Genomic DNA, 141,413 nt, shown 5'->3' with positions numbered 1-141,413 from the left:
CACCCACCCCGCCTGGCCATCTAGATGTGTAAAAGTTCATGTATAAACTAATCCATCGTGTATGACATTCCTGGGAGTGTGTAAACTTACATTTTGTATTACCATATAATTTTTGCATGTTCTCCATAGTTATGTACTTGAAAATGTATCAATTGACCACTTCGGCACATTTGGGCAGACTTGATACAAAATAGTCCAGCATTGCAATGCTTCACTGGATCAATCTGAAACTTTGCACACACACTGCTGCCATCTAGTGGCCAAAATCTAAATTGCTCCTAAACTGCAATATTATATTATGGCCTTTCTCTTACATTTCAAAGATGATGGAACAAACTTCTAAAGGCACTTGCACACCTGAGCTATCTTTTTTGCAGGTGCATGGTAACAGTTGAATAAGATGAGAAAACAAGAAGAAACCCGCACACTGCTCTTGATAGTATCACAGCTCAGCATCGGCTCAACAGAGAAGTAGGCAAAACTAGAGACGCTGCTGACAGTGTGTTTGCGAGATGCTGGACAAAAGGTTATTTTAAAACCATCCCACGACTCCTGTCGTGTCTACAGACATCCCCCAAACAAACAACAACTGACTCTCTGAGAATGAACACACAACTAGTAGTCGTTTATAGATATGTCAGTCAGTCAGGTTCCTAGCTGCTGGCAGAGACTTCTATTGCAGTAATGTTGAAGAGCTCTGGCTAGTATTACTTAGCCAGCAAAAAGGATGAAGTAAGAAGCTAAAGTTAAACGGAGCCTACCTCAGCAGGAGCAAAAAATAGGCTACTAGCTAAGTTCTCATAATAACTTTGCTTTACAGAGAGTAGGCTACTGAGACAGACAGTGATGTGGCGCTCAGTGGTGAGGCTGAGGCAGGCTGCAATGCATGCAGGAGGAAGCAGAGGAGACAGAAAGAGGAAGCAAGCAGAGAGAGAGGTTAGAACAGTGGTTCCCAAACTTGGGGTTGGGGCCTCATGTGGGGTCCCCTGAGAAAAGCCGTACTAATCTTATCAAACAAGTTAGGAAGTAAAACAAAGTAAGATATGTTTCAGTATAAACATCTTGACATGGCCTATCTTCCGTATAGGCCAAGGCCTACATTAAAATGCTATCAAAATGCAAAATACATACTGTAGTTCTAAACAATATCATACGTTTTCATTTACATCGGTGGTTGTTCGTCTTATCCATTACACACCTAGTTTTACCACTACATCACTGATATTAATACAGAATTGTAAGTAATATTCTAATAATTCATGTGAATGTGATAATACGATAATCTGTGTGCTCCATTGATGTCTGTTTGTGCGGAGCTTGATTAGTAATGCCTAGGAATACAAACGTTAACACTATGTAACTTGAGAAAAGCGATACCTATGTAAAGAGTTGATGATTTTATGCAATTCATCATTACAACTGACTGAACAGTCGCTAATGCTATGTGTCAGTGTAAATCATTTCTCATATTTTCCCACTTTCAGGGGTAAAACATTACAATTGTATAGCTAATAGGCTATGTGTTTGTAGATCGACTGAGGTGAATGAACCTACCGCAGCCAAGGTGATAATGGCTAGGGTAATTTTTGCTTGTTCTTGCTGTTCTCCAAATAGCATTTAAAGTTTTTTTTGTATAGAAATGCAGTAAATGAGCTACAACTTTCCGGACCTCCCTAAAACGCAAACCCTGGTTAAGGCCCTGTGCTAAGCTACCAGGATCGTAATGTTTCTAATTTAACATTATTTCTGAAATCAAGATTGTAGGGAAAATAGAAGTCAAAACATCTCAACTTTACAGTATATAAAGAAGATTGATAGAGTAAGAAATAGTTATCCTCTCTTTTGCAAAGACAAAGAAAATCAGATTATACACTGCTCAAAAAAATAAAGGGAACACTAAAATAACACATCCTAGATCTGAATGAATGAAATAATCTTATTAAATACTTTTTTCTTTACATAGTTGAATGTGCTGACAACAAAATCACACAAAAATGATCAGTGGAAATCAAATTTATCAACCCATGGAGGTCTGGATTTGGAGTCACACTCAAAATTAAAGTGGAAAACCACACTACAGGCTGATCCAACTTTGATGTAATGTCCTTAAAACAAGTCAAAATGAGGCTCAGTAGTGTGTGTGGCCTCCACGTGCCTGTATGACCTCCCTACAACGCCTGGGCATGCTCCTGATGAGGTGGCGGATGGTCTCCTGAGGGATCTCCTCCCAGACCTGGACTAAAGCATCCGCCAACTCCTGGACAGTCTGTGGTGCAAGGTGGCGTTGGTGGATGGAGCGAGACATGATGTCCCAGATGTGCTCAATTGGATTCAGGTCTGGGGAACGGGCAGGCCAGTCCATAGCATCAATGCCTTCCTCTTGCAGGAACTGCTGACACACTCCAGCCACATGAGGTCTAGCATTGTCTTGCATTAGGAGGAACCCAGGGCCAACCGCACCAGCATATGGTCTCACAAGGGGTCTGAGGATCTCATATCGGTACCTAATGGCAGTCAGGCTACCTCTGGCGAGCACATGGAGGGCTGTGCAGCCCCCCAAAGAAATGCCACCCCACACCATGACTGACCCACCGCCAAACCGGTCATGCTGGAGGATGTTGCAGGCATCAGAACGTTCTCCACGGCGTCTCCAGACTCTGTCACGTCCGTCACATGTGCTCAGTGTGAACCTGCTTTCATCTGTGAAGAGCACAGGGCGCCAGTGGCGAATTTGCCAATCTTGGTGTTCTCTGGCAAATGCCAAACGTCCTGCACGGTGTTGGGCTGTAAGCACAACCCCCACCTGTGGACGTCGGGCCCTCATACCACCCTCATGGAGTCTGTTTCTGACCGTTTGAGCAGACACATGCACATTTGTGGCCTGCTGGAGGTCATTTTGCAGGGCTCTGGCAGTGCTCCTCCTGCTCCTCCTTGCACAAAGGCGGATGTAGCGGTCCTGCTGCTGGGTTGTTGCCCTCCTACGGCCTCCTCCACGTCTCCTGATGTACTGGCCTGTCTCCTGGTAGCGCCTCCATGCTCTGGACACTACGCTGACAGACACAGCAAACCTTCTTGCCACAGCTCGCATTGATGTGCCATCCTGGATGAGCTGCACTACCTGAGCCACTTGTGTGGGTTGTAGACTCAGTCTCATGCTACCACTAGAGTGAAAGCACCGCCAGCATTCAAAAGTGACCAAAACATCAGCCAGGAAGCATAGGAACTGAGAAGTGGTCTGTGGTCACCACCTGCAGAACCCCTCCTTTATTGGGGGTGTCTTGCTAATTGCCTATAATTTCCACCTGTTGTCTATTCCATTTGCACAACAGCATGTGAAATTTATTGTCAATCAGTGTTGCTTCCTAAGTGGACAGTTTGATTTCACAGAAGTGTGATTGACTTGGAGTTACATTGTGTTGTTTAAGTGTTCCCTTTATTTTTTTGAGCAGTATATTTGTGTTAGTCTCATCCCAGTGGTGCAGTGGATTAATTTCAGGTATAACATTCCAAAGCTGCCAGCTTTGGTCCCCGCTTGTGACTATCAACAAAATACGGTAAAACTATGTTTGTACAATAAATGTCTAATAAATTGTCATGTGATTCCAAATAATTAGGGTAAGCTGTGAAACCTGTTGTTATTATTAGATTGCAAAAAAATATTGATAAGGTCAAATAACTCAAGCATAGATAGTTAATTTGCTTCCAATTTGGCACACATAAACTAGAGTAACTTGGTCAAAAAGAATGGCACCAATTGGCCTATAGGTGGCGCTGTTATAAGCAGTCTCACTTAAACCCTCATATCCACCACCCAGTTTGACCTACAGACTTGAAACTATGTATGTAAAAAAGAAACACGTGTCGTCAATTGTCTTTCCTCATGCTGAACAAATTTGTCTCAACGACCCATAAGGTCTGTCAGGATAGATTTTCCTCCATCTTGGAAATTTGGGAAAACCTTTGGAAAATGTATTCTCATGAACTATAAGTCCACATAACAATTATGTGTGTAGGCCCATGGTACATCTCTTAACTTAGTTTGAGAAAAGCTAAGGGATTGGTTAAGAGATGGCTGAGTTATTGATCAGGAAATCTGATTTTGTCTTGTCCATTTAAATCCTTTGTAAATCCACTTCACAATGGCCCATCAACTTGAAACGATTTAGGGTCATCAAAGACATTGCCATGATGAACTATGTTAAGTTTGGCATTGACATCTTAAAAAAGAAGGAAACTATTAACAATTCACTTTTTTGACTATGTAACGCTAATTTTTAAAATACTTTTTTACAATCTTTTCATGGACAAAAAGTCAGATTCACTCCAAATTTGGTCTTTGGACTCATCACAATAATCCCTAAAGAGTTTGAGAAAATAACCATGATGCATTAAAAGATGGCCACACAAAAATACTTTTAAAATCTTCTTCTCATGAACAATAAAACTAAATGACACAACATGTGGAATGTAGGCCCATGGTACATGTCTTAAGTTAGCTTTTCTCTAACAAAGGGATTGGTCAAAAGATGGCTGAGTTATTTACAAATAAAAAAATAGATTTTATTTAAACCACTGTAAATCGACTCCACAGTGGCGTATCAACTTGAAATGTATCATCGCTGTCATGGACGTCCCTAAGATGAACCACACTGAATTTGGTATTGATATCTCAAAGAACAAGGAAACTGAACAAAAATATAAACACAACATGTAAAGTGTTGGTTCACATGTTTCATGAGCTGGAATAAAAAATCCCAGACATTTTCCATATGCACAAAAAGCTTATTTATCTCAAATGTTGTGCACAAATTTGATTATATCCCTGTTATTTAGCATTTCTCATTTGCCAATATTATCCAGCCATCTGACAGGTGTGGCATATCAAGAAGCTGATTAAACAATATGATCATCACACAAATGCACCTTGTGCTGGGGACAATAAAAGACCACTTTAAAATGTGCAGTTTTGTCACCCAACACAATGCCACAGATGCCTCAAGTTTTGAAGGAGCGTGCAATTGGCAAGTTGACTGCAGGAATGTCCACCAGAGCTGTTGCCAGAGAATTGAATGTTAATTTATCTACCATAAACTACCTCCAATGTTGTTTTAGAGAGTTACTTCCAACTGGCCTCACAACTGCAGACCACATGTAACCACGCTAGCCCAGGACTTCCACATCCGGGTGCCAAGTGGGTGGGCCTATACCCTCCCAGGTCCACCCATGGCTGCACCCCTGCTGAGTCATGTGAAATCCATAGATTAGGGCCAAATTAATTTATTTCAATTGACTGATTTCCTTATATGAACTGTAGCTCAGTCAAATCTTTGAAACTGTTGCATGTTGCATTTATATTTTTGTTCAGTATATTAACAACTCCTTCTTAGCATATGTAACGCTAATGCTCAAAATCATCTGCAACATATTTTTGTTATGTGGGCAGCTTGTCTCTCCCTTTTCTGTTTCCCTTCCTCCTTGTTTTGTCCCCTCTGTGTCTGTTGTATCTGTATGTGTGTTTGTCCCCTTTATGTGGGTGTGTCTGGAGTGGATCAGGGGGCGTGCTCAGGATCTGCCTCTCCTGTGCAGCTGCGGGTTGTTTCCAGTGATTCCTGCCTACGCAGCTGCATCCTATTCTCTAATCAACCTGCACTACTAATTCCGGGGCATGGCTCTCCACCGGCGCCAGATCGTTGTTCTTACCAGAGCGGTAACTTGGCTCACCAGTAAAGTTATTTTGTCTTTGTCTTCAGCCTGGCTCTCCACTCTCCTTAACCTGTCATTTGTTTTGTCTTTAGTTTCGGACATACCTCCCAACCTGCCTGCCTTCCTGCCGGTCGGCCTGCCTGCCTGCCTGCCTGCCTGCCTGCCTCAGCCTCTCCTTCCTCCGGAGCCGACTAGCCCACTCTGTTCCTTTACTTCAGTTGTTTTTGGACTAAGACAATTTTAACTTTTATTAAATATTTTTGTTTCTTCCACTCCCTTTGTCGTGTTTGTTTCTCTGAGTGCTGGGTTGAACCATAGCCTAACAATTTTCCTCATGAACCACACGTCAGATTCACTCCTGATTTTTTTATGTAGATAGTTCGTACTTGATAGAGTGCTTGCTTTGCTATCAACTGATATTGTGTCCTTTCTGTCATCCTGTGAACCCATTGCTACTCATTGCTACACGCAGATATATTTGTTATATGTGTCTCTACATGGATTGTTGTACAACTAACTTCCTCAACAGTAAGATAACAAAAACACATAAAATAAATCTCCATGGACTGTTCAAAACTTAATTTTATCGTTCTGGGAACATAGGAATAACATTCAAAGAACATTGAGGGAATGCTTTGTGCACCCTGATACAAACATTGTAAGAATTTGACAGATTTTGTGTTTTGAGAACCTCTCTCTTTTCATATCCCCACAATGTTCCCACAATCTAAAGAAATGTTTGAGGAACCTTTAAAGAATATAAAAAATGTGGTTCTTGTGACATCAGGTGAATGTTTTTTGCACCTTAAAAAAAACATTGTATAATCCTCCACACAACTGGACAATGTATGTGTTTCGGGAAGATATCTTTTGTGATGTCCCCACAATGTTCCCACCAGACTTTTTCCACAACATAATGAAACATTCTGGGAACCTTTAAAGAACAGACTAAATGTGTTCTGGGAATGTTTCAACGTCAGGCGAATGTTTCATACAATCATTGTATAATCATCAGCACAACTGGACTGTTTTAGTGTTATGAGAACATTTGCCGCTACCTAACAAATGTTCTGGGAACTTTCACATAACCAATTTTGTTTTGCTGTGTTTGTGTGTGTGTGTGTGTGTTTGTGTGTGTGTATTTGAGTTGCTTTTGAGGTTATGTCGATGCTTTGAATATATCTGGTATATCAGCCAGCATGTGCATGAGTGTGCAACAAGATATCACGGTTTGACCAATTTGACTTCAGATTCTGACATTTTTCCATGTTTCTCTGAACGTCACATTTCCAGGTAATTTTGACACCCGGTGTTGCTCCTCCTGCTGCGGCTTCTCCTTCATTAATTCTGAATGGTTAAGTTAAGGGTTAAGGTTTGGGTAGGGTAAAAAAGTAATTTAAAAAAATGAGTGTCTACCACTGGGATTGAATACGCGACACTCGGAGCCCAAGCTCGCGGTTTACGCCATCCGCCATCTCCTTCCACAACGCCATAGCAAAACCCAAGGTAATAGCGCTCAACGTTGCCGCTAGTGGCGGGTTTTGAAGGCATCTCCCAACGTCCTCGGGACATGCATGGACGTCCAATTTCGAAGTGAATCTTGAGCAACCTGGCTGGAATGTGACAGTTGATGACTTATGTTTGAAAGCATGAATATGTGAGTGTGTCTACATGTGTTGTATGTGTGAGCGTTGATGTATGTTCAAGCATTATGTGCGAGTACGTGTGCATGTGTGTGTGTCGGAATAGAGGCTGTGGCTCCAAGCACATCCACTCAGTCTCTCTGTTTCTGATGGCTTTTATCAGAGTGCACTGACGGCACGGCACAGCACGCTATGACACATTTCCTGTGATAATCATGCTTCTCTCTGATGGACGCTGTGGGCTTCGCTGGGAGCACTCTGACATTACACTCTGTGAAATGGGTTTGGATGGATGCGGTACATCTTTTCAACCCTAATGCAACATTTTCATGCACACGCCCTCTCAAACAGCCACTGAGAGTGGGCAAACGCTCTTACTGTAATGCAGCACCAAAGAAATCCATTATACCCCCCTTCCTTATAGTGTATAATTTAAGAAATACAAATAAAAGCTTAAATCTTTGTGTGTAACCATGGTGATGAATCAAATTGTCAGCATGTGTTAAAGGGGGGTATCAAAACAATCATCTTCAATCGAAATGTGAAACTAATTTCTTTTGCATTTAATCTTGAGGCCTGTGTTCACTACAACAACAAGAAAAGAAGAAGTTCATCATGGCATGAGGCAGCAGTATCGTGTCCATATGGTCCATATTGTACAAAGCCTTTATTCCCCTGTGTATCATTTTCTGCTTGAAATGAAATGTTTCCAGCCTGACAAAACACTTGGGATATGCTCTGTTTTGAGTGTGTGTTTGTCTGTGTGTGTTTGTTTGTGTCTGTGTGTGTGTTCTGTCTGTGTGTGTGTGTGTCTGCGTGTGCGTGCGTGTGCACGTGTGTGTGTGTGTGTGTGTATGAGCTGCATTCCAAGATGGCGTAGCAGTGCGGTCGTGTTTTCTGTAGTGTCCTTGTGTAAATAGCCTGTTTTTTGTTTTTTGTCTATTTTGTATATATTTCTCAATTTTACTTTTTATTCTTTAACTAAATATTATTTCCTGCAACCCGCCTCACCCAACGTGGAAAGGATTCTATTATTTCTTTATAACTTTTATCAAGAACCTTAAGCTGAAACTAGTCTAGCTGCAACCGAATGGCTGTGGTAGCCAGCTAGCTAGCTACTTGCTATTAGCCACTGTTAGCATCTTCACCATTGTCCATGGCCTGCACTACCCACCAGCCAGCACTAGCTCTAGCCTGGACAATTTGTCGGCAAGACTGCACAGCGTGCTATCGACCCAGAGCATTTCGGATTTTCTGCCGGAATCACTGGACCCTAGCGCCGGATCATCGCAACTAGCTAGCTGCAACCGAATGGCTGTTGTCGTTGGCTAATTACCATTGCCCCTTAGCAAGCACCAGTTAGCCTTGAGCTAGCCTCGAGCCAGGCCCATCTCCCGGCTATCTACCTCTCTGTCAACCGGACGGGACCTCCTAGTGTTGACACGGAGCCCCACCGATCCAACACGACTGGTCTGCCGACGAAATCATCTGATGTGGTTTCAACAGGCTTCCCGTTACGACGTCGACCACGAAGATCCATCTGCTAGCCCCGGCCCGCTAGCACACACAAGCCTTAGACCAGCGATGCAGTGCCTTAGACCACTGCGCCACTCGGGAGACTACCATTACCAGCTGTTGTCTTAGCTCTCTCGAATAACACCTGTGATTGCTTTATGCCTCTCTCCCATGTCAATATGCCTTGCTTATTGCTGTTCCGGTTATTTCTTATTGTACTATTTCACTGTAGATCCCCCAGCCCAGATCAACCTGCCTTAGATAGCTCCTTTGTCCCACCCCCCCATACACGCGGAGACCGACTCAATCGGTGCCTCCAGTGATGCTATCTCTTTCATCGTTACCCAATGCTTAGGTTTACCTCCACTGTATTCATATCCTTCCATATCCTTGTCTGTACATAATGCCCTGAATCTATTCTACAACGCCCGGAAATCTGCCCCTTTTTTTCTCTGTACCCAACGCACTAGAAGACCAGTTCTTAAAGCCTTTAGCCGTATCCTTATTCTACTCCTCCTCTGTTCCTCTGGTGAAGTAGAGGTTAACCCAGGCCCTGTAGCCCCCAGTATCACTCCTACTCCCCAGGCGTTATCATTTGTTGACTTCTGTAACCGTAAAAGCCTTGGTTTCTTGCACGTTAACATCCGAAGCCTCCTCCCTAAGTTTGAGTTATTCACTGCATTAGCACACTCCGCCAACCCTGATGTTCTAGCAGTGTCTGAATCTTGGCTTAGGAAGGCCACCAAAAATTCAGAAATGTCCATCCCCAACTACAACATTTTCCGTCTCGATAGAACTGCCAAAGGGGGTGGGGTTGCAATCTACTGTAGAGATAGCATGCAGAGCTCTATCATACTATCCAATTCTGTGCCCAAACAGTTTGAGCTTCTACTTCTAAAAATCCACCTTTCCAGAAATAAGTCTCTCACTGTTGCTGCTTGCTACAGACCCCCCTTAGCCCCGAGCTGTGCTGTGCCCTGCACACCATATGTGAACTGATTGCCCCCCATCTATCATCAGAGTTCGTACTGCTTGGTGACCTAAACTGGGATATGCTTAACACCCTGGCCAACCTACAATCTAAACTAGATGCCCTCAATCTCACACAAATGATCAACGAACCTACCAGGTACAACCCTAAATCTGTAAACATGGGCACCCTCATAGATATCAGCCTGACAAATTTACCCTCTAAATACACCTCCGCTGTCTTCAACCAGGATCTCAGCGATCACTGCCTTATTGCCTGCGTCCGTAATGGGTCCGCGGTCAAATGACCACCCCTCATTACTGTCAAACGCTCCCTAAAACACTTTAGCGAGCAGGCCTTTCTAATTGACCAGGCCCGGGTATCCTGGATGGATATTGACCTCATTCCGTCAGTATAGGATGCCTGGTTCTTCTTTAAAAGTGCTTTCCTCTCAATCTTAAATAAGCATGCCCCATTCAAAAAATTCAGAACTAAGAACAGATATAGCCCCTGGTTCTCCTCAGACTTGACTGCCCTTGACCAGCACAAAAACATCCTGTGGCGTACTGCATTAGCATCGAACAGCCCCCGCAATATGCAACTTTTCAGGGAAGTTAGGAACCAATATACACAATCAGTTAGGAAAGCAAAGGCTAGCTTTTTCAAACAGAAATTTGCATCCTGTAGCACTAACTCCAAAAAGTTTTGGGACACTGTAAAGTCCATGAAGAATAAGAGCACCTCCTCCCAGCTGCCCACTGCACTGAGGCTAGGAAACACTGTCACCACCGATAAATCTACGATAATCAAGAATTTCAATAAGCATTTTGCTACGGCTGGCCATGCTTTCCACCTGGCTACCCCTACCCCCTGCACCCTCTGCTGCAACTTGCCCATGCCCCCCCCGCTTCTCCTTCACACAAATTCAGACAGCTGATGTTCTGAAAGAGCTGAAAAATCTGGACCCCTACAAATCAGCTGGGCTAGACAATCTGGACCCTTTCTTTCTAAAATTAGCCGCCAAAATTTGTCGCAACCCCTACTACTAGCCTGTTCAACCTCTCTTTCGTAACGTCTGAGATCCCCAGAGATTGGAAAGCTGCCGTGGTCATCCCCCTCTTCAAAGGGGGTGACACTCTAGATCCAAACTGTTACAGACCTACAGTGAGGGAAAAAATTATTTGATCCCCTGCTGATTTTGTACGTTTGCCCACTGACAAAGACATGATCAGTCTATAATTTTAATGGTAGGTTTATTTGAACAGTGAGAGACAGAATAACAACAACAAAATCCAGAGAAACGCATGTCAAAAATGTTATAAATTGATTTGCATTTTAATGAGGGAAATAAGTATTTGACCCCTCTGCAAAACATGACTTAGTAATTGGTGGCAAAACCCTTGTTGGCAATCAAAGAGGTCAGACATTTCTTGTAGTTGGCCACCAGGATTGCACAAATCTCAGGAGGGATGTTGTCCCACTCCTCTTTGCAGATCTTCTCCAAGTCATTAAGGTTTCTAGGCTGACGTTTGGCAACTCCAACCTTCAGCTCCCTCCACAGATTTTCTATGGGATTAAGGTCTGGAGACTGGCTAGGCCACTCCAGGACCTTAATGTGCTTCTTCTTGAGCCACTCCTTTGTTGCCTTGGCCGTGTGTTTTGGGTCATTGTCATGCTGGAATACCCATCCACGACCCATTTTCAATGCCCTGGCTGAGGGAAGGAGGTTCTCACCCAAGATTTGACGGTACATGGCCCCGTCCATCGTCCCTTTGATGCAGGGAAGTTGTCCTGTCCCTTTAGCAGAAAAACATCCCCAAAGCAAAATGTTTTCACCTCCATGTTTGACGGTGGGGATGGTGTTCTTGGGGTCATAGGCTGCATTCCTCCTCCTCCAAACACGGCGAGATGAGTTGATGCCAAAGAGCTCCATTTTGGTCTCATCTGACCACAACACTTTCACCCAGTTCTCCTCTGAATCATTCAGATGTTCATTGGCAAACTTCAGACTGGCCTGTATATGTGCTTTCTTGAGCAGGGGGACCTTGCGGGCGCTGCCGAATTTCAGTCCTTCACGGCGTAGTGTGTTACCAATTGTTTTCTTGGTGACTATGGTCACAGCTGCCTTGAGATCATTGACAAGATCCTCCCGTGTAGTTCTGGGCTGATTCCTCACCGTTCTCATGATCATTGCAACTCCACGAGGTGAGATCTTGCATGGAGCCCCAGGCCGAGGGAGATTGACAGTTATTTTGTGTTTCTTCCATTTGCGAATAATCGCACCAACTGTTGTCACCTTCTCACCAAGCTGCTTGGCGATGGTCTTGTAGCCCATTCCAGCCTTGTGTAGGTCTACAATCTTGTCCCTGACATCCTTGGAGAGCTCTTTGGTCTTGGCCATGGTGGAGAGTTTGGAATCTGATTGATTGATTGATTCTGTGGACAGGTGTCTTTTATACAGGTAACAAACTGAGATTAGGAGCACTCCCTTTAAGAGTGTGCTCCTAATCTCAGCTCGTTACCTGTATAAAAGACACCTGGGAGCCAGAAATCTTTCTGATTGAGAGGGGGTCAAATACTTGTTTCCCTCATTAAAATGCAAATCAATTTATAACATTTTTGACTTGCGTTTTTCTGGATATTTTTCTTGTTATTCTGTCTCTCACTGCTCAAATAAACCTACCATTAACATTATAGACTGATAATTTATTTGTCAGTGGGCAAACGTATAAAATCAGCAGGGGATCAAATACTTTTTTCCCTCACTGTATATCCATCCTGCCCTGCCTTTCAAAAGTATTTGAAAGCCAAGTTAACAAACAGATCACCGACCATTTCGAATCCCACCGTACCTTCTCCGCTATGCAATCCGGTTTCCGAGCTGGTCATGGGTGCACCTCAGCCACGCTCAAGGTCCTAAACGATATTATAACCGTGATCGATAAAAGACAGTACTGCGCAGCCGTCTTTATCGACCTGGCCAAGGCTTTCGACTGTCAACCACCTCATTCTTATTGGCAGACTAAATAGCCTTGGTTTCTCAAATGACTGCCTCGCCTGGTTCACCAACTACTTCTCAGATAGAGTTCAATGTGTCAAATCGGAGGGCTTGTTGTCTGGACCTCTGGCAGTCTCTATGGTGGTGCCACAGGGTTCAATTCTCGGGCCGACTCTATTCTCTGTGTATATCAATGATGTCGCTCTTGCTGCTGGTGGCGCTCGGATCCACCTCTATGCGGACGACACCATTTTGTATACATCTGGCCCTTCATTGGACACTGTGTTAACAAACCTCCAAACGAGCTTCAACGCCATACAACACTCCTTCCGTAGCCTCCAACTGCTCTTAAACACTAGTTAAACTAAATGCATGCTCTTCAACCGAACGCTGCTTGCACCCGCACACCCGACTAGAATCACTACTCTCGGCAGGTCTGACCTAGAGTATGTGGACAACTACAAATACCTAGGTGTCTGGTTAGACTGTAAACTCTCCTTCCAGACTCACATTAAGCATCTCCAATTCAAAGTTAGATCTAGAATCGGCTTCCTATTTCGCAACAAAGCCTCCTTCACTCATGCTGCCAAACATGCCCTCGTAAAACTGACTATCCTACTGATCCTTGACTTCGGCGATGTCATTTACAAAATAGCCTCCAACACTCTACTCAGCAAATTGGATGTAGTCTATCACAGTGCCATCCGTTTTGTCACCAAAGCCCCATATACTACCCACCATTGTGACCTGTACGCTCTTGTTGGCTGGCCCTCACTATATATTAGTCGCCAAACCCACTGGCTCCAGGTCATCTATAAATCACTGCTAGGCAAATCCCTGTCTTATCTTAGCTCACTGGTCACCATAGCAACACCCACCCGTAGTCTGCGCTCCAGCAGGTATATCTCACTGGTCATCACCAAAGCCAACACCTCCTTTGGCCGCCATTCCTTCCAGTTCTCTGCTGCCAATGACTGGAACGAACAAATCTCTGAAGCTGGAGACTCTTATCTCCCTCACTAACTTTAAGCGTCAGTTGTCAGAGCAGTTTACCGATCACTGCACCTGTACACAGCCATTCTGAAATTAGCCCACCCAACTACCTCATCCCCATATTGTTATTTATTTTGCTAATTTGCACCCCAGTATCTCTATTTGCACATCATCTTTTGCACATCTATCATTCCAATGTTAATACGAAATTGTAACTATTTTGCACTATGGCCTATTTATTGCCTTACCTCCATAACTTACTTCATTCGCACACACTGTATATATATTTTCTGTTGTATTTTTGACTTTATGATTTGTTTACCCCATATGTAACTCTGTGCTGTTGTTTTTATCTTGGCCAGGTCGCAGTTGTAAATGAGAACTTGTTCTCAACTGGCTTACCTGGTTAAATAAAGGTGAAAAATATATATTCTAAAAGACTGGGTCTGGTGCTGTGAGTGAGTAGTGTGTGTAATCAACCCCCCTCTGCGCCAATTGTCCCTCACCTCCATCCATCACACCAGCACAGACTTTATGGAGAGCCAGACAAAAACCAGCCGCTGTACTGGGGTTAAACAGGCCCTGTTGTGTAGAGTAGTGGAGGGAGGTCAGGGAGTTGCTGGTTGGTAGACAGTGGAGGGCTCATAGTCAACAGCCAGCCAGCTATCCATCTGCCTGGGAACACAAAGCCTGTTCTCAGTGTAGCCTCTCTGAGCTGGACAATTGGCAGCCCTCCATGGCCGGACCCCAGGCAGCTGCTTGTGCGTCCGGCCCCATGCTCAGGGCTGGGACAGAGTGCCTGGATGTGGATGGGGGCCCAGATGGGGATTGGGTGGTGGAGGAGAAGGGGGTAGAGCCTGGGTTGGACAGTTCAGATGGCAGCGGTAGTGGGGAGCAGCCACATCATCAGTCCATCAGAACAGCTGCTGAACAGGTTGTGGTATCTCCAGCCAGCAACGACAGGTGCCGTGAGAGAAGATTTCCATAAACATCTGGCAAAAATTGGTGTGTGTGTGTGTGAGTGCACATGCCTCCTACTGCACAGCTGTGTGAATCGTACAGCAGGGAGAGAAAGAGAGCATAGTCAATAATAGCATCATAGAAGGTATATCACAACAAGCACCAGGAGACAGCACAGAAAGATTTTGAACAGGCATAGGGGTGATAATCTACTCCCATTTAACAATAAACCTATGTATAATATCTCCCCTAGGATGTCGAAAGCCCCTCCACGATTACCATGCCTCTTAACCCGAGAGTCATTCAATCCTGATACAAATCCACTTCCTGTTTAGCCAGATAAGTGTCGACAACATCCTGGTCCTAAGACTCGGCCCCTGGGAGCCTGGTTCCCTTGAGCCTAATCAATGAAGGACCATGGGTAATGGATCCACCATGTATCCTGTGTCGGTAGGCCAAGTGCAGGGTGATATCTTCGGCCATCATGTTCCTGTTACTTGTCAGTCAGAACCCTAAAGGATGCATTATGCATCTCATTAATGTGTTCTCTGTCAACTTATCTGGTAAAAATGCAGAAATACGACAACTTTGTCTCAAAAAGCCCCAAACCGACCATGATTTCTTCCACAAAATCAGCATTATACAGTGTTTCGTTTCATGCACTACTGTATGCTCAACTCAAAACAATACGGACTATGGGAACTCAAGGGCAATCTATTACACACCAGAGCTCTAATACTAGGAATCAGGTTTGAGGAGTTACCGAGGTAACTTTGGTCAACTCTGAGTTCAACTCGGGATAACCGGTACCACGAAAGTGCCTCACCTTTTAGCCAGGGAAATGTATATGGCAACGAATCCTTCAGAACTAACCTGCTCCCGGGCAGGCCAACTCAGGGCAGATTCCCTCCCTCTTGCAAAGATTGCGTCATCATCCTCTTCAATTCAGGAAGACGACTGATTAAATATTTTATTAGTCAAAGAAAAAAATGTGTGTTAAAAGATCATGTTAAAATACATATTGCATTACATATTTAATATTGACAGAACACATTGAAACTTTAAGCACAGTAAAACTTGTGTATTCTATGACTTAATACAACTATTTTATCGACAGCAGTGGGAAAAAATGTCCTTGTGCATTGGTAAGCGCAACAAAGACGGCATTAACGATAAGTAATAAAATAAAGACGCCACTTCTAAAAGCCCATTTCGGACCATAGCCTGCTGAATTTGTAAGATAACTTTTGTTTCATTTTGATTTCGGCACAAATGAAAACGTGGCACTGACTCGCCCATGGATTGATGTTTCCTCATTGTCTCAATGAAGAGTTCATGGTTCGACTAGCCACGTGCGACATACACTCGTAGTAGTTATAAGCCTGCTAGAGTGGCAATATCAACCGTCGTAGTACAGATGAAGCCTGAGCTAGAATGTGAAGCTAACTGAAGCTGGCTAGCTTTAGAAAACCCTGAGTAGATCTAGCTTACTTTGTAGCATACCCCTCTGGTTTTCATTCTAAAGCAATGACAATTATCTGTGGTTTATCAGTCGATTTGGTAATTGGCTAATGGCTTGGAAAGAACATCATGTCACCCCTGTCAGGCAATAGTGTGCAACTGCAGCCTGCAATTCTGGGCGTTCCTGCATGTGGGCATTCATGCATCTGCTGGAACGCCTCCCATCGAACATCCCATTGGTTCCTTCATGAACACCCCCCTCGAGCACCCCATTGGTTCCTGCATGAGTGCAGGAAGAGAAATAAAAGTATTATCTTAGTTTTATCACCCCTGCCTACCGGAGTCCTCCTTGCTAGCTAGCGGCAGGCAGTGTCTTTTGCTCCCGCATGCCGAACACCTGCCCTCGCCGTTGTAGCTCACGGTGTCACCCCCGCCTCCTGCCTCCTGTGTACCAGAGTCCTCCTTAGGACTAGCTGGCTAAGCTAGCACACAGTGTCATTCGCTCCAACCTGCCGAAAACCTGCCCTCACCGTCGTTAACAGAATTGCTGGAAAACAGTGCCCGACAGTCGGGGTGAAGGACACTGTCTACCGGTGTACAGCTACCTAGCTACCTTTGTTGCCCCCACCCCTTCTTCTGTAGGGTTTATCGTTGGCTGGCATCCAAAGTTATTGTGCATTAACGCCACCTACTGTACTGGATCGCCCCTCGCCTGTCCTAACTTAAATATTGACCAATAGAAGTATAAAGAGGGGTTCCTGCAGATGCAGGAATGCCCACATGCAGGAACGCCCTGAATTGCGGGCTGCAGTTGTACCCTTCTCCTGTCAGGCGTGGAATACTATAATCTGTGAGTCCTGTCACAAGTTAATATGTAGCCTTTAATGAAGACATCAGTGTCACGTTGTCACACGCACACACACAAACACACAAATCATTAGAAACAACAGATCATTTGTTGTGGAGATTGACAGGAATGTCAGGAAAACAGATATTTTATTCATGATCCGCCCAAAGGCACTCATTACCTGTCCCAAACTCACTTGTAGTAAAACAATGATTCTTCTGGGGATTCTGTTTGAGATTAGTTTATCCTCTTTAATACCTACACCATGTCTCATAGAAGGTCCTCCTAACCTTGAACTGACAAGTTGTGTTTGGGTTGATTTCTATGCTTGACACCATATTTTTATTTATTTAGCCTTTATTTAAGCAGGGAGACATGCTGAGACCACGGTCTCTTTCACAAAACATGAAAAGAAAAACACCATCATATGAAACAAACACGTTCTTCAGTATAAGGCTATGCAACATCCACCTGAATTGCCCTATAGACGCCAACTCCACCAACTTTAAGGAGTTTTAGAGATCATTCCACATGATAGGCGCAACAAAACATAAAGCAGGTGGAGAAAGGGATCTCCAGGGTTAGCCATCCCCGAGTCTGGGTCTGGTAACTTATACATCTGAAGGTTAACAATGAGGTAAGGTATGGCGGTAGTTTACACAAGAGGGCTTTATAGACAAAAAGAGTGCAATGCGTTGCTCTACGAAACTTCATAGAGGGCCAGCTTACCTTCTGATACAAAATGCAATGATGTGTACTGAACCTATTGCCCGTAAAAAAGAAGACACCATATGCGACCTCTAACAACCAGCTGATGATAATGAGAATGTGCAGATAAGCTAGACTGGAGTGAAATCGAACAGTATTTCCTTACTTCGTGCATAAGCAAGCACCTGCTTTTGGATGGCAAGAACTCCCTGTTCTTTTCCAATGATTTCTAATATGATATAACATCACAGTTTAGTTTATTTACTTGCATTGAATTAGAGTAAGTAAACGCATGGGGTTTTAAAGTGGAAGTCACCGCAGTGTTGAGCACTCTCTGAATCCGACATCAATCAGGTATTGGCTCCCCGCCATAAGACGCAGCAGTCACCCATCAGAGGTCTGACACTTTACAGTGAACAGTGCATGTTCCACTGTGTCAGCTCTCCCTTCATTCTGAGGAGGATTTGACAGCTACACTCCTTCCAGACCCTGTGGGAGATGGAAGAGGTGAAGTTAAAGAAGTCTACAGTAGGACAGGAATAGTATAATATAATAATATAGGCTATAGTCTGATGCTGTATATTACCCCCATTCTAAGGGAGGTTTTGCGATGTATCAATACTATGACTATATATACAGTGGGGAGAACAAGTATTTGATACACTGCCGATTTTGCAGGATTTCCTACTTACAAAGCATGTAGAGGTCTGTAATTTTTATCCTGAAAATCACATTGTATGATTTATAAGTAATTAATTTGCATTTTATTGCATGACATAAGTATTTGATCACCTACCAACCAGTAAGAATTCCGGCTCTCACAGACCTGTTAGTTTTTCTTTAAGAAGCCCTCCTGTTCTCCACTCATTACCTGTATTAACTGCACCTGTTTGAACTCGTTACCTGTATAAAAGACACATGTCCACACACTCAATCAAACAGACTCCAACCTCTCCACAATGGCCAAGAACAGAGAGCTGTGTAAGGACATCAGGGATACAATTGTAGACCTGCACAAGGCTGGGATGGGCTACAGGACAATAGGCAAGCAGCTTGGTGAGAAGGCAACAACTGTTGGCGCAATTATTAGAAAATGGAAGAAGTTCAAGATGACGGTCAATCACCCTCGGTCTGGGGCTCCATGCAAGATCTCACCTCGTGGGGCATCAATGATCATGAGGAAGGTGAGGGATCAGCCCAGAACTACACGGCAGGACCTGGTCAATGACCTGAAGAGAGCTGGGACCACAGTCTCAAAGAAAACCATTAGTAACACACTACGCCGTCATGGATTAAAATCCTGCAGCGCATGCAAGGTCCCCCTGCTCAAGCCAGCGCATGTCCAGGCCCGTCTGAAGTTTGCCAATGACCATCTGGATGATCCAGAGGAGGAATGGGAGAAGGTCATGTGGTCTGATGAGACAAAAATAGAGCTTGTTGGTCTAAACTCCACTCGCCGTGTTTGGAGGAAGAAGAAGGATGAGTACAACCCCAAGAACATTATCCCAACCGTGAAGCATGGAGGTGGAAACATCATTCTTTGGGGATGCTTTTCTGCAAAGGGGACAGGACGACTGCACCGTATTGAGGGGAGGATGGGTGGGGCCATGTATCGCGAAATCTTGGCCAACAACCTCCTTCCCTCAGTAAGAGCATTGAAGATGGGTCGTGGCTGGGTCTTCCAGCATGACAACGACCCGAAACACACAGCCAGGGCAACTAAGGAGTGGCTCCGTAAGAAGCATCTCAAGGTCCTGGAGTGGCCTAGCCAGTCGCCAGACCTGAACCCAATAGAAAATCTTTGGAGGGAGCTGAAAGTCCGTATTGCCCAGCGACAGCCCCGAAACCTGAAGGATCTGGAGAAGGTATGGAGGAGTGGGCCAAAATCCCTGCTGTAGTGTGTGCAAACCTGGTCAAGACCTACAGGAAACGTATGATCTCTGTAATTGCAAACAAAGGTTTCTGTACCAAATATTAAGTTCTGCTTTTCTGATGTATCAAATACTTCTGTCATGCAATAAAATGCTAATTAATTACTTAAAAATCATACAATGTGATTTTCTGGATTTTTGTTTTAGATTCCGTCTCTCACAGTTAAAGTGTACCTATGATAAAAATTACAGACCTCTACATGCTTTGTAAGTAGGAAAACCTGCTAAATCGGCAGTGTATCAAATACTTGTTCTCCCCACTGTATATATAATATATAATTGTCGGCATCATTTGGAAATGATGCAGACAATTACATTGATGGAAGCTACAATCTATCTGCAATATTAAAGCTGATCTACCCCCTCAAAAAAATAAAAAAATAATACTATGACTAAGATATGACCCAGATATTGTATGTTTGATCTACAGTAACAGGAATACAGAACAAATACAGTACAGTATCTGAGGTTGCTCTAATAGAGTGAATATCACCCCAACTGTTGTCAGATTATCTGTGGCTTACCTCCAATCAATTTTACTAAAGGTCATTCTGTATGATCTCATTATCAAGCTGCCCTAAAGGCCATTTAAAGAAACCACAGTTCGCATCTCTAGGTCCTGAGTGGCTCTTAAAACTCAAGGATTTCGGCCTCACTAAACTTTTAAATACCCAATCAAGATGAATCAGAGACTTGTCCGGAGTACCCATGTGCTCCTGATGGCTCTTCAAAATACCAGCAGCCACTAAAGTGTCTGGATTCAGGTCCACTTATCCCTTTAATGAGGAGCACTGTAAAAAAAAATAATAAGCAGAGTATATTATGATATTATGTAAATTATTATGTTTAAAATGTGCATGCAGTGTAGCTACAGTACTGTGTCTGTGCGGAGGGTATCCTTCCCCTTTAAGGCATTTCTACCTGTGCTGCAGTGCATAGGAAGCCAAATGAAACATGAAGAGTGACTAGTATCTGCCTCCTATTTAAAGATGGAATAAGAGAAGTGCTTATTGGGGAGGAAAAGCAGCTTGCAAATTTCAGAAATGAATGCGTGCGTGCATTTCTGCAGACCTGCGCGTGTGTATGTGGAGTTGCATGTGTTCGTAGGTGTGTATGTGTGTGTAGTTTGCGTGTGCCTGGGCATGCATGTGTGCGAGTCTGTTTCAGTGATTGAGGGAATGTATGCGTGAAAGCACCTGAGCGTGACCTTTTAGTCACAGGAGGATGTCTACCTGACAGACATTGACAGGATCCTTCTTCCTGGCTCCCACTCTATGGTCACATGGTGTATCAGTCAGTGAGAAGGTGAGGAGAGGAAGAGCAGGAAGCCTGGAGGGATGCAGCCTTGTTTGTCAGTTTGTGTCCGAGGCAAAATAACAGCGGTCTGTGTGTGTGCGTGCGTGTGTGTGCGTGCGTGCCTGCATGGACGAGCGTGTGTGTGTTATTTAGTAAGTCAGAATGTGCAAAGTGAGTAAGAGATTTTGTTTGTCGACTCCCTCTCCTCCCATCCTCCCCCATGTTATTATTTTTTCCCCACTAAGCAAATAAGTAAATAATCAAACAGGATCAACATATGTTGTAAATATCACTTAGCACATCAGCAGCTGTAATCCTCATCTTCTGCCTCTACTTCACAGGTGAGACACACCGAATACTAGAACAGAGCAGCACAGCAGCACATCGCCTGCCCTGCAGGTAGTGACATATGAGTAATATTGTTGAGGCACTGCTGAATACATTAGTCATTCTGAATACATGGTTGTTGTTGTTGTCGTTGTTACAGAGCCTCAACACATATGACAGCTAGTAACAGCTACAGTGAAGGACTGTGTGTGTCTGTGTGTGTGTGTGTGTGTGTGTGTGTGTGTGTGTGTGTGTGTGTGTGTGTGTGTGTGTATACGCGTGAGTGTGTGTGTGCATGTGTGTGTGCATATGTGTGTACATGTGAGTTTGTGTGTGTGAATGTGAGGGAGGGAGTGACTCAACAAAAGGCCAGTGAGAGTGAAAGCAGCGTGAAGATGATAAGCCCTGAGGCATTTAAAGCTCACCAGCATTATCTTATATGTATGGTGGTATCAGGGAGATTAGGCTTCAACCGTGGTGCTACGCACGCACGCACACGCACACACACACACACACACACACACACACATACACACACACACACACACACACACACGCACACGCACACGCACACGCACACGCACACGCGTGCAATAGCATAATTTGCACACACGTACACACACATACAGATATTTTTTATCAGGACGTCACATTGAGAATGAGATCTCTCTTGTAAGTGTGTAAACACACGCTTGCTTATATACACACGCAAACAGGCACACATGCACGCACGCACAAACAAACACACAAATATAAACACATGCTTGAACAAACAAACACACGTATGGGCACGCTTGCATGGGTCTCAGGAGATTTAACAGGAGCACATTCCTCTGGCCGATAAATTTAGCAACAATGCACATCTCTCCCAATACCCTCTGGGTTAGACCATCACAAGCCAACCAAGGGAGGAAGAAGAATGAGCTAGGCGCAGTGGTCTGAGTGGCGCAGTGGTCTAAGGCACTGCTTTGCAGTGCTAACTGTGCCACTAGAGATCCTGGTTCGAATCCAGGCTCTGTCGCAGCCGGCCGCGACCGGGAGACTCATGGACGGCGCACAATTGGCCCAGCGTCGTCCAGGGTAGGGGAGGGAATGGCCGGCAGGGATGTAGCTCAGTTGATAGAGCATGGCGTTTGCAACGCCAGGGTTGTGGGTTCGATTCCCACGGGGGGCCAGTATAAAAAAAATAAAAATGTATTCACTAACTGTAAGTCGCTCTGGATAAGAGCGTCTGCTAAATGACTAAAATGTAAAAATGTAAAAAAAATTCTACAGCCTACTACCAGAACCAGGCTCAAATTAGGTTTTTCCTCATACACGTGCTACACGTAACTCGTCACAAGAACGTTTTTTAAATCAGCCATCGGCCACAGAGAAGGTCAGAGGTCAAATGGTTGGGGATAGGACAACGAACTGGAAGGTCATGACCGATACAGACATGAAGCAGTGCTTGTTAGCTGGGAGTTTAACCTCCATAGCATACATTATCACCCAGTTGAGTCACAGACAAGATGTAACTATGGGCATAAGGAGGTACTAGAAAGCCTTCTAGTGTGGTTAAAGAGGACTAGAAATTAGGAAGGCATCCAAAAACAAAGACGGTAACACTTTACACTAACTTGCTCTATACCTGTGTAGTAACGCTGTAATTACAGTAGCAACAATGCACCAAGTTTCATCGTTTCAAAAAGACTGCTGTGTCATTGAGACACACATATCTTGAATAGTTTCTGGGCATGTTTCCAGATGTGCAAAATTAACTATTCACGTCTTGTCCTGGTACCATTTATGTCAGTCCACTCATCCCTGTGGAACAAGCATGGTCAGAACAGAACACACTGCTTTTTTATATTCATGAGTAGCAAACCAAAGAAAAAACAAAAAAATATTTACATGGAACCTAGTATTTTGAGCAATTGACTATAAAACAATAAATGTGTTTTCAACACAGCTGTTGCAGTGCACAGTAATTTCAATACATACAAAATAGCCCATGGGTATGGGCACCGGGAACAGTGTTAATGCACAGTGTTTTCAGACGTGGATAATGGCGGTAGTACGTGCTCCTGCCTCCTGCTCCTCCCATTGGTTTTTGGGCAGAAAACAACAGTGAGTGTGAGTCTCCCTCCACTGTGCTACACTGTGGCTGGATGTTAATTACAATGATAATGGCTCCTATCTGCCAGCTACCAAACCACAGCCTGTTTTTTATTTCAGTTTTTCATTTCGCGAAGCAGGCGTGGGAGGACAGCCTGATAACGGCTGTTGTTGTTATTTTCCGCTGTGAACAACCGTTGCATTGATAAGAATGAGTCCTAATTCAAATACTTTTATTAATCATGCAAATTGCAGCCACCTCAAAAAATATACTGCTTTCACATACTAGCAACAGCAATGACAGCCATTCCCAGCTCCCTCTATAGCACTGCAAGCCAGTGCTGTGATGGCAGGAGCCCATAGGCATGCCGTTATGGTGATAGTGGATGCTTTGCCTGTTGTTCTCTAATGCAGAGGGGAAGTTTCTTTCAGAGTGTGCCTCCAGTTCAGTCAGTGATTGCAGCAGAGGTCTTTGCTGGCTGTCTAGACTGGGGGCGTGATAATAATGGATGAATAGCATTTATAGCCAAGCACTTTCCACTGGGTCTCCAAAGCACTTTACATCACATGGGGGAACTCACCCCATCCACCACCTGGCTGGAATAGCTAGACAAATCACTAGTGGTAACACACCCAATACTGTCAAATGGAGATTCTTTGGTCTTCAACATAAGTTATTGTGTTTGTAGTAGGAGGAGAAGCAACAGTTGGCCAGTGGACTAATAGTGGTACAACTACAGCACTGTATCAACCACACATTCAGAAAATCTGTTCCAAGTCGCCTCTTCCTTCAGCCTCTCTCTGTGAAAACAGTCTTATTGAACACCCCTCAAAACTCCCACAATCCACTATCCTTCCACTCTCATATTCAACCAAGCACACTGACATCACACTGGTACATTTAATTAACTAATGCCAGTCCCCAACAATGGTGAGTGCTCCTGCCAGGACTAATGTGTATGTGATAGATACGTATAAAGGCCTCATCTGCCCAACCAATCCGGACACAATTAAGACAGTAATGGTCCGCAGGCACAGAGAATAGAGTAGCCCCACTCCGGAAATGAAGCTACTTTTGAAAGCATAAAGAAATAGAGAGAGAGGTCTTCATACGGCGCTAGCTGCTATCTCCTCACAGGCAGGGAGTAATATTCCTCACCATGGCAACAAAATGGAGGCCTTTCGTCATGCTTAACCAGCCATGGTAATCAGGGAAAACTTCCGCCGCACCTTCAATAATCATAGGGAAATTACACTTTTTGTGGCATTTTGTGCCGTCATATGACTTGTACAGGCAGAGGAGATGATTGTGTCGAGTCCTGCATGTGTAGGCTGAATGAGGCAGCTAGTCTCCTACTATCTGGTGCATTATGAGTTTGGGAATAGCCTCATTCACGACTGGGTTTTAAAGTAAAGCCCCTGCTGCTGACAGAAAGAAATTGCTCAATCAGTTCCAAAAACAGGGCAGTAAATCTAATGGTACTGGGAGCGCACCAAGATCCACACAACTGTTGGGTATTGTCATGGGCGGACTGGGACCAGAAATCGGCCCTGGCATTTCTAACACAGCGGCCAATTTTTTTCCTGAAGGCCCCCACACTGGCCCATTTCTTTCATTGAGGCCCCCATTATTAGCCAGATAATTATCGTTTGCACAACAACAACAAAGAATTGTTAGACAGGCCCACTAGGCTAAAAACGGGCCAGCATATCTGGCATATCCGAAATGCCAGATGGCCAGTCCGCATCTGGGTATTGTTGTGAAGTCTGGTCTAGAAGTAGAAAAAATCCCTGTCCATACCCCAACCCCAGAGGTTTAGGCCAAATGGTTGGTACCATAAACACAGTGTTTAACAGCTAACACAAGCCAAAATGTTGATGTATCGTCTTTATCATCTATGACTTTCTATTGGACTACCACTCAGGATGTATTTACTGCAATGTTGAGGAAGCTTGCAAGTAAGCATTTCATTGCACAGTTCACACAGTATCCTGTGCATATATGATGAATACACTTTGATTTGATTGGATTTGGCTTCTTTCTCCATAACCTTTTTTAATTACCAGACTACCGGAGTAGTAGCCTTGCAGGGGCACTGCACTGCTGCTGACAGTGTCCTCCATCCTCTCTGTGGGTGTGTGTATGTGTGTATGTGTGTCTCACGGGGGTTAGGATAAAGGAAAGAGACAAATCTCAGTGTCTCTGTGACAATTTAAAAAGTAATTTTCTTCTTCATTCATATCGCACATGGCCCTTCCATCACTTCCCTGACAATGAAAAGCCTTGAACTATGACCACAATTAGAAGCCAAGGTAAGAGGAATGTACATGCCTAAGCAGATAGCTCAAGAAAAATCCTCATAACTTCACCCACACTGTCACATTTGGCATTAAAACCCCTTAAAACGGACTGAAGATGGATTTGAACATTCACTAAATAATGAAGTTGGACAGAGACAATATAAATGGCATAATTTGTTTTCTTCTGAGACACTCCGTTATCGTATTGTTGGTGTTGTTCATTTGAACCCATTATGAAGTGTTTTTTTCTCACCTTTCGACATCTATTCACCCTTTAAATCACTTTCTCATTTATTCAGAGAAACATGTCAAGTAGCAAAACAATCAATGTCTCAGCAGATAACTGGCAATTAAATGGGAAGAAAGTCACAAGGTAGGAGGCAGATGCATGCCTTCCAGTCGAGCACAGTTCTTAGATGGGCACCCCAGTGTGAAATTGTTTGAGTTAATTTCCTCAATTCAAGTCGCTGTCATGGGCCAACACACACAAATACACTATATATACAAAAGTATGTGGACACCCCTTCAAATGAGTGGATTCGGCTATTTCAGCCACACCAGTTGCAGACAGGTATATAAAATTGAGCACACCACCATGCAATCTCCATAGACAAACATTGGCAGTAGAATGGCCTTACTGAAGAGCTCAGTGAATTTCAACGTGGCACAGTCATTGGATGCCACCTTTCCAACAAGTCAGTTCATCAAATTTCTGCCCTGCTAGAGCTGCCCTGGTCAACTGTAAGTGCTGTTATTGTGAAGTGGAAACGTCTAGGAGCAACAACGGCTCAGCCACAAAATGGTAGGCCACATAAACTCACAGAACGGGACCGCCAAGTGCTGAAGCATGTAGCATGTAAAAATCGTCTGTCCTCGGTTGCAACACTCACTACCGAGTTCCAAACTACCTCTGGAAGCAACATCAGTACAACAATTGTTCGTCGGGAGCTTCATGAAGTGGGTTCCATGGCTGAGCAGCCGCACACAAGCCTAAGTTCCCCATGTGCAATGCCAAGCGTCGGCTGCAGTGGTGTAAAGCTCACCGCCATTGGACTCTGGAGCAGTGTGTGGTATCTAAATAACGATGCTAATTATGCTGTGAGGACAAGAACTCCGCTGACACTGTCCTTGATTATAATAGTTTATTATACCAAAGATTTCAGCGCCAATTTACAGACATCTGGAGAACAACTGACCCAATCTCTAATATGTTGTTCCTCCTCGTCCTTTGTTTCAACCATGGTATTTATATCCTATGCCCTATATAACATAATATGGGTGTTTTCCCATAAACCAATCCCAGGATGCCACATAACAGACTTCCTCTAACACACCATTTGCAAACATCAGCAAAGTCATAAACTGTTTAGACACTACAAGTGGAAACGCGTTCTCTGGAGTGATGGCAGTCCGACGGATGAATCTGGGTTTGGCGGATGACATGAGAAAGCTACCTGCCCTAATGCATAGTGCCAACTGTAAAGTTTGGTGGAGGAGGAATAATGGTCTGGGGCGGTTTTTCATGGTTCGGACTAGGCCCTTTAGCTCCAGTGAAGGGAAATCTTAACGGTACAGCAGACAATGACATTCTAGATGATTCTGTGCTTCCAACTTTGTGGCAACCGTTTGGGGAAGGCCCTTTCCTGTTTCAACATGCAAAAAGCGAGGTCCATACAGATATGGTTTGTCGAGATCGGAGTGGAGGAACTTGATTGGTCTGCACAGAACCCAGACCTCAACCCCATCGAATTGGAACGCCGACTGCAAGTAAGGCCAAATCGCCCAACATCAGTGCCCGACCTCACTAATGCTCTTGTGGCTGAATGGAAGCAAGTCCCCACAGCAATGTTCCAACATCTAGTGCAGGGCTGCCCAACCCTCTTCATGGAGATCTACTGTCCTGTAGGTTTTCAGTCCAACCCTAATTTAGCATATCTGATTCAGCTAGTTAAGGTCTTGTTGAGCAGCTAATAAATAGAATCAGGTGTGTTAAATTAGGGTTGGATGGAAAACCCACAGGACGGTAGATCTCCAGGTAGAGGGTTGGGCAGCCCTGATCTAGTGGAAAGCCTTCCCAGAAAAGTGAAGGCTATTATAGCAGCAAAGGGGGGACCAACTCCATATTAATGCCCATGATTTTGGAATGAGATGTTCGACGAGCAGGTGTCCACATACATTGGTCCTGTAGTATATGTTCTCACAGATTGTGGATTTCCCTTCCAGTACAGTAGCCTGCAAACCTCTTATTCTTCTAATTCAACTATTCTTCTTCATATTAGCCACACAAAAGACTCTTGTCGGAAATAACGATTGATTCATGGTCGTTTTGTGACTAGATCTCATACATGTGTTGTCATGTTTTCAGAAATATGTCCAGATGTCATACCAGATGCCTGATAGGCAAACTGAATGGTTACTCGTACGCCATGTGAAGAAGTGTCAGGTCAGGAGAGGACTGAATCCAACCTCTTAGATATAGCCGTCATAGAGAACAGAGACAGTGTTGTTTTTCTTTTACACATTCTGCCTTGTTTGGTGAGCTGGTGGTTTGTGGTCCAGTTGGTTAGGCCCTAAGCGTTTTTCAGTGTACAGTAAATGCTCTGGTCAATGATGTGGAACACAGGACAGGAACACATACATGGAGTATGACGGCGATTGCAGAAAGACAGGTTAGACTGACATTGGGTGTCCCTGGCCTAGACCGACCCATCTGAGCTCTCTTAACCTACGCATACACATGCACACATACACAGATATACAGTTGAAGTCGGATGTTTACATACACCTTAGCCAAATACATTTAAACTCAGTTTTTCACAATTCCTGACATTTAATACTAGTAAAAATTCCCTGTCTTAGGTCAGTTAGGATCACCACTTTATTTTAAGAATGTGAAATGTCAGAATAATAGTAGAGAGAATGATTTATTTCAGCTTTTATTTCTTTCATCACATTCCCAGTGGGTCAGAAGTTTACATACACTCTATTAGTATTTGGTAGCATTGCCTTTAAATTGTTTAACTTGGGTCAAACGTTTCGGGTAGCCTTCCACAAGCTTCCCACAATAAGGTGGGTGAATTTTGGCCCATTCCTCCTGACAGAGCTGGTTTAACTGAGTCAGGTTTGTAGGGCACCTTGCTCGCACACACTTTTTCAGTTCTGCCCACAAATGTTCTATAGGATTGAGGTCAGGTCTTTGTGATGGCCACTCCAATACCTTGACTTTGTTGTCCTTAAGCCATTTTGCCACAACTTTGAAGTATGCTTGGGGTCGTTGTCCATTTGGAAGACCCATTTGCGAACAAGCTTTAACTTCCTGACTGATGTCTTGAGATGTTGCTTCAATATATCCACATGATTTTCCTTCCTCATGATGCCATCTATTTTGTGAAGTGCACCAGTCCCTCCTGCAGCAAAGCACCCCCACAGCCTGATGCTGCCACCCCCGTGCTTCACGGTTGGGATGGTGTTCTTTGGCTTGCAAGCGACCCCCTTTTTCCTCCAAACATAATGATGGTCATTATGGCCAAACAGTTATATTTTTGTTTAATCAGACCAAAGGACATTTCTCCAAAAAGTATGATCTTTGTCCCCATGTGCAGTTGCAAACCGTAGGCTGGCTTATTTATGGCGGTTTTGGAGCAGTGGCTTCTTCCTTGCTGAGCGGCCTTTCATGTTATGTCGATATAGGACTCGTTTTACTGTGGATATAGATAATTTTGTACCTGTTTCCTCCAGCATCTTCACAAGGTCCTTTGCTGTTGTTCTGGGATTGATTTGCACTTTTCGCACCAAAGTACGTCTCTAGGAGACAGAACGCGTCTCCTTCCTGAGCGGTATGACTGCTGCGTGGTCCAATGGTGTTTATACTTGCGTACTATTGTTTGTACAGATGAACGTGGTACCTTCAGGCGTTTGGAAATTGCTCCCAAGGATGAACCAGACTTGTGGAGGCCTACAAAACATTTTCTGAGGTCTTGGCTGATTTCTTTAGATTTTCCCATGATGTCAAGCAAAGAGGCACTGAGTTTGAAGGTAGGCCTTGAAATACATCCACAGGTACACCTCCAATTGACTCAAATTAAGCTTCTAAAGCCATGACATCATTTTCTGGAATTTTCCAAGCTGTTTAAAGGCACAGTCGACTTAGTGTATGTAACCTTCTGACCCACTGGAATTGTGATACAGTGAATTATAAGTGAAATAATCTGTCTGTAAACAATTGTTGGAAAGATTACTTGTGTCATGCACAAAGTAGATGTCCTAACCGACTTGCCAAAACTATAGTTTGTTAACAAGACATTTGTGGAGTGGTTGAAAAACGAGTTTTAATGACTCCAACCTAAGTGTATGTAAACTTCCAACTTCAACTGTATATATATTTTTTAGCCCCTTTTTCTCCCCAATTTCATGATATCCAATTGCAATCTTGTCTCATCACTGCAACTCCCCAACGAGCTCGGGAGAGGCGAAGGTCGAGTCATGCGTCTTCTGAAACATGACCCGCCAAACCACGCTCCTTAACACCCGCCAGCTTAACCCGGAAGCACCAATGTGTCGTAGGAAACACCGTTCAACTGACGAACAAAGTCAGCCTGCAGGCGCCCGGCCCGCCACAAGGAGACGCTAGAGCGCGATGATTCAAGTAAAGCCCCCCGGGCCAAACCCTCCCCTAACCCAGACAATTGTGCGCTGCCCTGTGGGACTACAGGTCACGGACGGTTGTGACACAGCCTGGGAACGAACCCAGGTCTGTAGTAATGCCTCAAGCACTGCGATTCAGTGCCTTAGACCGCTGTGCCACTCGGGAGGCCACCACACACACTTACAAGGCACATTCTGTATAAGGCACACATTGATTAATTACTTTCACAATGCTTCTCTGTTTCCTTAGTGACAATCACACATCCCAATCTTCAAGTGGAGAGGCTGGCTGAGTATAGGAGTTAAGAGGGATTATTTTGGTCATAACTCTCTAATGAGGGCACTGAAAGTTTAATTAGATTCGATTTACATAAGAGAGGAAGAGTTAAATGATATTGCCCACATATTTCATTTGGTTGTAATTATGGTGGCAGGTTCTGGATATGTATGGGTGATAGGAAAGCAGAAATGTCAATGTAGGCTTTTCTGCTTAGATTGAAAACAAGCAGGAATTATTCAATTTGGTGAATTTCATATTAGATATTTTGTTTTTAAATTGTTCTTGAATGTCTCTTGATGATAGTTATTCCTCATGATGTACCACAATCTATTTCATAATTGCGTAGGGAGAAACATAAAGGAGAGGACATATTTAGGCTATTCCTCACGACAGAATTCATTGCAAATTGTTACCGATATTGCACATCCTTTTCAATTACTTTGTAATAACACTCTATTTGTTGATTTAGCCAATGACCGTTTCAACGACCCGCCTATTGGGTCTCTCTTGGTGCGATGGGTGGAGACTCCACGAAATTGACGTTGTCACTGAACCGTTGCTCAACACATTCCGGACTTGCTTGGAACTGAGGGCTCCAGAACGAGCAGGCAAACACGGGATTTAAGAAAAGTTTGTACTCGGAGTGCTGCGCGCAAGGAGGTCTTGGAACCGGCGATTTAATTGCGCAAGGTAACCAACCTGTCAACACATTGGCGCTCGTGGGCGTCGCTTCAGTCGCATGCTGTAACCTAGTGGAGTTTATTTGAGATCATGTCATGTTTTGTAGTGTTCGGAAAGCGAATGTTCTCTGTTCCGATCAAAGATATTCGAGCAACAGTGTTTTCTCCAACAAGATGCTGTGATGCGTTGTGAATAGGTATGGTAGCCTATTGATCAGATGTAGTTTATAGCATTATCAATACCAAGTGGCATTCCTTACCAGCTACTGAGACTGATATGCTCCCTCTGTGTCGTGTTTGTCTGGCATTTTTTATTGTGTCCGTGAATGTAGCCAGCCAACCTTCCTGACATTCATTCCTATGTAGCAGATGAGCGTTTCAGTCTTGCCAGATGTGGGACATTTTGTTTCGGTCAAATAGGCTACGCACTGAGCTAAATAGTTGTTACCAGAATTGTCTCACACTTCTGCAATGTTGCTGTTGCTTTTGAATCGACATTCTTTGGCTGTGACATGGGTGTAGGCAGCAACCCATCGGTGTCGGTGCGAGTGACTGGGCTAGGAGAAACTTGACTGTTTATTGATAGGAACTCAGGAATAACGGTGCATGCACCTCTATCTCAAAATAGGGATGCATGCGAGTAGAATAGCCTAGGCATGACTAGTTTGGTATAAGTAGCCTAGACTATTGTTTTAGGTCATTCTAAAACATGAAACTCACCCTGTTGTCAAGTCACCAAATATTTGTGTGGTTATTGCAATATGCTCAGTGTTACCATATGCTACAGTGTTACCGTGGTACCCGGAGGATGCAGTCACGGTAATTACAATTACAGTAGAAGTTGTTTTGTAGTGGGGTTCGTTGTGAAAATAGATACGTGAGTGAGTCCCATAAGTGCCACACTTATATCAAATTCTCTCACACGAGGACTCATGGTGAGCGTCAGTCATGTTTCCTAATTGTAGCCTAGGCTACTTGTAAAAGGGATTTTAGTTCTTGCAGTCAGTGAAAATCAATGTTTAACTTTCTGTTTCGGAGCCAGGGTTGTCAGGTCTTGCTAAAATTTCTAGCCCAATGACCACTCAAAACCCACCCAAAAAGCCTGTAAACTAGCCCATTTATAAACCCTTTTACCATAACGTTATTGAGCCAATTAAGAGGAATATCGACGTAATTTGTAACGACATTAGAAGCAAAATTCGGTTCTCATCAAAATAATAATTCTTGCAAATGTAATAAACAAATTTGAATATGTAGCAAGCGAAAATATAAATGGGCCGTAAACTCGCCAGATCATTTTCCATCAATGGATGTCGATTTAACTTGTTTGACTGCTATGATTAAGCAATAAGGCTCAAGGGGTTATGGTATATGGCCAATATACCACGGCTAAGGGCTGTTCTTAAGCATGATGCAACGCAGTGCCTGGATACAGCCGTTAGACTTGGTATATTGGCCATATACCACAAACCAGATGTTAAGACTACAAACAGTTCTAAATGGCCGATTTACGAGATTGACTTGTCATTTCAATAGGCATAGGCTACAGACTAAAATCTGGGTTTATGATTTTAATTCAACTTTGCCAATGGTTTGCTTAGATAGATGCAGCTGGCCTACATCTTATTTCAGATAGTCTACAGTAACCTAGGCAAGATAAATAAATAATATTATGCCATTTAGCAGACGCTTTTATCCAAAGCGACTTACAGTCATGCGTGCATACATTTTTGTGTATGGGTGGTCCCAGGGATCGAACCCACTACCTTGGCGTTACAAGCGCCGTGCTCTACCAGCTGAGCTACAGAGGACCACGAAGTAAGATGTAGGCAAGATGTTAACTGAACTGTTTAGCAGCTTGCTTAGTTCAAATTAACAGACTAATTTATTCAACATGAATAGTGAGGCGATTTCGAGGTAAGAAGTGCTTGTTTCCCAATAGCCTGCTGGAATAGACTACTGAGGATGGGGTCATCATTTCAATCACTGAATTAAATACAGTGGGGGAAAAAAGTATTTAGTCAGCCACCAATTGTGCAAGTTCTCCCACTTAAAAAGATGAGCGAGGCCTGTAATTTTCATCATAGGTACACGTCAACTATGACAGACAAAATTAGATTTTTTTTCTCCAGAAAATCACATTGTAGGATTTTTAATGAATTTATTTGCAAATTATGGTGGAAAATAAGTATTTGGTCAATAACAAAAGTTTCTCAATACTTTGTTATATACCCTTTGTTGGCAATGACACAGGTCAAACGTTTTCTGTAAGTCTTCACAAGGTTTTCACACACTGTTGCTGGTATTTTGGCCCATTCCTCCATGCAGATCTCCTCTAGAGCAGTGATGTTTTGGGGCTGTCGCTGGGCAACATGGACTTTCAACTCCCTCCAAAGATTTTCTATGGGGTTGAGATCTGGAGACTGGCTAGGCCACTCCAGGACCTTGAAATGCTTCTTACGAAGCCACTCCTTTGTTGCCCGGGTGGTGTGTTTGGGATCATTGTCATGCTGAAAGACCCAGCCACGTTTCATCTTCAATGCCCTTGCTGATGGAAGGAGGTTTTCCCTCAAAATCTCACGATACATGGCCCCATTCATTCTTTCCTTTACACGGATCAGTCGTCCTGGTCCCTTTGCAGAAAAAACAGACCCAAAGCATGATGTTTCCACCCCCATGCTTCACAGTAGGTATGGTGTTCTTTGGATGCAACTCAGCATTCTTTGTCCTCCAAACACGACGAGTTGAGTTTTTACCAAAAAGTTCTATTTTGGTTTCATCTGACCATATGACATTCTCCCAATCCTCTTCTGGATCATCCAAATGCACTCTAGCAAACTTCAGATGGGCCTGGACATGTACTGGCTTAAGCAGGGGGACACGTCTGGCACTGCAGGATTTGAGTCCCAGGCGGCGTAGTGTGTTACTGATGGTAGGCTTTGTTACTTTGGTCCCAGCTCTCTGCAGGTCATTCACTAGGTCCCCCCGTGTGGTTCTGGTTCATTTTGACCCCACGGGGTGAGATCTTGCGTGGAGCCCCAGATCGAGGGAGATTATCAGTGGTCTTGTATGTCTTCCATTTCCTAATAATTGCTCCCACAGTTGATTTCTTTAAACCAAGCTGCTTACCTATTGCAGATTCAGTCTTCCCAGCCTGGTGCAGGTCTACAATTTTGTTTCTGGTGTCCTTTGACAGCTCTTTGGTCTTGGCCATAGTGGAGTTTGGAGTGTGACTGTTTGAGGTTGTGGACAGGTGTCTTTTATACTGATAACAAGTTCAAACAGGTGCCATTAATACAGGTAACGAGTGGAGGACAGAGGAGCCTCTTAAAGAAGAAGTTACAGGTCTGTGAGAGCCAGAAGTCTTGCTTGTTTGTAGGTGACCAAATACTTATTTTCCACCATAATTTGCAAATATTTTTTTTTCTCAATTTGTCTGTCATAGTTGACGTGTACCTATGATGAAAATTACAGGCCTCTCTCATCTTTTTAAGTGGGAGAACTTGCACAATTGGTGGCTGACTAAATACTTTTTTCCCCCACTGTACTAATAATATGTATATGAACTGAATATGCTTGTCAACAACAGCCAGTGTTTGTTTATTTGTATTTTTTTACCTGTAGCCTAATCTGACTGAAAGTTACAGTCAATCTAATGCGTTCGAACAACTGATTGGTAATTGCGATAGAGCTTTGATAACTTCCAATTTAATTAACTAAACATGGCCATTAATAATTGCATAATAACACAAGGCTACAACAACAATACACTGAAGTTATAGGCTATTTATTACATTTGTTTGGCAGCTCCAGGTAGGTTACACAAGTGGCACAAATTGATTTTCAATGATTCCAGTAATATAGTAATTTCAACATATTTATTGTATCAAATGGTAGCCTACAATAGCATATACATTAATAGGCTACTTGATGGCCAACAGATGCAAATGGATCATTCTCCACATTTAATGTCAGTTTCATTGAGGACTTTTCCCAATAACAGAAGCACACCAGGGAGTTCCATAATTTTCATTTCAAATTTCCACTTGCGTATAATGACAAGTTAAATAGCCTACCTACAACTGCTAAAAAGTTGTCACAGTATGCGCGTGTGCTGCTCTGTCAACTCTCACTCACGTGACTCAGCCAATAGTGGACATGCTGCAGTGCTCTCTCAACACACACACACACCCCTGCCTCATTGCCTGATAGTCAGCAGCAGCAGGTCACAATGAAATAGATTTGTATTTTTTAAAAGAGAAATGTCATGGCGGCCGCGGTGCAAGTAGAAGTTGCCCAAAAACCCGCGACCTATGACCAATACATTTTCACCCGCGACATCATTTTTCAAAGTAGCCCACTTGCGGGAAAACTACGGACATGGCAACTCTGCTCGGAGCACTTTGGTTAAATCTGAGACACTTCATTTAGTACGATATGTTACGTTTCGTATGGTATGTATTAATTTGTGGATGTCCATCACCCATTTCGTATGATATGTTACGAATGTAACGAATTGCAATTCGTATGATATGTTACGAATTTGCTAAATGTACAATATGTTAAGAATTTGCTAAACGTATTATATGTTACGAATTCTGGCTAGGTGGCTCACTTTAGCTATCTGGCTAACGTTAACTAGGCTAGGGGTTAGGGTTAGCGGTTAAGGTTAGGGTTAAGTTTAGGAGTTAGGTTAAAGGGTTAAGGTTAGGGTTAGGGGAAAGCCACGGGATGGTTTTTCAATACCGTTGAAACTATCTATTTGTCAAGAGTGCTGATGTGGATGCGGTGGTGAAGTCAAGCGCAGGACACAGAGGATAAGTCAAGACGACTTTACTAACGAACTCTATATGCACACAAAATAAACGGCCTCGAAACACTAGAGGCGAACAAATACGTGGGGTGCGTAAAACAGCACGAATAGCCAAGGTACCGAACCAATACATTCAAGACAAGCGGACAATAACACACAAAATGCAAACATAACACAGGGGAACTTATAGGTGACATAATCAATACAGAATACGAAACAGGTGCACCAACTAGACATGACAAAACAAACATCGAAAACATCAAGTGGTAGTAGCTAGTACTCCGGGGACGACGAACGCCGAAGCCTGCCCGAGCAAGGAGGAGGAGCAGCCTCGGCGGCATCCGTGACAGTACCCCCCCCTTGACGCGCGGCTCCAGCCGTGCGCTGACCCCGGCCTCGGGGACGGCCAGGAGGACGCGGAGCAGGGCGCGTAGGATGACTCTGGTGGAACTCCGTCAGGAGGGAGGGATCTAAAATGTCCCTCCTAGGCACCCAGCACCGTTCCTCCGGACCGTACCCCTCCCACTCCACGAGATACTGCAGAAATCCCATCCGACGTCTCGAATCCACGATGGACCGGACTGAGTACGCCGGAGCCCCCTCGATGTCCAGTGGGGGCGGAGGAGTCTCCCGTATCTCACTGTCCTGGAGTGGACCAGCTACCACCGGCCTGAGGAGAGACACATGGAACGAGGGGTTAATGTGATAATCATTAGGTAGTTGTAACCTGTAACATACCTCGTTCAATCTCCTCAGGACTTTAAATGGCCCCACAAACCGCCGACCCAGCTTCCGGCAGGGCAGGCGAAGGGGCAGGTTTTGAGTCGAGAGCCAGACTCGATCTCCAGGTGCGTACACTGGACCCTCACTGCGGTGGAGATCGGTGCTCGCCTTCTGCCTACGGATAGCCCGCTGCAGATGTACATGCGCAGCGTTCCATGTCTCCTCCGAGCGCCGAAACCACTCATCCACCGCAGGAGCCTCGATCTGGCTCTGATGCCATGGTGCCAGAACCGGCTGATACCCCAACACACACTGGAAAGGGGTCAGATTAGTAGAGGAATGGCGAAGAGAGTTCTGGGCAATCTCCGCCCAGGGGATATACCCCGACCACTCCTCCTGCCGGTCCTGGCAATATGATCTCAGAAACCTACCCACATCCTGGTTCACTCTCTCCACCTGCCCATTACTCTCAGGGTGGAAACCCGAGGTAAGGCTAACCGAGACCCCCAAGCGTTCCATGAATGCCCTCCAGACTCTAGAGGTGAATTGGGGACCCCGATCAGACACTATATCCTCGGGTACCCCGTAGTGCCGGAAGACGTGGGTAAACAAAGCCTCAGCAGTCTGTAGGGCAGTAGGGAGACCCGGCATTGGGATGAGACGACAGGCTTTAGAGAACCGATCCACAACGACCAGAATGGTGGTATTCCCCTGGGAGGGGGGAAGGTCCGTGACAAAGTCTACCGAGAGGTGAGACCACGGCCGTTGTGGAACAGGTAGGGGTTGTAACCTCCGCCTGGGCAGGTGTCTAGGCGCCTTACACTGAGCGCACACCGAGCAGGAGGAGACATAAACCCTCACGTCCTTAGCCAATGTTGGCCACCAGTACTTTTCACTAAGGCAGTGCACTGTCCGGCCAATACCAGGGTGTCCAGAGGAGGGTGACGTATGAGCCCAATATATGAGACGATCACGAATCTCGAGCGGAACGTACGTCCGCCCCACCGGACACTCTGGAGGAGTAGGGTCGGTGCGTAACGCCCGCTCGATTTCCGCATCAACCTCCCACACCACCGGTGCCACCAGACAAGACTCCGGCAGTATGGGAGTGGGCTCAATGGACCTCTCCTCTGTGTCATATCGCCGGGACAGGGCGTCTGCCTTACCGTTCTGGGACCCTGGGATGTAAGTGAGCTTAAACACAAACCGGGCCAGAAACATGGTCCACCTAGCCTGACGAGGGTTCAGTCTCCTAGCTGCCCGGATGTACTCCAGGTTACGATGGTCAGTCAGAATGAGAAAAGGGTGTTGAGCCCCCTCAAGCCAATGCCTCCACACCTTTAGGGCTTGAACCACGGCTAGCAGCTCCCTGTCCCCCACGTCATAATTACGTTCCGCCGGGCTGAGCTTCTTAGAGTAAAAAGCGCAGGGCCGGAGTTTAGGGGGCGTGCCTGAGCATTGAGACAGTACAGCCCCAATACCGGCCTCTGACGCGTCCACCTCCACCTGGAACGCTAAAGCGGGATCCGGATGCGCCAGCACCGGAGCAGAGGTGAACAGGTCCTTCAGTTTACCAAACGCCCTGTCCGCCTCAGCTGACCACTGCAAACGCACCGGGCCCCCCTTCAGCTGGGAGGTGATGGGAGCTGCCACCTGTCCAAAACCCCGGATAAATCTCCGGTAGTAATTGGCAAAACCCAAAAACCGCTGCACTTCCTTAACCGTGGTTGGAGTCTGCCAATTACGCACAGCTGAAACGCAGTCAATCTCCATCTCCACCCCTGACGCGGACAATCGATGGCCCAGGAAGGAGATGGACTCCTGGAAAAACAGACATTTCTCTGCCTTGACATACAAGTCATGCTCCAACAGCCTACCCAACACTCGACGCACCAGGGCTACATGCTCGGCTCGTGTAGAAGAGTAAACTAGTATGTTGTCAATATACACTACTACACCCTGCCCATGCAAATCCCGGAAGATCTCGTCCACAAAGGATTGGAAGAGTGAAGGAGCATTCATTAACCCGTATGGCATGACGAGATACTCATAGTGACCCGAGGTGGTACTAAATGCTGTCTTCCATTCATCTCCCTCCCTAATGCGCACCAAGTTGTAGGCGCTCCTGAGATCCAGTTTTGTGAAGAAACGCGCTCCGTGTAATGATTCCGTCATACTCGCAATCAGAGGGAGTGGATAACTGTATTTCACAGTGATCTGATTGAGACTACGGTAATCAATACACAGGCGCAACCCTCCTTCCTTCTTCTTCACAAAAAAGAAACTCGAGGACGCAGGGGAAGTGGAGGGCCGTATGTATCCCTGTCTCAGAGACTCGGCTATGTATGTCTCCATAGCCACCTTCTCCTCTTGAGACAGAGGATACACATGACTACGTGGAAGTGCAGCACCTGCCTGGAGGTCTATCGCACAATCCCCCTGTCTATGAGGTGGCAATCGCGTCACCCTAGTCTTGCTGAACACGAGTGCCAAATCATCATACTCAGGAGGAATGTGCAGTGCGGGCAATTGGTTCGGACTTTCCACCATGGTCGCCCCTACGGAAACACCTAGACATCGCCCAACACACTGGTCAGACCACTCCTTGAGAGCCCTCTGTTGCCACGAAATGGTGGGGTCATGGGCGATTAACCAAGGAAGCCCCAGCATCACGGGATACGCAGGAGAGTCGATCAGATATAACTGAATGATCTCCTCATGACCCCCCTGCGCCTTCATCTTTAGTGGCGCTGTGACTTCCCTAATCAACCCAGATCCCAACGGACGGCTATCTAGGGCATGAATAGGGAAAGGCACTACTGGTAGGAGGGGAATCCCAAACTTAACACAGAAATTATGATCAATAAAATTCCCAGCTACGCCTGAATCGACTAGCGCCTTATGCTGGGAATGAGATGCAACCTGGGGGAATACTACAGGTATACACAGGTGAACAACAGAGAGCTCTGGGTGAGTTGGCTGCCTACTCACCTGGAATGACTCCCCAGTGCGTGACCTGTTGCCTCGATCCCCTGGAGGCCCTCCCCAGCACCGAACCGCAGTGTGTCCTCTACGGCCACAGTTGGTGCAGGGGACGGCCTCCCTCCGGATCTCTCTCCTCCTCTCTCTAGCGCCAGCACCCCCGAGCTCCATAGGGCTCGGCTCGGAGGTGCTGGGGGATGGAATGGACGGCCCCAACTCCGGACGTCCGCGGGTAGCCAGCAGGGTATTCAGACGGATTGACATGTCCACCAACTGGTCGAAGGTTAGGTTGGTGTCCCTGCAGGCCAACTCTCGTCGAACGTCCTCTCGCAGGCTGCACCGATAGTGGTCGATGAGGGCCCTCTCATTCCACCCCGCATCCGCCGCTAGAGTCCGGAAATCCAGGGCGAACTCCTGTGTGCTCCTCTTCCCCTGTCGGATGTGGAACAGACGCTCCCCCGCCGCTTTACCCTCTGGGGGATGATCGAAAACAGCCCTGAAGCGGCGGGAGAACTCTGCGTAGCTGATGGTGGCGGCGTCTATTCCCCTCCATTCGGCATTGGCCCACTCCAAAGCCTTGCCGGAGAGACAGGAGATGAGGGCGGAAACGCTCTCGTATCCCGAGGGCGCCGGGTGTATGGTTGCCAGGTAGAGTTCCACCTGAAGGAGGAACCCCTGACACCCGGCTGCGGTGCCATCATATGCCCTCGGGAGCGAGAGCCGAATCCCACTGGACTCCGGAGCTGGTATGATGGGGCTGGCCGATGGTGGTGGTAAGGTAGGAGGAGGTGTGGACAAGCCTCCCCTTTCCCATCGGCGCAGGGTGTCCATGACGTCTTGCATGGCTGAGCCGAGTCGCTGGATCATGGCGTCCTGGCTGCTGACCCGATCCTCCAGCGACTCGGTCACCGCCGCTGCTCCTGCTGACTCCATAGGTGGTGTGTTATTCTGTCAAGAGTGCTGATGTGGATGCGGTGGTGAAGTCAAGCGCAGGACACAGAGGATAAGTCGAGACGACTTTACTAACGAACTCTATATGCACACAAAATAAACGGCCTCGAAACACTAGAGGCGAACAAATACGCGGGGTGCGTAAAACAGCACGAATAGCCAAGGTACCGAACCAATACATTCAAGACAAGCGGACAATAACACACAAAATGCAAACCTAACACAGGGGAACTTATAGGTGACATAATCAATACAGAATACGAAACAGATGCACCAACTAGACATGACAAAACAAACATCGAAAACATCAAGCGGTAGTAGCTAGTACTCCGGGGACGACGAACGCCGAAGCCTGCCGAGCAAGGAGGAGGAGCAGCCTCGGCAGCATCCGTGACACTATTTGAAGTTTTTTAATACCTTTTAATATTTGTAGAGACTTTTTAAGTAAATACCCGCAGTCAACTTGTGCAATACATTAGGAGATAAAGCAGATTGCGTGCTTCATTTCACCTGTCACATTATTTTACATTATGAAGATAACCGTAGTTCCCCAGAACAGTTAAGCCAGTCACGTGTTCGTTTGTAAATAGCACAATGGGAGAGAGCGTGAGCAGGTGAGTCCAGCTGTGTATTGACGGGTTGCGTTTTATAATGAAAGTCAAGTGTTTTTTTTGTCTTCAGTAGAGTGATGAGGGACGTGCAACTATAGTTTTCCTTCACAGAAAATACATTAGTGCAACACATTTGGCAGAAAATAGCTTAATTTTCATCACATGGCAACAGAAGTGCAACGCTCTTTGGCTGGCAGCCACACAAGTAAATGAGCTTACAATGAAAAAGCAAGGTCTTTTTTGCAAAAGCGATGCATAGCCATCATATTTCTAATGTCTATCATAGAAAGAATGTAGCCAGCTACATTTCCTAATGTTTTGCTTAAAGTTAGTCTTGCATTTAACCGGGAAAAGGTGGCTGGCTACACCGAGAAAAGTACAGGAGAAAAGTAACTGCACATCAGTCAGAGCTCTGTCTGCTGATAGAATGCCTGTTCGAGAATTCTCATCCGAGTGGAGAAGTGCAACTGAAGCAGAAAATTAGTCTGATGCCGAGCAGAAATTACAATAAGAAGCATTTTACACCTGCATTTACAAAACACAGCAAGATATTTCTTATGCGAAGAAAAAAGGTGAAAAATGCAGAATTTGCATTAACCCGAACCCTATATTTAACTTGCTAGTTAATCTAAGTAAGTCACTGAAATAATAAGGTGACAGGGCATCATATTGTGCTAGCTTTCTGCAGTGTTTGAGAAGTCATAGCTCTTTGGATGGGTTATTTGTACAGTTGCCACTATCTTGATTTCCTTACGTTCTTTCTCCTCTCCGTTCTCGGCCAATCTTCTCCTCCCCCTCTTCTCCGAGCAGAGCAGGGAGGCCCGTTGCCCTAGCGACTCCAGACTCCCCAAAGACACAGCGTGTACACATGCTGCTCCAGAGCCAGTACTGTTCTTCCTTCAGACAAGCATGCGTCAAAACTTTGTTAATTTGCACAATGTCTCTCGTTCACATTCGCTTGTAAATGTCCAAACTCACCAAAAATTACATTCGGTAGCTCCTACCTGTATATGTATAACTTTATGAGCTGGATTGCCTGTCTTTGCAATTTGTTTATTTTCGTTTGCACTCGTTTGCATATTCAGCTAGCAGCCTCCATGGAAATTCGCTATTACTTGTGCTAATTTTGTTAGCACAATGGCCTTTTTTTGTGTTTTTTTGGGCGCCCCCTTGATATAAACTGGTAATACCATATATCCCGGTGTAAGAGAAGGACGGTATGACGATATGAAAATCTGGATACCACCCAACCCTAGGTTGGGGAAGGGTTGGCTAAAAGGGTTAAGGTTAGGGTTAGGGTTAGCTAACATGCTAAGTAGTTGCAAAGTAGCTCAAAAGTAGTAAGTAGTTGAAAAGTTGTTAATTAACTAAAATGCTAAAGATGTCCGTGGTGAGATTCGAACTTGCAACCTTTGGGTTGCTAGACGTTCGCATTATACACCTACCCATCCACCCTTTTCCATCTGTCTTATGTAACCATATCAAACTTAACATATCATACTAATTTGAGTGTCCCGGATTTACATTTGCTATGTTTCATCTCCTCTATGAGACCAGGCTGGGAAACAAGTTGCTAAAAGAGCTTGTGACAGTGGATGCTCTGCTTTGCTGTCTGCAAGCCCCCATCACGCGCCTATCAACTGTCACCACTCACTCAATCTCGCTTAGACCTACTACGGCCACTTTAGTTGTAAATAATTATCCCCTTGTGAAAATAGGGTATGGTCATTTTCTTGTCCAAATGCTGTAAAATTGGCATCATTCAGTTGCTCATTCAGTAGCTCTCGTTCCCCCCCTCATATTATGCCTGTGAGATATAGGCTACAGCCTTTTTCCCGCTCCAAATAACTTTTTTCATCTCTCCATAGACATTTCCATGTGGCAAACTATCCCTTTCCTTTGAATCACTATCGTAATGGTTTTCCTCCTTTCCCCCCTTATTACATCTTCAAGTGCATCTTGGTCTGCAGTAGCCTACAATAACATTAAGCCAGGTTGCTATGGATGCTAATGAAATCTAATTTCTAACTGGTTGGTTGGCAACTGACGTCAAACTTGGGCAGATCTCAACACATTTTTACATTTTAGTCATTTCGCAGATGCTCTTATCCAGAGCGACTTACAGTTAGTGAGTGCATACATTTTCATATTGGTCCCCCGTGAGAATTGAACCCACAACACTGGTGTTGCAAGCGCCATGCTCTACCAACACCCATGATAGTTTTCAGGTTATCAGGTGAATCCAATCATCCGTATTTCAATACCTAGATGGCTGAATGCTTTTGTGAAGTGTCAAATATAGCCTACCACATCACAAGATGGATTATAGCCTAGTTATCTAGGGACAACCTGAGCCGACTGAAGCCTGGTGACAGGTTTTTCCCAGGTGGCTGACATAATGTGTTTGTCAGGTGGAAAGGGAACCAACTGGAAGTTCAAAGGTAAAGCTTTTAAAGCTGTGGCTCTATCTTGTTCCGTAAGCTATTCCTTCCATCCTCCTATTTCTCTCCACTTTGCTGATCAAGGCTTCATTTACTGGGAAACTATCAGAAACATGCCTATAGCCCCATCTTGCCCTCTGTTAAGTGGAGTTTCATATTGCCTTCTGCCATATTGCTTTCTTATCTGATGTATGAGGAAATTTGCAGAATGAAATACAGCCAGTGTCTGTGTATAGCCTAGATCAGTGTTTTCCAAACTGCTTACAGCACTTTTACAGTTGCCTTGCAGTGTTTGTTGACACTGTTGTTGAAAATGGCCATCAAAATCACTTCTCTTCAGTGGGGTGTGGCGTCTTGCCCATGTGCCAGAGACTAGGAGGGAGTACTGCCAGGGCCCCAGGTTCATACAAGTCCACAGGGACTGTCAGGGGACAAAGTTATAATAAGGTATTTGAGTGGGAAGGAGTGTGTGTGTTGTGTGTGGGGGGGGGTTTGGTTCTTCAATCCTTGTGGGGACCTAAAATCCCTCAAAGTCCCCACAAGGATTATAAAACAAGGAAAATTCTCCCCATTTTCCACGTACCCATGAGGATAAAGGCTATTTTAAGCTTTTAAATCAAATGCACCGAATACAACAGCCTGTGAAATGCAGTTTTAAGAAAGAATACCAAAAAAAATGCAAATGCAAATAGTCTGGGTAGCCATTTGATTAGATGTTCGGGAGTCTTATGGCTTGGGGGTAGAAGCTGCTTAGAAGCCTCTTGGACCTAGACTTGGCGCTCCGGTTCCGTTTGCGGTAGCAGAGAGAACAGTCTATGACTAGGGTGGCTGGAGTCTTTGACAATTTTTAGGGCCTTCCTCTGACACCGCCTGGTATAGAGATCCTGGATGGCAGAAAGCTTGGCCCAAGGGTTAGAGATACAATTAGGGTTAGAATTAGGGTAAGGATAAGGGGTTAGTGGTTAGGTTAGGGTTAGGAGTTAGGTTTAGGTTTATGGTTTGGGAAAATAGGATGGAAATACATTTTAGGTCCCCACGAGGATAGAAGAAAAATGTGTGTGTGTCCGTCCGTCCGTCTGGCATGTTGGTAGTTGTCTCGTGTTTGGGGTTTAGTTTGTTAATTAGTACACTAATTATACGAGTAACAACAGTATGTTGTCACATCCGTGTGTGTGTAGTATCTGCAGGTTTGGCTGGTGTGTGTGTCTGTCGTGCATACGTGCTCAAGAGTGGGTGAGTCGCAGATGCCTTGAGTGGCGTCAATTGTGTACTAGCTACATCTGTGGATTTGGTGTGACTGAGTATTTGTGTGGGTGTGAGCTCTGGCCTGGGTGTGTACAAGGGGTAAATCTGTGGGTTATGCAAAGGTATTGTTTGATACAAGGCTTCTTCATTACTAGAGACCTGTGGTATGTGGTTGGATGGTGGGAATAGCATGCTCCTCTCCCCTTCACTTCATCTCTCCCTGCAACATACACTTGGCATGACCAAGTGTTATGCCGCCTCAACATGGGCTTTATCTTCAAGGCGACGCTTTGTGGAATAATGATCTTAGGCCTCAATCAATGGACTCTTCTTTCATTTCTCCACTAGCTGTTGGGGTCATCTGATGGTGGAATAGCATCAAAACAATGGGCGGGGGGCTTCAGATAATGTAAACCAGATGGCTATTGTCAACAACATCCGTCAAAGGTCAAGGAAGATTCACTAGGTCAGGTTCAAAGTTCAACTCAACTAGAAACAACGCCAAGGCCTCCAATTAAAAAACGAGTCACAGACTGTCAACTCAACAAAGCGACAATAAAGTCCATATGAGCACAGCTTTAGCCCTGTAAGTGCTGCTCTGTAATTGTCATTGGGGTATTGTCCAATATAAGGATCACTCTGCCTTTAAAGCGGCTGAATGTCAGGAGCATGCTAATTGCCTCAAATGGGAAGCAAAAGCACAGTGTGAGACGAGTCCTGCATACGCCTCAGTGCCAGTACTGAAAGACTATACTTATTCAAGGAAAAAATACATTGTAGAAAAGTTTAAGGTAAGCTGCCATTCAAGATAAAAAAGCCCCTTCTTCTTGTAGTACCTCTGAAATCATGAGCCCAGATTTAAAGGGACTATGTCAGTGGTTGCCATGGAGAATTTCAGCACATTCCAGTCGCAGGTGTGAGTGAATGTGATTGAAATTGGACCACTCAGAATTGCTTAGAAGTGAGACCCTTCAAACAAATTTACACACACAGCCCCCCTTCTCTCCTCCCCCTTTCACTCTCTACCCTACCTACACACATTTCAACCATCCATCCAACTGCTGCCAGCAGTGTAAGAGCGCTAGCCAACATTATCTTTCTGTTCATTTCGCCCATATCATCAGAGAAACCTGCAGACGGAGCCTGACACGCTAAAGGCGCTTCCCCTGTGGAGCCTTTCTGCTTATCCCCTACCACCTGCTCACGTCCCCACGTCCCCCCCATCCCTCACACTCCCCTCAGCGAAGCTTCAGGGATATTGCAGCCCCACTACTGCCTGCCAACGCTCCCCACCCCCACAACCCCTCACCTCCCTCAACAAGCCCCCCAACTCTCTATGATTCATCCATGGAGTGTGTCAAATCTCTCCATGAGCGAAGCGGGCATAATCGTGAGCGGCAGATTCATCACAGCGTTGGTTTAATAGGCGCCCTCTCGCCGTCAGGTTTAGACCATGACAGTGAGAGTATGATAGGAGTTATGGTTGGTGTAAGTGGTGGTGAAAATGAAACTGGGTTGTGTATACATGAGTGGACAGTGCTTTGCTTTGCCTGGAAGAGGAGGTTTAAAGTATAGACAGGGTCTGTTAAATATGCTGGGCTAACCGTCAGGGGTGTTTGGCGAAGGTTTGACGTTCCGCAGGGCTCAGGCTGCCATCAAAGCAGTGTCTGATCCTTTCAGAGGAGACTGGTTTGAGGCAGTCAGCCTTGCTAATCTCATTCCCCCACCATAGTGGAAGTCCAGACTCTCTCTTTTATTTGTCTCTCTTTCACTCTCTCTTTCCATGTCTCCCCTCCAACCCATCCCTCACCATGTTGGAAGTGCCTACTCTCTTTTTATTTCTTTTTCTCCCTCACACACTCTCTCCATCTCTCCCCCCTCCAACCTTGCTGCTTGTACTCTATATGTCACCGACCTGTGAGAGAGATGGCAGGTTACACCTGGAACAGCTAGTCCTATAGTCTCCAACTGAGAGAGTGGGGTCTGCTCTGGTCCTCTTCCTCGCACGCAGTGTGTGTGTGTGTGTGTGTGTGTGTGTGGGTATATGTGTTCTGCATGCCTGTTATTATGTTTGCATGCATTTTATGATGCATTTGTAAGATTTCCATGTCCGTGTGTGTGCTGATCAGTGACAAAACTGGCAGTGGATATTGGATATGACCTCTGCTGTCAAAAGCAGGTATATTCTCCCTATGGTTATGTAAGGCCTAACTATTATACAACCTGTCAGTTTGGTGTATTCCTCTACTTCTCTCCGACCAGGATTTCTCCCCCGTGCTCTGAGCAGTATTGTCCCACATCTACTGTTGTCTGAACACTACACTACACTACACTACACTGCCCTCGATAGTCTGACCCAAATACTCTATATATTCAAAGTGACACTGTTGTTCAAATACCTTGTAGAACATTCTAGCGCTGTGCATAACCACTTAACTATGCACTTTATACACTAAAGCTAGGCCTTTTTGCAATAGTCTGAACACTCACGATATTTGAAACATTGTTCTGCATATTGTGGCCGGCAGGGATGTAGCTCAGTTGATAGAGCATGGCGTTTGCAACGCCAGGGTTGTGGGTTTGATTCCCACGGGGGGCCAGTATAAAAAAAAGATGTATTCACTAACTGTAAGTCGCTCTGGATAAGAGCGTCTGCTAAATGACTAAAATGTAAATGTAAAATATTGTAGTTAAAACACTATACTAACAGTGATTTAATAAAGAGCGACTGAATGCACCGATTCTGAATGTATTTCTGTTGCTCATTAAGAAAAACGAGATTTCAGTCTTGGGGGTGTGGTTCGATGTAACAGTTACTTATGTTTGCCCCCGATTAGACACCATAGAAACAAAGCCAGTATCACTTCCTCAAAATAGTCAGAATGAATCTAAGTTAACTCAAGAAATCAGTAATTCATGTTGATGTTTTTGCCGAGGAGCTTTTAGTTAGCAATTTTACTAGCTAAGGTGTTTGGTGCAGTATTTCTCAAATCAAATCAAATCAAATCAAATCAAATTTTATTGGTCACATGCGCCGAATACAACAGGTGCAGACATTACAGTGAAATGCTTACTTACAGCCCTTAACCAACAGTGCATTTATTTTAAACAAAAAAAGTAAGAATAAAACAACAACAAAAAAAAGTGTTGAGAAAAAAAAGAGCAGAAGTAAAATAAAGTGACAGTAGGGAGGCTATGTATACAGGGGGGTACCGTTGCAGAGTCAATGTGCGGGGGCACCGGCTAGTTGAGGTAGTTGAGGTAATATGTACATGTGGATAGAGTTAAAGTGACTATGCATAAATACTTAACAGAGTAGCAGCAGCGTAAAAGGATGGGGTGGGGGGCAGTGCAAATAGTCCGGGTAGCCATGATTAGCTGTTCAGGAGTCTTATGGCTTGGGGATAGAAGCTGTTGAGAAGTATTTTGGACCTAGACTTGGCACTCCGGTACCGCTTGCCGTGCGGTAGCAGAGAGAACAGTCTATGACTAGGGTGGCTGGAGTCTTTGACAATTTTGAGGGCCTTCCTCTGACACCGCCTGGTATAGAGGTCCTGGATGGCAGGAAGCTTTGCCCTAGTGATGTACTGGGCCGTACGCACTACCCTCTGTAGTGCCTTGCGGTCGGAGGCCAAGCAGTTGCCATACCAGGCGGTGATGCAACCAGTCAGGATGCTCTCGATGGTGCAGCTGTAGAATTTTTTGAGGATCTGAGGACCCATGCCAAATCTTTTTAGTCTCCTGAGGGGGAATAGGCTTTGTCGTGCCCTCTTCACGACTGTCTTGGTGTGTTTGGACCATGATAGTTTGTTGGTGATGTGGACACCAAGGAACTTGAAGCTCTCAACCTGTTCCACTACAGCCCCGTCGATGAGAATGCTCAGTCCTATTTTTTTTCCTGTAGTCCACAATCATCTCCTTTGTCTTGGTCACGTTGAGGGAGAGGTTGTTGTCCTGGCACCACACGGCCAGATCTCTGACCTCCTCCCTATAGGCTGTCTCATCGTTGTCGGTGATCAGGCCTACCACTGTTGTGTCGTCGGCAAACTTAATGATGGTGTTGGAGTCGTGCCTGGCCATGCAGTCATGGGTGAACAGAGAGTACAGGAGGGGACTGAGCACGCACCCCTGAGGGGCCCCCGTGTTGAGGATCAGTGTGGCAGATTTGTTGTTACCTACCCTTACCACCTGGGGGCAGCCCGTCAGGAAGTCCAGGATCCAGTTGCAAAGGGAGGTGTTTAGTCCCAGGATCCTTAGCTTAGTGATGAGCTTAGAGGGCACTATGGTGTTGAATGCTGAGCTGTAGTCAATGAATAGCATTCTCACGTAGGTGTTCCTCTTGTCCAGGTGGGAAAGGGCAGTGTGGAGTGCGATAGAGATTGCATCATCTGTGGATCTGTTGGGGCGGTATGCAAATTGGAGTGGGTCTAGGGTTTCTGGGATAATGCTGTTGATGTGAGCCATGACCAGCCTTTCAAAGCACTTCATGGCTACAGACGTCAGTGCTACGGGTCGGTAGTCATTTAGGCAGGTTATCTTAGAGTCCTTGGGCACGGGGACTATGGTGGTCTGCTTGAAACATGTTGGTATTACAGACTCAGTCAGGGACATGTTGAAAAAAAAAAATGTCAGTGAAGACACTTGCCAGTTGGTCAGCACATGCTCGGAGTACACGTCCTGGTAATCCGTCTGGCCCTGCGGCCTTGTGAATGTTGACCTGCTTAAAAGTCTTACTCACATCGGCTACAGAGAGCGTGATCACATAGTCATCCGGAACAGCTGGTGCTCTCATGCATGCTTCAGTGTTGCTTGCCTCGAAGCGAGCATAGAAGTGGTTTAGCTCGTCTGGTAGGCTTGTGTCACTGGGCAGCTCGCGGCTGTGCTTCCCTTTGTAGTCTGTAATAGTTTTCAAGCCCTGCCACATCCGACGAGCGTCAGAGCCAGTGTAGTATGATTCAATCTTAGACCTGTATTGACTCTTTGCCTGTTTGATGGTTCGTCAGAGGTCATAGCGGGATTTCTTATAAGCGTCCGGGTTAGAGTCCCGTTCCTTGAAAGCGGCAGCTCTACCCTTTAGCTCAGTGCGGATGTTTCCTGTAATCCATGGCTTCTGGTTGGGGTATGTACGTACGGTCACTGTGGGGACGACATCATCGATGCACTTATTGATGAAGCCAGTGACTGATGTGGTGTACTCCTCAATGCTGTCTGAAGAATCCCGGAACATGTTCCAGTCTGTGCTAGCAAAACAGTCCTGTAGCTTAGCATCTGCGTCATCTGACCACTTTTTTATTAACCGAGTCACTGGTGCTTCCTGCTTTAGTTTTTGCTTATAAGCAGGAATCAGGAGGATAGAGTTATGGTCAGATTTGCCAAATGGAGGGCGAGGGAGAGCTTTGTATGCGTCTCTGTGTGTGGAGTAAAGGTGGTCTAGAGTTTTTTTCCATTTACATTACATTTACGTCATTTAGCAGACGCTCTTATCCAGAGCGACTTACAAATTGGTGCATTCACCTTATAGCCAGTGGGATAACCACTTTACAATATGTTATTTTATTTTTTTGGGGGGTGGGGTAAGGGGGGGAGTAGAAGGATTACTTTATCCTATCCCAGGTATTCCTTAAAGAGGTGGGGTTTCAAGTGTCTCCGGAAGGTGGTGAGTGACTCCACTGTCCTGGCGTCGTGAGGGTGCTTGTTCCACCATTGGGGTGCCAGAGCAGTGAACAGTTTTGACTGGGCTGAGCGGGAACTGTGCTTCCGCAGAGGTAGGGGGGCCAGCAGGCCAGAGGTGGATGAACGCAATGCCCTCGTTTGGGTGTAGGGACTGATCAGAGCCTGAAGGTACGGAGGTGCCGTTCCCCTCAAAGCTCCGTAGGCAAGCACCATGGTCTTGTAGCAGATGCGAGCTTCAACTGGAAGCCAGTGGAGTGTGCGGAGGAGCGGGGTGACGTGAGAGAACTTGGGAAGGTTGAACACCAGACGGGCTGCGGCATTCTGGATGAGTTGTGGGGTTTAATGGCACAGGCAGGGAGCCCAGCCAACAGCGAGTTGCAGTAATCCAGACGGGAGATGACAAGTGCCTGGATTAGGACCTGTGCCGCTTCCTGTGTAAGGCAGGGTAGTACCCCTTGCAAGTCTTCAGATGTAAAATCCGTAAGTCCCAAAAACCTTTCTGCCGCAGCCACAATAATGTCCAGTTTCTTAGACTTCTTTGTGACTTGTGCCATCCAGTTTATAACTGTGGCAATGAACGCAAAAAAAATCCACCTTTTTAACACACAGGGTATCTTTTGTCTGGAAGCAAACATTTACTACAGGCTGTGGTGTATCCACTACCATATCTTTAATAGCATCACTTGTTTTCTCAATTATTTTGATCGCCTCCGCATAGGAGATTCGATTGACCGCTCGAACTTTTGCCACCTCAATCTCCTTCACCCTAACAGGGCACTCCAGCTACGGAGAGCGTGATCACATAGTCATCCGGAACAGCTGGTGCTCTCATGATACAACAGTAGCTAAGATGGGGAGAAGTCTGTCCATAATAAAGCGCTACTCTACCTTCTTAACAGCACTATCAACAAGGCAGGTCCTACAGGCCGTAGTTTTGTCGCACCTGGACTACTGTTCAGTCGTGTGGTCAGGTGCCACAAAAAGGGACTTAGGAAAGTTGCAATTGGCTCAGAACAGGGCAGCCCGGCTGGGCCTTGGATGTACACAGAGAGCTAATATTAATAATATGCATGTCAATCTCTCATGGGTCAAAGTGGAGGAGAGATTGACTTCATCACTACTTGTATTTATGAGAGGTATTGACATGTTGAATGCACTGAACTGTCTTTTTGAACTACTGGCGCACAGCTCGGACACCCATGCATACCCCACAAGACATGCCACAAGAGGTCTCTTCACTGTCCCCAAGTCCAAAACAGACTATGTGAGGCGCACAGTACTACATAGAGCCACGACTACATGGAACTCTATTCCACATTCCACATCAAGTAACTGATGCAAGCTGTAAAATTAGATTTAAAAAACATATTGAAATACACTTTATGGAACAGCGGGGACTGTGAAGCAACACAAACATAGACAGAGACACATGCATACAAACACATGATAACATACGCACTATACACACACGTACATATGGATTTTGTATGGTAGTGGTGGAGTAGGGGCAGCAGCTAATGGGGATCCATAATAAATACAAATACTACATACTAGTCTTAAGAGTTAACTGTACCCTTTATATTGAACACCACAAGGTAGTTCTAGTGCAAAGACTTCACACAGCATCATACTGAAGACATGACACTCTTGACATCTATATGTATATATATATTTGTAAATATTTTAGTCATTTAGCAGACACTCTTATCCAGAGCAACTTACAGTAAGTGAGTGCATATATTTTAAATTTATTTTTCATACTGGCCCCCCGTGGGAATCAAACCCACAACCCTGGCGGTAATTCCCTCCCCTACCCTGGACGACGCTGGGCCAATTGTGCGCCGCCCCATGGGTCTCCCAGTCGCGGCCGGCTACGACAGAGCCTGGATTCGAACCAGGATCTCTAGTGGCACAGCTAGCACTGCGATGCAGTGCCTTAGACCACTGCGCCACTCGGGAGGTCTTATAGCAGTCAAAACGCTGCTACTACTCGCACTAGTCAAAACAACACAAAATTATTTATAAAGAAACACATGCAGTAGTGAAAATGCTGCTTTTCCCACATTAGTTAAAACATATTCTGGACTCACACACCGTCGAATAGCACCTTAACAAGAGTAATCTTCAATTCATCTTTAAAGGAGAGAAGTGGTTGATTATTTCAGCCTCTATATTTATGACACAATTTACTTAGCCAATTTCCTCCCCCTGTTTATAAGAATACTTTTCAATGTATTTCTTGACTTCCCCTCCACCTTTCCTCCGTTGTGTCTACATATTGATTGTTTAGATATAAGCCTTCATTTATTTGGATTGTAGGGGATGCCAGCCTAATTGAATTGGCACATTGTGGTATAATGACGGTAGCTCAAGGAACAGAACAATGAGATGCTCTCGTCAACGAGCATCGATTGGAACATGAGAAAATAATAACTGACTGAGTCATCCAAAATGGCTCATGAACTTCACTTCAGCTTTGAACGACCATATCCGTTTTTACACATGCTATGTCAATGGGTAGGTCTCCCCCGCTTGTTGCACCCCCACTTGGTTTCTTCCTCCTCAGCTCTGGGCAGTTTGATCTGTCAAGTTTCACAGGGCTTAACCGTCCTCTGTTTCTCTCTGTCTGTGTGTGTGGAGGAAGAGTTCACTCAGTGTGCAGATTATTTCTCCCATGAGGCCGAGAGGGTGAGGAGAGCCCAGTCTGTCAGATCTGCCCACGCTGCCTCGCGGTTACCGTGCCAACCCTTTGGGTGGGAGGGAGAGTGGAGCCGGGTGACCAGACCAGACCGGCTACATCTCCACAACGGCCAGCGCCTGTTGGTCTTGTAGTCCACCGCACCCACTTCTGTTCTTGATCTGTGTGTGTGTGTGTGTGTCTGTGCGTGTCTGTGTGTGTGTAGCCCTGTTGAGCCATACAGCACACAGCTGTCTCCTGTGCACAAAGTCAGGATGACTGGAGGACAAGAGGGCGTAGGCGGGCCCAAGTTTTGGCCTAGAAGCTTCTTCTCTCTCTCTCTCTCTCTCTCTCTCTCTCTCACTCTCACTCTCACTCTCACTCTCACTCTCTGTCCTTACCTCTCTCTTACTCCTTCTTCCTTATCTTACCGTCTCTGATCGCCGTCCCCCCACTGATGGACCCTCCCTGTCTCTTCCCTTTTGTCTTCCTGTGCATCTCTCTCCCTCTGTCTTTTTCTTAGCCTCTCCCGTACTCTTAACATGTGTCTCTCAGAGGTCCACTTATCTCTCTTTATCTGTACTGACCCTTACACTAGGAACGGCCTCTTGTCCTACTGGCTTTGGCCATATGTGACTGGCTCGATTCGGTCCTATATAGCAAAAAACTATTCAATGGATAAAAGTAGAGACTCGAAGCTAGAAAATGGTATATCATACACTGCAGCTGAGGAACAATGGGAAAGTAATTCTGCTTTGAAAGTTGATAAACTTGTAACCCCATCTTTGATAAAATGGCCCTTGAATGTTTTGGTACACCTACCGGAGAGCTCTTCTTTGTTAACACCCATTCAGCATCATTAAGCCTTAGCCCCACCCATCTCTTTAAGGATTTGAGGCCATGTGCTAAACAGAGTGAGTAAGGTACTGTAGTAAACAACCAAAGATTTCAAGACTAAAAGTGGTGAAAGTAGTAGCAAAAATACACTTTATCTAGTCCTTGGCCTATATCCTAATCCAGTGATTCCCAACCCTGGTCCTCAAGTACCCCCAACAGTACACATTTAGTTGTAGCCCTGGACAAACACACCTCATTCAACTCATTGAGGGCTAGATGATTAGTTGACAAGTTGAATCAGGTGTGCTTGTTCAGGGTTACAATACAAATGTGTACTATTGGGGGTACTCACATGCACAGGATATAGAAGGTGTAAACGGTACAGTGAAATGGTTACTTGCATGTTTGCATAGTAGCAATATCAAAAATAGAAACTGTCCAGATAAATATTGTATCAATATTTTACAGTTATTAGATGATTCTTACCCAGACACACTTGTCTAAATTGATGGATCATGTGAAATAAATGCTATAACCACCCCACTGCCACATCTATCTACATGGATGGGTCACTATTGTCTAGACATGTACAAATGTTCATGAAATACAATAGATGACCGTAATTACCCCCAGACACACCTGGCTAACTTGATGGGTCATGTAATCATCTGGCGAAGTGGAGTCTTTTGTTTAGACATGCAGCTAGCTAGCTAGCTAGCTAAACAATTAACCTAATGGTGCTTTCAAGACAACTGGGAACTTGGAAAAATATGAGGTCAAATCATGACGTCAGTGATCTTCAGGTCGTAAAATTGGGGCACTAGAAAGAGGTCAGAATTCCAAGTTGGATGACCGTTCAAAACGATTTTTCCCAGTCGGAGTACGTTTTTTCTGAGTTCCCAGTTGTCTTGAACGCACTGAAGTTGGAAGTCGGAGATTTCCGAGTTCCCAGTTCCCAGTTGTTTTGAATGCGGCAATAATCCCAACTCATACTACTAGCAATACAAACGGATTGTCATAGCTAGCCAACCATGCATGTATCTGCAGGTAGCTAAAGCTAACCAACTAGGTTCAATATTAGCTAGCTAGCTAACGTTAGGCTATAACTAGCTATGCAAATGGCTTTCTGAGATACAAATAACGTTACTACACAGATCATACACATAACGTTCGCTAACAAGCCAGCCAGCTAATGTTAGCTATTTAACAGTATGCTTTAACTTGCAATGAAAATGACTTTCTGACAAAATTAGAAACTTGTAATATCTGAAAATGTAGCTAACTAGACTCTTACTCATATACATGGATGAACACTTCTCCCTCTCTGTCACGGATGCCATGGTTGCCCTTAGTTTGTAGATGTAACCCGGAGACAGGTGTTTTATACAACAGCCTTCTGTGTTATCTTTTTGACTCCCTCCGCCTATTTGCAATCAAACGCCAGAATGTTCTCCATCTCCTTAGCTATCATACTCTGTTTCCACCAGGCATTCCACTGATTTCAAAACTCGGTCAACTTCCTCCGTGACAACAACACTGTTGATTGCCATTTCTTCCCCATCACTGTCATCAGAAGACTCTGCAATGTCTGCTTCAATTAAAATGTTTTTACCTAAATCAGGGATTTTGTCATCGTCTGATTCATTTTCAGAGTCAGCATGGCACGATCGTCCTCCAGAAAGTATTCCATCACAACTTTTTCCCACTGATCTTTGTTGATAGTGCCTGTTAAATTACCTACACATGCTGAGCAGCTCATGTTATAGACAGAAGGATGCTACATGGCATACCAATCCGAACTCATCTCCCGGCATGTCCAGCCTATCCATTATCTCAGCCAATCATGGCTAGCGGGAAGGTTCCTGTCTTTTTCTGTGGCTAAACCAACTAGGCTCGTAATTGAACTATTTTATTCTTATTTACAGACTCTTATATAACATACAAGTTAGTTATTAAGGCACATGAAAGTTCACATGTTCCAGAAGGTATTTCTGCCCAAAAAAAATGAATTTTGATGTAAAAAATCATGTTTACGTTCAAATGCCTCTCCTGTGAAGTAGTGACGTGCGACATACGCCTAGTTTCCTGAAACAAGTCACATGTGATATCTGTGTGTTCTCGATATTGTGTGTATATTATGGTCCAATGGATGTATGTTGATGTGTGTATTTGTCAGTATTTTGTACGTGTGCATGTGTGTGCGTGAGAACAGAGCAGTGGCGATAGTGGTTAAGAGACATGACCTCAGTTTATCCGGTGCTGTGTTTTGTGTGCTTATCAGGGTTTTTTTGAAAGGAAAGGTGACGTATTGCAGGCCACAATGACATCCCCTGAGACTGTCTCACACGCACACACACAAACATACAGTAGATACACACAGCCAATTTCTCTCTGCTCATGCTTTCCGGGTCGGTCATGGAACAGCTCCCACATGATCTAAGAAGAAAGGAGGGCTGGAGGGAGAGATGAGTAGAGGAGAGAGGAAGACAGGAAGAGATAGAGACCGATCTAGACAGACAGAGAGCAGGAGGGTGGAGACAGAGGGCGGAGAGATGGAGATGATGAGAGCACTTAGACTAGTTGAAAGAGAGAAATGAGGTGGTTGCTAAAGGAGGAGAGGAACAAAGGAGGAAAACCTGTTTTGTTCAGAAATGTTTTGTTTTTTTCAATAATGTTTTGTGCAAAAATGTGATATGTAATGTCAGTGGGGAGCATTGCAGTTAGATGAGCACCATTTGAATCACTGCTTTGTGGCTGTGAAATAAAAGTTGCGTGTGCATGATTGTGTGTACAGTCGTGGTCAAAATATTTGAGAATGACACAAGTATTGGTCTTCACAAAGTTTGCTGCTTCAGTGTTTTTAGATATTTTTGTCAGATATTACTATGGTATACTGAAGTATAATTACAATCATTCCATAAGTGTCAAAGGCTTTTATTGACAATTTCATTAAGTTTATGCAAAGAGTCAATATTTGCAGTGTTGACCCTTCTTTTTCAAGACCTCTGCAATCCGCCCTGGCATGCTGTCAATTAACTTCTGAGCCACATCCTGACTGATGGCAGCCCATTCTAGCATAATCAATGCTTGGAGTTTGTCAGAATTTGTGGGTTTTTGTTTGTCCACCCGCCTCTTGAGGATTGACCACAAGTTCTCAATGGGATTAAGGTCTGGGGAGTTTCCTGGCCATGGACCCAACATTTCTATGTTTTGTTCCTAGAGCCACTTAGTTATCACTTTTGCCTTATGGCAAGGTGCTCCATCATGCTGGAAAAGGCATTGTTCGTCACCAAACAGTTCTTGGATGGTTGGGAGAAGTTGCTCTCGGAGGATGTGTTGGTACCATTCTTTATTCATGGCTGTGTTTTTAGGCAAAATTGTGAGTGACCCCACTCCCTTGGCTGAAAAGCAACCCCACACATGAATGGTCTCAGGATGCTTTACTGTTGGCATGACACAGGACTGATGGTAGCGCTCACCTTGTCTTCTCTGGACAAGCTTTTTTCCGGATGCCCCAAACAATCGGAAAGGGGATTCATCAGGGAAAATGACTTTACCCCAGTCCTCAGCAGTCCAATCCCTGTACCTTTTGCAGAATATCAGTCTGTCCCTGATGTTTTTCCTGGAGAGAAGTGGCTTCCTCGCTGCCCTTCTTGACATCAGGCCATCCTCCAAAAGTCTTCGCCTCACTGCGTGCAGATGCACTCACACCTGCCTGCTGCCATTCCTGAGCAAGCTCTGCACTGGTGGTGCCCCGATCCCGCAGCTGAATCAACTTTTGGAGACGCCCTGAAGCCTTCTTCACAATAATTGAACCTCTCTCCTTGAAGTTCTTGATGATCCGATAAATGGTTGATTTAGGTGCAATCTTACTAGCAGCAATATCCTTGCCTGTGAAGCCTTTTTTGTGCAAAGCAATGATGACGGCACGTGTTTCCTTGCAGGTAACCATGGTTAACAGAGGAAGAACAATGATTTCAAGCACCACCCTCCTTTTAAAACTTCCAGTCTGTTATTCTAACTCAATCAGCATGACAGAGTGATCTCCACCTTTGTCCTCGTCAACACTCTCACCTGTGTTAACGAGAGAATCACTGACATGATGTCAGCTGGTCCTTTTGTGGCAGGGCTGAAATGCAGTGGAAATGTTTTTTTGGGATTAAGTTCATTTTCATGGCAAAGAGGGACTTTGCAATGAATTGCAATTGATCTGATCACTCTTCATAACATTCTGGAGGATATGCAAATTGCCATCATAAAAACTGAGGCAGCAGACTGTGAAAATTAATATTTGTGTCATTCTCAAAACTTTTGATGTATGTTTGCATACGCACGTGTGTGTGTGGTGTGTGTGTGTGTTCCGGCCGGCCCCAGTAGTCTATAGCCCGTGTCTCCAGTGAGAGGATGTATACGGAGCCAGGCCCCTCCAGTGAGCCAGTCGACTCCTTTCAATTGACGCCTCGCTCGAACAATTGAAAGCCCTGTCTTCTCCAATGACCATCACTGTCTCCCCCTCTCTCCTCCCTCCCCACCTCCTTCACTGTCTCCCCCTCTCTCCTCCCTCCCCACCTCCTTCACAATCTCCTCCTCTCCGCTCTTCATTCCTTGTTCCTTATCTCCTTTGATTTTCTCTACCATTTTTATTTTGTGCCTAACACTCTTTCTTCTTACTTTTCCATTCCTCTACTGCGCAATATCCTCCTTCTTTTCCTACTATTTATTATTCTACTCATACTGTTCTCCCTCTCCTTCTTATTTGTCCAGTTCTCCTCTCTCTCGCCTCGCTTGCCTCAGTCCTCACCTTCTTTGAACCGCTTCCACTTTCATACTCCCTCTGTATCCTTGTCTTTTGCCTAGTCTGTCAGCGGCAGAGTTGGATTTGGCTGCATTGCTACGACATCATGCTTCAGTATGCAAAGCTGAGAAGCTGGCTGTGTTTTCACACAGTGCAGTGACAGCATAATGTCCTCCTGGCATCACACACCAGCAGATGAGGGGCTAAGTAGTCCCTGTTAGCAAACAAAAGCGTGTTCATTTAGAAAACAAACCTAAATCTTTTATAGAACTGTGAGTTTTGGCAATAATAAGTTGCTTGATGAATTCTGTTAGGCAGCTGAGACACACATTTTTGGAGGTCTCTCTCCCTCTCTCTCTCTCTCTCTCTCTCTCTCTGATCTTTGAGATCCATTTTCTTCTGGCAAGGCAGGCTAGTATCTACAAATGTTTTCTCCTGTGCATGTTATATTATTTTCCAGACAAGCTCTATAGGGAATTTGTTGGATTTCCTCTGCTCCCTTCAAACAGAGGGAAAGTAAATTCTATATCCATCCGATATAGAAAATTGGATAAATGTTGCCTGTAAACATAGGCTCTAACCCTCCGCCTCCCTCTCCCTTCACTGTTTCTGTCTTCCTCAGTCACTCTCACTCTCTTTCTGTCACTCTTTCCTCATCTCTCCAATTTTCCCGTTCCATCTCTCATTCACCCCTCCCTCCCTCGCTCTTTCTTTTCCTCTCTAGTTCATTCTTTCTATTCCATCTATAGATCTTTTTCTGCTTCTTTGTCAATTTCATGCACCCCTTCTCTCTCTCCCCCCATCTTTCTCTCTCACTCTCTGAGGTCTCTGTGGTCGGGCTCTGCTCTCCCTTCCATGGGCACAGTTCCAAACCGAGCCGTTTAGGCGCTCTGCTGATAGTGTGTAATCGCCACATTCGCCCCGCTCACCAAGAGCCAGCACTATTTTTTCTCTTTTTTGGACTTCTCAATCCTTCTCCCAATCTCTTCATTTCTCTCTCTCTCTCCTCCTGTACTCATTTCAGAGTCCGTCCCCCTCTTAGCCGTTGCTGAGCCTGGCAGTGATTGGTGGGTCTTATCCGTTTATCTGTTCCTCAGGGCTGTGGTAGGGGGGTGAGGGTAAAATGGAGGGAATAGGGGAACTAAAAACAACACATCAAGGGAAACCTGTAGAGGGAGAAAACAAACATTTGGCTGCCCTGCCTCGGTCCCTGGAGCGTTTTGCTGGTATGAAGGAGGACTGGATAGATGTCTTATCAGAGTGTGGAGCGTGGATAAAGGGTTCTGTTACAAAAAGGATGTTATCGGCTGGGTAAAACGCTTGTCTCCTCATATCGCACAATCAAAGAAGAGGCTAGCTGAGGTTGGTACCAGGGGGACGTAGCAAAACAAAGCTGGGGATGGAGCTTGAGATGGAACTTGAAAGACCTGGTTGGAACGTTGATGTGAAACTCACACCACACAGCATTCCTCACAATGTTCACAATGTTCTTTCCCCTTTCTACTTTTCTATTGAAAGTCAACAAGCCACAAGAGTTCACAGAACTGAAATTATTTTCAACTCCAGTTTAAAATGACTGAGTTGATTTTGGCATGCTATTTGGAGCATGCAAGCAGGGGTTCGTGCAATTTTGCCAACAAAATGATATTTGTAAGCCATATTTCTTGTTGCATAATGGACTCTCACATCCTAGTTATCCATAAAAGTTTTTTTTTTAAACCTGTGAGGAGAGAAGCATATGGGGAAAACCTGTTATAAAAAATTGGCACCAATTTGCTGATAAAACTAGTCAATCGAGCTGCTATAGTAGTTATGGCCAGGGCATAACTTGTCCCCCACCCTAACACCCCCATTCCTCCAGGCACTGCACTGTAGTGAGGAAATGCAACGGAGCATTTTGATTCTTTGATTTATTCTTGTAAAGCCTGGCTTTCTCGCCCCAAACTCGTCCATTTGCCCTTTTTTTCCTTCATGTTCTGCTGAGTCTGCTGTTTCTCCTACCAGTGACCTTTGACCCCCTAGAGGCACTTTCTGCCATGTCAAGGCTTTTGCTCTGCTGACCTTGGCCTGTGAGGGTCGGCCCTAGTGGTTCCATCCACAGTATCTATCTAGCATTGGCTACACTGTACCACAATGGCCTGAATTCCAGTCTGTGTCCATCCCTCCCTGCTTTTCACTTTCCTTTCCTCAGCTTTAAATCAACATACAGTGAGCTAGCCACACACAACCCTCCCCCTGTTTAAAGTCATCCTCCGTTGGCTCGGGGATCACTTCCCATTTACTCGTAGCACAGGAAGGCGTGCCAAAACGGATAAGGGATCTGATGAGTGAAGATAGCTCAAGCCATCCTCTTTCTGAAGACCTGATGCTTTGATTGATCCCCTCCATCAGCTTTGAGCCCAACCTTCTGGGCCTTTAAACCACGCTTCTCCCTCGTCCTCATTAACTGGCTTGTAAACGCCCCCGAACATTAACTGATATACACGTGCACAACACACGCACACACACACACATATAGTAGATGCAGACACACACACGTCACGTACACACAGACACACACATGTCAGCGAACTTGCTGCTAGTGGCTAATGATTCATTCTGTCCATATCGATGTGAGAGATCCTATAAGGCTCGATAGCACCGACAGAGAGAGAGAGCGAGAGCGCGAGAGAGAGAGAGAGAGAGAACTTATGATGGTGGTTAGGTTAGCACCCCTCCCACTCACTTAGGTTAGCACTCCTCCCACACACTTAATTAAAATCCTACAGAGGGGACAGAGAAGAAGGGGTGAGTGGGAGGAGGAGGTTAGGTACAGAGGGAAATTCCTTCCTCTCTACTTTTAACACAACAACACACCATACCACAGCTGCAGTGTCAGCCATTTGGGAAGGAAGGCATGAGAAGATAATGTGAATAGTATGGTATAAGTTATACTACATATTTGTTTTGTTCAGGAGACTATTACAGAATAAGCTACAGTCCAAGATGGAGTACATGTGATCATTATGTATGTTATGGTTTGGTGTGTCTTTGAGATGACTGCCCATTTGGTAGAAAGGAAGAGACATGTGATGAAATGGTAGGATGAGCGTTGTAGTCGGTTTTCCAGATGTGTTGTGTTTGCAGTTAAACTGGATGTTGTTGTTTTTATTTTATATTTTAAGGCTCCCTGACATATCATATAGTGCAGCTTACAGTCCTCTGAATGAGAAGCTTTTGAAAGGGAGAGCTTAGCCACTATAAAGGTGTATTTCTATTCACTCTCTTTCAGTCTCAATAAAGAAACCATCACTCAGCCTTCCCAAGAGCACTTGATATGAGCTATTGAACTGGCAAATCACATCCAGAAACAAGGTCCAGCTGATCCATTACAATGTCGACAAAATAATTGGATAAGAGAGCCCCTTTGTCAACATTTACAGACTTAGACGCAATAACCGCTTCAGAGAACCTAGAATAGTGTTAAATGTAATAGTCTGATTGTGCTTCGTCATGGTCTTCCTCACTCACTAGTTTTCTCTTTGAACTGACCTCTGAAAGAAGGTCGAACAGAGGTGGTATGTAATGTTTTTTGTGTGTGTGTGCGTGCGCACGCTTTTACCAACCCAAACACTGTTTTCATTTCAGCACAGTGCTGCAGTGCACACACAGGAGCAGGATTTAATTTACCTCTACCTCTCTATTTATTTAATCACAGTTGGTTGCACAGTGGCTCTGCTTTGCCGTGTTGATCGCTTTGGCGAAAAGGTGAAACGTTGCTTTCATACTAGATAATTACCAAGCGCATGGGGGAGCAGGGCGGAGCAGGGGGGCGTGGGAGCTGACATTGCAGTCAAAAACAGCTCCCACAGCTCTTTGGAACTAGGAAGGAATCGTAACCACGGTGACAAAGTACTGTACATATGCCACAAAAGCTGAGGGAAGCACTAGAATATTTCCCATCTTCTTGAATCTTTGACTGGATATGTAGGCTAAATCATTTGGCTTTAGTTAGCCTGTGATTGTACATCTAAGATTGGATGTGTGCCATGTGTAAATTCCATTTCCACTATGTAGACTGACACCTTTACAGTGTTGATTCGTGACCAGTTGTAGACATGTTCCTGACTATCTCCACTGTGTAATTCAATAATACATGACTCTCCTCACTCTCGCTCCGTGTTTATGCAGCAATTTCATATTTCATGAGGCTCTGATACTTCCACATGGTCACTAAGCAGTCGGGACAGAAATAATTCAAGGTTTGTCATAAGCTGCTATGTAAATCAAATTAATCACAGCTTGGTCAAAAAACACGATCGTGCCTCAACCATTTAAAGTGTTTTTCCGAATGAACAGACAGTCAGACATTGGATTGGATATGGATGGTGCAGTAAATGTAATCCCCTGCCTGATCTGATCCAGTAGAAATGACAGCTAGACTCATCCTCCGTGACCTTCAACCTCCCTTGTTTACTTTAAATGCAGGAAGTGTTGCTCCCCCACAGGGCATCAATTACATGCATGTTGACATACCACTGTGCACTGTACACATACACACTCACTCACTCACACACACTTACACTCGCACACACACACCACAGCGCCCCACCGTGACACTCAGAGAATCCATCATGGATATTAGCAGGGGGTTCGATCTCTCCCGTGTTTATGTTTTCTCGTTCTCTCTTCCCCGGGATCCCGATTCCTACCGTCAGATGTCCTGATGTTATGTGGGCTGACAGCCTCCATCCACCAGAGAGAAAGCAGAAGCATTATCGATCCATGCCTTGCGCGTTCCTATAGATTTTTCTGCAGGCAGCACTTTCAGGGTCTTATGGATTCAGTAGGATGCCATTCGGCCTGTAATAAAGACCACCTACAACGAACAAAAACATTTTGACTGCTCACTGTGAAGTTTATTAAAATTGTTTTACTCTGAAATGAATGTATTTACATTCATAATGATGTCTGATGTAGCGATGGGCATTTGAAATGTTTTGACTGTTCGAGTACTCACATTATTATTTTTTGAGTACTCGGGTACTCAAATGAAAAAATATATAATTTTAGAACACAAGGCCCGCACTGGAAAGAAATATGTGCGCATTTATCTATATGCCAACAGTGTGCAACAATGCCTCATTTATCATAACCATTACAGATAACAAACCCTAATTGCTAAATTGCCCCATATACAGTATACTATTCAGTCAATAAAAAAACAAGTGCCATTTAAGATAAATGTATTGAAACCGTAATATCAACTGGTTATATTATATTGTGGAACACAATCTTCAAAAAGGCAGTAACCTCAGCAGTGGCGCTTGCTTGTAGAAGCCTATGGCTGTGCAATGGCATAGCCTTGTATTGTTAATTTAGAAGACAAGACGCTATTATTTCCCGAGCCCTTATCACAGTCTTTTTTGGGGGGGACAACATTTCACTTGCCTGTTCGGGCAGCCACAAAGCACATTCCACCAAATAGTTGTACAGTATTTGAGAAAAAAAAAGATCTCTGGTTAAAAATCGAGTTTTGACGTCCATTTGAGTGCTCGAGTACTCAATTACTCATGCCCATCCCTAGTTTGATGAACATGAACAGTGGTGACGCGTCATTCAGAGCTCCACCTGTTTAGTAAAAATAATAATAATAATAAATAAAATGTTTGCCTGTTTTGCATGTTATTTTGGCATTAATACGTGTCACATATCAGTTTGCAAGTAATGAGAGTCGCACTCTCTATGTATAAACTCCCAGTAATATTTTTATTTTTACCCAATAAATTACTGGGAGTTTATACATAGAGAGTGCGACTCTCTTTATTTGTTTTTATAGCTTACAGTTTATTCTCTCTTGGTCAGCACCTCCACACTAAGTGATGTTCTCTGGGTGTGCGCCAGCTCATGCTTTTTATTAGACATATAGGTTTGCAAACAATGTAAAAAAAAAAAAATACATATTTGAGTTAATAAAACCGCATACAAACATGGTCTCTTTTTTGCTTTCTTGAGTAAGGCAGCTCCAAAATGCAGGTGTTTCAGCCTAGCTCAGTGCTTTCTGTGGTGGTGGGGCAGCCAGCGGAAAATACGAGCGTAGGGGTTGGTAATTCTCTAGTTCTCTAGTTGCGCCGTGATTGGCTCAGTGTTTGGATGGAATCAGTGCCTAACTGCAAGCATTGCAAAGCAATCACTAGCCTGCTATTCAGTGGAGTGGGTGTGTGGTCCAGCTTAAAAGGATAAACATTCAACATTGGCCATGCTGTCAATTCAGCATGACTTCTGCCGCGTTCAAAACAACTGCAAACTCGGAACAGGGAAACCTGAGACTTCAGTGAGTTCAAGAAAACTGGGGAACTCTGAAAAAATTAGCTCAGACTGGGAAAATACGTTTTGAACAGTCATCCAACTCGGAATTCCAAGTCAGGAACTCAAGCCTCTTTTTAGAGCTCCGACCTGAAGATCACTAACGTCATGATTCAGCCTTGTTCCCTGTTGTCTTCAAAGCACCATAAATCCAGAGAATGACAGACTTTGTTGACAAAGTTTGGTGACAAAGTTTGCCCACAAAGGACCTCCGCGCCACCTTCCTGTTCAAGTGAGCACAGCACAACAAGGTGAGTAAGGTGATGTAATATGCCAGGGAGATATGTATACTGTAGCTAAGAAAGTAATACTAAGTGTATGTTGTGTAGTAAGATGTTAGTAGGCCATGTGCCTCACCCTAATAATTTGGTACTTTTCCCCCTCATAACTTAGCCTACTATTCTGACTTGGTGGTGCACATTACATTTACATTTTAGTCATTTAGCAGACGCTCTTATCCAGAGCGACTTACATTATTATTATTATTATTTATTTTTTTCATACTGACCCCCCGTGGGAAACGAACCCACAACCCTGGCGTTGCAAACGCCATGCTCTACCAACTGAGCTACATCCCTCATGTAGCCTATAGTTTGTTTTAGAGAAATGCCATCATCGAATATTGTAAGAGCTTTCATTGTCTGCTTATATGACCCCTTTATTTATCCTACGTTTCTGACTTGGTGTACAGGGAGAATAATGTAAGAATGGCCCATGTTCTGAATTCTGTCGCTGTACATTTCAAAAGCGCTGAACAAATAGTTAATGACTACGTCCGTCCTAGCTCGCTCATTAATGTCTTAATCAAAATTATGGATTGCCTCTTATCCGCTCGTCGTCCCCTTATGCCATAGTTTGTACATCTCAATTGTCATTAGAAACCACATTTGTTTAAGCAAGTCAGCCATTTCAGCTATGTTTTTTTTAAAGGCAGTAAATGAGGCTGAATTAACTGTTTCGCTGCCAGACAAGGCTCCGCTGGTAGCCAGGTGTAACAGTGGTAAGTTGTTGGGACTGCTGTTGGGACAGCTTTATGTAGGGCCTAACAGTTTGTGGGCACCGTTTGTCACCGTTATAGTGCAATTCATGTATTGTTTAGTGTTGTGTTGTGTAGTGGCTTTGCTGGCATGCAGCCCACATTTTGGGGATGGATTTTGTCCCACCAAGATTTGCATGCTAAAATCGCTGCTGAACATTAAACATTCAGCATAATACATTTCCTCTCCAACAACACTCTCCCACTCAGCATTCTACTCGGATGAAGTTATTGACGAATGTCTTTATTTTATTCCTGTATCAGACTTTCAAGGTTCCGTTTTTCGCAATAAACTTGTTTCAGTGGACCATAGCTTTGGCCTTGGCTGAACAGACAGTACAGTCTGAGGCTAGTGTTTTGAAAAGCATGGTTGGCTGAATATATTCCACAAACCGGGCGTCAACTCCTTCGAGTTTTCATGCTCTTTAATTTGCATTTGATGTTTCATGCTGTTGCGCAGGTTTATCCCGCTTTAATTTGTTACTGTTGAGTGTACCTCATTTCGTTTCCATAACTGCATGTCTAACGACAGTTTACCAAACCAAACCACACACACAGACTATATCGTTCAGTATCCATTCTTCCGTACTCTGATTCTCAGCACCCTCATATACAGTATTTCTTGAAACTATGAATAGCTTAGCTTGCAGACTCCTAACGAGTGAGGGAGGCGTTGATAAGGCAATGATGACGGAAGTCTTGTTAGGCTCAAATAAGTTTTGCATTCGTTAATTAGCGAGTTTCCTAGGGATTAATTCCCTCTCCGTGTCCCATGTACTGAGCTTGTCGAGATGAGAGGGATTGTTCTATTCGCCGCCTCAGCTTGCCTCTCAGGATCACCAGTCACAGCCATGCTGGCACATATCCGTCATCCCAGGGCCGCTACGCGACTCCCTCCCTCCGCTCAGCACTGCTAATAGCAGAGGATTACTGAAGACTGGAGATGAAAAGGCTTTCATTCCCACAGAGACGTTTGTGTGTGTGTGTGTGTGTGTGTGTGTATGCATGGCAGACTTGGTTATCCTGTTGTACTGAAACTGCTGTGCTGGGATACAGGCAGGAGATAAGAAGAGGTATTTTCTTTCAGCATCCCCTTCCCACACCTCATTAGCAAAAAAGGCTTCCAGGGGACATCAAAGGCGCAGCCATCACACACAAAAAATGCATCCCAATTTCCAAGGATTTTTATCGTCTAAATTTAGCTTCTAAAACCGCCGCCGAATTGACGCCAGCCATCATTTCATGACTGTTTTCAGAAGTGGATGATAATAGGATTTTTCACTTTCGATGATCACCCTGTAGCTCTGTTTTTCTCAAATCTTTAGTGGCCGTTTGAAGTTCCGGGATGCCTTGCTCGACTGCTTAAAGCCACACTGTCTGTCTGTCTGCCTGGTGTCTTTGAATTGAGCCACCAGCTCCAGGACTTTCTGAAGCCTTTAGAACAGAAAGTTGCACAGTTGTTGTTGTTTTTTTGCCTATGTTAAGTAGCCCATAGGGGGAACATTAGGATTCTTGACAAAAAGTTGGAAATAGTTTTTCAGACTTTATTGAAAAGTACGGAGGTCTCCTCTTGATGTTCCCTTAGTCTAGTGGCTGAGTCTGGTTGGGAACTGAACTGGGTGCATTCTGAAGAATGGCCAACTAATGAATTCATGACACCATTGTGACAGGATCCATTTGTTACCTGGCCTTGAAACGTTTGGCCCGTTGGTGTCTCTGCGGGGCACAGCGCTTGCCAGCACAATTTAGGATTAGGAGAGAGGGAGAGAAAACAAGTTGTTCCTCATTGGGGTTATGTGAGGTTAGGCATGTCCTTTTGTGAACCCGAAAAAGCAGTTTTCAGGTCTCTGCTTCGACCTGTATCCTCCTCTCACTTGTGCTCGGTTCCTTGTGAGCTATGCCCACTTACGTGGCGAAGATGAGATAATTAGCCAGCCATGTGAGGCAACGCTACCACTTTTACTGGAACAAAGTCTCTGTAAATGACTGGGAAGAAATAATTCGCTGTACTTTTGGTCCGCTTTATTTATTTTCATTCTCACATTTGGCTAACTTTGTAGTTTGTAGCACACTAAGTTCCTATGCCAACTCATTATTACAGAAATGTATTCCTAAAGCTCCTTTGAACAACCAAACTCATCACTTTTATCGTGCTTGTGTGGAGGGGAGTTCTTTTGAACAGACTGAATAAAAGTGAGAGCAAAAAGTACTGGTTATAATGTCTTGGTTAGTTGGTCCAATACAATAGACCATGATTCCTTTCTATCTGGTCTGTCACATCATTCCATTGAAATCAATAGAAAGTTCACCACTAGCTGAGGGAAGTTTTTTGTCGTGCTCAAATAATTTGTCACCCTCTGTGACTCATTTGGAAACTTTCTTATGACATCTGGCCCTTGTCTGAGCTTTAAGAAGATACTGCATAGGGCTGAGCTACGGCACAAATTAGCCTAAACCCTGCTGTTACCTCTGAGTTTGAACGCTAGTCCATGCTGCTCTCGTTCACATGGAAACATGAGCGCATGATGCTACATTGACATCTACTAATTCCCAATATCCTCCTATCCTATTCTGTGAGTGCATCATGTTTAATCACCTCATCGATCTCCATAAGTACATTAGTGACATAATTTCAGTTAATGATCACCTGCCATCCTACAGTGATCAATTTGTTTTGATTGATTTACATTTTAGACATTTAGCAGACGCTCTTATCCAGAGCGACTTACAGTTAGTGAGTGAATTTCATAATGGCCCCCCGTGGGAATCGAACCCACAACCCTGGCTTTGCAAACACCATGCTCTACCAACTGAGATGCAGTGCCTTAGACCACTGCGCCACTCAGGAGGGTGATGATGATTAATATTAGATAATCTACCCTATGGAGTTCGTTAACTGCTGGCGTGTAGCCACTTGCAGAGGATGAGGTGATTCAGCTAGACACATGTTGTGTGCACTTGAATAGGTAGGCTAGATCTCTAGGAATATCTCTAAATTATCATTCCAAGTAATTTATGATTTTTAATAAGCAGAGGCCTGAATGTTTCGAGCGAGACACCCCACTCAACAGAAGTTTGACCCACATATGTATAGTTTTCCACTACCCTACCTGTCTAGGCCTACATCCTGTGCAACTGCGCCTGTCATGGCTCAGTGTCTGCCAGTGAACTATCATTTCCCATAGGACCTAAAGGGCACTTCCTGCTGATCGCAGTAAGTAACCTCAGATTTACTAAATACTCTTTAGATCCCTGAGCTCCCGTCCATACTATACCCTCTGACTCAGCAAATACCTTATAGAAAGATAAGGGACTGCTGCTTGGTTATAGAGTCTATAGAGGTACGCGTGGGAGAGGAGGGGAGCAGAGGGCATTAAGGAGTTGTGGGAGAGGGAGATACAGTGTATACTGCAGAGGTTTTGCAGTTTGACTCAGCAGATACTGTTCTCAGAGAGAAATGGGGTTGGATGGGGAGAGAGAGGGAACAGAGAAAGGGTGGTTGGGGCAAAGAAAGAAAGAGGTGGGTAATGCTCTGTAAAGTCAGAAAAGGAAAACATACAGTTGCCTCTGTATAATTTGAGGAAAGAATGTGTGGGAGCAAGAGAAGAAATTGCTTGTAAAGGCTTTACATATAAAATACGTCTAGTATACAGTGAGGGAAAAAAGTATTTGATCCCCTGCTGATTTTGTATGTTTGCCCACTGACAAAGAAATGATCCGTCTATAATTTTAATGGTAGGTTTATTTGAACAGTGAGAGACAGAAAAACAACCAAAGAATCCAGAAAAACGCATGTAGAAATGTTATAAATTGATTTGCATTTTAATGAGGGAAATAAGTATTTGACCCCCTCTCAATCAAAAAGATTTCTGGCTCCAAGGTGTCTTTTATACAGGTAACGAGCTGAGATTAGGAGCACACTCTTAAAGGGAGTGCTCCTAATCTCAGCTTGTTACCTGTATAATAGACACCTGTCCACAGAAGCAATCAATCAATCAGATTCCATACTCTCCACCATGGCCAAGACCAAAGAGCTCTCCAAGGATGTCAGGGACAAGATTGTAGACCTACACAAGGCTGGAATGGGCTACAAGACCATCGCCAAGCAGCTTGCTGAGAAAGTGACAACAGTTGGTGCGATTATTCGCAAATGGAAGAAACACAAAATAACTGTCAATCTCCCTTGGCCTGGGGCTCCATGCAAGATCTCACCTTGTGGAGTTGCAATAATCATGAGAACGGTGAGGAATCAGCCCAGAACTACACGGGAGGATCTTGTCAATGATCTCAAGGCAGCTGGGACCATAGTCACCAAGAAAACAATTGGTAACACACTACGCCGTGAAGGACTGAAATCCTGCAGCGCCCGCAAGGTCCCCCTGCTCAAGAAAGCACATATACATGCCCGTCTGAAGTTTGCAAATGAACATCTGAATGACTCAGAGGAGAACTGGGTGAAAATGTTGTGGTCAGATGAGACCAAAATCGAGCTCTTTGGCATCAACTCAACTCGCCGTGTTTGGAGGAGGAGGAATGCTGCCTATGACCTCAAGAACACCATCCCCACCGTCAAACATGGAGGTGGAAACATTATGCTTTGGTGGAGTTTTTCTGCTAAGGGGACAGGACAACTTCACCGCATCAAAGGAACGATGGACAGGGCCATGTACCGTCAAATCTTGGGTGAGAACCTCCTTCCCTCAGCCAGGGCATTGAAAATGGGTCGTGGATGGGTATTCCAGCATGACAATGACCCGAAACACACGGCCAAGGCAACAAAGGAGTGGATCAAGGAGAAGCACATTAAGGTCCTGGAGTGGCCTAGTCAGTCTCCAGACCTTAATCCCATAGAAAATCTGTGGAGGGAGCTGAAGGTTCGAGTTGCCAAACGTCAGCCTCGAAACCTTAATGACTTGGAGAAGATCTGCAAAGAGGAGTGGGACAAAATCCCTCCTGAGATGTGTGCAAACCTGGTGGCCAACTACAAGAAGCATCTGACCTCTGTGATTGCCAACAAGGGTTTTGCCACCAAGTACTAAGTCATGTTTTGCAGAGGGGTCAAATACTTATTTCCCTCATTAAAATGCAAATACATTTATAACATTTTTGACATGCGTTTTTCTTGATTTTTTTGTTGTTATTCTGTTTCTCACTGTTCAAATAAACCTACCATTAAAATTATAGACTGATCATTTCTTTGTCATTGGGCAAATGTACAAAATCAGCAGGGGATCAAATACATTTTTCCCTCACTGTACATCTATCCCTTATAAACAATATATTCTCTGAGTACGGTTACATGCACACAATAATGTGATTATTGTGGATAGTCAGATTAATATCATTAAAATGTTTACATGGTTTGCAAGAAGAACAACTTTCCTAATAATGCTGTTTACATCTGAAATCAGGCTACCTTAAGGCTCTTTGATAAATGCAGAAAACCGCCAATCAAAATAAACGTTCTACCACGTTATTTTTGAGAATAATATTTGATTCTGAGTTCGGACGTATAAAGTTTGTATGTGGAAACTATACTTAACAAAAATATAAACGCAACATGTAAGGTGTTGGTCCCATGTTTCATGAGCTGAAATAAAATATCCCAGAAATGTTCCATATGCACAAAAAGCTTATTTCTCTCAAATGTTGTGCAAAAATGTGTTTACATCCCTGTTAGTGAGCATCCTTTGCCAAGATAATCCATCCACCTGACAGGTGTGGCATATCAAGAAGTGGATTAAGCAGCATGATCATTACCTTGTGCTGGCCACTCAGAAATGTGCAGTTTTGTTACACAACACAATGCCACAGATGTCAAAATGTTTGAGGGAGCGTGCAATTGGCATGCTGACTGCAGGAATGTCCACCAGAGCTGTTGCCAGAGAATTGAATGTTCATTTCTCTACCATAAGCCGCCTCCAATGTTGTTTTAGAGAATTTTGCAGTAGGTCTGACCGGCATCACAACCACAGACCCCGTGTAACCATGCCAGCCCAGGACCTACACCTCCGGCTTCTTCACCTGCGAGATCATCTGAGACCAGCCACCCAAACAGCTGATGAAACTGTGGGTTTGCACAACCGAAGAATTTCTGCACAAACTGTCAGAAATGGTCTCAGGGAAGCTCATCTGCATGCTTGTCGTCCTTACCAGGGTCTTGACCTGACTGCAGTTCGGCGTCGTAACCGACTTCAATGGGCAAATGCTCACATTCGATGGCCACTGGCACGCTGGAGAAGTGTACTCTTCACGGATTAATCCAGGTTTCAACTGTACCGGGCAGATGGCAGGCAGCGTGTATGGTGTCGAGTGGGCGAGTGGTTTGCTGATGTCAACGTTGTGAACAGAGTGTCCCATGGTGGCGGTGGGGTTATGGTATGGGCAGGCATCAGCTACGGACAACGAACAGAATTTGACTTTATCGATGGCAATTTGAATGCACAGAGATACCATTACGAGATCCTGAGGCCCATTGTCGTGCCATTCATGTTTCAACATGATAATGCACAGCCCCATGTCGCAAGGATCTGTACACAATTCCTGGAAGCTGAAAATGTCCCAGTTCTTCCATGACCTGCATCCTCACCAGACATGTCACCCATTGAACACGTTTGGGATGCTCTGGATCGACGTGTACGACAACATGTTCCAGTTCCTGCCAATATCCAGCAACTTCGCACAGCCATTGAAGAGGAGTGGGACAACATTCAACAGGGCACAATCAACACCCTGATCAACTCTATGTGAAGTAGATATGTCACGCTGCATGAGGCAAATGGTGGTCACACCAGATACTGACTGGTTTTCTGATCCACGCTCATACTTTTTTTTAAAGGTATCTGTGACCAACAGATGCATATCTGTATTCTCAGTCATGTGAAATCCAAATATTAGGGCCTAATGAATTTATTTCAATTAACTGATTTCCTTGTATGAACTGTATGTAACTCAGTAAAATCTTGAAATTGCATGCAACTTCTGCTATCAGAATACGAAGATTGCATTGAAAAGACAGGTCTAGACACAGATCCTTGTGACATGGGGCCATGCATTATCATGCTGAAACATGAGGTGATGGCAGCGGATGAATGGCACGACAATGGGCCTCAGGATCTCGTCACAATATCTGTGCATTCAAATTGCCATCGATAAAATGCAATTGTGTTCGCTGTCCGTTGCTTATGCCTGCCCATACCATAACACCACCACCACCATGGGGCACTCTGTTCACAACTTTGACAACAGCAAACCGCTCACCCATTCAACGCCATACTCGTCTGCCATCCGTGAGGAGCACACTTCTCCAGAGTGTCAGTGGCCATCGAAGGTGAGCATTTGCCCACTGAAGTTGGTTACGATGCCGAACTGCAGTCAGGTCAAAACCCTGGTGAGGACGACGAGCATGCAGATGAGCTTACCTGAGACGGTTTCTGACAGTTTGTGCAGAAATCCTTCGGTTGTGCAAACCCACAGTTTCGTTTCGTTTCGGGTGGCTGGTCTCAGACGATCCCGCAGGTGAAGAAGCCAGATGTGGAGGTCCTGGGCTGGCATGGTTACACGTGGTCTGCGGTTGGGAGGTCGGTTGGATGTACTTCCAAATTCTCTAAAACGACGTAGAGAAATGAACATTCAATTCTCTGGCAACAGCTCTGGTGGACATTCCTGCAATCAGCATGCCAATTGCACGCTCTCTCAAAACTTGAGACATCTGTGGTATTGTGTTTTGTGACAAAACTGCACATTTTAGAGTGGCATTTTATTGTCCCCAGCACAAGGTGGATGGATTATCTTGGCAATGGAGAAATGCTCACTAACAGGGATGTAAACAAATTTGTGCACAAAATGTGAGAGAAATAAGCTTTTTGTGTGTATGGACAATTTCTGGGATCTTTTATTTCAGCTCATGAAACATGGGACCAACATTTTACATGTTGCGTTTATATTTTTGTTCAGTATATTTTTTTACGTGCATAATGCTGAAATAATCGCTGGAATTTTGTCACTCTAAACTGGAACTTTTTCCCCATGTAGTCTCACAGCCGCATCTGTTTCTGTTCTTTGCTGTAAAATGGACAATAAAGTTGTATTGTATTCCATTGGGCACTCGCTGATTGATTACCAGAACTGTCAACATACTCAGCAGTGGCTTAATGGAACTATTAGAGCATTGCAAAAATATCGACATTCTCACAGGAAGAAAACATGGACAGGTTCTTACATTTTACATTTTACATTTTAGTCATTTAGCAGACGCTCTTATCCAGAGCGACTTACAGTTAGTGCATACATTTTCATTATTCGAGTATCGACGCTACCAAACTTAGTTTGAAGTGTTTTTGAGGAAGTAGTGCAGCATTGCTAACATCGTTTCAGCTGTTTACATTCATTAATTTCAATGATGCTTATATGCTAACTCGTCACCATGGCAGAAGTAAATAATGGATTATTGTGGATTCTGTCACCATGGCCTTCAGACAACTCAGGTAAGGGTAATTCGACCCAAATATAGATTTGACCTGAACTATCCCTTTAAGTGACGTTTGAGCTGCTGTCAGGGTGATGGTGACAGAAAGGTGTTGTAAACACCTGAATTATTTAGGTACAGAGGACAAAGGCAGAACTCTGCACAGCATCCACACTCCAAACGAATTTACTGCTCAGTGTGATGGTTTCTCTGGAGCTCAGTGTGGTGGTTGTGTCGCCACTGGAATACTTAGGTCAGCCTGACATCAAGGTACACTCTAACTTACTACCTGTACATCACAGCAGCACTGTCAGTCACCAAACAAGGGACCACTTCTTAACATGCAGTCAGCTCCTCACAGGTTCACGAACAGTGGGCGAACAGAGCATCAGGGAGGGGGCAACAACAGCAGCAGCAGCACTAGCACCTTTTCAAAGGTTTGAGAACAGTGGGAGAGCGTCAGTGAGCTTAGAATAACAGCAGCAGCAGCTCCTTTTCACAGGTCTAGGAACAGTGGGAGAGCATCGGGGAGGTAACAACAGGGCCGGCCCTAGGCATAAGCGGCATAAGTGACCACTTAGGGTCCCGCCGTTTTTTTTGGGGGGGGGGGGGACTCAGTTGCGGTCTCAACTTACTCTTGAGAGTTAGAATAGTATAATACACAAGGTGCAGTTTCAAAATGTGGTTGTGCATCAGCAGTTTTTCTCTTGTAATGTCAGTCACTGATAGTTACTCAATTAGCCCATGTCAGCTAATATTTTTTAGATTGGTAAATTAGTCTAGCCAGCTATCTAAACATGTACTAATCATGGTCGAATTATCGACTGGGCATGTAGGGCACGTCCCCAGGGGCCCTGACCTCCAGGGGGCCCCCATTGATTCTGTTAGTCACTCTCTCTCAGATATCCTCTGTAGCTCAGCTGGTAGAGCACGGCGCTTGTAACGCCAAGGTAGTGGGTTCGATCCCCGGGACCACCCATACACAAAAAAATTTTTATGCACGCATGACTGTAAGTCGCTTTGGATAAAAGCGTCTGCTAAATGGCATATTATTATTATTATATCAAAACATAGGTTAAGCCATGGCAAAATGTGTATAATTGCAGGAAATTAGCTGTAAAACTGCACATTTTTCTCTCCACCCCATGGCAAAATGTGTAGAATTTCAGGAAATATAGTCTAAAAAAAATTTTCTCTTCACCGTCAAGAGGGGGGCCACTAAAATGTTTTTCCCGCGAGGTGGGGGGGGGAACAAATGTTCACATAGGGCCCTCAAAAGGCTAAGGCCGGCCCTGGGGGAACAACAACATAGAAATGGAATTAACAACAGCAACAGCAGTAGCTTTTCACAGGTCTGAGATCCATAGCCCAGCATGGGGGGAAGGAAAGTTGGGAACACTGGCTGGGTTTGTAATTGGAGGTCGACCGGGGGGGTGACGGTGTCATCAGATCCGCTCAGAGAGAGAGAGAGAGAGAGAGAGAGAGAGAGAGAGAGAAGACTGTCATCTCTTTATCAGATCCCGGAGATGAGTCAGCCATGGAGAGACGGGATGACTGTTGACCTTGTCTGTACACACACACACACTGTCAGACACACACACATTTTGATCCACATTGAAGTATAAGTACCTGTGAGTCAGTCATCAATACATTTGTGTGTCATCAACATCAATATGTCTTACACACATACAAACACATCACACACAATCTGTTGACCTACGACCTACAAGCGCACACACAAACGCACACTGCCAAACTTGCAGAGACCCTTAAGGTCAAATAGAAGAAGGCAGATCTGCTGGTGTAGCATTGTTCAGCTGTGAGCCGTCCAAAAACATCCTCCCTGCGCCTTAGAGCCCTGGCAACAGCAGCCTTGATGTACTGTGTGTGAGTGAAAGAGAGAAAGAGAGAAAGAGAGAAAGAGAGAAATTGTGAGATGAGAGGAATAGAAACATACAAGGAGAGAAGCCAATAATTATTGAGAAAGCAAGCAGGGGACTTATAAAGGTGAAAGAAAGAACGGGATGGAGAGAAAAGGAAAGAGAAAAAGAGATTACATTAATAAATTATAATCATGACCTTCACTGGGACAATGGACAGAAAACAGGAATTTCCCATCTTCTGCTCTTTCCTGCCCTGGTTATTTCTGTCCTTGACCTATGGGGATACACACGTATATACAAACACACACACACACACACACACACACACACACACACACACACACACACACACACACACTTAATACTCTTCAGAACAACTGACCAAGATTAAACCCAGCAGTACATGTGTATAGCCTACTTTAAGTAGTATCACGGTTGTATTCTAACGTAAAAGGAACATTTTTAAAAAATCTTTCTGAATCATATAGCAGGGGCAACAGAGGAGGTTTTGCCCTTTGAACCAAACCAAAGCCTTCAGATAAACTGAATGAACAGACAGACTGTATTCATTAATGAAGAAGGTTCATCTAAGGGTAACATGCTAACAGTGTATTACTTCATTATGTCAAGGCAGTTCTGTAAAAAGCCATTTTGAATTACACCACAATGTTTTTAAGTGCTTTTTAATTAACTAAATATCATCCCTGGCCACTGTTTGCTAGACCAACTAGCTCTTGGGGCTTGTGTGTGTGTGTGTGCGACGACATGAGACCCACCATGGCCATTTTGATGAATGATTTAGGGAAAACAGGCTGTGTGGCATCATAACAACAACAATTAAAAAAGCAATTTCCCAGAAGCCTTGTGTGTCCCCCAGCGACAGTGAGAGAGTGGTGGAGTTGTTTTTTATCTTCTCCAGAATAAACGGAGCGAGGGGGGGGTGGGGAGAGAGAGAGAGAGAGAGAGAGAGAGAGAGAGAGAGGAACAGAGGTTTGGAAAGAGGAAAAATTGAAAAAGCATTAGGAGGAAAAGTTCTTTTTTAATAGAGGGTTGAAGGAACGATTGAGAAAATACAACATAGAGAGTTTAATGGTGTGGCTGAAAACGAGCAAAGAGATTAGGTGTCCTTGGAGAGAGAACGTGAGGGATGGATAGAACGAGAGATAGTAAAGAGAGGCTACGAGAAAAAGGCGTGTCTGTAGAGATGACAAATTTAAGAATGACAGGAAAAACGTCTTCTGTCAGAAACACCCTTGATTAAAGAGAATTGCCAGCTTGTCTTAGACAGTGGAGGTTTCTAAATGTTTCATATCTAGAACTCACATTCAGGTTTTTCCTCTCAAGGTGCAGCTGAGGTAAACATTGAACGGTAAACAAAAAAAAATGGCTCTCTGAAAGCCTGTTATGACAGTCCAAAAGCCCAAATCTGCTTTTTATGTGTTGTGCTTCTGTTTTCATATCACCCTGCCATTTTGTGTCAGACAGACAGGCTGCATTGTCTCTAAGTGGGGGTGCGGATCGAGGCCCTCTCTCAGTAGCATTGGCTCTATGGGAGATTGTGTGGTTAGTGTGAAAACTGGAGGTCTTTCATCTACCTGTCAGTCACGTGAAACACTTCATTATATTGTGAAGGGGGGATGATGAAATGTATGAGCCGTTTTCCACGCCTGGAGAAAAGCAGTTACGCATTGCTCATTTGTTTTGTTCTCCGTCTGCCTTCCAGTCAGTTTAAGCTCAGTTAAAGAGAGCGTATTTGTCATAATTTGTTACCTATTTCCCATTCGGTATGGAGAAAATGTGGTTTTATATCGGCTAGCATATTGAGTTTTAGATATCTCGCTTCTAACAAGATTAGTATCAGATACACATACATGGACAGTGGACATACACCACACACACACACACACACACACACACACAAATATTGCGCTCCACACAACCACACATTACAAGTAGCCTACAGTCGTGGTCAAAAGTTTTGAGAATGACACAAACAAATATTAATTTTCACAAAGTCTGCTGCCTCAGTTTTGATGATGGCAATTTGCATATACTCCAGAATGTCATAGGGCGGCAGGTAGCTTAGTGGTTAAGAGCATTGTACCAGTAACCCAAAGGTCGCTGGTTCTAATCCCCAAGCCGACTAGGTGAAAAATCTGTCGATGTGCCCTTGAGCAAGGCACTTAACCCTAATTGCTCCTGTAAGTCGCTCTGGATAAGAGCGTCTGCTAAATGACCAATTTATTTATTTATGAAGAGTGATCAGATGAATTGCAATTAATTGCAAGGTCCCTCTTTGCCATGAAAATGAACTTAATCCCCAAAAAACATTTCCACTGCATTTCAGCCCTGCCACAAAAGGACCAGCTGCCATCATGTCAGTGATTCTCTCGTTAACACAGGTGAGAGTGTTGATGAGGACAAGGCTGGAGATCACTCTGTCATGCTGATTGAGTTAGAATAACAGACTGGAAGTTTTAAAAGGAGGGTGGTGCTTGAAATCATTGTTCTTCCTCTGTTAACCATGGTAACCTGCAAGGAAACATGTGCCGTCATCATTGCTTTGCACAAAAAGGGCTTCACAGGCAAATATATTTCTGCTAGTAAGATTGTACCTAAATCAACCATTTATCGGATCATCTAGAACTTCAAGGAGAGAGGTTCAATTGTTGTGAAGAAGGCGTCAGGGCACCCAAGAAACTCCAGCAAGCGCCAGGACCGTCTCCAAAAGTTGATTCAGCTGCGGGATCGGGGCACCACCAGTGCAGAGCTTGCTCAGGAATGGCAGCAGGCAGGTGTGAGTGCATCTGCACGCACAGTGAGGCGAAGACTTTTGGAGGATGGCCTGGTGTCAAGAAGGGCAGAAAAGAAGCCACTTCTCTCCAGGAAAAACATTAGGGACAGACTGATGTTCTGCAAAAGGTACAGGGATTGGACTGCTGAGGACTGGGGTAAAGTCATTTTCTCTGATGAATCCCCTTTCCGATTGTTTGGGGCATCCGGAAAACACCTTGTCCGGAGAAGACAAGGTGAGCGTTACCATCAGTCCTGTGTCATGCCAACAGTAAAGCATTCTGAGACCATTCATGTGTGGGCTTGCTTCTCAGCCAAGGGAGTGGGCTCACTCACAATTTTGCCTAAGAACACAGCCATGAATAAAGAATGGTACCAACACATCCTCCGAGAGCAACTTCTCCCAACCATCCAAGAACAGTTTGGTGACGACCAATGCATATTCCAGCGGGGGCGGCAGGTAGATTAGTGGTTAAGAGCGTTGTGCCAGTAACCGAAAGGTCGCTGGTTCTAATTCCTGAGCCGACTAGGTGAAAAATCTGTCCATGTGCCCTTGAGCAAGGCACTTAACCCTAATTGCTCCTGTAAGTCGCTCTGGATAAGAGCGTCTGCCAAATGACTAAAATGTAAATGATGGAGCACCTTGCCATAAGGCAAAAGTGATAACTAAGTGGCTCGGGGAACAAAACATCGACATTGTGGGTCCATGGCCAGGAAACTCCCCAGACCTTAATCCCATTGAGAACTTGTGGTCGATCCTCAAGAGGCGGGTGGACAAACATTGTGGCCCAGAAGTTAATTGACAGCATGCCAGAGCGGATTGCAGAGGTCTTGAAAAAGAAGGGTCAACACTGCAAATATTGACTCTTTGCATAAACTTAATGTAATTGTCAATAAAAGCCTTTGACACTTATGGAATGCTTGTAATTATACTTCAGTATACCATAGTAACATCTGACAAAAATATATCATAACACTAAAGCAGCGAACTTTGTGAAGACCAATACTCGTGTCATTCTCAAAACTTTTGAACACGACTGTAGATCAATCACTCATGCAATTATCACTTTGTTTTATGTGCTGTTCAGTAAGTGGTTAGCAAGTAGATCTGAGCTATTTGGCAGAATGGCCAATTCAGACATTGATTAGCCCAGAGGAGAGCAGAAAAAAATTGATGTCCCTCACAAAATTAGGGCCAATAATTGATTTAGCTCCTTCCAGCGAGTACTTTGCAGCTATTTACGTCAGCGACAAACACGCAGAAAAGCTCTCTGTTGTCTCCTGGGGAATTTTTGTCACAAACAGCAGGGGACAATGCTCTTTCCCATAATGCATTTGGATTATTTCTCTGCAACACCACCGCCACCCTCCTCCCTCTGTCACTCATCTCTACCATTGGCCTAATTATAGTCATGAATTAAGCATTGTTCGGCGAACGGAAAGGAGAAACCTTTTCAGGGAGAGACGCTCACCACTTCTTAAATGTCACCGTCTCTCGTCCACCCCCCCTGCAGTAGTTGGGTCGGGCTGTACCGTAGGGACGGGAGATGGAGTCTGTCCCATTTACGCCACTCTCAGTCCTTACTGCCTTGCCTCACAAACTTAGTTCGATTTTATGGGGACACTTAATATTATATCGACATTACTGTGACATTTTACATGGTTTGGAGTGTCTAGTTTAGTTGTGTCTCACTTACATGGAAGCACTGGACTCAATGAAACAAATAGACAGCCAAAGGTGTTTTAATAACTTTTCAGTTGTTACCAAGCAGATCATATTCTAGTTGTGTATACAATTAGTAATTACAGTAGATGTTCCATTGTTTTTACTTGAGTTATCCCGCAGGAATATGGGCATTGTAATGTATAGTTGCTCTGGATGCATTTGTTTACGTTTTACTTCATATTTATTAGCTCTCTGATAGTCGTTTTCCATTTATGTAATTTAGTCGACACTCTTATCCAGAGCGTCTTACAGTAGTAAGTGCATATAGTTTTGTTTTTTATTCTTACTGGCCCCCCCAGGAAGAGTAGCTGATGCTTTTGCAGCGGCTAATGGGGATCCTAACGAATACCAACATACCAACCCACAACCCTGGCATTGCAAGCGCCATGGTCTACCAACTGAGCCACACAGGACCATGATTCATGGTCTAATGTTCTCGACTTCTCTTTTTTCCTCTCTTCCAGAACGTTTTCTCCAAAGGCCAGTTTTGAGACTGGACAGTGATGATGTCCATGCAAAGTAAGTATTTTGTTAAAGACTCACTGGCTTCGTTTAATCTGCAAAGAATCATCCTTGATTAACCAAAGTTTGGAGTACGGTGTTGCTGTACCCTAGAAACACACTAGCAACCGTCCACTCAGTGTCCCTTCAGAGTGGCTGAGCATCAATATAGTGTCTGCAGAGGGAAACAACTGACCACTGGCTCTCAGTCAATCAATCACACTATTTTTATAGCCCATTTTTACATATCCACTCAGTCACAAGTTTAATCCAGGGTCTAGGATGGTGAAAAGTGATAATTAGACCCTATGTCACTCTTCCCACCTGTCTCTCTGTCTCTCTCCCTCTCTCTCTCCCCTCTCTCTGCCTCTCCTCCCAGTGAACGAGGCAGAGGGCTCGGTGAAGGTGGCTGAGTGGCAGCAGACGTACTACGCCCACGACTCCGGCATCCAATCAGGCGCCACCACCGTGCGAGATGACGAGGGCACAGAGTACAGCGCCAAGAAGTACGCCGTCACCACCACGTTGGTGGAAAACCCTACAGGTATAAGTTCTCTCTCTCTCTCTCTCTCTCGCCCTCTCTCCCTTTCTCTCATATTCCCACTTCCCACTCTCTTCCCATCCCTCCCTTTCTCTCTCATTCCATTTTTCCCTCTCGCTCTACTTCTCTTTCAGTCTCTCTACATCTCGCTCTCTTTCTGTACACTTACTCATTCACTGTCATAATTATGCTGTGATTCATTTACATTTACATTTACATTTACGTCATTTAGCAGACGCTCTTATCCAGAGCGACTTACAAATAGGTACATTCACCTTATAGCCAGTGGGATAACCACTTTACAATGTTTTTTTGTTTGTTTGGTTTTTTTTGGGGGGGGTTGGGTTGGTGTAAGGGGGAGTAGAAGGATTACTTTATCCTATCCCATGTATTCCTTAAAGAGGTGGGGTTTCAAATGTCTCCGGAAGGTGGTGAGTGACTCCGCTGTCCTGGCGTCGTGAGGGAGCTTGTTCCACCATTGGGGTGCCAGAGCAGCGAACAGTTTTGACTGGGCTGAGCGGGAACTATGCTTCCGCAGAGGTAGGGAGCCAGCAGGCCAGAGGTGGATGAACGCAATGCCCTCGTTTGGGTGTAGGGACTGATCAGAGCCTGAAGGTACGGAGGTGCCGTTCCCCTCACAGCTCCGTAGGCAAGCACCATGGTCTTGTAGCAGATGCGAACTTCAACTGGAAGCCAGTGGAGTGTGCGGAGGAGCGGGGTGACGTGAGAGAACTTGGGAAGGTTGAACACCAGACGGGCTGCGGCATTCTGGATGAGTTGTAGGGGGTTTAATGGCACAGGCAGGGAGCCCAGCCAACAGCGAGTTGCAGTAATCCAGACGGGAGATGACAAGTGCCTGGATTAGGACCTGTGCCGCTTCCTGTGTAAGGCAGGGTCGTACTCTCCGAATGTTGTAGAGCATGAACCTACAGGATCGGGTCACCGCCTTGATGTTAGCGGAGAACGACAGGGTGTTGTCCAGGGTCACGCCAAGGCTCTTCGCACTCTGGGAGGAGGACACAACGGAGTTGTCAACCGTGATGGCGAGATCATGGAACAGGCAGTCCTTCCCCGGGAGGAAGAGCAGCTCCGTCTTGCCAAGGTTCAGCTTGAGGTGGTGATCCGTCATCCATACTGATATGTCTGCCAGACATGCAGAGATGCGATTCGCCACCTGGTTATCAGAAGGGGGAAAGGAGAAGATTAGTTGTGTGTCGTCAGCGTAGCAATGATAGGAGAGGCCATGTGAGGATATGACAGAGCCAAGTGACTTGGTGTATAGCGAGAATAGGAGAGGGCCTAGAACTGAGCCCTGGGGGACACCAGTGGTGAGAGCACGTGGTGCGGAGACAGCTTCTCGCCACGCCACTTGGTAGGAGCGACCGGTCAGGTAGGACGCAATCCAAGAGTAAGCCGCGCCGGAGATGCCCAGCTCGGAGAGGGTGGAGAGGAGGATCTGATGGTTCACAGTATCAAAGACAGCAGACAGGTCTAGAAGGACAAGAGCAGAGGAGAGAGAGTTAGCTTTAGCAGTGCGGAGAGCCTCCGTGACACAGAGAAGAGCAGTCTCAGTTGAATGACCAGTCTTGAAACCTGACTGGTTTGGATCAAGAAGGTCATTCTGAGAGAGATAGCAAGAGAGTTGGCTAAAGACGGCACGCTCAATAGTTGTGGAGAGAAAAGAAAGAAGGGATACTGGTCTGTAGTTGTTGACATCAGAGGGATCGAGTGTTGGTTTTTTGAGAAGGGGTGCAACTCTCGCTCTCTTGAAGACGGAAGGGACATAGCCAGCGGTCAAGGATGAGTTGATCAGCGAGGTGAGGTAAGGGAGAAGGTCACCGGAGATGGTCTGGAGAAGAGAGGAGGGGATAGGGTCAAGCGGGCAGGTTGTTGGGCGGCCTGCCGTCACAAGTCGCAAGATTTTATCTGGAGAGAGAGGGGAGAAAGAAGTCAAAGCATAGGGTAGGGCAGTGTGAGCAGGACCAACAGTGTCATTTGACTTAACAAACGAGGATCGGATGTCGTCAACCTTCTTTTTCAAAATGGTTGACGAAGTCATCCACAGAGAGGGAGGAGGGGGGGATTCAGCAGGGAGGAGAATGTGGCAAAGAGCTTCCTAGGGTTAGAGGCAGATGCTTGGAATTTAGAGTGGTAGAAAGTGGCCTTAGCAGCAGAAACAGATGAAGAAAATGTAGAGAGGAGGGAGTGAAAAGATGCCAGGTCCGCAGGGAGTCTAGTTTTCTTCCATTTCCGCTCAGCTGCCCGGAGCTCTGTTCTGTGAGCTCGCAATGAGTCATCAAGCCACGGAGCTGGAGGGGAGGACCGAGCCGGCCGGGAGGATAGGGGACATAGAGAGTCAAAGGATGCAGAAAGGGAGGAGAGGAGGGTTGAGGAGGCAGAATCAGGAGATTGGAGGGAGAAGGATTGAGCAGAGGGAAGAGATGATAGGATGGAAGAGGAGAGAGTAGCGGGAGAGAGAGCGAGGGTTGCGACGGCGCATTACCATCTGTGTAGGGGCAGAGTGAGTAGTGTTGGAGGAGAGGGAGAGAGAAAAGGATACAAAGTAGTGGTCGGAGACATGGAGGGGAGTTGCAGTGAGATTAGTAGAACAACAGCATCTAGTAAAGATGAGGTCAAGCGTATTGCCTGCCTTGTGAGTAGGGGGGGACGGTGAGAGGGTGAGGTCAAAAGAGGAGAGGAGTGGAAAGAAGGAGGCAGAGAGAAATGAGTCAAATGTAGACGTAGGGAGGTTGAAATCCCCCAGAACTGTGAGGGGTGAGCCATCCTCAGGAAAGGAACTTATCAAGGCGTCAAGCTCATTGATGAACTCTCCAAGGGAACCTGGAGGGCGATAGATGACAAGGATATTAAGCTTAAATGGGCTAGTGACTGTGACAGCATGGAATTCAAATGAGGAGATAGACAGATGGGTCAGGGGAAAAATTGAGAATGTCCACTTGGGAGAGATGAGGATTCCTGTGCCACCACCCCGCTGACCAGATGCTCTCGGGGTATGCGAGAACACATGGTCAGACGAGGAGAGAGCAGCAGGAGTAGCAGTGTTTTCAGTGGTAATCCATGTTTCCGTCAGCGCCAAGAAGTCGAGGGACTGGAGGGTAGCATAGGCTGAGATGAACTCTGCCTTGTTGGCAGCAGAACGGCAGTTCCAGAGGCTGCCTGAGACCTGGAACTCCACGTGGGTGGTGCGTGCAGGGACCACCAGGTTAGAGAGGCAGCAGCCACGCGGTGTGAGGCGTTTGTGTAGCCTGTGCGGAGAGGAGAGAACAGGGATAGGCAGAGGCATAGTTGACAGGCTGCAGCAGATGGCTACAATAATGCAGAGGAGATCAGAATGAAATGAACTAAACATCTGGGAAAGGAGAGAGCGGGGCCTCCCTCACCACAACTCCCAAATATAACTCTCCCAACTTCCACCTCAGAAACTATAATTGTTGTAAACTACAGCGGTTCAATGTTTTCTAGGAATAGACTAACTTAGTTTATTCAGCTAGCTAACTAGGTGCAGTATTATTCCGTGAAAATCGTCCGGGCACCTCGTCATAAGACGCCACAGCCAGCTAGCATGCCGGACTCCAACAACACGGTTTAGCGCCAATACTCGGCCACAACAAACCACCAGTGTATCAACACGCAAGCAGATCGTTCGTGTCCGTGTCTAACGTTGTGGGTTAGTCCCGACAGCTTGAGCGAGTCCGTCGTCAACTTATTCAGCATATTCATTCAGATTCACTCACTCTCTCATAAGCTACACCATCACATACGTACACAGGCCAGTTTGGACTGGCTTCATGTCTCAAAATAGGCATGATTCTTCTTCTGAAAAACTCACTGACGAGGGACTCACTGACTAGGGGCTAGAACAACTTTCAATCTATCACTAGTTTGAAACACTATCTATGAATATATCTACAGTGGGGAAAAAAAGTATTTAGTCAGCCACCAATTGTGCAAGTTCTCCCACTTAAAAAGATGAGAGAGGCCTGTAATTTTCATCATAGGTACACGTCAACTATGACAGACAAAATGAGGAAAAAAATCCAGAAAATCACATTGTAGGATTTTTAATGAATTTATTTGCAAATTATGGTGGAAAATAAGTATTTGGTCAATAACAAAAGTTTCTCAATACTTTGTTATATACCCTTTGTTGGCAATGACACAGGTCAAACGTTTTCTGTAAGTCTTCACAAGGTTTTCACACACTGTTGCTGGTATTTTGGCCCATTCCTCCATGCAGATCTCCTCTAGAGCAGTGATGTTTTGGGGCTGTCGCTGGGCAACACGGACTTTCAACTCCCTCCAAAGATTTTCTATGGGGTTGAGATCTGGAGACTGGCTAGGCCACTCCAGGACCTTGAAATGCTTCTTACGAAGCCACTCCTTCGTTGCCCGGGCGGTGTGTTTGGAATCATTGTCATGCTGAAAGACCCAGCCACGTTTCATCTTCAATGCCCTTGCTGATGGAAGGAGGTTTTCACTCAAAATCTCACGATACATGGCCCCATTCATTCTTTCCTTTACACGGATCAGTCGTCCTGGTCCCTTTGCAGAAAAACAGCCCCAAAGCATAATGTTTCCACCCCCATGCTTCACAGTAGGTATGGTGTTCTTTGGATGCAACTCAGCATTCTTTGTCCTCCAAACACGACGAGTTGAGTTTTTACCAAAAAGTTATATTTTGGTTTCATCTGACCATATGACATTCTCCCAATCCTCTTCTGGATCATCCAAATGCACTCTAGCAAACTTCAGACGGGCCTGGACATGTACTGGCTTAAGCAGGGGGACACGTCTGGCACTGCAGGATTTGAGTCCCTGGCGGCGTAGTGTGTTACTGATGGTAGGCTTTGTTACTTTGGTCCCAGCTCTCTGCAGGTCATTCACTAGGTCCCCCGTGTGGTTCTGGGATTTTTGCTCACCGTTCTTGTGATCATTTTGACCCCACGGGGTGATATCTTGCGTGGAGCCCCAGATCGAGGGAGATTATCAGTGGTCTTGTATGTCTTCCATTTCCTAATAATTGCTCCCACAGTTGATTTCTTCAAACCAAGCTGCTTACCTATTGCAGATTCAGTCTTCCCAGCCTGGTTCAGGTCTACAATTTTGTTTCTGGTGTCCTTTGACAGCTCTTTGGTCTTGGCCATAGTGGAGTTTGGAGTGTGACTGTTTGAGGTTATGGACAGGTGTCTTTTATACTGATAACATGTTCAAACGGGTGCCATTAATACAGGTAACGAGAGGAGGACAGAGGAGCCTCTTAAAGAAGAAGTTACAGGTCTGTGAGAGCCAGAAATCTTGCTTGTTTGTAGGTGACCAAATACTTATTTTCCACCATAATAAATTCATTAAAAATCCTACAATGTGATTTTCTTGATTTTTTTTCCTCATTTTGTCTGTCATAGTTGACGTGTACCTATGATGAAAATTACAGGCCTCTCTCATCTTTTTAAGTGGGAGAACTTGCACAATTGGTGGCTGACTAAATACTTTTTTCCCCCACTGTATCCAAGTATCCATTGATCTCCCCCCTATCTTGTCCTTCTCTCATCCCTCTCTCATCCCTCTCTCATCCCTCTGTCCCACCAGAGGTGGAGGCCCAGTACACCCTGACGCGGGCCCAGCGGGTGAGAGCGGCCATGTTCCCAGAGACCCTGGTGGAGGGCGAGGCGGTGCTGTCCATTCAGACTGATGCCGGTCAGCAGACCAACGTCCAGCGGCTAGCTGAGCCCTCGCAGCTCCTCAAGACCGCCATCGTCCACCTCATTAACTACCAGGATGACGCCGAGCTGGCCACTCGCGCCGTGCCCGAGCTCACCAAGCTGCTGGCCGACGATGATGCGGTAACTAACCTCTAAGAGTTAAAAACATTAACTTAGTTATAAATCCCATTTTCACAAAGCCCAGATGTTAACACATTAATGCATTAAACAACACTATTTCCAATGTGCTATTAAAAACAATCTGAACCTTCAATCAATATTCATAGATTAGTGATGCAGCTAATCAAATAGAAAAGATGGCCTTTCATTTCTAGATTAAAGACCTTCCAATGGATGACCTTGTTCTTCCTCCCCCTTCAACAGCCTCATGCTGCCTGCTGGGAGCCATCTTTGATCAAACTCAATTACACTGTTTAAACAAATAGGCTGATTTGGAAATTATTCAGCCAGTAACTGTTGTAAGATAAAAGTGTGTACTGTGTTTATCTAATGTACAGTGCCTTCAGAAATTATTCACACCCCTTCACTTAAAATTGATTAAATACCGATTTTTTTGTCACTGGCCTTCACACACTACCCCATAATGTCAAAGTGGAATTATGTTTTTAGAAATGTTTACAAACTAATGAAATAAATTAAAGCTGAAATGTCTTGAGTCAATAAGTATTCAACCCCTTTGTTATGGCAAGCCTAAATAAGTTGATGTCATCTGTTTGCACTCAAATAGCGGATGGAGGCCATGTGTTTTCCCGCCGGAACGTTTTGTAGGCTACTTCGGTTTTATAGCGGATCATGTGCTTAATATGAGCAGCTGAGAAATAAATATAAGAACACTTATTTCACTCCACGCATCAAACACTGTTTGTGGAGTATGTTCTCTCTGCCCGACAGGTAATATTCCGCCCAAACTCTATATACCATGGGCTCTCAAACCTTGTTCCTGCAGCTACCCAGTGCTTCATTTGAGAAACCAGATTAAATCTGTTAGGGAACATCAATAGTAACATATTTTCGCAACAAAACATATTTCACTAAACTGTTGAGAGCCTGTCTGCGCGCTCAAGAAAGGAATAAAGGAGCGAGAGGAGGAGATGGAAATGCATGGTGATGGGATATTCTGTATAGCTGAAGGTAATGTGTCACTCAACGAATTATGAAAATATAAAAGATTCCCTATTACTAGGCTATTCAAAATCAAATACAAATTCACTAATTGTAGACTAACTGTAAGCCGCCCTGCACAATCAATAAACCAACAGCATCGCCTAGGGCTGGCAAATTCATTCTCTCCAAAACTCATGGATAGACATTTTGGAGCGTGGCATAAGGTAACTAGTGCCTCCATATGCATAATAATACAGTCCACACTCAAAGGCGATTACTCGAATTTGTAACATTTTGGAGTAAAGGCTAGACCAATTATGTACCAAAGACATCTTAAATCAGTTTAGTTTTATGTTTTTCTGCCATGCGTAATATGCAGTAGACTATGTATTGTATAACGGCACAATGATAATTTTAGTTCATGTTTTCTGGGGGGCTCATAAGCCTTAGCATATGCATAAGCTCTAATATGCATATGAGTGTTTTGAATTAATCATCACCTTAGAAAGGCTGTCCATTTCAACATAATAATATGCCATTTAGCAGACGCTTTTAAGCGACTTACAGTCATGCGTGCATAAATGTTTGTGTATGGGTGGTCCCGGGGATCGAACCCACTACCTTGGCATTACAAGCGCCGTGCTCTACCAGCTGAGCTAGCAACCATGTTTTACACTGTTTCAACATGCTGTTGAACTTCTTCAAATTGACCATCACAGTGAGGTGAGTTTTAAAAGTATGATAGGCCTACTGTTGATAAGTGTTTGATGTGATTTTCGAAGCATTTACATTGATGTCAGAGTGGTTAGAGGGACAACAGAGCCCTGACTACCAGGCCATTAGGACCTGATGGTAGTTAGCAAGTTGGGTACTACCAAAGCATGTCCAGAGTGCATAAAAGGAGATTACTCAAAGGTCACGTGGAATTTTACTGCCGTCATGACTCATGACTGCCTGTGTGGTGGTAATATGGTCACTGCAACAGCCCTAGTCCTTCCTAACTCAGTTGCCAGAGAGGAAGGAAACCGCTCAGGGATTTCACGATGAGGCCAACGGTGACTTTAAAACAGTTCCAGAGTTTAATGGCTGTGATAAGAGAAAACTGAGGATTGATCAACAACATTGTAGTTACTCCACGATACTAACATAATTGGCAAAGTGAAAAGAAGGAAGCCTGTACAGAATAAAAATATTCCAAAACATGCATCCTTTTTGCAACAAGGCACTAAAATGTGTCAAAGCAATTCACTTTTTGTCCTCAATACAAAGTTTTATGTTTGGTGCAAATCCAATACAACACATTACTGAGTACCAATCTCTATATTTTCAAGCATATTGGTGGCTGCATCATGTTATGGGTATGCTTGTAATCGTTAAGGATTGGGGAGTTTTTCAGAATAAAAACTAAATGGAATGGAGCTAAGCACAGGCAAAATCCTAGAGGAAAACCTGCCTTCCACCAGACACTGGGAGATGAATTCACAGTTCAGCAGGACAATAACCTAAAACACAAGGCCAAATCTACACTGGAGTTGCTTACCAAGAAGACAGTGAATGTTCCTGAGTGGCCGAGTTACAGTTTTGACTTAAATCTACTTGAAAAGCTATGGCAAGATCTGAAAATGGTTGTCTAGCAATGATCAACAACTAATTTGACTGAGCTTGAAGAATTTCGAAAAGAATAATGGGCAAATGTTGCACATTCCAGGTGTGGAAAGCTCTTAGAGACTTACCCAGAAAGACTTACAGCTGTAATCGCTGCCAAAGGTGCTTCTAGGAAGTATTGACTGAATACTTGTGAATACTTATATACATTTGATATTTCTGTATTTCCTTTTTAATAAATGTGGAAACATTTCTAAAAACATGTTTTCACTTTGTCATTAAGGGGTATTGTGTGTAGATGGGTGATAATTTTTTTTCTATTTAATCAAACTGTAATTTTTTTACATTTTAGCAGACGCTCTTATCCAGAGCGACTTACATTTAGTGCATACATTTTCATACTGGCCCCCCGTTGGAAACGAACCCACAACCCTGGCGTTGCAATCGCCATGCTCTACCAACTGAGCTACAGGGGACTACACTAATGCAGGCCATAACACAACAAAATGTGGAATAAGTCACTTTCTGAAGCCACTGTATCTCTTGTATTATAGTACCATTATGTGCTTAATAGGGACATTGCCTCTGTCACTGTTGTGTGCTGTCCCTCCTCACATTTGAGCACCGTCCTGCTGACTAGCATTGATCCAGTTCCATGCTTGGCTAGCTCCTAGCTCTCTGTGGCTGTGCTTGTCCAGGTCGTGACTAAGCCAGTTAGATTGGACACAGATTAGGACTGCCCCAGAAACAAATCCTCTATAGGTCTATATTGTCATTTAACATAATTTCAGTTGTCCTTAAAGGATTCAGTGTACAACATTGCTTGAGTTGAGGCCTATGTGGTCAGTTCTGATTATGATTGAAAGTCATGATGGACCCAGTCCTGCTCTGTCTTCTACTCACAATTCAAACTCAAGACGTGGTCTGTTCCTAAATCTTGTTATCAATTACCATGTTCAAAGTACCAATGAATTGCTGAAGTGCAACGTTTAAAATACCTTAAAGCCATGACCCTAAAGAAATGTTCAGACCTGACAATGGGTCCCAACCCAATGCCAACATTTTGCATGGACAGAAATTCTCAATTGTGCAATGTGTCATTCCCCACAGGTGGTGGTCAATAAGGCGGCCATGATCGTGAACCAGCTGACGCGGAAAGAGGCGTCTCGCCGGGTGCTGATGCAGTCCCCCCAGATGGTGGCGGCGGTGGTGCGGGCCATGCAGAACACAGGAGACATGGAGACAGCCCGTTGTGCTGCCAGCGTCCTCCACAGCCTGTCCCACCAGAGAGAGGGCCTGCTTGCCATCTTCAAGTCTGGGGGCATCCCCGCCCTGGTCCGCATGCTCAGGTAGGAGAGGAGGGAGGGATTAGTGGGTGGATGGATGGATGTTGAGGGGTAGATGGGAGTGGATAGATGGAGGGAGGGAGGGAAGTATCGACAGATGTTTGGATAGATTGTTGGTAAATGGTTTGATGTGAAGTATTAGTGAAACAAAGAGAGAGAAAAAGCAAGGGGGTGAAAGTGTCACGCCCTGACTCAGGGGACTCTTATATGTTGAGTCAGGGTGTGGTGTTCTATGTTGTGTTTTCTATGTTTCAGTCTAGGTGTTGTAGTTCTGTGTTTGGCCGGGTGTGATTCCCAATCAGAGACAGCTGTCGCTCGTTGTCTCTGATTGGGGATCATACTTAGGCAGCCTGTTGGCACTCGTTAGTTGTGGGATCTTGTTCCGTGTGGAGGCTTGTTTTGTGTTTAGCCTTAGTACTTCACGTTTTGTTGGTTTGTTGTGTTGTTAGTGTGTTTATCATTTAAATAAACATGTACGCATTTCACGCTGCGCCTTGGTCTGACCCGTCCTTAAACGAACGTGACAGAAAGAGAGCAAAATAGATACTTATAAGGTGGAATTCAGTGTTAGAAATGAAGTGATTTAGGCACGCACTGTTCTGGCCTGTCTCTGCATCTGCAGTTGTGTACGTGCTGTGTGTGCTCATTTGTGTGTGTGTGTGTGTGCGTACATGCTAATGTATTGGTATCTCCACCACCATGTCCACTACTGCCTGCAGGCTAAGATATTAGCATATCACATTATTACCCATCAGAAATTAGGTGTCATGCTGTGCTCATTAACTTGGCCAAACTGGTCTGCACATCATTTCAACCTGACCCCCAGGCTCATTTTAACCTCACGATAAGTGGCAGCCATTTTTCATAGTCATTTCTCATAGAGGCAGAGAGTCTCTTTATCTCTGTTCACACAGTATAAACCCTGTATAACAGTCTAGGAGGCATCAGACAGAAACTAAATTAAGACATTTAATTAATTCAGAAACAGAATTCAGATAAATACAAATGGAAAAACCTCCCTGTACAAGACTGTCAAATAGGGACTTAGATGCAGATTCATGATAGAGGAATATGTGCTTTTTAATGATACAAAGAGCAGCAAGGGCAAAATCTAAAAACAAATTAAAGCAAATGAAATTCAGAGGGAACTAATTGGGAAAAGAAAGGTCATGCTAATTTCTCTCATACCTCCCTCTCTTCCTCTCTCTTTTTCTCTACCTACTCTCCCTATTTCCCTCCCTCTCCCCTCCCCTCTTCCCTCCCCCTCCCTCAGTTCTCCCATGGAGTCAGTGCTGTTCTATGCCATCACCACCCTCCACAACCTGCTACTGCACCAGGAGGGAGCCAAGATGGCAGTGCGCCTGGCCGACGGCCTGCAGAGGATTGTGCCTCTGCTGAAGAAGAGCAACCCCAAGTTCCTGGCCATCACCACTGACTGCCTGCAGCTGCTCTCCTACGGAAACCAGGAGAGCAAGGTGTGTGGTGGGGGGGAGGGGGGTCTTTGGTGTGTATGCGTGCGGATAATGCTTGATCCATCATATTTGGCATAGTGGTATTGGCACAGACTACCTGCATCTTTACTGCAGCAACGGAAGAGTGTGAGTGTACTTGCAGGTCTGGATGCGTGATCCCTTTTAGTGCCACCTGCAGCTACATGCGCACACACACACACACACACACACACACACACACACACACACACACACACACACACACACACACACACACACACACACACAGTACATGTCCTTACCACTGGCTGCATGCAGCTGCATTGCTACAGCAAATGTAAATCCCTGTATGGTGTCAGTAATGTGTCAGTAATGTACCCTGCATTACATCAGAAATATACTGAATATAAAGTGAATATAATTAAATCAAATACACATACTGCTATTATTATTCTAACAATCATATTTGAGATAATTCATAAGGCAATGTAATGTCCAAACTCTGTAACGATATTTCATTGATTATGACAGTGTGTTTTCATTGTTATTCATCTCAGCTTATCATCCTAGCCAACGGTGGCCCTGAGGGGCTGGTCTTCATCATGAGGAACTATAATTATGAGAAACTGCTGTGGACCACCAGCCGTGTGCTCAAAGTTCTCTCAGTGTGCCCTAGCAACAAGCCGGCCATAGTGGAAGCTGGTGAGTGTGTGTGTGTGTGTGTGTTTTGGGGGAGGATGTGTGTTATGTGTGTGTCCGTACGTATGTGTGTGTCTGTGCGTGTGTGTTGTCTGATCCTTTCCATAAAAGAGCCATTTAACATTCCCTCTCTCATCCTTCCAGGGGGCATGCAGGCCATGGGACAGCACCTGACTGGCTCCAGCCAGCGCCTCACACAGAACTGCCTCTGGACCCTGAGGAACCTGTCTGATGCTGCCACTAAACAGGTAAGAGGTCAGGTAACCATAGAGTCCATTTTGAATCAGCAGAGACCGTACCATAGAGTAATACAGAGATAGTACAGAGTCTATAAAGACCAATGACCATATGCAGTATATGAATGAACAAAGCCATCGATCACGTGACACTATATATTCCCATGTGAAGACTCTATAGCGCATTGAAGCCAAATTAAGTCGGTTAAGATGGCGCCTCATGGAGACGTAACATGCGCAGTTTGAGCTACTCCAGGAAGTGACGTTGCAGGCTAGCTCAGTGCTGCCCTCTTTCATTGAGTAACTCAAGTTGAAGGCTGAGAAGGGTACTGCAGGCTGCCATTCGTAACTAAATTACCTTCTTCTCTGTGTGCGATTTTACGATAATCGGTTCAAGGACATACATCTGGTGTGTTAGAAAAGCAGTTATTGGTACCATGATTGTCTTCAAAACATATATTTATTTATATGAAGATTGACCACGAAGATTTAAATTTTTCCAATCACTATAATGGGAGATCCTGTTTTCTGCTAACAATGCCGCAGTCGGCCTTGAACTTCTGTGGCTTCAAAGAGGCAGTCCTTCTCCCCTGATAAAGATAGTACCATCGAGTTCTACAGAGACACTAACATAGTTGGAGTTCTACAGTAAAACATATAATGAACAAACAAAGGACAGACAAAGAATTTTCAATCCCCGCCTCTCTTCCTACCTCCCCTTCTCTCTGTCTGTAGGAGGGTCTGGACGGCCTGCTGCAGGTGTTAGTGGGACAGCTGGGTTCGGACGACGTCAACATGCTGACGTGCGCCACGGGGATCCTGTCCAACCTCACCTGCAACAACTCCCGCAACAAGGCCCTGGTCACGCAGTGCGGCGGCGTCGAGGCGCTCATCCACGCCGTGCTGCGGGCCGGAGAAAAGGAGGACGTGGCCGAGCCCGCCGTCTGTGCCCTGCGCCACCTGACGTCACGCCACCAGGATGCCGAGCTGGCCCAGAATGCTGTGCGGCTGCATTATGGTATTCCTGCCATCGTCAAACTGCTGGGGCAGCCCCACTACTGGCCTGTGGTGAAGGTGAGGGGGAGATAGTTGGATGGGGAGGGGATGGGAGTGGGGAAGGTATACTGTGCTTGTTTTGTCTGGCTCGTTGTTTTGTCTGGCTGGTAGCTCCATTACTGAACTGTGGTTAAGTTAAAGGTGATGGGTGAAGGATCAAAGAGTGAAATTTGCAGGCTGGTTGTGGTTGTTTTGTCTGACCAGTTGATCTTTTGTTTATTGTTTTGTCTGGCTTGAGTGTTTGGTTTTGTTTGGCTGGCTGCTTTGTCTGTGTGATTGTTTTGTTTACCTAAATTACTGGTTGTGGTACATCCGTTTATCTATGTGTCTATATATACAGCAGCTGCAGTCAGTCTTTAATGATTCCTCGTTTAACGGGTGCTTGAGTGAGGTTAAAATCATTACATACAGCCACCTCTCATTGTCCTCTTCTTTGCGATGTATGATGCACTGTACATATTAATACATTTTCTTTGAGGCTTTAATTGGAAACAAAATGGCTATACTATTTAGGACTCTATTCAATCCGCATGGCAGAAGTTCAGCTTTACACCGTGATTTAAATTTAAAGGCAATGTTCATGCTTTAGTGGAGACTTGATTCATAGTAAACACTGCATATGTCGGCTCAATCGGAAATTACCTTAACATTTCTATTTTAAGGAATCTGTAAAGCTTCAGCATTTCAGATTGAATAGAGCCCTTCATTTAGTTGGACTGTTGTTTGAAAATGGTAGTACTTTAATGAAGGATTACTTTTAAATGAAAGCAGGTCAGAGGGGATGTTTTGGGGAGAGTGAGGCCTGCATAGAAGTTGTTCAATATGCAAGATGTAGTGCAGGCAGGGTACTAGGCTGTAGCCCGAGGCAGGGCACAGGACGTGCCTCCCATAATCCTGCTGGGTTGCTCTGGAGACCATTCGGCTGCCTCGGACAACACCCGCTGGCTCCCACTGTCCACTGTCCCCTTGTTTTTGTTTTGGAGAAAACGATGGAGGGAGGGAGAGAGAAAATACACAAAGATTGAGTAAGATAGAAATGGCTAATTTGGGAGAGAGAGAGAGAAAGGGCTGCTCACAGGCAGTAAGTGTAGCATGCTTCACACAACAGCGTCACTGTGGAACAATGATAACATCGTCTGGGATTTGCAAGGCCTTCGCTGTCATTCTTTAGCAATGAAAACAAGATTGGTTGGATTTTTCTCTGAATCCAGTGGCTACCTTATGAATTTATATCAATGTGTTATTGTTGTCTGTTTCATCAGGGAATAGTGCACACCCATCTTTGACAGCAGATGGATTTAAGGATTAAGAGAGTTAAATGCTCAACTTTCCAGTATGGGGGTAAACCAATGTCTAACATTATTACCTATGCTATTGATATACAGTAGATTTAGTAAGATGATAGTAGACATCATAGTAATATCAATAGTAATACAGAATAGCAATAGTTGGATACTAGTAATAGTAATATCAAAAGGTACCACCTAACAATAAATGTAATCTTTGCTTTATGAGTGGTAGTTTTCCTCTCTTATGATCTAGACAGTCAACTAGTATGATAAGGAAGAATAGGTTCCCCTCCCCCTCCAACCCCGTGCTTCAGTCTCTGATCGGTTTTGAGATGCTCCTCTGATTCACTCCCAGCAAGCAGCATCCGTGAAGCACGCTTGAGTTCATGCCAATCGGAACAGAACACTTCAATGGTCGAGGGTATGTGTGTGTCCTGCTGTCCTGCTCTGTCGTCCCCATGGGCACTGGTCCACAAGAATGGCCCTTTATTTTTACCCCAATGTGCACTAGCCTCTCTGTGTGTCGTGTTTGTGTCCCAATAGTCCATCGGTGTTCTTTCCTTGTGTAATTTCCTTCTATTCTGATCTGAAAGTATTTGATGAGTGAGTGAAAGCAGTATGGTAGGCACCTATCTAGTCTTTTCACCTGTCATTGGTCTAAAACGACAGACAGTAATCCATTTAAGAGTATTTGTACCCACTCTGTGTGTGCATGTAGGACTATGCATGTGCACTTGGCAAGTGGCCATGTGTGTCTTCATGACTCCAGTGACTGTAGCAGCAGGTAAACATTGACATCTCTCATCCTCTACTACAACTGACAGAAAGGTGTTGTGGTGTTCTAAGGACTATTGGCAGCCAGCTATCCATGTATTGGCATCTTGTTGCTGATTACTTGACCATGTATACAACACTTCCCATTTGGGGGATATTAGGCTTTCTTATTAGCTCTGATGGAACTAAATACTAGTCACACACAAAGAACATGAATGAAACACACACACACATTTCTCTCTCCCTCACACACACACTGCTATCTCCCTCACACACACACTGCTCTCTCCCTCACACACACACACACTGCTCTCTCCCTCACACACACACTGCTCTCTCCCTAACACACACACTGTTCTCTCCCTCACACACACTGCTCTCTCCATAACACACACACTGCTCTCTCCATAACACACACACTGCTCTCTCCATAACACACACACTGCTCTCTCCCTCACACACACTGCTCTCTCCATAACACACACATTGCTCTCTCCCTCACACACACTGCTCTCTCCCTCACACACACACTGCTCTCTCCCTCACACACACACTGCTCTCTCTCTCACACACACACTGCTCTCTCCATAACACACACACACTGCTCTCTCCCTCACACACACTGCTCTCTCCATAACACACACACTGCTCTCTCCATAACACACACACTGCTCTCTCCCTCACACACTGCTCTCTCCATAACACACACACTGCTCTCTCCCTCACACACACACTGCTCTCTCCATAACACACACATTGCTCTCTGCCTCACACACACTCTGCTCTCTCCATAACACACACATTGCTCTCTGCCTCACACACACTCTGCTCTCTCCATAACACACACATTGTTCTCTCTCTCATACACACTCTGCTCTCTCCATAACACACACTCTGCTCTCTCCCTCACACACACTCTGCTCTCTCTCTGTCTCCTTCTGCTCTATGTCAGCCAGAAGGTCTCTCTGCACCAAGCTGTGTCTAATCACTCATTTACGCCTTCTGAATTTAAATCTCCTACTGTGGCAGAGTGTGTGTGTTTGTCTATCCAAACTCATATGGATAAGCAACGAGAGCCATATCAATATTTACCTGGGAATGCAGGAATGCACACGTGTGTATGTTCATCTGTGACTGCGTACACATACATGTCTGTGCACAAGTGGGATTTAATCATTAATTTACAGGCTGAATTAGCCAAGCGTTCCACCCTCTCTCTCGGTGCGGTACGGAGACAGACGCTACAGGCCATGCCTGAATTTTCCTCCTGATCTGCACTCCTCTCTGACAGACAGCAGGGGATGTGTGTGTGTGTGTGTGTGTGTGTGTGTGTGTGTGTGTGTGTGTGTGTGTGTGTGTGTGTGTGTGTGTGTGTGTGTGTGTGTGTGTGTGCGCGCACGCGCGCATGTGTGTGGAGGATTAGGCAACCAGATCTCCATCACAGCACACGCCTGGACGATTCTCAATCCAGCTGGAGCTCTTTTAATAAAGGGGATATTGTTTTTTAATGATGTGAAATTAATTATGAGGTTTTTAAAGGGGACTTTACAGTTGAAGTCGGAAGTTTACATACACTTTAGCCAAATACATTTAAACTCAGTTTTTCACAATTCCTGACATTTAATACTAGTAAGAATTCCCTGTCTTAGGTCAGTTAGGATCACCACTTTATTTTTAGAATGTGAAATGTCAGAATAATAGTAGAGAGAATTATTTATTTAAGCTTTTATTTCTTTCATCACATTCCCAGTGGGTCAGAAGTTTACATACACTCAATTAGTATTTGGTAGCATTGCCTTTAAATTGTTTAACTTGGGTCAAACGTTTTGGGTAGCCTTCCACAAGCTTCCCACAATAAGTTGGGTGAATGTTGGCCCATTCCTCCTGACAGAGCTGGTGTAACTGAGTCAGGTTTGTAGGCCTCCTTGCTCGCACACGCTTTTTCAGTTCTGCCCACAAATGTTCTATAGGATTGTGGTCAGGGTTTTGTGATGGCCACTCCAATACCTTGACTTTGTTGTCCTTAAGACATTTTGCCACAACTTTGGAAGTATGGTTGGGGTCATTGTCCATTTGGAAGACCCATTTGCGATCAAGCTTTAACTTCCTGACTGATGTCTTGAGATGTTGCTTCAATATATCCACATAATTTTCCTCCCTCATGATGCCATCTATTTTGTGAAGTGCACCAGTCCCTCCTGCAGCAAAGCACCCCCACAGCATGATGCTGCCACCCCCGTGCTTCACAGTTGGGATGGTGTTCTTTGGCTTACAAGCGACCCCCTTTTTCCTCCAAACATAATGATGGTCATTATGGCCAAACAGTTCTATTTTTGTTTAATCAGACCAGAGGACATTTCTCCAAAAAGTATGTGCAGTTGCAAACCGTAGTCTGGCTTTTTTATGGCGGTTTTGGAGCAGTGGCTTCTTCCTTGCTGAGCGGCCTTTAAGGTTATGTCGATATAGGACTTGTTTTACTGTGGATATAGATATTTTTGTACCTATTTCCTCCAGCATCTTCACAAGGTCCTTTGCTGTTGTTCTGGGATTGATTTGCACTTTTCGCACCAAAGTACGTTCATCTCTAGGAGACAGAACGTGTCTCCTTCCTGAGCAGTATGACGTCTGCGTGGTCCCATGGTGTTTATACTTGCGTACTATTGTTTGTACAGATGAATGTGGTACCTTCAGGATTTTGGAAATTGCTCCCAAGGATGAACCAGACTTGTGGAGGTCTACAATATTTATTCTGAGGTCTTGGCTGATTTCTTTTGATTTTCCCATGATGTCAAGCAAAGAGGCACTGAGTTTGAAGGTAGGCCTTGAAATACATCCACAGGTACACCTCCAATTCATTCAATTAGCCTATCAGAAGCTTCTAAAGCCATGACATCATTTTCTGGAATTTCCCAAGCTGTTTAAAGGCACAGTCAACTTAGTGTATGTAAACGTCTGACCCACTGGAATTGTGATACAGTGAATTATAAGTGAAATAATCTGTCCGTAAACAATTGTTGGAAAAATTACTTGTGTCATGCACAAAGTAGATGTCCTAACCGACTTGCCAAAACTATAGTTTGTTAACAAGAAATTTGTGGAGTGGTTGAAAACGAGTTTTAAATTACTCCAACCTAATTGTATGTAAACCTCCGACTTCAACTGTATATAAGATGTTATTGGCCCATGTTGGGGCTAGGGGTCGGGGTATGGGAAATGAGAGGAAACATCAGAGGACAGGGCAGGGTTATGGTGAGCCAGACCATCATTTCAGGAGGTGGCAGCTCACGTTTTGTTAAATGTGATTGCAGTTACATTGCTGCAGCTTGCATCACTTGCACAGTTGCACATATAGGTGTATACCTTAGGGTACGTATGCGTTCTTTCACATGAGCGCCACACTGCAGTGCCAAGTCCTTAATAGAGGTGTACTGTATGCTTTCATACATGCACTCTCATAATCATGCAGTATATCATATATTTGTGCGCTGGGTATTGTAGCAGTAATGGAGATTATATTGGTGCTTTTTCCATACAGCTACGTTCAACCCGCCCCTCTCTTTCCCATAGGCCACGGTTGGTCTGATCCGTAACCTGGCGCTGTGCCCAGTCAATCAGGCCCCACTGAGGGATGCTGGAGCCATCCCCCGATTGGTCAACCTGCTGCTGAAGGCTCACCAGGACACCCAGAGACACGCCTCCAGTTCTCAGCAGACGTACCAGGTCAGTCACGACACCATTCAACACAAAAGACTCACTATCACAGGAATGACACTGTCATCATCCATAATTATAGAAGTATGTCACCTTCATCAGTGGTGTAAAGTACTTAAGTAAAAATACTTTAAAGTACTATTTAAATTGTTTTGTGGGGTATCTGTAGTTTACTTTACTATTTATATTTTTGACAACTTTTACTTCACTGCATTCCTAAAAAATATAATGTACTTTTTACTCCATACATTTTCCCTGACACCCAAAAGTACTCGTTACATTTTGAATGCTTAGCAGGACAGGAAAATGGTCCAATTCACGCACTTATCAAGAGAACATCCCTGGTCATCCCTACTGCCTCTGATCTGGCGGACTCACTAAACACAAATGCTTTGTTTGTAAATTATGTCTGAGTGTTGGAGTGTGCCGCTGGCTATCCATATATAAATAAAAACAAGAAAATCGTGCGATCTGGTTTGCTTAATATAAGGAATTTGAAATTACTTATACTTTTGATACTTAAGTATAATTGAGCAATTACATTTAGTTTTGATACTTAAGTATATTTAAAACCAATATTTAAAGTATATTTAAAACCTGAGTGGCGCAGTGGTCTAAGGCACTGCATCGCAGTGCTAACTGTGCCACTAGAGATCCTGGTTCGAATCCAGGCTCTGTCGCAGCCGGCCGCGACCGGGAGACTCATGGGCGGCGCACAGTTGTCCAGGGTAGGGGAGGGAATGGCCGGCAGGGATGTAGCTCAGTTGATAGAGCATGGCGTTTGCAACGCCAGGGTTGTGGGTTCGTTTCCCACGGGGGGGCAGTATAAAAACAAATATGTATTCACTAACTGTAAGTCGCTCTGGATAAGAGCGTCTGCTAAATGACTAAAATGTAAATACTTTTTGACTTTTACTCAAGTAGTATTTTACTGGGTGACTTTCACTTTTACTTGAGTCATTTTCTATTAAGGTATCTTTACTTTTACTCAAGTATGAACATTTTGTACTTTTTCCACCACTGACCTTCATCACAAATATGCAAGTCACTCACAGTTACAACACTTATACAGAGTGAGTCACCTCCTTTGCAACCCACATACCACAGATGAATCCACTCCATTACATGCTAGCCATATCACACTATCACCTCAGCCAAATTGTACAGAATTCAAATACACTGAAGCACTCAAAGCAACATTCTTTCAACACTCTGCACATCAAATCACAAAGATTCCAAGACTGCATTCTCTGTGTTTGAAACAGTTCCTCACACTGTAAAATGAGTAGGTTGTATTTCAGACTCAGTAAAGGGGTGCAATGTGCCACTCAGGGTCCCAGCAGGATAGTCCAGTTGTCACTGCCATGCCCCAGCACACGCCCCATCCCAGACCTCTCCAACCCAATGTAGGCCAGTTGGCCTATAGGGAGACCCAGTGACAGAGATCCATTTCAGTCCACTGGCCCACTTTGAACTCTGAGCTGCACAACAATACTCACAAGTACAGACAGAAAGCAGTGGTTTGAGGGAAAATAAGAAATGTATGCTAAGTTTGTGAGAGACGACCAGGGAATTTTTCCACTGAGTCTCAGCAGAAGGTTGCAGACATATACTTCCACCTGTTTCTGTTTTCACCTGTCAGCTTTTTCCGGCAAGCCAAAAATGATTACCAAGCACACCAGGCCCATTCCTCTTGCTCGTTGTCTGTAAATGGTTTGCTTAAACATGAGGCGGGATCCATACACACACACACATGCACACGCATACGCACACACACACACACACACACACACACACAAGACACTCTCTCAAGTCTATTACTCATTTTATGGGGTTTTGAAGCCATTGGGAACTTGCCCAAACGTGATTTGGGATACAGTGCTCTCTGAGTGTCAAAGTGAATGGCGCCCAGCTGTTGTATAGCTAAGCTTGTCAGACCAGCTTACATGAAGTAGATCAAATATACACACACACAGAATGTTACCAAATGATCAAAACAAACCCATACATCAATGTATCGTCCCACAGGGGATTTCACAAAGTCACACGTACTCCACACACACACTTCCTAACTCTTACCCACTCCTCCCAGGATGGTGTTCGTATGGAGGAGATAGTGGAGGGCTGTACAGGAGCCCTGCACATCCTGGCCAGAGACCCCGTCAACAGGGGAGAGATCGCCAGCATGCAGACCATCCCACTCTTTGTACAGGTTCATGTCTAATACACCAAACTCTCAGTTGGTGCTGTATGCACTTGTGTGAGAGAGAGAAAGTGAGTGTGTGTACTTGTGAGTTTTGGTGTATTTGAGCAGATATGTGTGTAACTCTGAGCTCTCCATCCCTCTCTCCGTCTGTCTGTAGTTGTTGTACTCGTACGTGGAGAACGTGAAGCGTGTGTCTGCGGGGGTGCTGTGTGAGCTGGCCCTGGAAAAGCAGTCTGCAGAGATGATCGACGCAGAGGGAGCCTCTGCCCCACTCATGGAGCTGCTGCACTCCAGCAACGAGGGCATCGGTCAGTCTCTTCATAGACAGCAGTTTATGCTTTAGTGGATTTTATATAGCTCTCTTCTTTAAACAAACACTTGGCCTTTCAACAAACAATCATATGTCTATTCTTTAAACAAACACTTGGGCTTTCAAAACAGTCCCATATAAATACAAATAGACACACACACACACGTGACTCTCCTACGCGCTTAGATTTTTTTTTGCTATCTAGAACCTAAAAGGGTTCTTTGGCTGTCCCCATAGGAGAAACCTTTGTAGAACCCTTTTTGGTACTAGGTTCTACCTGGAACCAAAAAGGGTTCTACCTAGAACCAAAAAGGGTTCTCCTATGGGGACAGCTGAAGAATCCTTTTGGATTTGTGTACACACAAGTCTTCACAAACAAACACCATCAACCACACTTTATTCTCTCTCTCTCTCTCTCTCTCTCTCTCTCTCTCTCTCTCTCTCTCTCTCTCTCTCTCTCTCTCTCTCTCTCTCTCTCTCTCTCTCTCTCTCTCTCTCTCTCTCTCTCTCTCTCTCTCTCGCATATGCACACAGACCGCTTACAAACAAATATGACCTCTTTATCTCTCCCTGGGCTCTCTCCATCTCCTTTTAATAATGTGTGCTGACTAATCAAACATGACTCTGTCTCTTTAAATCTCTCTATATCTCTGCCTCCCACCTCTCTCTGACCATCGCGCGTTCTCAATGTTGTCCTATGTACCCGATTAGCATTTTGGGTACTCATCATAACTGTCATAGCGTAGAGGCAATGACAAACAACCTCTTGATAGCTCTTCCTTCTTCTCTCCCTCCCTCTCTCACCCCCGCCCACCCTCTCTTTCCCCCACTCCCTCTTTCCATGTCTCTCCCCCCACCTCTCCCTCTTTCCCCCACTCCCTCTCCCCCGACCTCTCCCTCTTTCCCCCACTCCCTCTCCCCCCACCTCTCCCCTTCCCCCACTCCCTCTCCCCCCACCTCTCCCTCACAGCCACCTATGCGGCAGCCGTTCTCTTCCGTATCTCGGAGGACAAGAGTTCTGACTACAGGAAGCGTGTGTCCGTGGAGCTCACCCACTCACTGTTCAAACACGACCCTGCGGCCTGGGAGATGGTAAGCCTCTGTCTCTGATGCCGCCTATAGCCTGGGAGCGATCAGTACAAGGATCAGTAGTGGCTGGCCCTGTTTGAACACCTTTACGGTTCATCTCAGTTGTCTATAGGGGCTTGACTGGCTTCCGCCCTTGGATTGCTTTAAACCAATCCAATATTTCTCCGATCAGTCATTGCTTCAGGGAAGAACTGTAGCAAAATCCAAATACACACCACACCACTAGACAATCGATACCACTCAATAATCAATCTGTATGTTTACCTTCCACGCTTGCATTACCATAAGAATGAATCCCCAACAACTAACTCTATCTAGTGTTTGTACATGATTTCAAAACCTGCATGCCTAATGCGCTAAGTATCTCTGATACCACACATCGCCACAGGCTCCCAAAGCTCATTGGATAATTACAGCCATCCAGACTCACCGATTGGATTAGTGGCAGATCTGGCCCAGGTGTTAATCAATCACATCGAGCCGGGAACCTGCTGACTCATCAGGTTGTCAAGGGGAGCGGAGACATGGAGGCCCAAAGCAGACAGGTCTACTGTTTACACTACATCCGCCATGAGGAAGTATCGAACTCCAAAGGGATAGATTTCCTGACTGAGTGTTGTTGGCACCAGGTGTAAAGGCAACGTCTTCCTCTGTTGTTTTTTAGAAGGGGATCGGTAAAAGTTTGAAGTAAGAATGGTATATATTAACATGAATATTTCTCAATCTGTCTCTTTCTCTCCAGGCCCACAATGCTGTACCCATGCAAGCTGCATACTTGGCGGATGGTGAGTGTGGACCAGTCCTATCCTACAGTAAAATACACCAATGTACACCACTGTTGTATAATATGCTAGATTATAAACCATGTGGTTCGAGCCCTGAATGCTGATTGGATGAAAGCTGTGGTATATCAGACCGTATACCACGGGTATAACAAAATAATACTATTTACTGGTCTAATTACGTTGGTAACCAGTTTATAATAGCAATAAGGCACCTCATGGGTTTGTGGTATATGGCCAATATACCACGGCTAAGGGCTGTATCTAGGCACTCCGCGTTGCGTCGTGTGTAAGAACAGCCCTTCACCATGGTATACCAGCCATATACCACACCTCCTTGAGCCTTAATGCTTAATTATACTACTGTAATGAACATCTTACATTACACTACTGCATTTCACAAAAAAAGGCAAGAGAGAGATAGATCGACAGACCAGAAGAGAGAGAGGCAGAGATGGATTGACACACACACACACACACACCGGAGTCGGACCCCATTTAGGTTAAGTGCCACTTGATTGGTTTCCTGTCAGTGGCTGTGACGAGTGACAGTGGACTGTGTGTACCAGAGGGTGATCATTAAATCAACATGCAAGCAATGTCACAGCAAATCCTACCCTCATCTCACTAGTCACGCACACACACAAACACATACTCAAACATGATTGAAGAAAAAATTATAATAATAATTGCGTTTCATATACACACAGACACACACACACACACACACAGTAGTGGGCATCAGAGAAGAGGAGGAAAACAAGAGACGTATCTATAGAAAGCAGGAGGTATTGTCCTTTTCCCCTCAGCAGTCCATCAGACCCCAGGGAGTGTGGGGGACCCCAGCAGTTTATATAATGCCCTCGGCCCCCTGGCCGCACTGCAGAGAGTGTGTGTGCGCGCGTGCATTCATGTGCGTTCATGTCTGTGTGTGTTTCTCTCTGATGTGTCTGCTCCCGCCATGCCCTGGAGAGGGGGCGGGTGATAAGGGGGGGAGGAGGGGTGCACTATAGGCTGTCAGCGGGGATGGCATTAGATTCACAGAGGTATCTATCCATTTCCACTCTGGTCACATTTCCATGTCATTTACATTTTCATTAACTGGCCATCTATCATCGTCAAGCGATCTCCTGCACTCTATCCCGCTCTCTCTCTTGCTCTGTCTCTCACACACACACTGCTGAGTTGACACCCACTCTCTCTTTTCCACTGCTCGGCTAATGCTCCCTCCCTCCTTCCTATGATTGCGTAACACTTATCCTCTATCGAAAACACTGGCACTCTCTCTATCTGGTGAATTTATCTTTCAGGTTTTTTCCCTAGCTCTATCGGTCACTACTTTATCTCTTTGCACTCATACAGCATCTTTCTCTAGCTAATCTTAGGTCTCTGTCATATGTCCTAGTTGTGAATCTCCACTCGGTCTTCCTCTCATCTCATCCATCCCTCTCTCTGCATACTTACAACAGTGAATCCTCATCTCAATATCTTTCATTATAATTCTGAACTCTATCCCTCATATATCCCCTAATGTGTGTGTGTGTGTCGTACATTAGTCACCATCCTTCCAGAGCACTGTGTGTCCTTTCGCTGCTGACGCTTAATCCATATTGCAGTGCTCACATTATTAAACAGGGTATGAAATAGCATTAATGGAATAGAATAGAGGTGAAGGTGAAGAGATTATTATTCCTGTTCTTCTTTCCATCAGTCACAGGAAAAGGTCTGCTGATGGGAGTAAAGCTCATTTCTGACTGCCTGACTAATAATGTGGATGCTTGCACACTGGCTGTCTGTCAGTGTCAATACACCAAATGAGCTTGCCTCTCTGTTTACCTGGGTATTCTATATTTGTCTCGCTCTCTCGTTCTCTCTCTCTCCCCCTCTCGCTATCCCTTCCTCTCATCTCTCTCTCTCTCTCTCCTTCCCTCAGAGCTGGATGGAGCCTACCCCCCCTACGGCTACTCTGACCTGGCCATGGACGGGATGCCACTGGAAGCAGAGATGCATGAGCAGTACATGCCTGAGATGGCCTACGATCCCCGACAGGCCTACCCAGAGCCCCTCTAACACACAGGGCCAGGTCAGTGATGTAGACGCATACACTACACAGAGCTCCTCTAATGCACAGACTCAGCCCATACTTTCCCAGCACACACATACACACAGACGCCCAGAATGACTGTAAAACACAGACAGCTCAGCTCTGTAGTTACATAGTAAATTACATGAACAACAACATACCATAATTGCAACATTTTAAGACCACATGAAACATGGATTATGTCTAAATAACTGCCTCTTCCATTGAAGGCACAAAATGGAAGGAGTGAAATTGGCATGAACACCAAGGAGGGACAGCTGAACGAGGATTCCACCACAAAGGGAAACTCCTATTTCATGGGGAGACATTGGGCAATCAGGGGCTGTTGTCAGAAAACACAAGAAAACGAAAAGAAAAAAACAATAACAACAATTTTGTGTTCCTCAAAGTGAAAAGTAGCTTTGTTACAGTTATTGTGGAGGGAAATTGAACTTTAACTTTTAGATGCTGTGTTGGTTTTAGACGTTTCCTTGCATATTTACAGTGCACATTCTTTTTTATTTTTTTCATGTGTATAATTTGCATGGTGGTATGCAGAGCCACATACAGTAATCCTCAACCATAACCAGTAACATTGAGTTCAGACAACAAGAAGTCCTGTTCGTCACGTTATGAGACCGGTGGCTATTTGGAACAGCAGCGGTCCATGTGCTGCCTATAACCCCAGTCCAGTCCATGATCCAGACTACTGCTGGGTTTGAGGGTCCAAGACAAGCACCCTCTTCCCTGAAGGTGTGTCCACAATCACTCTCTCCCAGTCGAGTGGTCTCCCAAGCACACTAAACTATAATAATAATAATAATAATAATATGCCATTTAGCAGACGCTTTTATCCAAAGCGACTTACTGTGCATACATTTTTATGTATGGGTGGTCCCGGGGATCGAACCCACTACCTTGGCATTACAAACTACAACTTCAGCTGGTGCGGTTGGTTCTCCTCTGTTCCTGTGGACCGGTCTTGATCACATACAGTTACAGACACTCAACCGACACAGTATACATATGCATCATGGACTAATACATTGTGCTTCAACATAAAACGTGTGTATGATCCAAAACGTAATGTCGGGCAGGCCCACACCCTTTAACAGCTACTACAACTGACGTTTCCACAAAGTATGTGCGTTGTTATGGAAGAGGTGTTTTTTTATGTCTTGATGTTTGGGGGGGGGTTTCTGAGGTATAGGCAGGGGTTGTATGCCAAAGAGATTTATTTTGTGACGATGATAATCATATAGCTTTCTGTTTGTTTTCTATTTTGATTGGGTGGGGGTTGTGTGGGGGGAAGCAGTCATGGGGATCCTGTTGTTTGTAGTGTGTGTGCTATACCGACCCCGCTGCACATTCCTACCTTCCAAACGATAGAAAAGGCAAAGAGAAACGAGGGATGATGTTGATAAGAGATGAGTGTACCATATGAATGGAGGGGAAATTAACACTATGAATATGCATTTTTACAGAACATTTTTAGTTTGAAACTTTTTTTCAAATAAAACAAACTATATTAACTAGCCTGTCTCCTGTGTATTTGTATGTCTAATTGGATCTTATTTAGCCCTGAGATCATTATTGCTTTCACTCATTGTCAGTCAAGCCAGGCCGAAACTCCAGCCTATAAAAACCACGGCATGCTGGTGTTGAAGAATCCAAAGTAAACTCTGTCTCACAGCGCCCCCAAGAGGCAGGACATCTGCCCTCTCAGTACCACATTCGGGTTTCAAAGAGTAATAACAACCGAAAGCTTATGATAAATATACTGATAACTAACCCCTATTCATCTGTGCATGTAACGGAGGGAGATCATACCAGATAAACTCACCCATAGCTTGAAATGGCGACATTGAATCGGATCCGGGTTAGGGCTCCACTGTAACTGGCATTACTGTGCGTCACACATGCTACAAAAGTGAGAATCATAAAGAGAGAAGTGTGAAGTAAAGTGTATAAAGAGAAGGTAGAGATTCAGTGGCGGCCCGTCATTCAGGGCAGGTGGGGCAGACTGTTTTGAGCCGCACATTTCTAGCAAAAATTAATAAATAATTTGGGCTTGCCTGTTTTTTTGGCATAATTACGTGTCACATATCAGTTTGCAAAGAATGTAAAAAAAAAACATACATCGAGTTAATAAAGCCGCATACAAACATGGTCTCTTTTTGTTTTCTTGAGTAAGGCAGCTCCAAAATGAAGGTGTTTCAGCCTAGCTCAGTGCTTTCTGTGGTGGTGGGGCAAGCCAGCAGAAAATACGGAGCGTTGCGCCATGATTGGCTCAGTGTTCTGTCACACATGGGGACACTAGGTCACCGTGAAGTCTAAGGGTAGACCTAGAAAATTCAAGCCCCTTGGTTGCTGCCATAGTTACATTAGAAGTGCCCTTCCAAGAAGGCTCAAGGTCATTGGCCACAGATAAAATCAGTAGCTTTGATTGGACTGATCATGTCAACATCATACATTCAAATTCTTAGCTAGCAGTCATCATCATGAATCAAGTCGACAATCTACTGATAAATCCTTTTTAATCCTTGTCATATGAAGAGAAATTATGAAGAGAAAATATAGATAAAACGTATTGGTGCTCATCGGCCATTGGACATAAACATTACACAACATGTTGGAAATCGCAAATTCAAGTGGTTTGGAAGGAATCGGTGGCTAACTGCAAGCATTGCAAAGCAATCACTAGCCTGATATTCAGTGGAGTGACTGTGTGGTCCCAAATCTGGGATTAAGGGGCTCTTTTCCAAGTTTAAAATGATAAACATTCAACATTGGCCATGCTGTCAATGAAGCATGATTTGTGCCTTGCTCAAAACAACTGTTAACTCGGAACTGCTAAAAACTTTACTTCCAGTGAGTTCAAGACAACTGGGAAGTCGGGAATAAACGAGCTCCGACTGGGAAAATACGTTTTGAACGGTCATCCAACTCAGAATTGTAAATCCGGCCTCTTTCTCTTTCTTTGATGACAAAATTTGCCCACGAAGGACCGCAGTGCCACCTTCATGTTCAAATGAGCACAGCACAACAAGGTGAGTCAAAAAATCTATTGTATGCTGCTGCATAAATGATATAATATGCCAGGGAGATATGTATTCTGTAGCTAAGAAAGTAATACTAAGTGTATGTTGTGTAGTAAGCTGTTAGTAGCCCGTGTGCCTCACCCTAATAATTTGGTCTATTTACCCCTCTTAAATGTTGCCTACTGTTCTGACTTGGTGGTGCACATAGCCTGTAACCTGTTTTAGAGAAATGTAATCAAATATTGTAAGAGCTTTCATTGTCTGCTTATATGCCCCCTTTATTTATCCTACAGTTCTGACTTGGTGTACAGGGAGAACACTGTAAGAACGGCCCATGCTCGGAATTCTGTCGCTGTACATTTCAAAAGTGCTAAACAAATAGTTATATTGACTACGTCCGTCCTAGCTCGCTCATTAATGTCTTAATCGAAATTACGGATTGCCTCTTATCCGCTTGTCGTCCCCTTATGCCATAGTTTGTACATCTCAATTGTCATTAGAAACCACATTTGTTTAAGCAAGTCAGGCATGTCAGCTATGTTTTTTTAAAGGCAGTAAATGAGGCTGAATTAACTATTTCGCTGCCAGACAAGGCTCCGCTGATAGCAAGGTGTAGCATTGGTAAGATGTTGGGACTGCTGTTGGGACAGCTTTATGTAGGCCCTACCAGTTTGTGGGCACCGTTTGTCACCGTTATAGTGCAATTAATGTATTGTTTAGTGTTGTGTTATGTAGTGTAGTGTAGTGGCTTTGCTGGCATGCATCCCACTTGTTTTATTACCAAGATGTAGATGCTGAAATCGCCACTGTAGAGATTCAGCATTGATTATAGGGATAGGGTTTCTGGGACAACATAAGAGAAAGGAGGCAGTCAGTGTGTGTGCGCGTGTCCCGACTTCATATAGTATAGGCCTACTGCCACCAAGTGGTTGTTGTGTTAATTCACAGCTGGGCAGGGTGTCTGACGTTTCCATCTCACACCTGACTCATTTACTATTTGGAAAGCATGAAATTGAAGGAAAAAGTCTGCAGTGCACCCCAGAATATGAAGCTAGCAACAACTAGAAGTTGCCCTCTTGCTAATTAAAGATAGTGTTGTAGTTACACATAATGCAGATGCTTAGATGATGTATGGTGTAGTTTCTTCCAATCCTCCTGTGACCTTGCATTGAGGAACAAGATTTTCACAGAATGATTGTTGCAGTCATAAGAATGTATAATAGCTTCATGTAACACAGCATCATGTGATACCATTACAGAGAAGTTCTTCTAGCCTTCCTCCATTTTGATGTACACTCAAAGATCGTGGATAAATGAAGATGTCCTACTCAGGCAGTTTACCAGTGGAGGTGTCATAATACCCATCAACCTAGCGGTCAAACAGGGAAATTATTCCAATCATTTATCCACCATAAATTTTTCCCATAGGGGATTTTAGAAACACTTAAAATAAGGGCTGTGTTTCATGTAGGCTTACCATGGCCTGACATTTTGATAACCATATAAATCTCTCTCAAACAAGGTGACTTTTATCAATATTTTCGGCTCTATGTACTCTCAGATTCAATAATGCTAATTAGTATCAAAGTAGACTACAAATCCCTGCATCTCTAGCTGACACCTTTGCTAACATGTATTGTGTCAATTTAAAACTTGCACAAGACAGTTCACAGAATTGTCCAATTATAGAAATGTTGCCAATTTATTAATTACGACATTTAACTACCATTAGATAGTTAATCCAGAGAATCTGACCTTTTCCTCCATTCGGCAGTCTCGTCCAGATCATCATGGCATTTGTCGTTTTTTACGATAGCCACATTAGCAGCTAATTAGCGTTTCCTTTTTGGGGTGTAAATACATGCGAATATATTGATAAGTCACCTTGTCCTAGAGAGATTTACACGGTTATCAAAACGTCACGCCAGGGAAAGCCTACACAAAACTTCATCCCTTATTTTAAGTGTTTCTAAAAAACCCTATGGGGAAAAATGAATGGAGAAAACACAATTGGATCCATTTCCCTGTTTGACCGCTAGGTTTTATGGGTATTACGACTCAAACTGTGGTACAGGGCTCAGACTGTTTTCTTGGTTGTGGCTATGGAACATAGAGATAGGTAGAGGACTCAGCTTTATATCTGACAACAACATTCATAGGAATCCCCACCCAGTTGACTAATTTGACTACTTTAAAATGGTGGAAGCCCTCAATGGCGCTGCCCATGCTAAAATTGCCTTTTGGCCACTAGAGGCCTCTAATATTCCATCTCTGGGACACTGCAGTGGCAGTGTACATTTTCTGTCTGCACACTTCCATCTTCACTGCTTCAGGAAATCTCTGCTGCAAGTGAAGGGACGTGAATTCAGGAGTGAAATATCAATGGATAGCTTGAAACTTATAATACACTTGAGATGAACTACCGAGAACGAAGAAACAAATATGAGTTAAAACGTCAAATATCAAACGAATGGGCTGCTAAGAAACTCAAGTAAGTTGCATTCTGAAGCAATCTAGCTAGCAGTTAGCCTAATTAAGCTAACTTGCAAATGATGCCTACACTGGCAGGCTAACCCAGCTTGCTAGCTCGCTTCAGATCCTGTAGTTAGCTAACATGACATCCATTAACATTAGCCAAACATGATAGCCATGATGAACTCGCGCCATGTATGCTATAGCTGAGATTCATAGCTAACTTTACGTTTAGTAAGGATGTATCATAACCATGCTTTATTTCAAGATAGCTAGCTAGTTGAGCTGTTGTGTATGGAGCTAACTAGTTATTATTTTGCAGGGCCGCCACAATGGCTTTAAGTTTGTATGCTAATTGCTTAACAAGCTAACGTTAGTTTGTCAGTTTGCTGCATAACGTTAGTCAACTAAGTTAATTGTTATGCTAACTATTGGTTTATCTGACCTAGCTACCGATGACCAGATTTATTTTGAGATTTCACCCTATTGGATGATTTACAGCGATCTACAGTCAGCTAGTTTACATTCCACAGCAACACTGACCCAACGTTAGCTCTCTGCTAGCTAGTTAGATAGGCACACTTGCTAACGAAGTGAAGACGTCATCAATAACAATGTCACATGAGCCAAGCAGGTTTAAATGTATTAGATGGCACGCTAACTAGCTACGTGGTTTTAAAAACATATCTATTTTATTGCAAGGGAAGCAATCAAATCGAAGGGAACCACTTCTACCTAGCTAACTGTGCTAGTTGACAAATTCATGCTAGATAACATTATCTCTAGATGACTCTGAAACATGTTTTTCTGCGTTGTTACAGGTGGTGACTGAGTTTTTGTGTATCTGAGACCCCAGGCCATCCACAAGACTTGTTGAGTGGGTCAGGATGCCGATCCCTCCACCCCCCTGTGCCCCCCCTCCACCCCCTACCTTCAGCCAAGTAAGAACTTATTCTAGCATGCAAGGTGTCACCTGGATACAAAATGTGTTCCCTGTGCAATTGTGTGGATCTGAGAACCATATCAGTAGGCCTAGCTCCAAACCATGATGTAGCCTAGCTCCAGGTTAGCTCATATGAATTAGTTGTTCAACCAGCTTGACAGCTCGTAGGTCCCTTTTTCAAAGGGATTTATATATACTGGTGTTGTGAAGCTGAATTTGTTTCACCTTGTGCAGAGAGCACACTACTGAAATCTGAAATAAGCTCTCCTCGTGGCCTGTGATAGTATGTGCTATCCTCTCCCTGCCAAGCCCAACCAGAGGCTGTGTCTCAAATGGCACCCTATTCCCTTATAGTGCACTCTGGTCAAAAGTAGTGCACTATATAAGGAATAGGGTGCCATTCGGGACGTAGCCAGAGCACTTCTGGTTTATTCAAGTGATTAGCGCTGCTCGCTCAAGTAATCATCCTCTAATTTTTTACACATGAAGTAATTCACATAATGAGCAGTGGACCGACCAGGCCTCTGCAGACAGGGCTGCATAATGCTATGGATTTATGCAATGGACAACTAATTAATTACTTGATGTAAAGGACTCACAAAATAGAAATCTTATTCAAATTAATTGTGCTATAGCCCCTATCAAGAACACCTTCTACCTGGCTAATTCCCTTGCACCAACTGTGACATGGCTTTCTGCAAGCTGTTACCTGTCAGGTTATGTATAATCTCGGTTAGTTACTGGCAAGTCTATGGGCCAAATGTCCCCTCCCCATCCCAAATTGGAAAGACGCCTGTGAAATCGTGATTTGTCCAAAGCACCTGAACTAATGCTGCTTGTAATCTCACGCATCCTGTTGTATCAAAACAGATCTACTGTACTGTTAAGTGTGCTGTGTTGAGCTAACTAGAGGACAAGCGCTCTCTCTTCCCCTCGCAGGCCAACACCACCCCACCCAAGCTGAACCGAGATGAGGCCAAAGGCAGAGGAGCCCTGCTCGGTGACATCCACAAAGGGTCCAAGCTGAAGAAGGTCGGCGTGGTCAATGACAGGAGCGCACCCGTCTTAGAAAGTAAGGCCACAGCACCACTAAGGTTCACCCTTGTGTCTCAGATCTACTATTCTGGTAGTGTTTTACTAACTGATCTGATTGGATGGAAGTAAGAAGGACAGAACCGATGAGGCTAGGGTAGTGCATGGAGCACACTCACTGGGGGTCAAGGTTTATTTCACAGGAGTGAAATGGGAGATCATAAGGGTAATTATACATATAATAGGTTACTATTGTAATGTATGTCATTTAACCTTGTTTTCTTGCCTGTCCAGAGCCTAAAGGAGGTGGTGGTGGTGGTAGTAGTAATGGAGGTGGAGGAGGCTCATCAGGGTCCATTCAGCCAATGGGAGGTCTTTTCCAGGCAGGTGTGCCTAAATTACGACCAGTCGGAGGCAAGTATTTAATATCTTAACTGTTAATAGTAATGGTGTCACTAACAAAGATTCCACCCAGAAATCTGGGCTGCTGAAGGAGTGGTCTGTCAAACTGATTGTTACGGATATAGGTATCCTGTATTTGTTTTTCCTCTCCTTCAGCCCTAATCACAGGTGTCCCTTGTTTTCCTGATTGGTGGTCGTTGGGGTGTCCCACCTGTCCGACATCCGTTCGTCTGCTGATTACACTCCTCTGTATTGCACCACCTGTTTCTGGTTTTCATTACCATATCACATCACACATCCCCTGGTTTTAAAGACAGTCAGTTGTGTTTTCTGACATACTATTTTTCTCTGTGAGTATGGATACTGTGGTGTGTTATTTTTGGTGTACTCACATGTTTGCTGTCTAGTCCATATTGGACCTATGTTTTTTGTTTGTGCTTTGGAAAAGGGGTGTTTAGACAAGGTTTTCTTACGGGCCTCTTCTCCATCCAGCCTAGACTTTTAAAGCCACGGGGTTCGTAACACTGATATTGAAAAAGCAGGTTTAAAACTGGAATTTAATTCCCTTCAATTATATTTATTGCTGACAAGTTTGGGAGTAAGCTTCTTCGTCAAGGCGCTATTGCAATAGGTGAAAAATGAGCACTGGTCTTTGACTGCGTAGGTAGGGCAGCCCGTCAGGTTTCAGTGTTGTCATTGGGCAGGGCTGTAATAGATCTGACACAGGCACGGCTGAAGGAGATTTGCTGATTCACAATAATGTGTTCCCTAACCTGCACGTCTGCGTTAGTCTTACCATCTGTCAGGGAGAAAATATTCAAACATGAATTATGATTAATAAAACAACCTAATGATACATTGCTGTGCTGAGAAATGTCCTCATGTTTCTCTGTTCATGTATAAATGAATCTTCATATAAATTGCTGATGACGTGATTGTAATTTTTTTGTGCAGATGGTTCGGTTGGCAGGTCAGCCTTGACGCCTCCTGGCACGCGCCCCGCTGCTCCTCGTCCCCCCGGACCCCCTGTTCGCCAGGACAACACAGACTGCTCAGCCCAGCAGGCCTCTCCCCCGGAGCACTCCCGCTCCCAGAGGCCCTCCCTCCCCGACCTGTCCCGCCCCCTCAGCGGAGGCAGCCCTAACAGTGGCATGAAGCACAGCTCCTCCGCCCCTCCACCACCTCCCCCTTTCTCTCGCAGGGGCAACGCACCCCCTGCCCCGACTCAGAAGGTGGCACCACCCACCCCCTCCTACAACCGGGAGAAGCCCCTCCCTCCCACGCCAGGACAGAGGGGGCTTTCCCCGGTGCCGGTCCGCAACAGCGCCCCTCCTCCGCCCCCTTCTCCCAACAACAACCGCCGGCCCCCGACGTCAGGGGGCTCCTCGGCATCCTCCTCTTCCTCCTCTCTGGGTCCACCTCCTCCCCCGTACCGCCAGCCCATGACCAACGGCCCCTCCAGCCCGGTTAACGAAGCCGCCCCGGAGCTACCTCAGAGACACAACTCCCTCAGCAAGAACCCATCACCCGGACCTGGACACACTCCAACCCGTGGGCAAGCTCCACCCCCGCCGCCCTCCCCCTCCCCGCCAGGTGGACGCCCACCCCCTCCAGTCCGCGAGCCCCCCGGCAGAGGAGCAGGTATGTTCCAACTAGTGCTCTCCTTGTTCCTCTACCTGTAATGGAGCTGGGTTAGGGTCAGTTCCATTTCAAGTCCATTAAGTTCTGAAGAAGAAAAAACTAAACTAAAATGCTTTCTGCTGTTTGTGTTATGCATAGTTCAGTCACACAATTCGGTCACATTCTTGCTGTGTCTGTCACACCCCCTTAAATTTTTTTATCATCTCCTCTTGTCAATCACATGTCATAATGTGAGGCAAGCGAGGAGAGATGATTATTTATAAGTGTAGAAATGTAATCAGTGTAGAAAAAGTCCTGTGGCAAGGCGTGGCGCTACAGTCAGGAAGGTGGCGTGTCATGACAGGCCTACAGTGTGTTCCTGTTTGTCTGTATTGTGAGTGTTAGCCAGTGTGGCAGCTCTCTTTATTATTCCTTAATGACCGTTTGTCTGTACAGCTCCACCCCCGCCTGGGTTGACTCAACGAAACAGTGGTCGGGATGCCCCCCCTCCACCACCCCCCTACAGAGGTAGCCCCTCAGAGCCTCATAGCCGTGGCAAGCCCCCTCCTCCTCCCTCCCGTACCCCTGCCGGACCCCCGCCCCCTCCCCCACCTATCCGCAATGGACACACCTCCATTTCCCGCTCCTTCATAGGTGAGTCTTCTTCCCCAAACTGTATCACCTGACCTCAAATTCAGTTTCCCTCTACATTAACAACCAACTCTCATTTTGTTAGTCAATCTACTTGGGAGTCTTTTGGATTCTATAAAATGTTGCAGTCCAAGTAAGTATTGAATCTGTAAAAGAGAAGGGAAAACTGTACATCTGAGTTGGTCAAATCGATTTGAGTTGGGTAAAGGGTAAACTGACCGTATTTTTATTTAATTTGTTATATATAGTACCAGTCAAACGTTTGGACACAAGGGTTTTTCTTTATTTTCTACATTGTAGAATAATGGTGAAGACATCAAAACTATGAAATAACACATATGGAATCATGTAGTAACCAAAAAAGTGTAAAAAAATAAATAAAAATAAGAACTTTTCAAGTTTCTTCAATTGCAGTCACAAAAACCATCAAGCACTATGATGAAACTGGCTCTCATGAGGACCGCTACAGGAAAGGAAGACCCAGAGTTACCTCTGCTGCAGAGGATAAGTTCATTAGTAACTGCACCTCAGATTGCAGCCCAAATAAATGCTTCAGAGTTCAAGTAACAGACACACCTCAATATCAACGGTTCAGAAGAGACTGTGTGAATCAGGCCTTCATGGTTGAATTGCTGCAAAGAAACCACTACTAAAGGACTCCAATAAGAAGAGGCTTGCTTGGGCCAAGAAACACGAGCAATGGACATTAGACCGTGGAAATCTGTCCTTTGGTCTGATGAGTCCAAATTTGAGATTTTTGGTTCCAACTGGCGTGTCTTTGTGAGACGTAGAGTAGATGAACGGATCTCCACGTGTGGTTCCCACCATGAAGCATGGAGGAGGAGGTGTGATGGTGTGGGGGTGCTTTGCTGTGACCCTGTCTGTGATTTTAATTAGAATTCAAGGCACACTTAACCAGCATGGCTACCACAGCATTCTACACCGATACGCCATCCCATCTGGTTTGCGCTTAGTGGGACTATCATTTGTTTTTCAGCAAGAAAATGACCCAACACACCTCCAGGTTTGACCAAGAAGGAGAGCGATGGAGTGCTGCATCAGATGACCTGGCCTCCACAATCACCCGATCTCAACCCAATTGAGATGGTTTGGGATGAGTTGGACTGTGGCCTGAAGAAAAAGCAGCCAACAAGTGCTCAGCATATGTGGGAACTCCTTCAAGACTGTTGGAAAAGCATTCCAGGTGACTACCTCTTGAAGCTGGTTGAGAGAATGCCAAGAGTGTGCAAAGCTGTCATCAAGGCAAAGGGTGGCTATTTTGAAGAATCTAGAATTATATTTTGATTTAACACTTTCTTTGGTTACTACATGATTCTATATGTTATTTCATAGTTTTGATGTCTTTACTATTGTTCTACAATGTAGAAAGTAGTAAAAATAAAGAAAACCCTTGAATGAGTGGGTGTGTCCAATCTTTTGACCGGTACTAATATATATTTATTATACATTTTTTGTTTTGTGTGTGAAAACTGATGAATCTCTAGTGCTTCAGAGCACTTGATCCATGGCTCCTTCGGGTGGAACAATTGGATCAATACAAAAGAGGATTGAAAAACTCCAATCACTTCCCTACTGTTCTTTCTGTCCTCTCCTCCCACTTGACCTTCAATGGCCTTGACCACCACCCCTGACCTGTGAGCCTGAACTGTCATCTTCCTAACCTTCTCTCCCTACAGATGACTTTGAGTCCAAGTATTCGTTCCACTCTCTGGATGACTTCCCTGCTCCAGAGGAGTACCGGCACTTCACCAAGATCTACCCCAGCAAAGCCAACAGAGGTGAGGGCTCACTTATCAGTGTGACCAAACATATGTGTGTGTGTGAATATATCACAAAAGTGAGTACACCCCTCACATTTTTGTAAATATTTGAGTATATCTTTTCATGTGACAACACTGAAGAAATGACACTTTGCTACAATGTAAAGTAGTGAGTGTACAGCTTGTATAACAGTGTAAATTTGCTGTCCCCTCAAAATAACACAACACACAGCCATTAATGTCTAAACCACTGGCAACAAAAGTGAGTACACCCCTAAGTGAAAATGTCCAAATTGGGCCCAAAGTGTCAATATTTTGTGTGGCCACCATCATTTTCCAGCACTGCCTTAACCCTCTTGGGCATGGAGTTCACCAGAGCTTCACAGGTTGCCACTGGAGTCCTCTTCCACTCCTCCATGACGACATCACGGAGCTGGTGGATGTTAGAGAACTTGCACTCCTTGCCCCACAGATGCTCAATAGGGTTTAGGTCTGGAGACATGCTTGGCCAGTCCATCACCTTTACCCTCAGCTTCTTTAGCAAGGCAGTGGTCGTCTTGGAGGTGTGTTTGGGGGTCGTTATCATGTTGGAATACTGCCCTGCGGCCCAGTCTCCCGAAGGAGGGGATCATGCTCTGCTTCAGTATGTCACAGTACATGTTGACATTCATGGTTCCCTCAATGAACTGTAGCTCCCCAGTGCCGGCAGCACTCATGCAGCCCCAGACCATGACACTCCCACAACCATGCTTGACTGTAGGCAAGACACACTTGTCTTTGTACTCCTCACCTGGTTGCCGCCACACACGCTTGACACCATCTGAACCAAATACGTTTATCTTGGTCTCATCAGACCACAGGACATGGTTCCAGTAATCCATGTCCTTAGTCTGCTTGTCTTCAGCAAGCTGTTTGTGGGCTTTCTTGTGCATCATCTTTAGAAGAGGCTTCCTTCTGGGATGACAGCCATGCAGACCAATTTGATGCAGTGTGCGGCATATGGTCTGAGCACTGACAGGCTGACCCCCCCCACCCCACCCCACCCCACCCCTTCAACCTCTGCAGCAATGCTGGCAGCACTCATACATCTATTTCCTAAAGACAACCTCTGGATATGACGCTGAGCACGTGCACTCAACTTCTTTGGACGACCATGGCGAGGCCTGTTCTGAGTGGAACCTGTCCTGTTAAACCGCTGTATGGTCTTGGCCACCGTGCTGCAGCTCAGTTTCAGGGTCTTGGCAATCTTCTTATAGCCCAGGCCATCTTAATGTAGAGCAACAATTCTTTTTTTCAGATCCTCAGAGTTCTTTACCATGAGGTGCCATGTTGAACTTCCATTGACCAGTATGAGGGAGTGTGAGAGCGATGACACCAAATGTAACACACCTGCTCCCCATTCACACCTGAGACCTTGTAACACTAACGAGTCACATGACACCGGGGAGGGAAAATGGCTAATTGGGCCCAATTTGGACATTTTCACTTAGGGGTGTACTCACTTTTGCTGCCAGCGATTTAGACATTAATGGCTGTATTGAGTTATTTTGAGGGGACAGCATATTTAAACTTATACAAGCGGTACACTCACTACTTTATATTGTAGCAAAGTTTCATTTCTTCAGTGTTGTCACATGAAAAGATATACTCAAATATTTACAAAAATGTGAGGGGTGTACTCACGTTTGTGAGATACTGTGTGTATGTATATATATATATATATTCACATACATACAGTGGGGAGAACAAGTATTTGATACACTGCCGATTTTGCAGGTTTTCCTACTTACAAAGCATGTAGAGTTCTGTAATTTTTATCATAGGTACACTTCAACTGTGAGAGACGGAATCTAAAACGAAAATCACATTGTATGATTTTAAGTAATTCATTTGCATTTTATTGCATGACATAAGTATTTGATACATCAGAAAAGCAGAACTTAATATTTGGTACAGAAACCTTTGTTTGCAATTACAGAGATCATACGTTTCCTGTAGGTCTTGACCAGGTTTGCACACACTGCAGCAGGGATTTTGGCCCACTCCTCCATACAGACCTTCTCCAGATCCTTCAGGTTTCGGGGCTGTCGCTGGGCAATACGGACTTTCAGCTCCCTCCAAAGATTTTCTATTGGGTTCAGGTCTGTAGACTGGCTAGGCCACTCCAGGACCTTGAGATGCTTCTTACGGAGCCACTCCTTAGTTGCCCTGGCTGTGTGTTTCGGGTCGTTGTCATGCTGGAAGACCCAGCCACGACCCATCTTCAATGCTCTTACTGAGGGAAGGAGATTGTTGGCCAAGATCTCGCGATACATGGCCCCATCCATCCTCCCCTCAATATGGTGCAATCGTCCTGTCCCCTTTGCAGAAAAGCATCCCCAAAGAATTATGTTTCCACCTCCATGCTTCTTGGTTGGGATCGTGTTCTTGGGGTTGTACTCATCCTTCTTCTTCCTCCAAACACGGCGAGTGGCGTTTAGACCAAAAAGCTATATTTTTGTCTCATCAGACCACATGACCTTCTCCCATTCCTCCTCTGGATCATCCAGATGGTCATTGGCAAACTTCAGACGGGCCTGGACATGCGCTTGCTTGAGCAGGGGGACCTTGCGTGCGCTGCAGGATTTTAATCCATGACGGCATAGTGTGTTACTAATGGTTTTCTTTGAGACTGCTCTCTTCAGGTCATTGACCAGGTCCTGCCGTGTAGTTCTGGGCTGATCCCTCACCTTCCTCATGATCATTGATGCCCCACGAGGTGAGATCTTGCATGGAGCCCCAGACCGAGGGTGATTGGCGGTCATCTTGAACTTCTTCCATTTTCTAATAATTGCGCCAACAGTTGTTGCCTTCTCACCAAGCTGCTTGCCTATTGTCCTGTAGCCCATCCCAGCCTTGTGCAGGTCTACAATTTTATCCCTGATGTCCTTACACAGCTTTCTGGTCTTGGCCATTGTGGAGAGGTTGGAGTCTGTTTGATTGAGTGTGTGGACAGGTGTCTTTTATACAGGTAACGAGTTCAAACAGGTGCAGTTAATACAGGTAATGAGTGGAGAACAGGAGGGCTTCTTAAAGAAAAACTAACAGGTCTGTGAGAGCTGGAATTCTTACTGGTTGGTAGGTGATCAAATACTTATGTCATGCAATAAAATGCAAATGAATTACTTAAAAATCATACAATGTGATTTTCTGGATTTTTGTTTTAGATTATGTCTCTCACAGTTGAAGTGTACCTATGATAAAAATTACAGACCTCTACATGCTTTGTAAGTAGGAAAACCTGCAAAATCGGCAGTGTATCAAATACTTGTTCTCCCCACTGTATATGTGTGTGTGTAATGTACACACAGATTTTCTGGTGCAGAGTACAAAAATATTTACATGAAAGGAAAATCAATATTTTCCCATAGGCCTATAGTTTATTGTAAAAGCTTTTGGTTTGACTGTGTTTCTTTGACAGTGATGAGGGGAGCTCCTCCTGCACCACCCGTGGGAAGGTGAACACTGTGAGACCACGTCACTTCTACTGTACAGGAGACAAGGGTTATATATATATTACACACTGTACTTTATCACATAGAGCCTACAGCATATAACATATACCTACATGCTTCTCATTTGACAACATTCCATTTCACTTACACTCCATAACCATTCACTCACACCCTCACCCTTGAAAATGGCCCAGCAAGACCTGTTGGGTTTAGGGAGGATAACGGAAAGCTTGGAAAATGAAAAATAAGAATATACATTGTAAGCATTGCATTCCTCCTCTGAAGGAAATGAAAGAACTGGAAGAAGTTCTACAGTAAGGTCTTTATTTTTGCTATGGCAGTCTCACTCCATTTGAAGGTGGAGTTGGCAGCTTACTTATGCCATTCCCAAGCCTGTGTCCGCTTGGGTGAACTTGCCCTGTTTTTTTCACAGACGAAGGCAGACTTACCCATTGATCGTTTTTCCAGGCTCTTGTGTGTGTGGATGGGGAACACTTTGACATTTATCTCCATACCACACACTGTTGCGATTGTCAAAATGGACATTTTTTTTCCTCCGCGTCATCAGAGTATGCTCTGTGAGAGCCCACATCACCATGAAATGGGAGAACACCAGTCAGTCCTCTACCTGTAAGGAGAAACACCAGTGACTCTACAGCCTGGTTAGAAGTGTCTGAAGGTGATTGACTTTTGTGGACCACTGCACCCCTTGCTGATGGAGGGAACTGCTACTGTTTGAAAGTTCTCTCAGGTATACGTTTGCGGGACAGAGAACTCTGTTTGCTGGAGATAATGATGATTATGTTGGAAAGGCATTATTAGATAAGAGGTTCTCTCCAAAAGTGCCAACTGAGTCGGAACTGAACTGGGAACAGCCCATATCTCCCATCCTGTTTCCCTGCTGCAAGGCTGTCGTGGTTTCTCTAATGAATGGTTGGAATGATGGACTGACAAAAACAACAGTTCCATATGTTCTCAGTGATAGTTGGCAGTAATCAACACCTGTGACGCTCTTTGGTTTGTGAAAAAGTCTTCCTATTTAGAATGATGATGCACATGTATGGGATCTTGCAGCAAGGAATCTCCCTCCCTACTCAGAATGACTAACCAGATAGATGCATGTTGTATTTTTTTCAGTTTGTCTGTCTTGACAAAATGCATGAGGGAGAGCTTGTTAGTTGTCCTAAATGCAAAGCAGACAGAAGTATTATGCCTTTAACACTAGTCGGGGTCACTGAAACCATTTCACGACAACTAACTCATACAAACACTACAACCCCATTCATTAGCTTAAAAATGACGGCGCTTTTAAAATGCATTGCATGCTACAGGATGCTGAACCAGTACATTGACACTAAAATACTCAACCTAAACCCAGGCAATAAGTCAGAAGCAGTCCAAGAGTTTATTGTTCAAAATTGATAGAAGAAAATTATGTTGAGGGGTAAATAAATGTATGCTTTCAAATACAAACCTTATCATGCAGAGTTCATATTATGAACTCGGCAGGATAAGGTTTGTTGATACCCACAATAGCCACGTGGTGGCAGTATTTGATGTTTTTCCATAGGGAGACATGGTACCTATATGCTTGTGATGCAGTGCCCCTTCAATTAGTCTTTTTTTTTTTAAACAGTTGTGTATTATGGATTTGGCCAATGTTGAGCGAGAGGGCAGTACAGACCTGTATGTCTGTGTACCAATTTTGAGATCTTCTGCTGAGGGTTGAATGGACAAACTAATGATAACAGCCATATTGTTCAACTCATAGTTCTCTACATTCTGTATTTGAATGAAATAATCAACTTAATTTCTGTAATGTGGTCTTTACATTTCTTTGCTTAATGCTCTTGTGACCACAAGCCTGAAACAAATGCACGTTGTTACACAAGGGGGTGAACCTTTTAAGGCTGGTACCTGTAATTGGTTCCTACTGTTTGTGTTGTGTGGGGTTAGTCTTATTCCTCACTGTAAAATGGCCCTCACTGTTCTCTTTTTATTTCAACCCTTTGCTGGTCTTTTGCCTTATTATACGCATTCGCTGTAAGAGTCAATTCAGGATTTGTAAAAAAGAAAGGAAAGCTAATCATTAAATGTATACACCTCATGGCTAATACGGTAGTCATAGCTATTGTTCTACTTTCAATATGTATAAAGCTTGTAATATAGTGAATAAAACGGGGATAGATAATGGCAGGCTTTTGTCAGAAACCAGTGACAAACTGTTAGTCTTTCCATATATCTTTTTCTCTTGCCTTCTGTCACCCTTTAGATATTCCCTCTCTGTGTCACAGAGGGCCTGTGTGGCCATTCAACAGGAGCAGTATGTACTCACATTGAGAGAACCTCCTTGTTCATGTCTTCTCATCCCCCATTCCATACTTAGCTTAATCCAAGCCCTGGTTCCTTCTGTACATTTCACCCTTCTGCATCAGACATGTTGTACCAATTCAATAAAAATGTCAGTGATGGGGGGAGGGAGTCAATGTCCTGTCTTTATCTGTTATCTGTCTAGTCCCTTGTCATCTGTTATTAGTGACATTATGCAATAATGTGCCACAGGTTTTGGTTAAAGGGATAGTTCACCCACATTACAAATTACATATTGGTTTTCTTTTCTTTTAGGGGGTAGATCAACTTTAATATTGGAGATGGCTTGATGGAAGCTACAATGTAATTGTCTGCATCACTTCCAATTCCCCATATATTTCTTTGTGTGTATGTACAGTACCAGTCCAGTTTGGACACACCTACTCATTCAAGGGTTTTTCATTATTTTTTACTATTTTCTACATTGTAGAATAATCGTGAAGACATCAAAACCATGAAATAACACATGGAATCATGTAGTAACCAAAAAAAGAGTTAAACAATATATATTTTATTTGAGTTTCTTCAAAGTAGCCACCCTCTGCCTTGATGACAGCGTTGCACACTCTTGGCATTCTCTCAACCAGCTTCATGAGGTAGTCACCTGGAATGCGTTACAATTAATAGGTGCGCCTTGTTAATTTGTGGAATTTCTTTCCTTTTTAATGCATTTGAGCCAATGAGTTGTGTTGTGACAAGGTAGGGGTGGTATACAGAAGATAGCCCTATTTGGTAAAAGACCAAGTCTATTATGGCAAAACAGCTCAAATAAGCAAAGAGAAATGACAGTCTATCATTACTTTAAGACATGAAGGTCAGTCAATCTGGAAAATTTCAAGAACTTTGAACGTTTCTTCAAGTGCAGTCGCAAAAACCATCAAGCACTATGATGAAACTGGCTCTCATGAGGACCGCCACAGGAAAGGAAGACCCAGAGTTACCTCTGCTGCAAAGGATAAGTTCATTAGTTACCAGCTTCAGATATTGCAGCCCAAATAAATGCTTCACATAGTTCAAGTAACAGACACATCTGAACATCAACTGTTCAGAGGAGACTGCGTGAATCAGGCCTTCATGGTCGAATTGCTGCAAAGAAACCACTACTAAAGGACACCAATAAGAAGAAGAGACTTGCTTTGGCCAAGAAACACAAGCAATGGACCGGTGGAAATGTGTCCTTTGGTCTGATGAGTCCAAATTTGAGATTTTGGTTCCAACCGCTGTGTCTTTGGTGGTGTGGGAGTGCTTTGCTGGTGACACTGTCGTGATTTATTTAGAATTCAAGGCACACTTAACCAGCATGGCTACCACAGCATTCTGCAGCGATACGCCATCCCATCTGGTTTGTGCTTAGTGGGACTATCATTTGTTTTTCAACAGGACAATGACCCAACACACCACCAGGCTGTGTAAGGGCTATTAGACCAAGAAGGAGAGTGATAGAGTACTGCATCAGATGACCTGGCCTCCACAATCCCCAGCCCTCAACCAAATTGAGATGGTTTGGGATGAGTTGGACCGCAGAGTGAATGAAAAGCAGCCAACAAGTGCTCAGCATATGTGGGAACTCCTTCAAGACCGTTGGAAAAGCATTCCAGGTGAAGCTGGTTGAGAGAATGGCAAGCGTGTGCAAAGCTGTCGTCAAGGCAAAGGGTGGCTACTTTGAAGAATCTCAAATATAAAGTATATTTTGATTTGTTTAACACTTTTTGGTTACTACATGATTCCATATGTGTTATTTCATAGCTTTGATGTCTTCACTATTATTCTACAATATACAAGAAAAACCCTGAAATGAGTGTGTGTGTCCAAACTTTTGACTGGTAATGTATACAGTGAGGGAAAAAAGTATTTGATCCCCTGCTGATTTTGTACGTTTGCCCACTGACAAAGAAATGATCAGTCTATAATTTTAATGGTAGGTTTATTTGAACAGTGAGAGACAGAATAACAACAACAAAATCCAGAAAAACGCATGTCAAAAATTTTATAAATTGATTTGCATTTTAATGAGGGAAATAAGTATTTGACCCCTCTGCAAAACATGACTTAGTTCTTGGTGGCAAAACCCTTGTTGGCAATCACAGAGGTCAGACGTTTCTTGTAGTTGGCCACCAGGTTTGCACACATCTCAGGAGGGATTTTGTCCCACTCCTCTTTGCAGATCTTCTCCAAGTCATTAAGGTTTCGAGGCTGACGTTTGGCAACTCAAACCTTCAGCTCCCTCCACAGATTTTCTATGGGATTAAGGTCTGGAGACTGACTAGGCCACTCCAGGACCTTAATGTGCTTCTTCTTGAGCCACTCCTTTGTTGCCTTGGCCATGTGTTTTGGGTCATTTTCATGCTGGAATACCCATCCACAACCCATTTTCAATGCCCTGGCTGAGGGAAGGAGGTTCTCACCCAAGATTTGACGGTACATGGCCCCGTCCATCGTCCCTTTGATGCGGTGAAGTTGTCCTGTCCCCTTAGCAAAAAACACCCCCAAAGCATAATGTTTCCACCTCCATGTTTGACGGTGGGGATGGCGTTCTTGGGGTCATAGGCAGCATTCCTCCTCCTCCAAACACGGTGAGTTGAGTTGATGCCAAAGAGCTCGATTTTGGTCTCATCTGACCACAACACTTTCACCCAGTTCTCCTCTGAATCATTCAGATATTCATTGGCAAACTTCAGACGGGCATGTATATGTGCTTTCTTGAGCAGGGGGACCTTGCGGGCGCTGCAGGATTTCAGTCCTTCACGGCGTAGTGTGTTACCAATTGTTTTCTTGGTGACTATGGTCCCAGCTGCCTTGAGATGATTGACAAGATCCTCCTGTGTAATTCTGGGCTGATTCCTCACCGTTCTCATGATCATTGCAACTCCACGAGACATTGCTGATGGCCTCTGGAACTGCCGTTCTGCCGCCAACAAGGCTGACTTCATCCCAGCCTATGCTACCCTCCAGTCCCTCGACTTCCTGGCGCTGACGGAAACATGGATTACCACTGAAAACACTGCTACTCCTACTGCTCTCTCCTCGTCTGACCATGTGTTCTCGCATACCCCGAGAGCATCTGGTCAGAGGGGTGGTGGCACAGGAATCCTCATCTCTCCCAAGTGGTCATTCTCAATTTTTCCCCCTAACCCATCTGTCTATCTCCTCATTTGAATTCCACGCTGTCACAGTCACTAGCCCATTTAAGCTTAATATCCTTGTCATCTATCGCCCTCCAGGTTCCCTTGGAGAGTTCATCAATGAGCTTGACGCCTTGATAAGTTCCTTTCCTGAGGATGGCTCACCCTTCACAGTTTTGGGGGATTTCAACCTCCCTACGTCTACATTTGACTCATTTCTCTCTGCCTCCTTCTTTCCACTCCTCTCCTCTTTTGACCTCACCCTCTCACCATCCCCCCCCACTCACAAGGCAGGCAATACGCTTGACTTCATCTTTACTAGATGTTGCTCTTCTACTAATCTCACTGCAACTCCCCTCCATGTCTCCGACCACTACTTTGTATCCTTTTCTCTCTCGCTCTCCTCCAACACTACTCACTCTGCCCCTACACAGATGGTAGCGCGCCGCCGCAACCCTTCGCTCTCTCTCTCCCACTACTCTCTCCTCTTCCATCCTATCATCTCTTCCCTCTGCTCAATCCTTCTCCCTCCAATCTCCTGATTCTGCCTCCTCAACCCTCCTCTCCTCCCTTTCTGCATCCTTTGACTCCCTGTGTCCCCTATCCTCCCGGCCGGCTCGGTCCTCCCCTCCAGCTCCGTGGCTTGATGACTCATTGCGAGCTCACAGAACAGAGCTCCGGGCAGCTGAGCGGAAATGGAAGAAAACTAAACTCCCTGCCGACCTGGCATCTTTTTCCTCCCTCCTCTCTACATTTTCTTCATCTGTTTCTGCTGCTAAGGCCACTTTCTACCACTCTAAATTCCAAGCATCTGCCTCTAACCCTAGGAAGCTCTTTGCCACATTCTCCTCACTGCTGAATCCCCCCCTCCCTCTCTGTGGATGACTTTGTCAACCACTTTGAAAAGAAGGTTGACGACATCCGATCCTCGTTTGTTAAGTCTAATGACACTGCTGGTCCTGCTCACACTGCCCTACCCTATGCTTTGACTTCTTTCTCCCCTCTCTCTCCAGATAAAATCTTGCGACTAGTGACTGCAGGCCGCCCAACAACCTGCCCGCTTGACCCCATCCCCTCCTCTCTTCTCCAGACCATCTCCGGTGACCTTCTCCCCTACCTCACCTCACTGATCAACTCATCCTTGACCGCTGGCTATGTCCCTTCCGTCTTCAAGAGAGCGAGAGTTGCACCCCTTCTCAAAAAACCAACACTCGATCCCACTGATGTCAACAACTACAGACCAGTATCCCTTCTTTCTTTTCTTTCCAAAACTATTGAGCGTGCCGTCTTTAGCCAACTCTCTTGCTATCTCTCTCAGAATGACCTTCTTGATCCAAACCAGTCAGGTTTCAGGACTGGTCATTCAACTGAGACTGCTCTTCTCTGTGTCACGGAGGCTCTCCGCACTGCTAAAGCTAACTCTCTCTCCTCTGCTCTTGTCCTTCTAGACCTGTCTGCTGCCTTTGATACAGTGAACCATCAGATCCTCCTCTCCACCCTCTCCGAGCTGGGCATCTCCGGCGCGGCTCACTCCTGGATTGCGTCCTACCTGACCGGTCGCTCCTACCAAGTGGCGTGGCGAAGCTGTCTCCGCACCACGTGCTCTCACCACTGGTGTCCCCAGGGCTCAGTTCTAGGCCCTCTCCTTTTCTCCCTATACACCAAGTCACTTGGCTCTGTCATATCCTCACATGGCCTCTCCTATCATTGCTACGCTGACGATACACAACTAATCTTCTCCTTTCCCCCTTCTGATAACCAGGTGGCGAATCGCATCTCTGCATGTCTGGCCGACATATCAGTATGGATGACGGATCACCACCTCAAGCTGAACCCTGGCAAGACGGAGCTGCTCTTCCTCCCGGGGAAGGACTGCCCGTTCCATGATCTCGCCATCACGGTTGACAACTCCGTTGTGTCCTCCTCCCAGAGTGCGAAGAGCCTTGGCGTGACCCTGGACAACACCCTGTCGTTCTCCGCTAACATCAAGGCGGTGACCCGATCCTGCAGGTTCATGCTCTACAACATTCGGAGAGTACGACCCTGCCTTACACAGGAAGCGGCACAGGTCCTAATCCAGGCACTTGTCATCTCCCGTCTGGATTACTGCAACTCGCTGTTGGCTGGGCTCCCTGCCTGTGCCATTAAACCCCTACAACTCATCCAGAATGCCGCAGCCCGTCTGGTGTTCAACCTTCCCAAGTTCTCTCACGTCACCCCCCTCCTCCGCACACTCCACTGGCTTCCAGTTGAAGCTCGCATCCGTTACAAGACCATGGTGCTTGCCTATGGAGCAGTGAGGGGAACGGCACCTCCGTACCTTCAGGCTCTGATCAGTCCCTACACCCAAACGAGGGCATTGCGTTCATCCACCTCTGGCCTGCTGGCTCCCCTTCCTCTGCGGAAGCATAGTTCCCGCTCAGCCCAGTCAAAACTGTTCGCTGCTCTGGCACCCCAATGGTGGAACAAGCTCCCTCACGACGCCAGGACAGCGGAGTCACTCACCACCTTCCGGAGACATTTGAAACCCCACCTCTTTAAGGAACACCTGGGATACGATAAAGTAATCCTTCTACCCCTCCCCCCCCAAAAAAATAAAAAAAATAAAATTATAATTGTAAAGTGGTTATCCCACTGGCTATAGGGTGAATGCACCAATTTGTAGTCGCTCTGGATAAGAGCGTCTGCTAAATGACGTAAATGTGCCCTTGAGCAAGGCACTTAACCCTAATTGCTCCTGTAAGTCGCTCTGGATAAGAGCGTCTGCTAAATGACTAAAATGTAAATGTAATGTCTTGCATGGAGCCCCAGGCCGAGGGAGATTGACAGTCATTTTGTGTTTCCTCCATTTGCGAATAATCGCACCAACTGTTGTCACCTTCTCACCAAGCTGCTTGGCGATGGTCTTGTAGCCCATTCAAGCCTTGTGTAGGTCTACAATCTTGTCCCTGACATCCTTGGAGAGCTCTTTGGTCTTGGCCATGGTGGAGAGTTTGGAATCTGATTGATTGATTGCTTCTGTGGACAGGTGTCTTTTATACAGGTAACAAACTGCTATTAGGAGCACTCCCTTTAAGAGTGTGCTCCTAATCTCAGCTCGTTACCTGTATAAAAGACACCTTGGAGCCAGAAATCTTTCTGATTGAGAGGGGGTCAAATACTTATTTTCCTCATTAAAATGCAAATCAATTGATAACATTTTTGACATGCTTTTTTTCTGGATTTTTTTGATGTTATTCTGTCTCTCACTGTTCAAATAAACCTACCATTAAAATTATAGACTGATCATTTCTTTGTCAGTGGGCAAACGAACAAAACAGCAGGGGATCAAATACTTTTTTCCCTCACTGTATATCCTAAATTGGACAATTCAATGTTTTGAATCCAGAGTCATTTTGTGTATCAGCTCATAAACCATGTGCCATGGAACTATTTTGCAATCTATATGGCACAGCTGTAAATTTTTTGGTCCTTAAATTAAACTGGTATACTTTTTTATTTATCACAATTTTCTTTAACCAATCTTGGTCTTTAATGCAGGGCCGACAGACAAGTTCCTTACGTTTTCCCCCTTCGCACTTGCCTTTTCCATTTTTGCAGTAATGCTGCAATTAGTTGGTTGTAATTTTGGGTAGAGCAGACATTTCCATATACACTGCTCAAAAAAATAAAGAGAACACTTAAACAACACAATGTAACTCCAAGTCAATCACACTTCTGTGAAATCAAACTGTCCACTTAGGAAGCAACACTGATTGACAATACATTTCACATGCTGTTGTGCAAATGGAATAGACAACAGATGGAAATTATAGGCAATTAGCAAGACACCCCCAATAAAGGACTGGTTTCGCAGGTGGTGACCACAGACCACTTCTCAGTTCCTATGCTTCCTGGCTGATGTTTTGGTCACTTTTGAATGCTGGCGGTGCTTTCACTCTAGTGGTAGCATGAAACGGAGTCTACAACCCACACAAGTGGCTCAGGTAGTGCAGCTCATCCAGGATGGCACATCAATGTGAGCTGTGGCAAGAAGGTTTGCTTTGTCTGTCAGCGTAGTGTCCAGAGCATGGAGGCGCTACCAGGAGACAGGCCAGTACATCAGGAGACGTGGAGGAGGCCGTAGGTGGGCAACAACCCAGCAGCAGGACTGCTACCTCCGCCTTTGTGCAAGGAGGAGCAGGAGGAGCACTGCCAGAGCCCTGCAAAATGACCTCCAGCAGGCCACAAATGTGCATGTGTCTGCTCAAATGGTCAGAAACAGACTCCATGAGGGTGGTATGAGGGCCCGACGTCCACAGGTGGGGGTTGTGCTTACAGCCCAACACCGTGCAGGACTTTTGGCATTTGCCAGAGAACACCAAGATTGGCAAATTCGCCACTGGCGCCCTGTGCTCTTCACAGATGAAAGCAGGTTCACACTGAGCACATGTGACAGACGTGACAGTCTGGAGATGCCGTGGAGAACAACATCCTCCAGCATGACCGGTTTGGCGGTGGGTCAGTCATGGTGTGGGGTGGCATTTCTTTGGTGGGGCCGCACAGCCCTCCATGTGCTCGCCAGAGGTAGCCTGACTGCCATTAGGTACCGAGATGAGATCCTCAGACCCCTTGTGAGACCATATGCTGGTGCGGTTGGCCCTGGGTTCCTCCTAATGCAAGACAATGCTAGACCTCATGTGGCTGGAGTGTGTCAGCAGTTCCTGCAAGAGGAAGGCATTGATGCTATGGACTGGCCCGCCCGTTCCCCAGACCTGAATCCAATTGAGCACATCTGGGACATCATGTCTCGCTCCATCCACCAACGCCACGTTGCACCACAGACTGTCCAGGAGTTGGCGGATGCTTTAGTCCAGGTCTGGGAGGAGATCCCTCAGGAGACCATCCGCCACCTCATCAGGAGCATGCCCAGGCGTTGTAGGGAGGTCATACAGGCACGTGGAGGCCACACACACTACTGAGCCTCATTTTGACTTGTTTTAAGGACATTACATCAAAGTTGGATCAGCCTGTAGTGTGGTTTTCCACTTTAATTTTGAGGGTGACTCCAAATCCAGACCTCCATGGGTTGATAAATTTGATTTCCATTGATAATTTTTGTGTGATTTTGTTGTCAGCACATTCAACTATGTAAAGAAAAAAGTATTTAATAAGATTATTTCATTCATTCAGATCCAGGATGTATTATTTTAGTGTTCCCTTTATTTTTTTGAGCAGTGTATATATGAGTTTAACCATAATATTTGTTGTATTATTTGTTCTGCCTTTTCTCATGAATTAAGCTGAAATTGCAACCAACTTTCTATGGCTTGTTTAAAAAATAGTGATATTTTGGAGATTGTTTCATTTTCAAATAACCGAAAGTGAGAGGTTATAATCTGAATAAAGGGGAAAGGCTATTCTTGAGCAAGGGGTGAGACATTTTTACTAATCTGCTAGAGAACCAGTTCAGATCTAAGTATATATATACCTTTTGTATGACTGAAGCCTTTAGTGAGAGGTCTAATGATTTTAATATTTAATCAATTCTGCCCTCCGAATTCATATTCATTATATAATTAGGCCCGTTTAATTTGTCTGGCTTGCCATTCCAAATAAAATGACATTTTTGGTTCATATAATAAAAGAAAAACTGGTCGCTAGGTGTAGGCAAGGCCATAAGCAAATAGGTAAACTGGAAAATGACTAAAGAGTTAATCAGGATGATTTTTCCACAAATAGACAAGTATTTTCCTTTCAATGGTAGCAAGATCTTATCTATTTTTGCTAACTTTCTATTAAAATGTGTTGTAGTGAGATTATTTATTTCGGGATATGAATACAGAGTATGTCCACATCATCGTCAGATCATTTTATTGGTAAGCTACATGGTAATGTAAAAGTTCAATTTTTTAGTGATCCAATACATAATATAGTACACGTATCATAATTTGGTTGTAATACAGAGAGGTTAGAAAAATTATCTAAATCCTCTATGAGGCTGTGGAGGGATCCAAATTGTGAAAATATTTTTTGTTGTATTTTACCCCCTTTTTCGATTTTGTCTCATCGCTGCAACTCCCCAATGTGCTCGGGAGGCGAAGGTCGAGTCATGCGTCCTCAGAAACATGACCCGCCAAACCGTGCTTCTTAACACCCGCCAGCGAGAATGACATAAGAAAGTAGTCAACACGACTAGCTTGATTGAGCCTCCGCCATGTACAGTTGAAGTCGGAAGTTTACAGACACTTAGGTTGGAGTTATTAAAACTCGTTTTTCAACCACTCCACAAAATTCTTCTTAACAAACTATAGTTTTGGCAAGTCGGTTAGGATATCTACTTTGTGCATGACACAAGTAATCTTTCCAACAATTGTTCACAGACAGTATCACAATTCCAGTGGGTCAGAAGTTTACATACACTAAGTTGACTGTGCCTTTAAACAGCTTGGAAAATTCCAGAAAATGTCATGGCTTTAGAAGCTTCTGATAGGCTAATTGACATCATTTGAGTCATTTGGAGGTGTACCTGCGGATGTATTTCAAGGCATTCCTTCAAACTCAGTGCCTCTGCTTTGCTTGACATCATGGGAAAATCAAAAGAAATCAGCCAAAAATTGTAGACCTCCACAAGTCTGGTTCATCCTTGGGAGCAATTTCCAAACGCCTGAAGGTACCACGTTCATCTGTACAAACAATAGTACGCAAGTATAAACACCATGGGACCACGCAGCCGTCATACCGCTCAGGAAGGAGACACGTTCTCCTAGAGATGAACATACTTTGGTGCGAAAAGTGCAAATCAATCCCAGAACAACAGCAAAGGACCTTGTGAAGATGCTGGAGGAAACAGGTACAAAAGTATCTATATCCACAGTAAAACGAGTCCTATATCGACATAACCTTAAAGGCCGCTCAGCAAGGAAAAGCCACTGCTCCAAAACCGCCATAAAAAAGCCAGACTACGGTTTGCAACTGTACATGGGGACAAAGATCATACTTTTTGGAGAAATGTCCTCTGGTCTGATGAAACAAAAATAGAACTGTTTGGCCATAATGACCATCGTTATGTTTGGAGGAAAAAGGGGGTAACTTGCAAGCCGAAGAACACCATCCCAACTGTGAAGCACGGGGGTGGCAGCATCATGCTGTGGGGGTGCTTTGCTGCAGGAGGGACTGGTGCACTTCACAAAATAGATGGCATCATGAGGAAGGAAAATTATGTGGATATATTGAAGCAACATCTCAAGACATCAGTCAGGAAGTTAAAGCTTGATCGCAAATGGGTCTTCCAAATGGACAATGACCCCAAGCATACTTCCAAAGTTGTGGCAAAATGGCTTAAGGACAACAAAGTCAAGGTATTGGAGTGGCCATCACAAAGCCCTGACTTCAATCCTATTGAACATTTGTGGGCAGAACTGAAAAAGTGTGTGCGAGCAAGGAGGCCTACAAACCTGAAACAGTTACACCAGCTCTGTCAGGAGGAATGGGCCAAAATTCACCCAACTTATTGTGGGAAGCTTGTGGAAGGCTACCCGAAACGTTTGACCCAAGTTAAACAATGTAAAGGCAATGCTACCAAATACTAATTGAGTGTATGTAAGCTTCTGACCCACTGGGAATGTGATGAAAGAAATAAAAGCTGAAATAAATAATTCTCTCTACTATTATTCTGACATTTCACATTCTTAAAATAAAGTGGTGATCCTAACTGACCTAAGACAGGGAATATTTACTAGGATTAAATGTCAGGAATTGTGAAAAACTTTAAATGTATTTAGCTAAGGTGTATGTAAACTTCCGACTTCAACTGTATATCTCACTAGGTCAGGATATTTAAGCCTCCATATATCCACTAGTTCCAATATATCCATGATATTCGGGATTTCTTTAAGTTCATGAGGTTGATATTTTGTAGTGTAATTTACTTTACGGTCCATTGAGGTATTTAAAACCTTATTATAATCTCCCACCATAATAATAGTATTGTATTGCTTGTAGGCTTGATAAATTATGATATATATTTTCAAAGAAGTGTGGATCATCATTATTTGGACCTTATATTAATGAGACAAATCTGTTTATGGTCCAATATTTTTTTTAAATAATCCATCTACCTTGCAGATCTGTTTGGGCAATTTGCACATTCGGATCAAAATTGTTAATATCCTCACCCCTTTTGAGTTTCTTTGCCCATGGGAGAAGTATACCCCCCCAATCCTTTTTCCACACAACTTCATCTAAAGTTGTTGAGTAAGTTTCCTGTAAACAATAGATATTATATTCCTTCTCCTTTAGCCAGGTAAATATCGTTCTTCTTTTCTTATTATCTGCTAAGCCATTACAATTATAACTGGCTATACTTATTTCACCATTTACCATAATGAGATACAAGTTTCAGTTAAATATATCATAAAATATTTGTAAACTTACCATTAAAAAGTATAATGATTGTGTGTCCATATAGCTGTACGTTGATATTTGCATTGCTACTAGGCAAACCTCCAATTGTTCTCCACTATTCCACCTGCTAAAACCTCACCCCATCCCAAGTTGGGTTCCTATTATTATTTTGGCAAACAATTATTGTGATTCATCCTATATTGTCCTTAACATCATTACTCCATAGCAACAGATGTGGGATACATACATACACACACACACACAAGCTCAAACAGTTGTTCCATCCCCAAGGCCAACTCAAGAAAGGACTTGATGTGCGAATGCATATACAGTTGTAGCCAGTGGCGGCTCCTGAAAAAATTCTCAGGGGGGGGCAATTTTTCTGACGATTTAGGTGACCTACACACATTTTTAAAAAGATATGTCCAGCAACAACATGAAGACAGGGGCAGCATATAAGTCAATACCAGAAGCATTTATTGACTGATCTCAAAAGTGTTGGCTTACAAAAGCAAAATAAGTTATCACAGTAAAAATAATCAAGGGTGTTCTTTCACATTCCTCAACACTGCATAAACAATATGCATTTCCATAAACAAATGAAATATCAGCTGAAAATACAGCATCTTGGTATTTGTTCAGATTGCAGGATCAACAAGAGCTTTTACCACATTTTTTGCCTCATGGTTGAATTGGAAATATGTGCACCTGAGCATAATTCACAACAAGCAAGCAGGAGCTTTTGATAGAGGCTACTGAAAACATTGATGCAAGTTATTGGTAATAAGAAATTTTTATAGACTTCCATATTCTGCCCTCTTGTATAGATTTGTGAAAATGAACAGTGATAGACATTTCGCCTGAAAACAGAATTTGAAAGTAATTTCTAGAAAAGGTAAACACAGCTATCTGTATGGCTTTGTAAAAATGAACAACCATATTCTGGCCAATTGTATAGATTTGTAAATATGAACAACCATATTCTGGCCAATTGTATAGATTTGTAAAAATGAACATGAACAGATTTTTTATTTTTTTGAATGGCAGTACCTTTCAAACATGTCTGCTTGCAGTAAGGTAGCACTCACAAGGTGGCCAGAGAAAGAGAACCTTTCTTTGGTGTGATCCAGGATGGTGTTGCAGACCTCTTCAGACAGCCTCTGCTTCTCCTCTTCTCTCAAAGCTGTTCTGGGTCTTTTGGCTCCTGTTGCTTCTTGCAGCTGCTGTTGAGAGGAGTCCCTGAAGGCAAATAGACCAATGTGTTTGTTGGCTTTGTACAGTATTGTTGTCTATGTGAATGAACCCGTGAATGAATGAACCCGTCCGGATGGCTTCAAAACATTCTATGAGGTCGTCTCGATTCTCGTAGACAGTGTTCACGACTCTGCTGTTGCTAACCTCATCGTTGTGGCGGCGGACAGCTAGTGTCGTAGTAAATATATTCACTCTCCCCAAAGCAGACAATCTCAAACAGCTATCCATGTGGGTCTTTGACAGCTCATTTTTCTTAATCTTTTCTGAAAGATGGTGCATGTCGGTTACACCAGTCGCTGTCCAAGCGGTGCTGTCTGCCGTGCCGCCTTCAGGGTGAAAGAGTAGTTTCTTAGTTACGTTCATGGTTACGTTACGTTACGTATGACGAAAGCGCCGTAAGTGCAAGCCCTCAGAAACCCATAGAGATTGTATTGAAAGCTCTGATATTTGAAAAAAAATATTTTACATTAGAGGCTATGAGAGACTTCTGGGCGATTTTCAACCTGACTGAAATCGCCCCAAAACGGGCGGGGACATTTGAAGCACGACTTTAGCCTGATTGGACATTTAGTGGCAGATTAGACGTCTAGATTAGAACACTGAACTACTGTTGCCGTGATATAATTGATTAGAAAAAAAATCCCTTCCTTTTCCCGTTTGGCAGTGCGTCGCCCATATCGCCCTAATGAACACACCGCCCCTGGTTGTAGCTATTTGAGAGGCATGCAAAATTTAGCAAGAAAGGGAAGATTTAATTAACCAATGTCAAGCCCGAGCTGATGGAGCTCAGATACATCCTCTTCCCCTGAAACACACACACGCTGGTCCCCCGTTGTGACCACTTTCCCAAACATTTCTGTGCAGTCAGACCTTTGATTATTTTGTGCCACCAGGGCCCCCTCCCCATGGGTTACTGCAGCTAGTGTTGCCAGCACTGCCACTACCTGGGTGGGATCACCCCACCGGAATTCCCAACGGCTGGGTACAAGGTCGTCAAGGTTCTCATTAGCAGCTCTGAGAAATGTATTGTGTTATGCAACACCCATCAGGGGGTTTTGGCTTTGTAAGACCGACCCTGCAGGCTCAATCTTGAGGGGGTCTCTGACTGCATTTACCTTTCTGTCTTGGCTGCGTATAGGCTACTTGCAGTAGGTCTATAAAACATAAGGACTTCTCCTTAGTGTATGGGTCGCTCAGGTGGGTGTCTAGGGTATAGGGTTGGGGACCGTTCCATCATGACAGGACAATATTTATAATTCATTTTAAAATGTATATCCCATATCTGCACAAAATTGAAAGCCCTCTGTCATATTGGTTTACTTACCCTGTAAGCAGTTTATGGACAAGGTGTGACCATGCTTTGGTTCTGTTTACCCGGCCACTGTATCAAATGATAACTTTCTAGCATTTGTGGCACAAATCCAATGCAAGTCAATGCTACCTATATTAGCATTTTCAGTTTTCATGTCCAAATCCATCCTAAAGTACCTAAAAAATGATTCACTCAATTAAGTTACTTAAATTAGTTGGAGTAACTGATCAATTTGAATAGGGTCAAATGTGCTTTTCTAAACCCCTGCTCTGTATGTGTGGCGGCTCTGCGAGCCAATACGGTATGTTTTAAGTGTAAAATTGAGAAAAGAGGCAGTAACCAAGGTTAAATTACAGAATAAACCAACAGCACACAGGTGTCATCAGAAGAGGCTTTATTTAGGTGCGTAGTAACTGAGGCCAGAGTGAAGGGCCTCCCCATGGTAAAAAGGAGCAGATCGACTCCCAAACCCTCAGCCCCTACCTCCTAAACAGGTGATAGGTGTTAGCAATATAGTGAATATTCCATCTAGCCCATCACAGGGCAAGGTGGAGGTATTACTACATTACCACCTATCCAATTCTCCCAGATCTACACATTGCCTAGGGGTTAAGGGTGGGTTTGATACAACTCGTCGGATATAACCTTGGGCCACGTCTAATGACACATCTGAGTTTCAGGAGAGATGACTGTAAACACTGACTTCTGTACAAAAACAAAACCCCACGCGAGTCAAGATCCCCCACCCCAGCCCACCCAGTCTCGCTTAAGAAAACCAAAAAACAACAGAAGAAATATGCTGTACAATTCATCAATTCACCTCAACTACAGTAGCAGACTCCATTTCTGTCTCCATTTACACCCGTTCTCAGATTTACAAAACAAATAAAAGAATCTCCTTGCATCTTACATAAAATAGAGTCTCCATATTATTTAGCTATTTACACGTAGAATATTTACATTACAGCTTTATCGTACAGGCATTGCCAGGCAGCCCTCCGCGAAGGTCGTGACCCAGGGATCCTGAGAGAGTCGCAGGCAAACAAGTGGTGTCAGCGTCACTGGGTCCAGTTGTTCAACTCCATTAATTAATCAATCAATCAGCATATTAGAAACTGTGGTGCAGTACAAGTGGCCATGATGATGGTACCATGCCTATAGAATAAAACGGGCCTTGGTTCTTTTGTTGAGAGTTCTGCTACAATGGCTTTGTTAAATTGCAATAAAAATGATATTGAACTGAACATTTTATATAATCACAAACAATTCTCATGCTGTATTTATCCTCATTGAAATGTGCCCTGAGGTCAGGCAAAAGTGCTTTGTTGATACAAATATGTTGGCCTGCCATCATCTGTACATAAAGAAGGGTTTGTCTTGTGATGGTGAACCTGAGGCCTCAGTCTGAACCCCTCAAAGGGTGGGATTATCAAGAGCTGTCAATCAACAACTGACTCAACCAATGAGAGAGCTCTTTGATGTGGGGAGCCAATAAGCCTGCAGCACATCATGGTGTTCAGAGACTTTTCATTCCACCATCACCCGGAATACAACGTCATCTTGTGTCACGGTGGAAGCTTTTGTTCAGAGGTATAAACTCCGGGTTAATTTTAGCCCAGAAGTACTAGTATAAACTAGTATAGGAGTATATTTTATAT

The 141,413-nt window shown here is 44.6% G+C and overlaps 2 protein-coding genes across 3 annotated transcripts; both read left to right on the top strand.

The window, feature by feature from the left end:
- The first annotated feature begins 31,235 nt into the window (after positions 1-31,235).
- On the top strand, positions 31,236-109,411 carry LOC121569654 (junction plakoglobin). 2 transcript variants are annotated; one of them, XM_041880791.2, is made up of 16 exons: positions 31,236-31,364; positions 81,817-81,871; positions 82,233-82,397; positions 88,002-88,255; positions 91,955-92,193; positions 93,464-93,665; positions 94,199-94,343; positions 94,485-94,588; positions 95,312-95,650; positions 101,263-101,415; positions 103,499-103,618; positions 103,770-103,920; positions 104,893-105,014; positions 105,754-105,796; positions 107,727-107,876; positions 108,107-109,411. In XM_041880791.2, the coding sequence occupies exons 2-15, from the start codon at positions 81,856-81,858 to the stop codon at positions 107,861-107,863; spliced, it is 2,190 nt and encodes a 729-aa protein (XP_041736725.2). In that variant the 5' UTR covers positions 31,236-31,364; positions 81,817-81,855; the 3' UTR covers positions 107,864-107,876; positions 108,107-109,411. The 2 variants fall into 2 exon arrangements, with proteins under 2 accessions (XP_041736725.2, XP_041736726.2); XM_041880792.2 differs by lacking the exon at positions 31,236-31,364 and adding an exon at positions 31,451-31,551.
- Positions 109,412-113,235: 3,824 nt separating this feature from the next.
- On the top strand, positions 113,236-125,576 carry LOC121569655 (WAS/WASL-interacting protein family member 2-like). Its single transcript, XM_045221306.1, has 8 exons — positions 113,236-113,408; positions 114,211-114,330; positions 115,272-115,404; positions 115,659-115,778; positions 116,721-117,407; positions 117,843-118,040; positions 119,735-119,836; positions 123,279-125,576. Exons 2-8 carry the CDS (start codon positions 114,277-114,279, stop codon positions 123,317-123,319), a joined length of 1,335 nt encoding a protein of 444 aa, XP_045077241.1. The 5' UTR covers positions 113,236-113,408; positions 114,211-114,276; the 3' UTR covers positions 123,320-125,576.
- The last annotated feature ends 15,837 nt before the right edge of the window (positions 125,577-141,413 follow it).

Source organism: Coregonus clupeaformis, chromosome 7 (assembly GCF_020615455.1).
Source record: "Coregonus clupeaformis isolate EN_2021a chromosome 7, ASM2061545v1, whole genome shotgun sequence".
Classification (NCBI taxonomy): domain Eukaryota; kingdom Metazoa; phylum Chordata; class Actinopteri; order Salmoniformes; family Salmonidae; genus Coregonus; species Coregonus clupeaformis.
This window is presented reverse-complemented; position numbering and strand designations above follow the sequence as displayed.

Bases quoted from the DNA above. Each gene is read 5' to 3' on its own strand.
- LOC121569654 (XM_041880791.2), top strand. The intron at 93,666-94,198 runs GTGTGTGGTGGG...TATTCATCTCAG, and splicing joins ACGGAAACCAGGAGAGCAAG to CTTATCATCCTAGCCAACGG. The intron at 95,651-101,262 runs GTGAGGGGGAGA...TCTTTCCCATAG, and splicing joins ACTACTGGCCTGTGGTGAAG to GCCACGGTTGGTCTGATCCG.
- LOC121569655 (XM_045221306.1), top strand. From the start codon at position 114,277: ATGCCGATCCCTCCACCCCCCTGTGCCCCCCCTCCACCCCCTACCTTC. The intron at 114,331-115,271 runs GTAAGAACTTAT...TTCCCCTCGCAG, and splicing joins CACCCCCTACCTTCAGCCAA to GCCAACACCACCCCACCCAA. The intron at 117,408-117,842 runs GTATGTTCCAAC...TTGTCTGTACAG, and splicing joins GCCCCCCGGCAGAGGAGCAG to CTCCACCCCCGCCTGGGTTG.